At 44.7% G+C, this 144,179-nt stretch overlaps 1 protein-coding gene and 1 pseudogene across 4 annotated transcripts in view; one reads left to right on the forward strand and one right to left on the reverse strand.

The window, feature by feature from the left end:
- The first annotated feature begins 20,906 nt into the window (after positions 1–20,906).
- On the forward strand, positions 20,907–84,517 carry MKX (mohawk homeobox). 3 transcript variants are annotated; one of them, XM_080916708.1, is made up of 8 exons: positions 20,907–21,021; positions 23,020–23,289; positions 24,906–25,065; positions 31,380–31,536; positions 31,947–32,282; positions 82,267–82,300; positions 82,406–82,556; positions 84,260–84,517. In XM_080916708.1, exons 2-8 carry the CDS (start codon positions 23,102–23,104, stop codon positions 84,305–84,307), a joined length of 1,074 nt encoding a protein of 357 aa, XP_080772834.1. In that variant the 5' UTR covers positions 20,907–21,021; positions 23,020–23,101; the 3' UTR covers positions 84,308–84,517. The 3 variants fall into 3 exon arrangements, with proteins under 3 accessions (XP_080772834.1, XP_080772836.1, XP_080772835.1); XM_080916709.1 differs by lacking the exon at positions 20,907–21,021 and adding an exon at positions 22,197–22,317; XM_080916710.1 differs by lacking the exon at positions 84,260–84,517 and having other exon boundaries at positions 82,406–84,151.
- Positions 84,518–121,537: 37,020 nt separating this feature from the next.
- LOC308421217 (small ribosomal subunit protein eS21-like) overlaps positions 121,538–144,179 on the reverse strand; it is a 26,804-nt pseudogene continuing 4,162 nt past the window's right edge. The window contains exons 2-3 of the transcript in view: positions 141,856–142,024; positions 121,538–121,769 (exon numbers count right to left, since the gene is read on the reverse strand). The product of the transcript in view is annotated as a small ribosomal subunit protein eS21-like (transcript). The remainder of the gene's footprint in view (positions 121,770–141,855; positions 142,025–144,179) is intronic.

Raw genomic sequence — 144,179 nt, forward strand, 5'->3', positions numbered from 1 at the left:
TCAGAATTTATTAAATAACAAAAATTTCATAATATTTAACAGTTTAAATGACAGCAATTTGTCATAAGAACCCACTTGCATGACTGAGGTAAATGCACATTTTCTTATTCTGTCTTAATTATTAATATGAATGCTCATCACACAAATCAGTTAGCATATCTATGTATCTTGGTGCATACATATTATTTACAGAAGAGTACAGGTGAACGAGACTGCAGCCAATTTCAGAAGCAGGCAGAGAGACAGTTTATATTGATAAGATAATGATCCAGACCAGAACTCAGAGAGCTTTGAGTTGAGATTGAGGCTGTTCCAGCTGTGAGCTGAAAGGCTGGTAAAAAATCCAAGGCCTAAAAGTGATGGGTCCATGTTGCGGTAAAAATGTAGATGGTAACAAAAATATATACAAAAATAAAAATGAAGGTTTTGTTGCTATTGGTCCGGTCGAATGAGACTCTGAGGAACCTTTCACTCTGGGAGCCACTACAGTGTGAAGCCGAGCGCAGTCCCTTAGGCGGTTAGTTACCAAGCCTTTCATACACACATCTCATTCTGAGGGCCCTGTGCCAGATCTGTTTGTCCAGCTGCCTCTCTGCCACTGCTTTAACACATTGTCCTCCACAGCCCTGGTAAAACCACAACTCAACAATCAACTTATCAAACAGAATTATATGTTAAATTCTCAATCCACAATCCCGCCACACAATAAGCTTACAACCAGTTGGCAAAGATATAAACCGTCCACTTAGATAAGATAAATTGACCTATAGAAATCCATCCCTAGGAAGTATAAATATCTATCCATGACTACTCAGAGCCACATGGAGGAGATGGGTCATCCTTGTCTTCCATCTTGAAGCTCCTGCTTTCTCCTTCTCTTCTGTCTTACCAGAACTTTGTTCCCACCCACTCTCTACTGTCCAATCAGGTATTGCCTTGACATCAATCTACAAGTTCGATTCCATATTCAGGTGAGTGAACACACAGAAATTTAAATAAACCTTGTCAATAACTGGGTACCCAGCTAAAACTCCAGGGGGAACTCATGCAATTCTCTGTTTATTGGTGCTGACACCCCCCAGGTATCATCTGATAGGTTTCCACGAGACCAAGCTATTGCAATGTTAGGTGACTATCACTTTATGGGGTATAAGTTGATAGTCAAGGCAATAAATGATTGGAAAGTAGAGAGTGGGGCGAGAACAAAATTGGTTAGGCAGAAGAGGGAGAGTAAGGAGGGGAGATTCGAGAGGAGACAACATGAAAGCAGACATGGATGTTTCTCTCGGCGCATCTCTATATGGATAAGGTTGTTGTGATTATTTCTAAGGTTTTCTATGGGCAGTTTGTATCTTTGTCCACTGGTTGTAAGCTTATTCTGTAGAGGGATTGTGGACTTATGACATTATTATATGACAATATTATATGACAATTTAACATATAAACCTGTTTGATAAGCTAATGATTGTAGAGTCATGTTTTTACCCAGAGGTGGAGAATAGTATGTGAAAGCAACAAGTTGGGGAGGTCATGAGCCACCCAAAACAGAAGCAACTAGGGAGGGCATAGCTAACAGCCTGGGAAGGGAGCTGAGTAGAGAGGACTGCTTGCAGATGGTGTGATAGCATCCAGGCATGCTTGACTCTGCACTAGAGTGGCTGTGGTCACTGCGTCTGTTTGTAGTATTTATAGAGCAGGAAAATACACTGGAATTTTTTTGTACTATCTAGTCAAATTGCAAGTGTTTTTATCTTCTAATATATCAGATAGTGTGTTTGTTATAGGTTAATAATTCAAGATTGAAGTTTTATGTAATTTACATATTATATATTCAAAATATGCCCAAAGTTCTAGATGTCTCTAGACATTTTGATGATTTTTATGGAAACAATAATCTTTGATTCAGTGGATAAAATAAAACTTGTTTAATTCTCTGAATTAAGATCCATCTACCATTGATGGATATGATGGCACACACCTTAATAGGTGTAAGCAAATAGCTCTGTGATTTCAGTTTAGCCTGGTCTACAAGGGCAATATCCAGAACAGCAAGGCTACATGGAGAAACCCTGTTTCAAAGAAACCAAATACCAAACAAATCCAAAAGAACTAAATGAAAAGATCTAGTTACCAAACATATTGGCATTTAAAATAATCTGGTTCTGTTGGAGAAGAAAGAAAAAAAGTATAAGTATAGTGTACTTATTATTTGCTTTGAAATGAGGTTGTGAATTTATAATAAGTGAAGTTTATTGAGTTTCAGACTATTACAAACAGATCAGGCATCCTCAAATGAAGTCTTGTTAAGAAAATTAAAGTGCCCTGTTATGCAATATTTTATATAACACAACACTTTAAATTCTCTGATATTAATATATTCATCTGTAAGATTTAGAATATTACAAAAGCTCCATCTTCTTAATATCAATTAATTTTGTCAAAGTATAAAAAGAGAGAGCCTAAGTTGACATGCCTTGCATTAGAACATAGTCTGAATTAAGATATGGGTGGTAATAGGGAAATGTTAAAGTCTAAAATTCATTAGCAGAAAAAAATAAAATAAAAAACTCATAACCAAAATCAGAATGCATGAATGCTAATAAAAATACTTAAAATCATAATAACTTCTTAGGAATTACATAATATAAAGAAATATAAATTGTGGTATCAAAAAGGTGAACATATCAAAGTACAGAATATTGTGTGTATTTGTGTGTATGTATGTGTGTATGTTTGTGTGTGTATGTGTGTATGTATGTATGTGTGTGTATGTGTGTATGTATGTGTGTGTATGTATGTGTTTGTATCTGTGAATGTATGTGTGTGTTTTTGTGTATGTATGTGTATGTGTTTGCATCTATGTATGTATGTGTGTGTATCTGTGTATGTATATGTGTGTATCTGTGTATGTATGCGTGTGTGTATGTGCATGCACACAAACCTACATGTGCATACACAAGAGTGTGCATGTTTCTGGGTACACTGGAATTTGTAAAGTAGGCAGAGATTTATGTTAGATATCTTTTTCGATAACTCTCCACATTATTTATTTATTTATTTGTGTTTGTTTGTTTGTTTATTTTGGCAGGGTCTCTCACTGAACTTGAAGCTTACCAATTTAGCAATGCTATCTGGCCAGAAAGCCAATCCCTTAGCTTTCCCCAACACCACACCCCAGTGCTGGAGATCTGAACTCAGGGCATGCTTGAGAAGCCATCGCTTTCCTGCCTGGGCCATCTCCCTAGCCCACTTGAGCATTTTTACGTGTCATAGTTATCCACTTGTTGGCCTGTCATAGTTGTTATCAGATGCTCTGTGTAAGCCTCATGGTAACCACCAAACAAAATCCTGTTGGAGCTTTACTGGAGATTCCAGCACTGAAAACAAGTCTTAAGAGTCTGAACCTGGACTAGTGTTTAGTTCACTATTAGACTCTGGTTTGGAAAAAGCATGAAGCAATTCAGATTTACACTGCTTTCGTGAAAATATGAGTTGGTAATGTCAACAGTTCTTATTCATTAAGCGTATTTTTGTGGGAGAAAAATATTTCTGTATTAATGGATACATAAAATTTCAAGTCTATAGTTAAATACTGTTTAGTCTGTCTTTGGTTTCCATCTGTTCTTTATTTTTGCTCTGGGACTTGAACCCATGGCTTTGCACAAACTAGACAAGCATTCTACCATTCTGCTGTGCCTGTGCTCTAGTTCTGACATTTGAAAGGTTTCCTTTTTCACATGCTTTAAAAATGCCCACAAAACAGCAGTACAATGTTATGCCTACTTACAAACAATTACTACAGGTTAGAGCAATATTTTTTTTCAGATAAGTGTGCAATCAAAGTTTGTGGGTATTTCCCTAGAGTGGTTTTTCTCAGCATATGGCTCAGAAAAATAGCCCTCTGATAGTACTTTGTACCCTATGTTACACACACACACTGCAGAATATCTAAATGCCTCTGTTGTTTGAGACTTAGTGCACTGACATACACTGTGTGTGTGATTGTGTGTGTGTGTGTTTGTGTGTGTGTGTGTTTGTGTGTGTGTGTGTTTGTGTGTGTGTGCGTTCGTGTGTACCATGGTTTGTATGTGAAGGTCAGACAACCTTAGGTGTCCATCTTTGCTTTCTACATTATTTGAAACAATCTCTTTGTCTCCCTGTACTCGGATTGGCTGGCCCACAAACTTTCTGGGATTTTCTTGTCTCTGTCTCCCATCTCACAGGAACACTGGGATTAAGGGTAATGGAGGCCAGCCTGACGTGGATTATGGAGAAGGAGGCTTTGGTCTCTATGCTTATGAGGGCATTACTCATCTGGTCATCTCCTCATCCCTCCCACAGGGACGCTTTAACCTCAACATTTGTTCTTTGTGACTTCACGCTGTTCAGACCTCAAGGAAATGCCTTCTGCCCTCAGACTCGAGGGTGATCACACTCTGATGTTGAAAAAATTTACACCACACAACCAAGAGCACTGGAGGGAAGCATGGTTTCTGATAACAAAGAGAAGCAACTCATTGTATAAAGCCATCTGCACGGAAAGTATGAACTCAGCACAGCCTTGCCTAGTGCAACATGATTCTCATCCTGTTGCCCATCCCCCAGGGGAGCTGGTCCATCCCACTGCCCATCCCCCAGGGGAGCTGATCCATCCCACTGCCCATCCCCCAGGGGAGGGGTCCATTCCACTGCCCATCCCCCAGGGGAGGGGTCCATCCCACTGCCCATCCCCCAGGGGAGCTGGTCCATCCCACTGCCCATCCCCCAGGGGAGGGGGTCCATCCCACTGCCCATCCCCAGGGGAGGGGTCCATCCACTGCCCATCCCCCAGGGGAGGGGGTCCATCCTACTGCCCATCCCCCAGGGGAGCTGGTCCATCCTACTGCCCATCTTCAGGGGGCCTGTTCTCCCCATTGCCCATCCCTGGGGGTAGCAGGATGATGTCATTTTCGTGCTTTTCCAGTGTATGTTTCTGGAGGGATGTGGCTAGTCACGGCAAGAGCTGCACCTGGCAACAAAGAACATCAGGTGATATTGAAGCTGGGGTGTAGCTTAGTCGGTAGAGGTTTTACTTTGCGGGCTCAAAGCCAGGTACTACGTAAGGCGAACACAAACATGCCTGTGATCCCAGGACTCAGAGGGAGCAACATCATCGTCAGGTAGGTGGGGATACCTGAGATCCTGTCCCCCAGAAGAACATCATGTCACTTAAAAGGCCATCACAAGTAAATCAGTAAATATTCAGATCTAGAGAAGGAATTCATGAGTCTGATATCAATACACTACATTGAAGCCAAATGCTCTTAAAGCAAAAATATCTTAAAACAACTAAAAAGATAGTTAGCATTACTTAAATTATATTCTCATAATTTTTCTTTTCTCTGCTAATTTTGTGTATTGTTTCGCAAATAATACTATACATTTAATTTCATTCTAAAATTCTCTGTTTATCTTATTGTCTATCTTGATGAAAACTGCTTTCAGATTTTGGACACTTTATATGGATTTACACTCGTTTACCCTTTAAAACAAATCATGAAGGAGCGTTGGTTCTGATAACACAGTTAGTTACTTTATTCAAAGGAAGATAAAATATATTTCATGATATAAACACATTATGAATTATTACTTTTGTCTTTCAACTTATTTCTCACTTACGCATTTTAAAACCTAACCCTCAAAATACCCAGACACTCCCAGTCACAAATGTAGTTGTGTCTTCGTATTTTCCCAGCAAAAATCTTAATTTTATTAGACCTTGTCCCAGCATGTTTTATTGGTTAAGAAACATTCTATTTAGTAGTACATTCGTTTGATGTATGACTTGTAAATATCTAGGTATATGGCGTGTGGGCATCCTATTGCTTTCTTGGTTGGGCCCCACCAGTGTTTAACTGTGCAGTCCTGAGGGGTCATAATAAGCGGAAACAAGACAAAACAAATAAGACAGACAAAGCGATGTGAGGAAGGCTTCCAAGTTGACAGCATCGAAACAGAGCACTTGGGATCGGGCCGCGTCCGCTCTCACAGGAAAACATCGTTTTCGTTTTCAGTGTGAAGGATGGTCTTCACGTTGCAGGAACCTTGGGATGCTCAGTTATTGGTCTGGATAGGAAGCTCACGGCTAACGTGAGGCTCATGGTCCTTGTTACCACGGGGTTAGAGCCGCACATGTCTGCCCTGCTCCAGGCGACAAGGAGGTTGTATTTGCTCCTCACCTGCACAGGGTGTCACCTGCAGAATGAAGGCTGCACCGTGTTAGTGACTTTTCTGCTGTTAAGCACAGAGCCCAAAGACATGCATCTACCCATTTACCTGCCCCTCTGGAATGGCCTGAGTGCAAATCCCAGCTCCAGTGGTGGCCACCAGGCAAACCTACACTGAGATGCGTTCTTCTACCATGGAGGTCTGATGACTCGTGCCCCGAACAGTACTGTGTGAACGGTATGAGTAATGCTATAGAGGTCTGTGGGAAACAGTCAGTGCCATGTGTGGGAAACTGTGAGTTTTTAAAATATCCTACATCGCAGGACCTGCCGAGTCCACTAACCTGGGCCCACTGGAGCCCGCAGAGACTAAATCAGCAGCCAAAGAGCATGGACGAGCTGGACCCAGCTCCCCTCCATTTGTAGCAGATGTGCAGCTTAGACTTCATGCGGGCCCCCTAACAGTTGGAACAGGGGCTGTCTCTGACTCTGTTGCCTGCCATTGGGTCCCCTGTACTGCCCGGTTGTGCCTCAGTGGGAGAGGATGCATTTGGTCTTGCTGGGAATGGATGTCCCAGGGTTTGGAAGGAGTAATGTGGAGGAAAATTTGTGAAGGCAGGACTGGGGGTAGAGGAGACAAGAGGGCCACGATTGGGGTGTAATGTGAATAAAAAAATAAAACATGAAAAGATCCTTTATTGTGTTCCATTTTGTGAGAGTCTAGAAGAATAGCATCAGAACAAATTTCCTGGAGTGACACCTCTGCTCTGCGACATTTAGATATTGATAGTTCCACTTGCCTTATACTTGAGGCCATTTCAATTGCCCCCGAATCAGAGCAACATCTTTTCTCCTATCCAGAGCTCTCCTGTGCCTATGACATCACAGCACACTTCAAAATCACCAATGAAGGTGGTGAAAGTCTCTTCCCATTTTGTAGGCTGCCTCTTGACCGTCCCTTGCCTTACAGAGCTTTCGGTTTCAAGAGGTCCGTGTCACTGTTGTCCTTAGTGTCTCAGCCATTGGTGTCTGTTCAGGAACACTCCACGCTGTCTCTTCTATCAGACTTACTGTGTCAGTTCTATGTTGAGATCTTTGATCCACTTAGATTTGGGTTTTATGGTAATGAATATGGATCTATTTGCATTCTTCTGTATGCAACATCCAATAGAACCAGCACCATTTGTTAAAGATGCTTTTTTTTTTTTTTACCATTGTACAATTTTGATGTCTTTGTCAAAAATCAACAGCCCATAGGTGTTTGGATTTACCTCTGAGTCCTTGATTCTTTTCTATTGATCAACTTGTCTGTTTTTATGCCAATACCATGCAGTTATTGTGACTACTGCTCTGTAGTACGGCTTGAAATCAGAATAGTGGCGCCTCCAGAAGCTCCTTTATTGAACAGGATTGTTTTGGCTCTCCTGGGTCTTTTGTTTTTTCAAATGAAGTTGGGTGTTATTCTTTCAGTCTGTAAGTAATTGGGTTGGGATTTTGATGGGAAATGCATTGGATCTGTAGTTGCTTTTCGTAAGATGGCCACTTTTACTATGTTAATCCTGACGAACCATGAACAGTTTTGCTCGTCAGAGACTTGAAGTTCTTGCCATACAGGTTTTTCACTTGTTTGACTAGAGTTACACCAAGATATTTTATATCATTTGTAGTTATTGTGAAAGGTGTTGTTTACTTAATTTCTTGCTCAGCCGATTTATCATTTGTATAGAGGAAGGGTATTGATTTTTTTTCAATTAATTTTGCATCCAGGCAATTTGTTGAAGGTGTTGTTGTTATTAATTTTTTTGTTACAGCTCAGTCATTATTCTCCTCCTGGTCCATCCTCACACTGTTCCTCATTCCATTCCTCCTCCCCCATCTCCAAGAGGGTATCTTCACATATCCACACCCTACTAGGCTTCCCTACTAGACTTCAAAAGTTAGGTGCATCCTCTCTCCCTGAGGGCAGACCAGGCAGTCCCCTGCTGTGTGTTGGGGGCCTGGAACCAGCTTCTGTTGTTATTGTCTTCATTTTCCTTTCTGGTTTTGTTGGTTTGGATACTGTCTTTGTGCCCTTTAGTTAGTTTGTCTATGGGTTTAAAGATCTTGTTGATTTCCCCAAAGAATCAACTTTTGGTTTTGTTGATTCTTTGTATTGGTCTCTTTGTTTCTATTTGGTTGATCTCGGCCCTAATTTTGACTATTTTCTTGCCTTCTACTCTTCTTGAGTGTGTTTGGTTCTTTTTTTTTTTCCCCAGGATTTTCAGGTGTGCTGTTAAGTTGTTAGTGTGTGAGTTCTCCAACTTGTTCATGAGAGCACTTACTGCTATGAATCTTCCTATTTGCACTGCTTTGTCTCCTTTAAGTTTGGGTACGCTGTGCCTTCATTTTTCACTGAATTCTAAAAAGTCTTTAATTTATTCCTTTATTTCTTTCCTGATCAAATTATCATTGAATAGAGAGTTCCGTTTCCATGGGTGTGTGGGTTCTCTGCTGTTTTTTGTTATTATTGAACTATACCCTTAGTCCATAGTGATATGATATGAGCCATAGGACTATTTCAATCTTGTATCTGTTGGGGCGTGGTTTTTTGACCGATTAAATGGTCAGTTTTGGGGAAGGTACCATGAGTTGCTGAGAAGGTATATTCTTTTGTTTTAGGATGAAATGTTCTGTAGATATCTGTTAAATAGACTTGGTTCATAACCTCTATTAGTTTCACTGTGTCTCTGTTCAGTTTCTGTTTCAATGACCAGTCCATTGGTGAGAGTGGGGTGTTTAAATCTTCCACTATTATTGTGTGGGCTTCAATGTGTGTTTTGAGGTTTAGTAAACTTTCTTTTATGAATGTGGGTGCCTTTATATTTGAGGCATAGATGTTCAGAATTAAGACTTTCTCTTGTTGGCTTTTACCTTTGAGGAATGTGAAGTGTCCTTCCGCATCACACTTGATAACTTTTGGCTAAAGTCTGTTTTATTGTATATTAAAATGGCAATCTCACTGGTTCTTGAGACTGTTTGCTTGAAAGATTTTTTTTCCAGCTTTTAACTCTGAAGTAATGTTTGTCTTTGTCATTTAGGTGTGGTTCTTGTATGCAGAAAAATGCTGGATCCTGCTTGCATATGCAGTTTGTTAGCATTTGTCTTTTTATTTGGGGGATTGAGTCCATTGATATTGAGATATACTAAAGACAGATGATTGTTAGTTCCTGTTATATTAGCTTTTGTTGGTGGCATTACATGTATGTGATCCTCTCCATTTGTCTTTGTTGTGAGATGGTTAATATTTTGTTCTTTCTTTGGTGTAGGTACCCTCCTTGTCTTGGAGTTTTCCTTCTGGAATCCTCTGTAGGGATGGATTAGTAGATAGATATTGTTTATATTTGGTTTTGTCATGGAATATTTTGGTTTCTCCATCTATGATGATTGAGAGTTTTGCAGGGTGCAGTAGGCTGGGCTGGCATTTGTGTTCTCTTGGGTTCTGCATGACTTCTATCTAGGCTCTTCTGGCTTTTAGGATCTCTTGAGAAGTCTGGTATTGAAAGACCCACAAATTGGGGAAGCCCTTCACTCAAGTACCGGGAGAACAAACGTGAACCCAAGAACTCATGAAGAGCCTATCTTGCTGCAATCAGGCAAGAGGTTTATTTAGGACCAGAGCTCTGGACGACACGTATCTCATGCAGGAGATAGAGGAGTTGACCCTGAACTCAAATGGGGAGAAGTATTTATAGGGAAAATCAAATAAGCAGTTTCCAACAGTCACATAGCAATTTTATTGTTTCATTGAAATAGGCATACTCTGACTATTTTGGACATGATTCAACTCTAGGCCACTCTATTTTAGGGCATGCCGACCTTCCTACTTGTTTTTCTCAGGACTGCAGAGCCAGACCTTATCGAGACCAGGTGGTCTGCGGTTTTTGTTCTCAGCCTTGAGACATACTTGTCCTCAAGGCAGGGTTAGTGGGGCCAAATTAAAATTTTAACTCTTTCAGGATAATTCTTATAGGTTTACCTTTACATATTACTTGACCTTTTTTCCCTTACAGCTTTTAAAATCCTTTCTTTGTTCTGTGCATTTGATGTTTTGATTATTATGTGACAAGAGAATTTTCTTAACTGGTCTAATCTATTTGGTGTTCTGTATGCTTTTCGTACATTTATGGCCATCTCCTTCTTTTGGTTGGGGAAGTTTTCTTCTATAATTTTGTTGAAGATGTTTTCTGATCTTTTGAGCTGGGAATCTTTGCTCTCTTCTATTTCTATTATTCTTAGATTTGGTATTTTCATTGTGTCCTGAGTTTCCTGGATGTTTTAGGTTAGGAGTTTTTTATGTTTTGAATTTCTTTGACTGTTGTGTCAATGTTTTCTAAGACATCTTTTACACCTGAGATTCTCTCTTCTCTCTCTTGTATTCTGTTGTGTATACTTGCATCTGTAGTTCCTGACCTCTTTCCTAGGTTTGTTGAGGTAAATATTAAAAAGTGGAAACCTCTTATCCCGTGCTAGTGCCAGCACGCAGGCTGTTTCTCTGCCATGTGGTCCCCACACTGCCCTCTCTCAGCTGTCTCTCTTTTAGTCTGGAACTTCTGCTGCCGATTCCTGTGTGGAGCCACAGGCCACCACACTGAAACCACTTTCCCCAGCTGCTCCTCTGCCATCCAAGAACTTAGCCCATATTCTCCACAGCCTGGTAGAAACATGACTCTACAAACAGGTTTATATGTTAAATTCTCAATCCACAAACCCTCTACACAATAAGCTTACACCCAATGGAGAAAGATATAAACTGCCCTTCTAAATGAGATAAATTAGATCCATAGAAACCCTTAGATTTCTGGGAGTTTCAGCACAATGGAAACTCCCAGAAACCTCTGAGGGTGACCCTAGGTGACCCTAGCCAAGACTCCTAGTCATAGAGGACATAGAACCTGACCCTGTGCCCGGTTACATGCTGTAACCAGGCAAGACTTCCAATGGAGGGATTGGGACACCAACCTAGTCACCAAGCCTGAGACCCACAGTTTTTTCTGTCTACAGGTGTGTAAGGGTAAAAGATAAAGCTGAAAGAATAGCCAACCAATGACTGACCCAGCTTGAGACCCGTGTCATAAGATAGAGCCCACCCCTGACACTAGATATTCTATTCTACTTGTAGACAAGAGGCTAGCAGAACTGTTATCAACGAGGCTTCACCTAGCAACTGGTAGAAACTGATGCAGGTACCCACAGCTAAACACTAAGTAGAACTTGGGAAATCCTGTGGAAGAGAGGGAGGAAGGATTGAAGCAGCCAGCGGGGTCAGGAACTCCACAAAAACAAACAAACAACCTATGGGATCGACTTACCTGCCTAGCAGAGATGGACCTAGGCCCTCCGCACACATGTAACAGCATGTAACACGTAACATGCAGCTCAGTCTACATGTGGGACTCCTAACAGGAGGATCAGGGTCTGTCTCTGACTTCACTGCCTCCCTTTGGGGCCCTTGTCTAGCCTCAGTAGAAGGTAAGCCTCTTCTCATTGCATCTTGGTAGGGCAAGGCCGGTTGATATCCACAGGAAGCCTCCATTTTTCTGAGGAGAAGTGAGGTAATGAATAGGGATGTGAGTGAGGTGAGAGGGAGGGGCTGGGAGGAGAGGAGGGAGGGGAAGCTTGGTGAGACTCCATAATTAAAAAGTATCACCAGTGAAGATCAAAACCGAAAGCAGGCTGATAGCTTTGGGTCACACTGACTTGACTTTACACGGTATTTGCTGCCTGCTCTGTACAATTATGATCCAAATACTTGGAAACAGTCAGTGTCCCCATACTTAGGACACATGGGGACATCTCTCCATAAGCTCCATTTGCTCTACCAGCATGCAGACAAGTATGTGCAGACAATGCCTCGCTCCTTCGATCTCTTCTATTCACAGGTGCACTGGCTGGTTCTGTGTCAACTTGACACAGCTGGAGTCATCACAGAGAAAGGAGCCTCAGTTGAGGAAACGCCTCCATGAGATCCAGCTCTGAGACATTTTCTCAACTAGTGATCAAGGGGGAAGGGCCCAGCCCACTGTGGGTGGAGCCATCCCTGGCCCAGCCCATTGTGGGTGGAGCCATCCCTGGCCCAGCCCATTGTGGGTGGAGCCATCCCTGGGCTGGTAGACCTGGGTTCTATAAGAAAGCAAGCTGAGCAAGCCAGGGGAAGCAAGCCAGTAAGTGACATCCCTCCATGGCCTCTGCATCAGCTCCTGCTTCCTGACCTGCTTGAATTCCGGTCCTGACTTCCTTTGGTGATGAACAGCAATGTGGAAGTGTGAGCTGAATAAACCCTTCCCTCCCCAACTTGGTTCTTGGTCATGATGTTTGTGCAGGGATACAAACCCTGACTAAGACAACAGCTCTGAGTGGTTTGTGCTGGGGATGGGGAAAGGGAAAGAGGGTTAGAGCTTGGCTTAGACCAGGGAAAGAGAAAGGAAAATCAGGACATGAGCTCAAATAATTTCTTTTTACCATCTATCTATCTATCTATCTATCTATCTATCTATCTATCTATCTATCTATCTATCATATATCTATCATCTATTTTCTATCTATCATCTATTATCTATCTATCATCTATCTATTATCTATCTATCATCTATTATCTATCATCTTTCTATTATCTATCTATCTATCTATCTATCTATCTAGTCTTTCAACAGAAGCCCTAAAAATTCTCTGTTAATACCCAGAGGGCAGGGCATACAACGTGAAGGAACTGCTTTGAGAGAGGAAACACTTTTTCAGAGGGCTCAAATTTCTGAAACAATGTTCTCTCTTTGCAGGTTTTGAGGAAGGATGTTGGTAATATGGTTATGAAATCTCTAGCAGACACATAAAACGGCCATTCTATCATCTCTGAGCTCCCTCATGTCTGTGCACAGATGATTTATAAATTGAGTGGATTTCGGCAATCATTATATCAGATACCCTAAGGGTTTTTAGATGAGGTTTATTTTCCTGTGCTTCCTTAACGGGGTTGTAAGTGAGGCCAGGCTCATGTCTTTCAAAGCAAATTTGATGTCCTTTTTGGCACAGGGGTTTTTATGCAGGTGCCCCATAAATAATTAGGATTGATTGTTTTAAAATGGAAAAATACAGTTTAAATTTTGTGGGCACTTTTCTGTGTTGGAACCTAGTGAATATGATGAGCCAGAAAATAGTAATTACTAAAAATGAATCACCACCATTCACTTACACAGATACAGCATTAAAATCTAGACACTTTACAGCATATTGAAAATCAGGAAGGGAAGGAAGGAAGGAAGGAGGAGAGGAGAGAAGAGGGGAAGGAAGGAGGGAGAGAGGGACAGAAGGGAGGGAGGGACAGACAGGAGGAAGGGACAGGAGGGAGAGAAGAAAGTAAGGAAGTCTGGAGTTTCAAAAACAAGCTAAAACACTAGAAGTAACTGGGCTGACTAACACAGGTTCCAGCAGTTGGGGAGGACAGTGGTTTCCAGCCTGCTTTCCAGCATCCCTGGTTGTAGCAGCTTTTGTGATCCACAGAGCACTTTCCTCAGGCCTGCCTCTGGTCACAAGTCTATTACTTAGAGCACTGTCAGAATCCTGTCAGTGCAAAGGACACTCAAGTGCAGAGGCTACTGTAAGATGTTCGTTGGTCCTTCTTAGTAACTCAAAGCTGAGAGCCAGCGGGTGCTGCCCTCCCCGCCCCCAACAAATTCTAGACTGACCACCAGGAGCTGGAGAGACGGCCCATCATTGAAAAGCACTTGATATTCTTGCAGAAGACACAGGTCTGGTTACCAGCACCCACACTGCAGTTTACCATGATCTCTAACTCCTGCTCCTCGGGAGCCAATGCTGTCTTCTGGCTTCTGAGAGCACCAGACAGTCACATAATGTACATATATATATCTGGGCAAAGTACTCAGACACATAAAATAAATATAAACACACACACACACACACACACACACACACACCATTACCTGTTTTGGCTCCTAAGAACTGCTTTTACATTTTAACATAGTTGCAAAAAAATGGAAAAATAATATTTGTGGCAGGGGAAGATTGTATAAAATTCAAGCTTCAGGGCCCATTTAAATAAAGATCTATGGGAACATGCCAATACTCCCTCACCGACTCATGGACAAGAGTTGGAGGGGAAGGAAGAAGGCTGTAAATGGTTAAATACAGGGCTCAGGTATAGAATTCAAAAAAATAAAATAAAAACATTAATTTATTTAAAAAGACAAATTCTGGGGGCTGGAGAGATGGCTCAGTGGTTAGGAGCACTGACTGCTCTTTCAAAGGTCCTGAGTTCAATTCCCAGCAACGACATGATCGCTCACAACCATCTGTAATGGGATCTGATGCCCTCTTCTGGTCTGTCTGAAAACAACTACAGTGTACTCACATAATAATAATAATAATAATAATAATAATAATAATAATAATAATACTTAAAAAGACAAATTCTGAAGAAGCAAAGGGTCCTGGATGGCTGGTGATCAGTTCAGGTTCTCCGTTGGATACACTGAGACCCGGAAACAGCTCAGGTTCTCCATTGGATACACTGAGACCCGGAAACAGCTCAGGTTCTCCGTTGGATACACTGAGACCCGGAAACAGCACCACTTTCATGGTGGTCTTCCTACCTCACCTGACACCATCAACATAAACTAGTCAATAAGGCAGGGATTCCCCCAGTTTCTTGAAACAAGGTTACTCTTTGTAGCCCTGGCTTTCCTGGAACTCCCTCTGTAGATCAGGCCCGTCTCCAACTCAGAATCTGGGATTAAGGTCCTGTACCACGACCTGGCAAGTAGCCCTTAGATTAAGAATCTAGTAGGATTTTTGTGCTATAAAACAAGAAGTACTCAATCCTCCCATTCCCTCCAACACAAAGGGAGGGCTACCCGGAGATCTAGGCCAACTCAGTGGGAGAAAATAACCTAAAGCTACAGGGTTGCTCTAATTCCAACACCGATGGTCCTAGTCAGATATTTTACACATAGATACTGGGTGAGATTATAAAAAGGAATCAGGAAGTATAGGTTGGGGATGGGCATAATATAGAATTTTGGAACATACTGAATCATACACACCGGTGTTAAAATTTAAAGTCTTCTTCGCTGGAATCCTTTAGGTCCCATGGAGAGTCCTACTAGGTGGTGGTAAAGTTTTTGCTACATTACACTAAGTTTCTCTTTCTTTTCTTTCTTCTTTCCTTTGTTCTTTCCTACTTACCTTCCTCCTTTCCTTCCTCCTCCCTCCCTCCCTTCCTTCCTTTACTCCTGCCTGCCTGCTCCCCAAGATGGGGTTTGACTGCATGGCCAAGGTCTTCAGCTTTAGGTGTAAGTGCTTCTCCGTGCGCATAGTGAGTGGTCAGGACTGTTAGCAGGACACTCTGGCAGAGGAAACTTTCTCAACCTGGAATGCTGTTCTCAAAATACTCTTAGTGTTGGAGTATTTCCAGGTCTCTGAAGAGCAGCAGTAGGGCAGTTTTCCATGTGCATAACACAGCAGGTACCCAAGCATACGCAGTCCCTGGGCACTTTGGTATTGGGGGCTGTGATTCCTTCCATCCGGTTTCAGAACTATGAAATAAAACAAGATACCCCACTTGGGCCTCGGTTTATTGATTGCTCAAAATTTGTATTTTTTTAAAAAACACAAATAGCCATATTTTAATTGCAGTGGCAAAATGCTTGCATGTTTTCAAAGGGACAGGGTAAATCTGACTCATAAATAATGATTATCAAAGATGGTCGTCTCACCAGACAGTGCGATTCAGAGCTACCATCCAGTCCTCAGAGGATGTGGCAGAAGGACCCTGAGCTTGAGGCCAGACTGGGTTACACAGTGAGACTCTGTCTTAAAATATATATATATAATTTTTTTTGTGGCTGAGAGATGGCTCAGCAGTTAAAATCCTGTAGCTCCTGCAGAGAACCTGGATTCAGTTCCCAGCACCCTAACAGTGACTCAACCATCACTGAATCTAGTCTAAAGGAACCTGATACCCTTTTCTGACTTCCCCAGGTACTAGGTACCACATATTCGGTGCCCAGACATACATGTAGGCAAATCATTCATACATGTAAAATGGTAAAATATAATAATAATAATTTCTTGTATTTTTACTGCTTTGTGTGAAAAAGTTCATTTCCATGGACACTAAGCAAGGTACAGCACAGTCTGTACTTGTACAAAGAACCCCATCATACCCCATATTACCCACAGGAGCCAACCATATCCTTGTTGTGAGAAGGATACGCTGTCCTGCTTCTGAGTTCATAATAGACAAGCCCAGCCATCTGCATTAGAACCACAGACAGGAAGCATGTCCGCACTGAGCTGCACCCTGATATTAAATATAGCATAGTATTCAAACTCCTTGGGGCAAAAGACGACTTTTGGAAATTGGAGATTAAACAGGTTAAATCGCTGTGGTCATTCTGTGGTATCTCTCATTCTTGTTGTAGGTCAGCCTATACCTTGGATGGGACTTCCCCAGAAGGAAAGTTACTTCAGATTAGTGGAGGGAGAGTCCCTGTTACACCCCGTGGATTAATTTAACTACTTCACTGAAAACTTTTAACTATCAATTTATATCTCTATTTCACAAGACAATTACATTTCAGAAGACTTGAAGAACTAGGCATAACCACCTTTTAACTTTATTGAAAGGAGGGGATGGGGCTGGAGAACTTGCTCAGTGGTTAAGAGATTGGACTGCAGAGGACCCACGTTCAATTCCCAGCACCTATGTTGAGTGGCTCACAGCCACCAGAGCCCCAGTTACAGAGAATCCAGTACCCTCTTCTGGCCTCTATGAACACCCTCACTCACCTGTATATATTCACACACACACACACACACACACACACACACACACACACACACACACTAAACTACATTAAAAAAGAGGAAATGAAAGAAAAATCTCTTCAGTGAAAGACAGAACTAAGTATCATGAAAAGGAAATCTAACATATAACACACAAGGGTCATGTTTAAGATTTCGAGAGATAACAAAGGTGGATCAGAGACCCAGCAAGATGCCTACGCATTCTAAATCAGTCAGTCACCTAAAAGCATATGCGAATGCGATTTGCTTTAAAAAGTCAAAGGACTCATCCAGCCACTGTGCTGCACGTCTGTAATTTTAGCACTACGGATGGCAAAGGAGGAGGAGGCTCATGAGTTCAAAGCCACCCTGTCTCACAACTACTCAAAGATATGTCTATCAACAATAATAATAGACTAAAAAAGTAAAAATCAAACAAGGAGACACTTTTCACTCATCCGGGCAGACTGCGGACACCGAGCTACAAATGCTGCTTATGACACAAGGAAAGGAGGCCTCGGCTGTGTGTGTCAACAGTAGGATGGGGTGGAAGAGGAGAGTCTTACACTAAAAGAAAAACTGGGGATGTTGATAATAAGAAACATGTCTCCTCTAACCCAGCAATCCTGTTGCCGTGTAACTGATTGTAGGGACATGTTTAGGCATGAACAGGAAGAAAGGTACACCAGTATGGACAGTAACTGATAATAATGCAGTTGGATTGCTCAGGTGCCTGTGACTGAATAGCATATGAAGCTTTTATGCAACAGTTTAAAAGAAGCTACAGCCACACATAGTGTATGGGGAGCTATGATGCCACTTAGTGAAAACACTAATATTTCAGGTTAGTACAAGCCCTTAAGCTATTTTAGCATTGGTGTGAGAGGATATGTTCCTGTACACAATGTGGTACCATTTATTAACAGATTGAAAGAGAAACGGGTGTGCTCCTAATCATGTATGTGAAGGCACCGAGAGAGGTCAAAGGGATGCACATATAGGGCAGTATTTTGGTGTGCCTAGGTGACCCTGGGTTGTCTGCCATTCTTTCCTTAAGAGTTAACTTATGGGGAAAGCGCCTGCTCTTCCAACAGTGGTTATTTATGCAATTAAATAGGAAACAACGTAGCAGGCCTGTGCGATGCCACCTTTCCCAACTGTGCTGCTGCCCCTCTGTCCTACACACCGTCATTGTTCATACACTTGCTACCTCAGAACATCTAAGCAGAAATGGAGTCTTTCACATCATTTGCTCATTCTCTGCCCATAAGCATTAACTGAGACAGTGAGTTTTAAAACACTTCTTTATCCCCTGCACGCACTTTGAGTAATAATAATTCTGAAATTTCAAGGTACTCCAGTGGTGGGGGGGAAGTATCCAAAAGCCAAATGCAACTCCCCACACACTGTAATGTGAAAGTAAGCCATCTATAATTATAAGTTAAAGTAAACAGATCAAAGGTTTTGCCAAATGTCCTTAGCATCTCCCTAGCTTCAGAAATGGCAGTATGTTACTTTCAGGTTTTTAACAATTTCTTAAAACATAGGTCAAGGCGAGTTTGTGGGGAACTCACTCTGTTTATTCTACCCCTTGGTAAATTTAGACAAAACCGACATCAAATTAACCAGAATTAAGTTTAGGGCCGGGGTTTTCCTTCTCCAAGCAGGACTATTCTCTCTGTCTCTCCCTCAGTGCAGGGCAGGGGTGCCTTCCACACACGCCACAGGAGCTTCCTCTGTCTTCTGTGGCTTCAGGGGGCAGCTTCCACATCCGAGGCCGATGATACACCACTTCACAGATTGTGAGAGTCTAAATAAAACTCATTTTGGGAAAAGGTGAAATTTAATATGACAATAAAGGTGTCTGAGCTGTTATGAAAGCAGATACTCCCCCTCACATGCAGGCTAACCTGGAACATTTGCTGTGAACTGTTCGGAAGACACTTTCATTTTTAACATCGGCCCTCTACTTTCCCTCCACTGTAAAATAGATCTGAACCGTTAACACCCCCTAGTCCAATAGAGAAGTGATATATTAATTTTCAGTGACCTCATATGAGACTGAGGTGTGTGTGGCAAATATATATTTATTTAATTCTGTATCTCTTATGTGCTGGGGTGGAGGGGAGGAAGCAGCGAAACTAAGGTGCCAATGTATCTCAAAGTCCCAGGATATTTTTAAAACGCATGTAAATACATTGAAACACTAAAGATCACCAAAAAATCCCTTTGTTCTGTATTACAATAGCATCACTGTAGCGCACAGTTCCGCAAACCAGTAGAATATTATGAAATCAGAATCACGTTTGCGATTGCTACTTCGTCCCAGGGAAGGGCAGCTGCTTAGAAAGTCCTTCAGAAGAGGTTGCACCCCAGCGCCTACCGAGCATCTTCACACAAGGACCGCAGAAGAGAACGGACTCTTTCTTCCTGTGGATTGTCAACTGTACCTGCCTCCGTTGTGAAACTGCCCCTCTGAAAATCGGTGGTTACATTGTCAGATTTGTCCCTGAAGTTTAAGCCGCTGAGGTCGCGTCTGTGAGTTGGAGCCTGCACAAAAGGCAGCAAAGCGGTACCGCCAAGGAACATCATCTAACAGAAACCCGGGAACAGCACGAAAAGCGATCGATCGATTAAACCCTACTGCACATCTGCCTGGAGCACAGAAATGAAAGGCCGGTCCCCTTCCTGATTTAGATTGTGCCCTGCTGAGCTTCTTGCAACTAATTGAGGAGTTAGCAACTTTGAAGAATCAGGGTGTGAGATTAGTCCTGGAAATACCAGCTTTATTATATATTTTAGCCACTTCTAGACCACATAAAAGGCAGATTCTTAGCTGGGGCGCTACATTAGCCACGTGTGGCTATCATTAAGGAAGAAAAGTCCAAATGATGCCAATTCTTTCAGGCATTTTCTTTTTTAAATCTCTAGCTCCTAAAAGACATAGCTGGTACCAAGAACAGCGGGGGCCCAGCCACCGCGCAGGAGGCTTGGTGCAACACCTCCGTGATCCTCTGAGCTGTCACTATTTCTTGAAGCATCTCCCAGCCAACTGCGCAGTCTTTGGTAGACTACAAATCACTCCTTAGAGAATGTGGTAGCCATTCTTTCTCCTTGTTCCATGACTTCAGTTTCTAACCGTGGGGTGCACGTAGGTTCAACTCTCCTCGCACCCGGTCTTCTGCACACCTGGCTATGGTGGCACAGGCACCCGGGCTCTCCTTCCCCATCTCTGCCTTCCTGCATTTGTACCTCTGCAGTGCGTTTCCCCGGAAGCGGACACTTGCCTGGTCTTGACCTCCACAATCTGGACTCGGCGGGCCAGCCCTGCGACATCAAAAGGGGTTCCCAGGCTCAAGAAGCTCTATAACCTCCAGTTAATCAGGAGGGAAACACCTGGGGCGTCTCCCCCACCTCCTCGCTCTCGGCCTCGCTTGGTGACATTTCCGGCACTAGGAGCAGTTAAGACACAGGATTTGCACCGCAACCTCGGTACTGTTGACAGGAGCCCCAGGCTCCGGGCAGCTTCTCCAATTACTGCCCTGAGCGCTAGAGGAAAGAAAGAACCGGTCTTGCTGGGCGCTGCTAGGCGAAAGCATCCGGGAGCCGTGTCCCGCTGGGAGGCTGCGACCGCCCGGGGCTCCTGGCGTGGCCGGCGGCTGCGTCTCTGCGAGGGGTTAACTGCAGCTCCCGCGGCCCGGCGGGCGCGATCGCTTCCTCTCTCGCCGCCCCGGAACATGGATACCGCGCCTGCGGGATGTTCGCGGGCTGGGTCGAGCAGTCGGGAAACATGAGAAGGCTTTGGTATTCCGGTTCCCGGGCCGCGCGCGCCTGTCTGGGTAAATAAAGCCGAGACGACGCCGGTGGCCGCGGTGAGCGCGTCGGAGCCTGCGCCGAGAACATGCGGCGGGGATGGGAGTGTGCCTAGTCCCGAGACGGGACAGCCAGCCACTGGCTGCGGGCTCCGTGGCCACAGGTACGGCCCCGAGTCCCCTCCCCGGAGCGCTCACCGAGGCTGGGGCACCGCTGCTCCCCTGCTCTCCGCACGCCCCTGCTCTGCCCTCCCCTCCCCCACTTCCTCTGAGGTCTAGTGGGGGACGCGCCCCTAGTGTCCGTCAAAGCTAGAGGGTGGGTATGGGAAGTAGCTAGCGACCCACCTGGCCGCCCTCGCTCTGCTTTCTAATTATCCGCGGGGCAGTTCTGCAGGGATCGCGCTCATCAGCACTGCTAGCAGCGAATCTGGGTAAGTTTAGGGCACAGGGGCTGATACAGGGTGCTGCGGACCTCTCACCGGAGCCCAGGAAGAATTAGGAACCGCGGGTCTCAACTGCCTCTTGCCTCACACCCATTGCAATGGTTCATGGCTCTCCTGCCACCGCGCCGCAGTCGCAGAGCTGGAGCATGACGGTGTTTGCAGACTGTGGGAAAGGTCTAGGTGGCAAAGCTCACCAAGGCTTTGCTTGGGAAGGCTCGCTGTTGGGTTTAGGGCTAGGCTGGTGGACAGAGGTGGGATGGCGTGGGGGAAGGACGCTTGCACCTACAAAGGCGTGGGCGCCTATCATTTGGGATGTGGGCGCCAGGCTCCCAAACTTGCTTTGACGCTTATCTACAAGGCTGGGTGCGCACTCCAGGCCCGTACCTGCCTGCGCAGGACTCAGCCCTAGGGCACAACACCGCGGCCACCAGAGGTCTGACTTCACTTTCTACACCAACACTGACTGGCGCCCCCCTAGTTGCTGTGGCTTGTCCTAAATGTCACTGTAGCAGCCACTGCAGTGACGGGGGTTGGGGGGGCGTTGGCGAGTGTAGGCGCTGCGTACTCGAGAATATCTCTCTGTGTGTGTGTCTCTGTGTCTGTCTGTCTGTCTGTCTGTCTGTCTGTCTCTCTCTCTCTCTCTCTCTCTCTCTCTCTCTCTCTCTGTGTGTGTGTGTGTGTGTGTGTTTTGAGGGGGTGCTGGCAGGGCCGTGTGAGCAGCTCTGAGTAGACTGAGCTACCCGGAGTTGTGCGTGAAGAAGAGGGGGGGTTGGAAGGAGATCCTGCAGGTGGGTATGTCCCGATTCTCACTAAGGTTTACAGTTCTGTGGCTGTTGTGCCTTGCTCTGATGTCTGCTCCTAGCGGGCTGAGGCCTCGAGGCACCCCAACTAAAGAGGTGAGCCCCGGGCTGTCCCTGAGCCCACAGTCTGAAAAGTGTGCCTGTCTCTGCCAACCCGGAGGCTTCCAGCGTCTGAAATGGGATGGAATTCCTGCGGACTGTAATCGCCAGGGACACAGTACGTGGCACCTTCGCTCGGAGTTCCCTAGCAAGATTTTGTGTGTGTGGTTTTTTTTTTTTTTTTTTTGTGGGGGGGGGAGTCGGTGACATTTGTCCTGAGACCATTTATTTTTCAGATTTGGGGTTCTCTTCCTAACTTTTCATTGCCCTTATCCCACCGGGAGAGTTTAGCCAAAAGACGCCGACGCAGAGTTCTCTGTCATATGGTCCAGGATCTAGAAAACATGAAAATCCTGACACCAAAATCTAGGGCGCATTGACGCGTCCTTGTGAATGCAATTATCCATTCACTTTATATCCGCTCTTCCTTCCAACCCTGGATACCCAAATAAGAGGCTTTAATCTGTGTGGTACTTAAAGTACATCCCTTGTGGGTTCTGCTGTGCTGTCCTGAGTGTCTTTCTTTGAGATCGAAAGTTCCTTTGGAAATTGCTTCTCTTCAGTAGGCAGATTATTTGTTTGGAGTTCCTAGAGGTGTGGGAGCTTGATTGATCAGAGGTGCAGGGTAGGGGACTGTTTCAGGAGTGTTGTATGGGTGTGCAGGTAGCTCGGTATGGAAGAAGGGTGATCCTTGGTCACTAGCCGCAGTACAGCCCCTCCCCTCAGCTCAGCCCCCCCAGCAGCACAAGTTCGGGGCTCCTCAGTTGCGGGAACCTGGGCGCACTCGGAAGTAACGTGCTGCTGCGTCTTGATCTTCCAGAACCCGAGCCCTGCTGCGGAGCTCCTGGTGGCCGGACTCCGAGGCGCTGCGGCAAGGCCGCGTGTCCCTGCCAGCCCTTACCATGAACACCATCGTCTTTAACAAGCTCGGGGGAGCCGTGCTTTTTGAAGACCGAGGCACCCCAGATCGCGAACGTGGCAGCCGGCCATATGGTGGCGTCCTTAACAATCCACACACAGGCCCAGAGGTGGGCATTCCAGACGGCCCGCCCCTCAAGGATAACCTCAGCCTGAGACACCGGAGGACAGGGTATGCTCATGCCCGGGGCGAGCCGCTAATCCGAAAGGGTAGGGGCGGCTAGAAGCGGGTAGGTGTGACAGGCTCAGGAGGCGCCAGCTTACACCAAGAGGGCAGATCTCCGCCTCCCGGACCCGCAAGCCCGGTTCTTAAGGATTCACCTTCGCAAAACTGGGAGGATTAATTCCTTAGAACAGTTCAAAGGAGGCTCGATAAAAATTGATTTGGTGTCCAGTCTTTCCGCACCTTGGGGTCCCTGGTACTCGGGGACCCGACATAGTTTCTTGCTTCCTCTGCAGTATAGCAGGAGCAGGTTGAGTGAGCACTGTGCGCTGTGACAAAGTGGAGTCAAACAGATAAGGTTCCCAGGTGAGACCTCTAGAGCTTCCTTTTCTGTCACCGGAGGATCTTGCCCAGGCCTGGGACTAAGTGTTAGGAAGACGGACTCCTCCAGGGCGTCCTTGGCGCACACAGCTCGGCGGGGCCCGCGGCGAGCCCGGAGAAAAAAAGCTGCGGACCTGGAGGCTTTCGGTTTCTGGAGCTAAGAGGGTTGTCGGGGTCCGGGAACTGTTCTCCAGTCCCGGGGTGTGCAGCGCACTGTGTGCCGGGTCAGGTCCTCGCGACACCTAAAGCTGCCCGCCCTTCCAGAATTGCAGCACCAGCAGCTTGCTTTGCAGCGCGGCTGGATGGTAAAAGAGATTAGGTCGTTACGGGTGCAATTGCATTTCAGTTTGAAGAAGCTCATGCCTTTGAGGCAGGGGCGCAGTCGCACAAGCGGGAACCCGGGCTGGGAGCGCTCGCAGATGCGCGGCGACACCTCCCGGAGCCTCCCGGGAGCGCAGCACCCAAAGCAGGCTCCAGAGCCAGCTGCTCTGCGTGTTCCACCTAAGGGTCTGCTTTCCTGAGGTCTTTTTACAAACCTTTAGCTGTCAGGACAACGCTTTGCGCTTTTCAAACTCTTAAAGAGGGAAGGGCCTTAGAGCGCTTTGTAGGGTCTGCCCTTTTTCCAGCTTCTCGCATTTTCAGAGCATTAAATGAAAAACGGGACTACACAGAACCTAGGCAGTCATCATCTTTTGCATTGTTTCTGACACCCAGTGTGTGTTTTCTGACCACTGGCGACCCACAGCCCCAGGATCTGAACAAAAGAACTTGGAGGTCCGGCTCTCGCCTGATGCCAGAGCCACTCAATGGCTTGAAGGAGAGATCTAAGAAAATGTCAGCTCTGGGTCCAGATCTACAATCTAGTGAACAGTTTTCTACGTGGCGTTCGTCCCTACCCCTACACCCCTGCCTTAATGGCATCAAAATACCCGCCCCGCCCCCCCTTCAGGCCCTGCATTTGGAACTTGATTCCTTAGCCAACTGGCTATTGAGAAAAATGCTTAGGAGTCGATGCTCACACCGAGAAATTGTGGGGTTTTCTTTTCTTCCTTTGCCCTGACTCTGGGGGCTGTTAGAGTTGAGGTGTAGACACTCTGGGTTGCTGGGCAGTTGTGGGATGGGGACGCTCTGCCCCTAATCCCGGGCTGGGTGCTGACATCACAGAAATGCAATCTACCACTGAGGGCCTTCAGGCCACCCACAAGGTTCCGCTAACTCGTCCATCTCCTCTCCTTACATCCCAGGGCCCGGCAAAATGGAGGGAAGGTGAGGCACAAGCGACAGGCCCTGCAAGACATGGCACGGCCGCTTAAGCAGTGGCTTTACAAGCACCGTGACAACCCGTACCCGACAAAGACTGAGAAGATACTGTTGGCCCTAGGCTCGCAGATGACGCTAGTGCAGGTAAGACTCCTCCAACGTGGGTTTCCCCAGTGGCTGCGATTGCGCCTCATCCTTCCTAGGATGGTGCCTTCGAGTTCTGAGGCGGGTCCAGATCTTGCCTTCTGTTGCCACAGAGGATGAGATATAGGCACAGGTACCAGGTCCTGTCTTGGAAGACGGATTTTACCCGTATCAGTCAGCCCAGCGCGAATGATTGGGTCCAGCAGGAGTTTCCATGATGCATGGTTGTGGGTGGAGAGAATGGAAGGCCAGGTGCAGTGTGATACAAGATGGATAGGAATCTGGATTTAAGAGCCGTGATGGATAAGGATGGTGTACACACTGTTATTTCCCGTAATTAGTGTGTATCAGTTACCAGGAAGTCTACTTAGAGCACAGATTGCTGTATTCTGCGGGGGCTTACCATTCCTGATTATGTAGTTCTGGGGCGGGGCCATAATGTGCATTTCTAAAGAGCTCCCAGGTGATGCTGAGGACACTGCTGGTTCGGCTTTTGGGAGCCTGCAGGTGCATATTGGACCCTATTAAGTAAAAATAACTATTACCCAGAGGTAGGTCAGAAAGCAGGCACGGTGGGAAGGGGCTTTTAAATGCTGCCTCGTGTGGGCACAGCTGGGACCCAGCACTTTGCTTTCTGTTGGGCTAAGAAGAGAAGAGTCCAGATTGTGAGTGGCTGGTTCATGTTGCCAATCATACCAGCGTGTTTCTTTCTGATGAGCAAGCACTGCTTTATATTTAACTAGCTTTTTTGAGCACAGCCAGTATTCTGAGTTCTCCCAGACCAGTGAGCAGTACAGAGCAGTTACTGTTTTTACCGAGGTGAGGAAGCTCCAGGCAGAGGGCTCTAGATAACACATCCCGGATTAAACGCTTTTCCATCACACTGCAGATTTCTTTACGAAAATGCAGTGATGCAAACTTTTGTGTTAACAGATTCAGAACAAAGATTCCACAGGGTGAGCTGGAAAGTTCTTTATATTACAGTAGCTCATGCATGAAAGTTTGGACATTTCATAAAATGTATGAAAAGAGGATATGGTGAGATCCAGGCTAAAACTGCACTCGATAAAATAAAAATCTCTTTCCAGAGTATTTAAGAATTACTGGAAAGTTTGACAAAGCATTCGTGTTGGCTTGTAGCAACGCTCCACAAAATTCTACCATGTATTTTTCTGCTTATTTTCAGAATAAAGTTTTAGAGAAAAACATCTGCTTTCCCTTCCTATTAACAGGAAATTGTAATAATGGTGATTTGCCACAGCACTGGAGGCAAAAAAAAAAAAAAAAATTCTGTATTTTTGGCTTGAGATCTATTTAGCACAAAACTGTGAACTTTGCAAAGAGCAGTTTCTAAATAAGTCATTACAATCAGAAAAAAAAACTTGACTTATGAAAATAAATGCATATGCTCCCATGTCAACTTAAAGAGGCCTGTTACTTGTTCTGGACGTTTGCGCACGTATGGAGGTGTTTGAAAACTAGCAGTGAGTTTAACAATAATACAGAATATTGTTTCGGTTATGTTGTGGTCCACTGCGGTGCAAATGTAAAACAAGTCTATTTGACAAGTTTTAAAATACAGCTTCTAGTGAGAAATTTAAACTATTATATTTTAATTGTTGTCTTAGAAAAACTGCAATACGAAGTTACAGTTTTAATTTTCTGATGTTGTAGTTTGCCAAATATAATGATAATTTTAATACCAAGAACTGCTTTCACACTTATATTTTGGTAACATTGTTACATTTTTTTAAAAAAGAATTATGTGAAATTTTTGTTCAAAATGTTTTGCTCTTTTATACCGTTGAGAATAAAAGATATGTAATTCTTAAGTGGAGTGAATATTGTTTACAATAATAAATAATGCATGTATGACAGCGGCTTTTTAATTATTGTCAGTATGATAAATTTCTTGAACTTGAATGTGATAAGTGGAAAAACTCAAATGCATAAAATTACCACCCAAGAACCTTATTTATAATCTAGTTTAGGTTCAGCTATTTTCAACATTTACATATGCACAATGGCGTATGTAAAGAACATACGTCATAGGCATATGTTATACCCACACATCCACCTATCTGTTTTTATATATAGGAATTTATGTACGTCAAACATAGATTAAACATCCATAGCATAGTCCAATTTTAGAAGCTGCATACATTATGCAAATACTTTACACTTCTGGAGGCCAAGTGTAGATCCGAGTCAAGTTTTTGATCCCTGAGTCAGTCTTTCCCTGAGCCACTTTCTCCCGTGGGGCCAGCCTTCTGGAGAAGAGTAGTTTTCTCTCCCTTACAGGGTTCACCCCACAGCATGGCTTGTTCCCTGCAGCACACTATCCCTACGAATAGCTCTCTTCTGGGAAAAGACATCAGAGCCAGGCATGGCTTTCCTGAATGATTCTCTGGCTGTTCTTTAACTCTGGTTGGTTTTACAATACTGTAGGAAAGACACTTGGGGCAGCTTCTTAGCTTTGTCTTATAGGATGATGACCAAGTAGGCCCCGCTTTACTTAATTGTCTACAGATATGTCATGCACACGTGTGTGCGGGCAGTTATGGAGAGCTGCTTTGGTTTCTCAGTCCTTGGTTCATGCCAACCTGCAGGGCCTCCTCTTGCTTCTTCCTCAAGCTTTATAGCAAACAGTCTATCCCCAAGACTGTTTCATTTTTCAACAAGAGGCTCTGAGTTTGGACACTTATTCTGAATTTAACATTTTTCTCTGAGTAGGTGCCAGGCTTTTCCTACACAGAATTTTAAGTTCCTTTGCTCCTCTTACGCTGCTGAGGAAGGCTGTGAAGCCTGCTTTTCCTCGCCTCCCGTGAAGCCTAGAGGGAAAAAGGCGGAACTGTGTGTTAGTACTTTCTCTGCTACACAGAATTCCAGAGGACATTGGTTAATACCTACAGTGCCCGTCCCTGGGAAAATGGAACAGGGATGAGTGACAGGTCATGTGACTCATTTGTTATTCATTGGCCCTAACATTTTGGCCCTAATTTGCTAGGAGGCTTTAAATCCTGTTTGCACGTGGCATCATCCTTCTGACATCCTAAGAAGCATTTTGATCAAAATTAATGATTTTGTGGCAGGCTTTGATGTCAGGCAAACAAAATATTGTACTGGGTGCGGCTCCCATCATTAACTCTGTCCATGTGTTATAAAAATGTGCTGTGTACTCCTTGAATAGGAATAGCTTTGTGTTGTTCTGTAGCGGTAACAAGTAGTGTGAGATTTATTATAAGATTTGTAGCTCACCAAGGAATAATGACCCGGTGTCTGGGCCTCTTCCAGGACTAGCATTCACATTCCTGTGATGTGAACACTTGGTAAAATCACAGACTACAGAAATTTTGCTTCCAATATTGGCTGAGCTGCTTTTGCTGAAAGTCGAGTATTTATTCTAAGGCGGTACTTGCAATATTCAACAAAATCCTCCACGAGGCCTTGCACATGGTTCCGAGTGCTGTAAGAATGGAGAGAAGGTCATTTAAGTTCATAACTCGAACTAAGCTTCCTCGTGTTATGTGTTTAAAACTGGACAGACTCTAGCCCGTTCCTCTGGGTTCACACTGCAGTTTCTCTGTCCACACGACAAACCTGAGCACCTCTGATGAAGATGGTAAAAAGCAGTTCTCTAGCTTCTAGACATCCGGCTCTGTAAGCCTTCATTTTGAACTATGGGGTTTTAAAGGCACTTCTGGTGTTTAAACGCTGTTCCAGAGCCCACTCTTGGGGAGGGAATGTGCATGAATATGAAGGAATCAATCGGAAGCAGGCGTAAAATGTAAAAAATGTGAGCTTATATTGTCATTGTCAGTGACTCAAGACATTTCCATTCCGTAAGGAAAATTGCAAAAAATGCAAATTCATCAACCGTCAGTACCCCTGCTGTGCACGGAAGTCAGTATGAAATACGTCAGCCTGCACCTAGCTGTTAAGATGTACCGTACATTTCTGTTGCTAACGTACAGCAGCGTATGCACAAAGCATGCTGGGCTTCAGCTGAATTTATAGAACCAGCTTAGAAAAAGCTTTTGTTAGATAACCTCGATTATTCTGGGAATTCCCCAATGTTATTATAATAGGTTAAGTGCTATTAAAAGGTAGATGCTCCCTAATTGTGAGAAGTCAATTAATCCCCATGACATTTAAATATCCTTCCATTTTTATACATTAGAAACATAGTGAACTAATGTTTGCTTTTTTAACTAGAAGGCCATTTCACTCTTGTTCTATGAAGTGTCCTGTGAATTATTGGGTTTTACTCTGCATCATGTGGGTATAAAGCAAGCAGGCCTAGTCACGTGCAAATGGGTTGAAGGAGGGGTGAGAAGGAGGCAGGCTGGACAGAGGCATTGCTCCTTTGTGCTGTTTGCAGGCATCAAACCCAGAGCTTTGCATTTGCTCTGCAGCTGCTCTAACAACGGCGTTCCGTCCCGGCCCCTAGATGGATATGTGAAGGTCAGAAAAAGTTGGATGAACTAGGTCTACGTGCCATGGCATGTATTTAGAAAACTCAGACCAAGAAACCAGGCCACTTTTCGATGTCCCATAGTCACAGGACAGCAGGGCATTCATGGTGACCTGAGGAAGTGAACTGACTAAGTCAAAATAATGCATCGTGATTGGATCTGAGGATAGTTGCCAAGATCCATATAAGGGAGCAGAATAGAGGCGAGGGAACTTTGGAGGATGTCTTTAAAGTACCTAAGCCACAGCCAGGGCATTTTGTGACTCTGGGCAGCAAGTGAGAAAACCAGAGGCGAACAAGAGACCAGGTGTTCCACGGTCGATGGCTTCCACGGTCAATGGCTGCCTGGGGTTGCAGATGATCACTTTTATTACAGGGCTTCAGGTGAGCGTGTGATGTTTGTAGAGTCACGTGTGTTGACAAGGCTTTGTCAGGGCCTGAACTTCACAGCATGGTGGGTGTGGAATACCTGTCCCTGTCTCTCTGCTGGATAAACACTCCTGAAGGTGCCTGTGTGTGCAAAGGAAGGCCTGAGAATTTAAAGACCCCCTGATAGCTCAGCTTGACTGGAATAGAAGTTGATGAAGGCTAAGGTTTTGGCCATGGCCTGGTAAAGTGTGAAAGGGCAGCCATGTTGGCAGAAGGGACAATATGAGTGTGTCAGTGTTGAAGTTGTGTGGATAAAACAGTACATGCTAGACATGTGAGGAGGAAAATGTAATTTTGCTTTTTAAAAGCAGAAATCACAATAGTTTCATATAATAATTAGGAACCAAGCAATTTCCAAAGCTACTCATTGGTTAATTATACCACTTATACCGCATTATAAATACCTGAAGTGTATTTTATAAAATGATTAAGAAAGAAAAAAAAATCTCCCAGTGAAAACATTGTTACACAAACCATTATAATAATAGGAGTTTGTGTTCTGGGACAAATCCACAAAAAAAAAATTATATTTGTATAGTTTATATTTTTAAAAGCAAATATTGTTCTTTTAGCTTTTATTTTCTCTGAAACAGTTATATGCTGTTGATATCCTGATATTTTATGAGGAAAGTACATTTCAGCCTCTAGGAACTCAATGGCTCCTTGAAGAAAGAGTGAAAGTAATTTTTTCTTTGCTTTCAAATATCTTTCTTTTTTTTATGTCTGCACTGGTGCGCATACGAAACAATGGACTTTCAGTTTCAAGCAAGATGTCCATTGGTCTCTGTCTCCTCGCCGCTCTGCTTGCCCTGCCTTTGGTCTGTTTTAGTTCCTCTGTTAGTGTCCTGTCTCCTTAGCTGGCCTCCAAAGCTTGGCCCTCCACCGCCTTCATTAAACCCTACCCACAGGCAGCTTCCGCCTCCCTCTGAGCCTGTGAGTCTCAAACCTCACCTTCACTCTGTTTAAGTCTCATGTGTGCCTTCTTTCCTCCTGTTGGGTCTTCATCCCTGTGCTGCCCTGGTACCTTAACTTAGACATTTCCCAAGCAGGACACAACGGCACATCCTCAGAAGACTCTTACTTTTCAAAAATTCAAGAAAACAAGTCAGTCCACTCAAAATCATTAACTTTTCTACTCCCTGTGCTTGGGGAGTCTTGTGTTGTTTGTCCTTCCACTCCCTCTCCCCCCCTTTTTCCTCCCCCCATCCCCTGTCTCTTTTGAGATGACACTTCCCACTGTTCCCAAACCTGACTCTAAAACCTGCCCTCAAGTGATTTTGCTGCAGCCTCCGAAGTAGCTAAGACCATGGGTGCATACCAGCAACCCTGGACTTGGGTCCTTTAAGAGAAAGCAATTGCATGACCACCACGTTTTAATGCACTGTTAATTGGAAAACTAATGCCGTTTTAGGTGTCAAATTGGTTCGCCAATGCTAGACGCAGGCTGAAGAACACTGTCCGGCAGCCGGATCTAAGTTGGGCCTTAAGAATAAAGCTATACAACAAGTACGTTCAGGGCAACGCCGAACGGCTCAGTGTGAGCAGCGAAGACGGCTCCTGCTCTGAAGGTTTGTCCAAGTTTTTTTGTTTTTTGTCTTTCCCGTCTTTGCTTGGCTATTGCAACAAGTTTGCCCTGGGTGCTGTCTTCAGACCCTACAAGATATGGTAGTCCACAGTGGTTTTCTTTTGCATGAGGCAACTTCATCTTTATAGTTTTATGAAGCAACAGGAGTTATAGCCATTTCTGCTGTTTATAGATCTGTCATGTAGGGGGAAGGCATTTTCATCTAAATAAAATACTCAGGGCAATTACACAGGCTCCTGCTTCTCCTTACGTAAAAATTATTCATATATAAAAATAATCTTACATGTGGCATATATTCTTCTGTTGTGTATATTTTTAATGACTGCGAATGACAGTTGAGCAGCTGGGGAAAGTATGTGCAAATATGAGTTGGTGACATTTCTCCCCTCTTAGATGGAGAAAATCCCCCAAGAAATCACATGACTGAAGAGGGCTATAGCACCCCCGCCCACCACACTGTGATTAAAGGGGAGAGCCCAGCAATAAAAGCTGTCGGGAGACCGGAGTCAAGGGCAGCTGAGGACTATGTGTCACCGCCCAAATACAAGAGCAGCTTGTTGAATCGTTACCTTAACGACTCTTTGAGGCACGTCATGGCCAGCGGCACTGCCATGATGGGGAAAACGAGGCGAAGGAACCATTCGGGATCTTTTAGCTCCAACGAGTTTGAAGACGAACTGGTGTCTCCATCGTCGTCGGAAACGGAAGGCACCTTTGTCTACCGCACAGGTGAGCACATGCTTTGTTGTGGCCATGGTGACAGCATGGCTGTGGAAGACAGATAAAAGCTGGGACATAGAGGTTCCCCGTAACAGATACAAGAAAACCGTAATATGTGGATTGCTATGATGGGAAACTGCTGGTTGGTTTTTAACCGGCAGTAGGTACATTTGTTAGTAGATGGTGGTCTCAGAGCCTTGAGACTCTTTTCTTTAATAGTAAGAAGCATCTTCATGTTTACTGATAACTTTAGTCACAATGACGTGACATCAATGTCTCTCTTTGCTGTGCATTTTGTACGTGCAGCTGTGCTTGGGCCCATGCGTACCAGATGCCTTCCTCTGTGACTTTTGGCTTTATTCCCTTCAGCCTTGGTTTCTGTCAGAACCTAGATTTAGGCCTGCGGCCAGTGAGACACAGAAATATTCCTGTCTCTGATGCATGAGCCCTGGGCCACAGGCACAAGCCCCCATCATTATGACTCTCTTTATGTGGGTGCTGCGGATCGGAACTCAGGTCTTCCTGTGCGTGAAGCAAGTTTTCTTGCACCCAGAGCCATTCCACCTGCATGATGACAGCGGTATTGAAAGGATGTATATGTTCCCTTCATGAGTAATCCATATGGGGGAGAGATGTGCTGGACTGTGGCCAGCCATGCAAATGTTTCCTGTTCCTTCTTGTCTTTTCCATGCTTTGCTGAAGTGGTAGGAAATTAATATAAGGTAACGGAGGGCCGGTGTTTCCAGAGGGGAAAATGCAAGCCTGGATCCAATGACTTTGGAAACTTCCCTTTCATTCCTGGAATGTACACATGGGGTGATAAGTAGCTTTGAAGATTCTATGTTCATGCCAGAAACCGTGAGCTGGTTCTACTTGTCCAAAGCATCCAGATGGAGTAGCAGGTTGACCAGTAGTCTTGACTTCACCTCAGTAAGATTTATTTGCATTTAAGAAGTATTTGAACAGGGTTACTTGGGAAGAAGGGATGGGTGAGGTCTTTGTCTGGCTCCGAAAAATGACAGCAGATGAGCCTTAATGTTAGATCTGGAGACAGGAGAGCACTCAACTTAGCCCAGTGAATACCATGAACACACAGTGGCTAATCATTGGCTGAATAGCACAGCTGGGCCTGCACAAGTGGACCCAGGAGGGGCACCTCTGCCAGTACCACTAATCACTGCCTGTAGTTACTCTACCATTAATCAATACCTATAATTATACTAGTACCACCAACCAGTGCCTGTAGTCATCCTACAGTCAACCAGTGCCTGTAGTTATCCAACCAACAACAACCAGTACCTGTAATTATCCTACCACCAACCGGTACCTGTAGTTATCCTACCACCAACCCGTGCCTGTTGTTATCCTACCACCAACCCGTGCCTGTTGTTATCCTACTACCTCCCATTATTTTCTGTAGTTAAGCTACTACCATTGACAATAATAGTATTTCCTCCAAGAATTTGTTGATTCCATGTGGCCAACAACATGGCAGGTGTGACATCTAACTTACAATTTTAGAGAAGAATGAGGTAGAAAATTCCCTGTCCCTGGGGACTTTTCCAGTCAGATTTAGCTCAAGTCCCTTTTTCATTATAAAGCTCATTTTTCAAAGGATGTCATAGGACAGGGACCAAGTCAGAAAGACCATGAGGTGGAACTTGCTGCTGAAATAAATGACGCAAGCAATCTTCGTGGAGACGAGCAGGCATATGATGGCAGGAAGAGAAGATTGCAGCCGGAGATGCTATCCTCCATCAGCTCCCGTGACAAGGACATAGCTTATAAATGTCGGGCCTTCTCTGTCTACTGGGCCCCTTTCTTTCTAATCATGGTGTTGGTCCAGCTCTTCTGACTTAGCCAGCTACACTGCTGCCACTTGACGAAGTGCCAGTGAAACGCCTGGCTCTGCTACCAGCACTGCAAACCTTTACACAGCCTGGTGCTCGGAGGGGCCCGAACAGCGCACTAACTCCAGCCTTCGAGTTGGTTACGGGAAAGCTCAGGCGTCTGCAGGTGTGAACAGAGGTGCAGCTCTAGTGTCAGGACGCCCTTTATACCCGAGTCAACACATTCTAGTTGCATTTCTAGCTCCCACATGTAGCAATACCGAGCACTCAAAAGGAGGGACTGGATCTAGGATGAAGTTAAAATAAAAAGCCACTTAGCCAGTAATGAAAATAAAGAATCAGTATTAATATCTGACCACTGTGATCTGAACGAACAGAAGTTGAAATTAATTCAGACTTTTAGAAATGTTTTTGGAGAAAGAAAAATAATCTAAAAGAACAAGAGTAAAAAGGAATAAAAATGAAAGTTAGAAAATAAATGAACCAAAAGTTTGAAGGCAGTAATAGATAAACAACAACAACAGCAAAAAAAAAATAATAATAATGGTCACAAATTAAAATTGGAGATGACAAACAGGGGTTCAAACATGCTTAGTTATTAAGCAGAACACACACACACACACACACACACACAAATTATCATGAAGGGGCTGGGAGATGACTCTGGCTAGGGCATGTGCTATACAAACAGGAGGAACATACTTCAGGTCCCCAACCCCACATGATGTCTCTTGGGTTTAGTGCTTCTCCTAAAATCTCAGGAATTGGAAGGAAGACAGAGACTCCAGAGAAAGCCAGCTAGTGACACACGCTGGACCAACAGGCTCTGGTTCCAATGGAGAAGCCCTTAACAGATAAGGAGGCAAGTGATCGAAGGTGGCTCCAGGTATTAACCTGTGCTAGTATATGCACACACACAGTGTAAACACAGGGGAATATGTGCAAACACATACACAAGCACACACACATCATGAAGAGCTGGGAACAAATGTTTAACAGTATACATCTGTAACTGAGTATGCGCAATACATTTATATTAATCTTACATGATAAACCCATAAATAAGGAAGCCTTGTAAATGACAAATAACTCAGGAAAAATTCAAGCTTTTAGTAAATACAGTGCCCCAAAATTGTGGATTGGTGGAGCCATTGGGCTTTTTTTTTCTTTTTTTTAAACTTCGAGTAAATAAATCCTCTGCTTTACACATTTTCTGGAATATTTAAAATCATAGAAAATGTCTCCATTTAAAATTTAATTGTAGTCCTAATCTCAGTCCAGATAAAATAAAAGTCTCTTTATGGCACAGAGCACTGAGCTAGCTGGAAGACTTTTTACAGGTTAAGCCATTCGAACTGCAGAACCTTGGAATAGTTATAATAATGCGAACAAATGTGGTGCAGTGAGGGGTTTTTTGGAAGAAAAATGCAATTAGTGAGTGAGTTAGGTAGCAACTGTTTATTTAGAAAAAAATTTATCTTATAAATGTGTTTGTGTTGACCAAGGTGTTGAGCCTTTTGAAAATGCATGCTCTTTTCAAAGGTGACAAGATACACCATCAGAAGAAATGCTGGGCCTGCAGTTGATGCTTTTAGATTTAGATATATTTTGGCTGTCTATTTTTCTTAAACCATCCCATAAGTCCTTGGTCCATATTAAGTGCTGTCCATTTGCCAAGATCTCTTTAGAAATAAAATCCACTCTTCAGTTGTTCTGCCAGCGTGAAGGCAACCCAGATGTGTAAACTTTTCGTGTGTGTGTGTGTGTGTGTGTGTGTGTGTGTGTGTGTGAGTATGTGTGTGTCTGTGTGTGTAAGTATGTGTGTGAGTGTGTGTGTGTCTGTGTGTATAAGTATGTGTGTGTGAGTGTGTGTGAGTGTGAGTGTGTGTGTGTGAGTGTGAGTGTGTGTGTGTGTGTGTGTGTAAACTTAAAAACAACCTGCTTCTTCCCTCTTGATGCACGAGTGGATAATTAAGAGGGACTGAGGGCCTAAGAGTGCTGTGCGAGGTTTGGAGCCAAATAGTAAACGGCTGTCTTCAGGGGGGACTGAGCGACAGCCCTGCCGCAGCCAGGCTACCTCGCGTGGAAAGAGAAGCGCGCAGTGCTTTCTGAGTAGCCACTGTGGCTTTCCTCGGCACCTGAGCCTACTCCAAACTCTTTTATTTCCATCCGGTTAAGTCTTTGTCCTCATCAGAGCAGAAATGTTTAAAGTCAGCCATTCACTCAGTCCCCTACCCCACGGGCTGTAGTACAAACATTTTAACTCCATTTTAAAAGACCACTTGAACAGAGATTTGCTCATTTGTCTAAGCTAAGCAATTATATATCTCCCTGTCCTCCTTTTTCCCCTGCTACTTAAGAATATACTTCATTAAGAACAGTATGGAAGCTGGGGTGTGGAAGGATCTCAGGGCACTTAATTACATTTCACAGATCTGTTTTATTTTGTTTTAGTTTTTGACAGAGTCTTTCTGTGTAGACCAGAGTGGCCTAGAACTCAGTGCTCTGCCTGCCTCTGCCTTCTGGGCGCTGGGATTAGAGGAAGCCCCACCATGCTCAGCTTGGACAATTCTTATTAAATCATCAGGAAGAAGAGAGGATCTGTGGGTTATGAAGTAAAAACCATCAATACAAAGATGTTTTGTTGACCTTTATGTGAACACTGTTTCCCTGTATTTTGTAGTTTTGGACATTATGCCAAGGCCATAAAAGGTCTTTAGTAAATACTCACTGAAATATTTTCAATACAGCTAATTAGAATTCCCAGTGTTCTAAATGAATTAAGTGGCCCTGAAGGCAGCCACTCAGTGAGTCCCTGGGAAGAAGTGCTGTGAATTAACAGTTACGTGTTTTCATCATGTTGGGCTGGTGAATAAGAATGCTCAGGACTTGCTGGAGTGCATTTCTGTTACAATCTGACACCCAGTGCTTAGAACGCCTCAGAATTAAAAGTCTCCAGTTTCATTTGTTCCTCTGTCCAATCTCTTCCTCATATTCTCTACATGACACCAACTAACTATGCCACCTTATAAAACAAGTCTTCATTAGGCCCTTAACTAGATTTAAGTTTGACTCGTGCCTCAAAACCAAACCTATTGAATTTTCTTCTCTGTGGAAACAGGGAAGGAAATTCCTCAAAAGTGTGGTGATTGGAAGGTATCAGGAAGCCTGGAAATAAAATTTAAGGACTTCTACTTGGCTGGAAAATAAGGTGTGTGTTTGCATGTATATCTGTGTATTTGTGTCTGAGCGAGTGTTCTCGGCTCACCACGGAACCTCTTTGTAAGTGACTGGGACATACGGACATTTCTCTGAGCTCCACTGTCAGTATATAATTCATCAGTGTAACCTGCTCCCAAGAGGCTGAACATTTTAACTTACTTTAAGATGACTTAATTAGACACATCTGGCCTAGACAAAACAAGCAGGCCACTGGGACTGTGAGATGTGAATTAATCATGTTTAGCCTTTCCTGTGCTTGACTGAGGTGAATGTTCCCAAATAAAAGGAAACGTTTGATGGAGAGCAAAATGAAGCCATGCCCTGATGTAGGAACTATTTGGACAGTCCGCCATGGTTGCAGCCTTGGAGCCAAGGCGCTGGAATTGCTGTAGAGGCACACAGAAGGTTGTGGAGGATAAGGGCCTTTGCTGTTGTTGATTTTCCATAGCTGAAGGTAGCCCTTGAAGGGATAAGATGTTCTTTTCTCTCTCATTTCCTGCACACTCAAGTATTCCAGAATTTCAGCTCGTGTCTGTAGTAAGGTCCAGGTGTGCTAGGGAGCCCAGCAAGCCATTGGGTAAGCCTGGGGTGTCGTCTAGGTTCATACACTCTGGTTCTGACAACCAATGAGTTCTGCTCTTCGTAAGTCTGTCTGTCCTTCCCAAGGTTCTCCTACTTATACCGACATTATATGGGGACACCACAGGCCATGAGGGCCAGGAACCCTGTGCTTTGGCCCAGCCCATTTCTCAATGAACCTTGTTGTGTAGATGAACCAGAGGAAAGGTCTTAGAAGGCACCTGAACAGGCATTTTCCAATGGCTAAAATCAATTATAACAGGTCTGCAGCAGTAACTTCAGATGGCATGTGCATGTGTGTGTGTGTGTGTGTGTGTGTGCGCGCGAGAGAGAGAGAGAGAGATGTCCATAGTAAAAAGCACACGTGGCAACCAAAGAGCAATTTTATGAAGATTGAGTCTCTCTTTCTGACTTTTTGTGGGTTCTGGAGTTTGAACTAAGGTTACCAAGGTTGAGGTGCAAGCACTTTTACCTGCTGAGCCACCTTGCCAGCCACAAAGTGTGCTCTGAAATGCAGGCACATTCTTTCTCTCTATTAGGGAGTGATTCCTAGTGACTTCATGCATTAAATTCTCGGAAGCCCTGAATGGGTACTGTATTGTTGAGTTTTGACAGGCTCCCTAGCACTTCAGATAGTAATATATTTGGTATATAAATGTTTCTTAAGTGAATGACTTGGTATTTTTATGATTTAGTGTGTCCTTAAAATATTGACAAACATTTAGACGTGCATAGGTGTGTGCTGGTCCCTATTTATCATCAGAACAAGAGAAATTAAAAAAAAAAAATTCTGAATAAGTTTCAGTTAATAAAACCCCAGATTCCTTAGTGGATATTCTCTGTATTTGCATTTCAAATGTTATCCCCTTTCCCCCTAATCCCATCCCTCCTCTGCCTCCACTTGTTTCCATAAAGACACTTCCTGATGCCAGACAATGCTATCCTCTGCTACATATGCAACTGGAGCCATGGGTCTCTCCAAGTGTGCTCATTGGTTGGTGTTTTAGTCCCTGGGAGTTCTGAAGGGTTTGGTTGGTTGATATTGTTGTTCTTCCTATGGGGTTGCAAACTCTTTCAGCTCCTTCAGTCCTTTCTCTAACTCCTTCATTGGGGACCCCATGTTCAGTCTAATGGTTATCTGCAAGCATCTTCAACTGTATCTGTATGACTTTGGCAGAGCCTCTGAGGAGGCATCCATATCTGGCTCCTGCCAGTAAGCACTTCTTGGCACCATAAATATTGCCTGGGTTTAGTGGCTGCCTATGAGATGGATCCCCAGGTAAGGCAGTCTCTGGATGATCTTTTCTTCAATACCTGCTCCTCTATTTGTCCCTGTATTTCCTCCCATGCGTGCTTTATTCTTCCTTCTAAGAAGGACAGAGGCATCCACATTCTGCCTTCCTTCCTTTTGAGTTTCATAAGGTCTGTGAATTGTTACTTAGGTATTCTGATCTTTTTGGGCTAGCATCAACTTTTCAGTGAGTGCATAACATGTATGTTCTTTTGTGACTGGGTTGCCTCACTCAGGATAATACAGCTTCTAGTTCCATCCGTTTGCCTAGGAATTTCATGAAGTCATTCTTTCTAATAGCTGAGTAAATCTACTTTATGTGTAAATGTACCACAATTTTTGTATTCATTCCTCTGTTGAAGGACATCTGGGTTCTTTCCAGCTTCTGGTTATTATAAATAAGGCTGCTATAAACATGGTGGAAAATAAGTCCTTGTTATATGTTAGAACATCTTTTGGGTATATACCCAAGAGTGGTATAGCCGGGTCCTCAGGTAGTACTATGTCCAGTTTTCTGAGGAACAGTCAGACTGATTTCCAGAGTAAAACCCTAGATTTTTAAAGAAAGATATGTACAATTTTGATACCAGAAAAATCTTAGATAAATTCAAGCTCCAAAGCAATTGTGAAATGAAAGCAATGGGATTTAAATAAAAACGAAACTTTCAGGAAATTCATGTGTAATAAGTAGGAAAGATTGGCTGGTTTGAAGAAAGCCCATCGATGAAGAAAACATGTAGCAGGTGTGTTTATCTTCATGGAGTACACGGTCTTGGAGACTTCAGGGACAAAGTTAGATGAGAACAATTCATTTAAGCTCTTCCTTCTATCAGTCTTAGAGTAGCAAGAATTCAGAACACAGTTTGTCCTTTGTAAGAATGACTTTTTGGAGTTGAGGGTGTGGCTTAGAGCACACAGCTGTCATCTGTGAAGACTTGGGGGTCTGTGCATTCCTCACCCAGACTGACTTCAGTTACATCTCAGAACAGGAGAAAGGTCTTGCAGAAACTGTACATTTCTCCCATCTTGTATCTTTAAGAATGAAGTGTCCATGCATTATATGTGTTTTCCTACTAAAAAGAGTTTGATGGTGCAGAACATTCTCTCTGTTTAGTCCTGATTATTCTGCTGGGGTCCGCCAGCAAATCCAGCATGACTAGTTTCTCATGCTCCAACTTGCCCAGAGACAGTCACCTCCTGAGTCAATTCCTTGGATGTGCCATGTCAGTATGTCTAAGACTGTGTCAGTGTTTCCATTAAGAGACTTCATTCGCTGGGGTTTCTAAATAAGTCATTAAAATTCAAGCCAAATCCAAACCCTGGTGTAAAAGTCTTTCACCTTGCTTTATGCGTAAGGGAAATAGGTCAGTAACCCCTCTGATTCTAACCTCAGTTAGGTGCTTAAACTCGCTGCACACCAGTGAGAGTAAATGACACTCACACCACCCCCAGCCTGACACTAAAGAAGATGTTAAACATGTTTACTGTCTGTAAAATTTAAGACGTTTGTGTAATGACATGACCCCCATCTGTCTGTCTGTCTGTCTCTCCCCCCACCCCAGTCCTGTCTGTTTTCCCCTGTCTCCCTCTCTACTTCCTCTTCCCTGTTTGATCAGTTTCCCCATTCCTTTTTTTTTTTTTACCTTATTATTTTATTAGAAGCATTTTGACATTTTTTTCTTGTTTGCAGAGAACAGTCCACAAAAATTATACATGATGGTTGGAAATGACACACACGTTACTTCCATCCTTCATGAAGGGAAATATAAGTTAGTTCTGCTCACTGTGCTAAAGACATTTCTGCCTGTTTCTATACAGAAAACGCTAGCACAGGACATGAGGAATACTTCGTGGGCCTTTGTCAGTGGCAAGCATTGCACTTATGCGAAATCCTACTCCCCTACTTTGTCTCCTAAATTCAACAGACATTTTTCTCTCTAAACATAGCATTGGTGCTCTGAAAGCTTTACTCTGGATAAATGTCTACCTTCTGCCACCCCTGAATATTTTGATCCTTTGACATTTTAAGGCTTCATGTTCTTGTTTCCTGTGATTGATTAGATCATTGAGAACTCTGAGTCTCCAGGAAGCAAAGGTGGACTATAAATATATTTACCCTAAGCAATATTTTTTCTCAGAACTTCTTTCCTTGTGTGTGTGTGTGTGTGTGTGTGTGTGTGTTTCAGGTTGATAGAGGATGGTATGTTTCAATAGCAGGTATGTGATGAGCCTGTCCTTCCTCCGTGATGATTTCATTCGTTTTCTTAAGTGTGATACACCAAAGAGTCTGGTGGGCATAGACTTTCCTGAAGAATCCTCAAATTCCATCTCTTACTCTGTGATGAAGAAATGGCTTTGGGGGCTTCATAGGACCTGAAAGGTGCTTTTTTACGTAGGAATAGCTTAGACTAATTGCTTTGGGAGATTCCAGGTACTTGGTATTTGTTTAAGAATTCTTAAATCATTAGTGTTGAACTTTTGAGAACTTAGAATGAGTAGGTACAGGTACATTTTTATCGATTTCATTGTAATTCAAAATCATTTATTATTATTGTGTGTGATAGGGTGTGCATATGTACTCAAGTCAAGGTGTATTTGTGTGTGTGTGTGTTTGTGTGTATATGTGTTTGTGTGTGTGTATGTGTGTGTTTGTGTGTGTGTGTGTGTGTATTTGTGTGTGTGTTTGTGTGTATATGTGTTTGTGTGTATGTACATGTGTGTGTTTTTGTGTGTGTGTGTTTGTTTGTATGTGTGTGTGTGTCTGTGTGTGTGTTTGTATGTGTGTGTGTATGTATGTGTGTGTGTGTTTGTATGTGTGTGTGTGTGTATGTGTGTGTGTGTTTGTATGTGTGTGTATGTATGTGAGTGTATGTGTGTGTGTGTATCTGTGTGTGTTTGTATGTGTGTGTGTGTTTGTTTGTATGTGTGTGTGTTTGTGTGTATGTGTGTGTATTTGTGTGTGTGTGTGTGTGTGTGTGTGTGTGTGTGTGTGTAGGTTAGGACAATTCTGTGGGTCTGATTCTCTCCTTCCATGTTTATGTGCTCACGCTTAGCTTGTCAGGTATGATGGAAAATGCTTTTGTTCATGGAGCCTTCTTGCTGGACCGAGTTCTTTCTTTTAATGACTACTGTGGAAGGTCTTGTTAACATTATAAATTGTAGGTTGTGATGGCCTGTCCGTCTGTCTCTGTCTTTCTGTCTTCAGTACCTGGGGATGATCTGCAGTTAGAAAGAGGAAATAGAAATTGTTTGTAGATCACTAATAGTTAACAGTGTTAGCTGGAGGTCTCTGTGGAGTGTACACATGAGCTTGCTTGTAGCAGCAATGGCATCGAGCACGTGGGAGGGTATGGTAGCTTTTGAAAGTGATGAATATCATCTTCTGTCTACCTTTGCATTGTGGGATTGATACTAGGAACAACTCCAATCCTAAGAGCATCCTAACTTGCTGGTTCTAAGATGTGACTTGGTCTCGGGGTTAAGCAACAATACTGCTCTTCTGCTTCTAGTAATCTTGACACTTCTCAGCCAGACAAATGAATGAATCATGACTACTGGTCCAGTACAACAGAGAAGTTCATGGCACCCAGGCCTCTGTAAAGAAATTTCTTGTGGGCACTTCTTCAGGTCATATGGAGAATGCCCCATCAGGTCTGTCTTAGTCGGGGTTTCTGTTCCTGCACAAACATCATGACCAAGAAGCAAGTTGGGGATGAAAGGGTTTATTCAGCTTACACTTCCACATTGCTGTTCATCACCAGAGGAAGTCAGGACTGGAACTCAAGCAGGTCAGGAAGCAGGAGCTGATGCAGAGGCCATGGAGGGATGTCACTGACTGACTTGCTTCCCCTGGCTTGCTCAGCTTGCTTTCTTATAGAACCCAGGTCTACCAGTCCAGGGATGGCTCCACCCACAATGGGCTGGGTCAGGGATGGCTCCACCCACAATGGGCTGGGTCGGGGATGGCTCCACCCACAATGGGCTGGGTCGGGGATGGCTCCACCCACAATGGGCTGGGTCGGGGATGGCTCCACCCACAATGGGCTGGGCCCTCCCCCCTTGATCACTAGTTGAGAAAATGCCTTACAGCTGGATTTCATGGAGGTGTTTCCTCAACTGAGGCTCCTTTCTCTGTGATAACTCCAGCTTGTGTCAAGTTGACATAAAACCAGCCTGTGCAAGGTCAGTTTGTGAACATTTTCTTAGATCAGACTGGGAGCACTCCCCCAGGTCACATTGGGAGTACTCCCTCAGTACTTCCTAGAGTCGAGGTCTAGGAGAACTAAATGATGCTTAAACTTCACTAGCTCAGGACACTGGGAAGAGTCTTATCCACTGACCCTGTAACCTTGGTGTTCTTCAGTATCGCCCAGAATTTCTGGACTGCAGATAGGGTTGAATCCTGCTTCAGTGCTGACATTTGGAACTTTTTCAATACAGTGATAGAAGTAAACGTCTCTGGTGGTTAAAAAAAAATGTGTATGTGTGCGTGTGTGCATGTGTGTGTGTGTGTGTGTGTATGTGTGTGTGTGTGTGTGTGTGTGTGTGTGTGTGTGTGTGTGTAGGGGAGGCATGTGTCTGTGCAGGTGTGTGCACTTGTGTCATAAAAGGGATTTTGCCTTTGAACAGTTTTCATTCAAGTAAGGAAGCGGGTTTTTTGTTTGCTTGTTTAACAATAGGAATGCAGAGAGGAGTATGTTGGGAGTGGAAACACCAACAGCTCAAACATTTTAAACCACTGGAAAGTGCCGGTGACACCATCTGCACAGAGGCACTTTCAAGGGGCAGACTGCTTCCTCTGGGTTTTCATGTCGCTGCCTGTGTACTAGGAACACCTTGTTCCTTCAGCCGAGCCAGACTTAGGCGATGGTGGACAAGGCTTAGTCTGCAGGGCTGTTTGGAGCAAGAATGCCCTGTTCTGCCAAGACTGTTATTATGACCCTGAAATGCGCCTTTTTCTTCGAAGGGCCAGATTTCAGAGTCTGTCCTTTCAGATTCCACACTGATTTAGGCAGCAGATGCATTAAAAAGCAACGTGGTATTTAGAATCATTTGTCACATGGCTTCAAGGGGGAAAAAAAGGCTATCTGGCCAGAGCAAGAATTCCTTAAGTGTTACTAGGCCCTATATTTCTAAATGTAAAATCCGAGGCCAGATGTTGCCGGGTGCCAAGGACCTTTGCTGCTGTCTTAGCCTGGAGCGAGGGGGACCGTTGTGCTGTTGTGGCTGCTTCCAGTCCGCCAGGCTTTCGAGAGTTACTGTGGAAGCCGAGCCTGAGGATATTACTGTTTCCCATGTCCACTTAGTCCTGGCTCCGTCTACAGGGCTTTGATTCCTTCTACCCTTAACTCCTGTGAGCTGCTGAACTGTCTGGCTGGATCTCGGGGATCACGGGAGAGCCCCGTAAGCACAGCCGGTCTTACTTCAGTTGTTCCGTCTCCTGGGTTCCCTTCAGACCTCTTGAGAAACATGACCCCACTTCTGACTTTTTTCATGTCTTACAGGGACCATGACTCTGACCTGTATCCTTCCCCTTCCAGATTTCTCTTAATGTATACTTTAACTCCTTACACTCTTGCTTGGAAAATGTAAACATAAGTACGATCAACTATGCTAAGATATTTGAGGACTATTTCGCTATGGTTGAGGCTTTAAGATTTCATTGATAAATATAATAATATTAGAAAATACATATATATAAGCTCGGCGTTGTACCGTCTTACCAACTCTGAAGCACGGCTCCTACCCGCAGCTCCTGGTAACGCGGAGTGTAAAGCTTTCCAGGAGTCCAGGGAGGAGTCCAGGGAGCAGCATCGGCCAGAACTCAACCTGTTCTCTCTTGTTCCTCACTTTCATTAAAGTGACAGTGTACAAGGCCCAAGGAGGGACTCCACTGACACATTCTGAGTTGCATCAATATTTTTATTATAGTTAAACAATTGTAGCTTCTGCTGAGCTTTGGAAAACAGCCTTACCTGGCCCAGATTTTCTCTCTAGCCAGAGTTCCTTACCTTAGCACAACAAATGACTGTGTTGAGCCAGAACTGTTAGCAATCGGTGTCTAAGTCCCTTTAAACCAGGCCTCTCGTTTCTTCACTGTGGGGTGAAGGAATGGGATGACATAATCTGTAAGTTACACACCCCTAAAATTCTGTCTGGAGAAAGGGCTAGAAGAGGAGGAAACGCACAGCTTGCAGAGAGGCCCAGCTGGGTGGCTGCACTTTACCCAGGATGAACAGAACTCGGGCTCTGAGATCAGCCAGGAGAACATTGCAGAAGGGTTAGGTCCCATGGCAGAAAACCTTCCTGCAGCAGGTAAAAGAGTCTCCCCTGTGGGAGGGTGTTGTGCTCAAGGGTGGGCTAGGGGCTCAGAGAGTTCAGTTGTGTCTGTCATGGTGGACTTTAAACGGCATGTCATTTTAGATAGGTCTAGCTCACATTTATAGATACTTGTTTCTGTATTTTCTATAATATTTTAAATATTCAAATGGTAAAGCACAGCGTACACTCTTTAGAATTTACTTTTGTAAATTATTTGAGGTAATGATCTGACTTCTGTGTTTTCTCATTTATTTACTTACTTACTGTTTCCGTTTTTATTTATTTATTTTTTAGACAGGGTTTTACATAATCCCAAATCTATATAACCAAGAATAACCTTGAACTCCTAATCCTTCCTCTTGTTCCCAAGTTTTGGGATTTAACTTGTACTTTTCTTACCCAGTAGATAGCCAATTGTTTCAACATAATTGACTGGATTCAGCAGGGTTCCAGATTGACTTGAACGCTTACCCCTATCATACACCAAGTTCATTAGGATGCCCACATCTAGATGATGTTGTGTTTAACCACACTTAATATACTCATTGTACAGTCCTAGAGCCCTTTCCCAGCTCTGGTTTTATAGACACTTTGACATTGAGAAGCATATGTCCATTTTCATAGTTCCTCAAGACATTCTTATGGAGAGTCTTAAAAGTTCAGTTTCCACTGGGCTTTTGAGTAAACTTGACAAGTTCCATTACAGAAAATGCTTGTTAAAATCAATTTTGTACCACACTGGATATGAGTCTGACTGTTATTGTTGCTAGTTTGTGGAATATTTTTGTGTATAATATATCTAGTCTTTTCACTAAGGAATGTTTATTCTGGTCAACTTTTATGACACTCAGTACATTTTTACACTTTATATATAATGTGCACATTTCTAATGACTCACTAGATACTTTTGTGTGTTCTCAATTGCTTCATCGTATGCAATTTTTTGCCAATTATGTTATGATAGTTAACACCGATATAAGGAAAGTTATTGCACTTTGTATACTTTTGTAATCTCCAAGTGGCTTTTCATAGTATGCAGCATCTTGTTCAGAAACTACTTCGTATCCTCTCCTCTTCCTTCATTCTGTCATATTGGTGACTCTACAATACGCCATTGGATACCAAACACTAAATGTAATTTTTCTTACGTTTTTCCATTAAGTATATGCTCGCACAAGGTATTGGTTATCAGAAACCAATAATGAGATTACTGAGTAAAGGAATTCTTCAGCCATTCCTACAATAGTTAGTAAGGGCACCCCCACCCAGCAAGTACAGGGGCATTGATTGCTACACTTCCCAAATACCAACTCTACAGCTTGAGAGTCTCCTCTAGCTACCTTTTAATCTATCCCTGCTGTTGTTTTAAAAAAATTTTTTTCTACATTTAGGTGTCCTTGAATTCCTGGGGAAAATTTCATTTTCATCACATTCTTTCAGTGTATTTCTGAATCCAGTTTATATTTTACTAGTGATGTTACAGCAGATTTTAAAGCAAGCTTTGCCTCTAACTTTGTCATTCTGGTGCTCTTTCAAGGCTCTAGTCAAACTATTTTACCTTTTTTATTATTCCAGGCACTTTTTAAATGATGTATTAGTGTTTCTGCTTATCTTAAAAGTTTCAAAGTTTCATTCAGGAGATAGCTTTGGCCTTTGAATCACTAAGAGAGTCTTGACCTTGAGCCATTTATATGACAAACTATTTATATGACCTTGAGTCACTGAGATGACCTTGGCCTTGAATCATTGTTTATGCGTTTCCTCATTATTCATCTTCCTCCTGTACGTCATAACAGTTTCATAATTTTATCTATCAAATTACTACTTTAGGCTTCAACCCATTTATTAAGCAGTTTTATACTGAAGTTGGTCTTTTTTTTTTAATTTTAGTGTCTTATTTTCAGTCTACAAGTATGTCATTTTTTTTATCTTCTGTTAAGATGAGGACCTTAGGTATTCCTCATAACGTATGTGAAAGGTGGCTCACCGGGGTAGGGGAAATAAAGGGACCTTTGGGAGATGAAACATAGGGAAACGAAGCTGGGCTATGAAAGTTTCCCTCGAAGGGGCTATTGGGATTCTGACTCTTTCTATCTGTCTGTTCGTCTGTCTGTCTGTCTGTCTGTCTGTCTGTCTCTCTCTCTCTCTCTCTCTCTCTCTCTCTGTGTGTGTGTGTGTGTGTGTGTGTGCGCGCGCGCGTCTGTCTGTCTCTTTCTTTCTTCCTCCCTCCTTTCATCCTTTTCTATTTGGTGACTGAACTCAGGCCTCATGCATGCTGAGCACACACTCTCGCAGGCCATGTGCAGCCAATGAGGGCTTTAAAGCCTTTGCTAGAAGTTCTTCCTACCTTTACACTGCATTTACTGAATTGCTTAAAGAATATCTAGAATAGTAGGGGTCAGGTGACCCATTAGTTGCTTGTTGAGTCAAGAAGACAGAAAAGGCATGATCTTCTTCTCAAGGGGGTCCTTTAGATTGCTCCCTTCAGCTCTGTGTGTTGCTTTCTGACCTTCAGAATGTTTTGTGTTTTGTTGGGACAAGCAGCTTCCAGACTGTCCACCTACTTGAGCTGTGGTTTTCTGTCCAGATTTCTACTACAGTGTGAATCTGTGCCTCTTCCTTCATAAATTTCTCAACTTTTTTGATTTAACAATGATTATTTTGATTGTTTTTATTCACTGCTGTGTATATATTTGATTTTGAATTTACATCCTTTTATTTAAAAAAACAAATTAATCAAACATTCAGTACACTTACTTAAAAGAGAATTATATAATACAGACTTAGTAAATACTTTTATCAGAAAAAGTACTTCCTTTGTTTCAGCTAGTTTTTTAAGTGAGACATTGGACACACTCAAAATTGTGCATGCATATGTCATGCCAAGAAATAATAAATTTAAAGTTATTTTCTGAACTATATCACAAGATTACTAATGAGAGGACAGTCCGATGGCTCAGCTGGTAAAAGCTCTTGCCAAGCAAGCCTGACACCATGATTAGAGTCCCTAGAACCAATGGCTGTGGCAGCTCAGATCTGCCACATATCCATGATGTGACAAGACATGGAGACTGGAGAATGCAGAAGGAACAGGAGAGACCCTGCCACAGCGAGGTTGAGTGACAGAAACGAATCTCTAAGGTCCTCTGACTCCCACATGCACATCATGGTATATATGTTTTGTGGCACATCTCCACGTGCACAATGGCACACTTTTAAATAATTAAAAGTTCACTGGAGAGATAGGTGGCATAGTCATTTATAGTGCTTGCAGCTCTTGAAAAAGATACAAATTCCATCCCCAGCACCTGTGTTCTGCGCACAGCTACATTCAACTCCAACTTCAAGGAATACAAGGAATACATATCCTTTTTTGGTCTCTGTGGGCACTCTCTCTCTCTTGAGCGCACGCACACACACACACACACACACACACACACACACATACACACACACACAATGTGGCACACGCACACAGGCACAGAGATAAAAAACACATTACTGATAGGCTTCGTCTGCATAAACGGTTTGTTCTAATAGCAAAGTTATATTTCATTACATTTCGTCTAGAAAACATTTTAAGCATAATTAATTGAATGGATAAACACACTTGTGGTTATAACACTGTTACTGAGGGCTTCTTACCAGTCGCGCTCAACGACACACGGCCCTTGAAGTGTTTCTGAGCTTGACGTGTGCTAAGTGTGCAGCAGAACACGTTAGAATCGCGCCATTCCTGTCTTTCCGTGGAAAACTTCAAGCTCTTCGGGAGGAAACGAGTACAAAATGTCAAGTGAAACAAAGAACTATGAATTCCACTGCTTTTTGCCAACCTTCCTCTGGAGCTACATGATCACTAAGTAGAGCATTAAATATATGCTTCAAAAGCCCTTTTAGCCTTTTGTTCTTGACTGACGTTTATGATTTTAGCGAGAGCTGTCGGTGCAGCTGACGAAAGTCACACAGGACAAAGCAGCGGGAGGAAGGGACCCCGTGTTTGGAAAGCATTACAGTAATTAAAGGACGTGCTAAGTTTGACATGTGCACTTGATTTGTTTTGAAAAATGTCAAAAAATAGATTTTCTCTCCCCTAAGACGTCTGTTCTCTCCCCTGTCCTTCCTGCTTCTGACAACCGCGTGCGTTGTGTCCCTGCTTAGATCCCCCTGGGTGGGTTTGACTGTGGCTGGTCTGAAGAAATTTCACAGTCATTCTCTCTGTGCACTGATGAGCTGACCTCGGGGTGTCTTTCTGTGTGTTTTCGCTCCCCCTTCAGGAATAAGCCCGATTCTCCTCTGTCAGCATACACAGCAGCAGTACTGGCGGCACATTTGAAACAGGCCATCCTCCCCAGGTCTTTCCAAGTCTGGCTCTTTCTTTCACTGGAATAACTGACATTTCTGGGGTCTTTTGCCTGCTGTGAATTACAGACATCTTTTATTCACATGTGTTTTACCAAACGAGTCTTTCCCTGCATTGCATAGCCATGTGCTTCATCCTTGAAGACGGGTGACTTCAAGGCCTTTGGACTCTCTCACTACCATCGCTTTTGTCACTGGAAAGGAAGCGTGAACTAGTGCCACCGAGAGGGGATTGCAGCATTCTCCACTCCAGAGCTTTTCCCAGGAAGACGGGGATCTGAAGAAATTTTCTTTATTTTTTATGCCTTTTTAGTAATTAACAAATAATAATTCCATACATTTATGAAGTATGATGTGGTGTTTGATATATATATATATATATATATATATATATATATATATATATATATGGATATGGAATGATCAAATCATGCTAACACACACACACACACACACACTGCCTCAAATGTTTCTCAGTTCATTGTGGTAAGAACAGGTAAATCTCTCAACGCCCCTGACATGCCTGGCACATCTATTTCTAACCATGCTTGGGTCTCAGTCTTAGAATGGCTTGATCTCATGGTAATTCTCACCAGGACTTTTCTGGAATCTCAGGCTGTTTCCTCTAATGGCTGAGGTAATTTGCATCCCTATCAACACTGTATAAAGGACCCCTTTTGTCCACAGTGTCCCTAATGCTTGCTACTTTTATATTTTTTTATAATAGTCTCCATAACTGATACTAAGGGATTTCTTGTGGGTTTAATGTGCATTTATCTTATGCCTAAAAGACATGAGTGTTTCTTAATATATCTCTGTTGGTTTGTATATCTTCTTTTGAGAATACCCGTACAAGCCTTTTATTTTGCTTTATTTTATTTTACTTTATTGCTCCATGGGGCGGTTTTCTCGCTGTTGAGTAGTTGGTGTTCTTTCTGTGCTTTGGGAATCAGATTCTTTGATATGTGATTCATGGGAATACAGTATGCTAAGGACCTCACTTGCCTAGTTTTGCTTTATTGCCTGTGCTCTGGGGCATATCCAAAAATCATCACCTCCCTGTGTCATGGAGCCTTTCTCCCATTTTCTTCCATAATAATATGGTTTCCAGTCTTTAGTTCTGAAGGGGGTTTCTTTCCCAGTGACCCCACACATTTTTTTGTTGGAGATGCTGCTTAACAGGGGCAGACCCCAACATTTACCCCAAAGTACTAAAAAAGGAGACTCCTAAACCAAGCAGGGCAAGGAAAATTGCCAAAGGTTGGCTTTAGACAATCACATTCATGTTGCCGTGAAGAAATAGCATCAGTCAAGGAATGAGGTAGCCAAGGACACGAGGCAGTGTGTGTTGCCTTATTAACAATGTGGTGGGGTTGTGAGTCTGGTTACAAACAAAAGAACAGTTCTGTGTGTTTGTTTTCTGCTTTCATAAACTACGTTGCCGTAAATGCTATAACTCAGCTATGTTGTATTATGTCACAGTCCCGTAGGTCAGAAACCTGCTGCAGATGTTGTCACAGTCCCATAGGTCAGAAACCTGCTGCAAATCTTGTATGATGTCACAATCCTGTAGGTCAGAAACCTGCTGCAGATGTTGTCATAGTCCTGTAGGTCAGAAACCTGCTGCAAATCTTGTATGATGTCACAATCCTGTAGGTCAGAAACCTGCTGCAGATGTTGTCACAGTCCCATAGGTCAGAAACCTGCTGCAGATGTTGTCACAGTCCCATAGGTCAGAAACCTGCTGCAGATCTTGTATGATGTCACAGTCCCGTAGGTCAGAAACCTGCTGCAGATGTTGTATGATGTCACAGTCCCGTAGGTCAGAAACCTGCTGCAGATGTTGTATGATGTCACAGTCCCATAGGTCAGAAACCTGCTGCAGATCTTGTATGATGTCACAGTCCCATAGGTCAGAAACCTGCTGCAGATGTTGTATGATGTCACAGTCCCATAGGTCAGAAACCTGCTGCAGATCTTGTATGATGTCACAGTCCCGTAGGTCAGAAACCTGCTGTAGATGTTGTATGATGTCACAGTCCCGTAGGTCAGAAACCTGCTGCAGATGTTGTCACAGTCCCTTAGGTCAGAAACCTGCTGCAGATCTTGTATGATGTCACAGTCCCGTAGGTCAGAAACCTGCTGCAGATGTTGTCATAGTCCCATAGGTCAGAAACCTGCTGCAGATGTTGTCACAGTCCCTTAGGTCAGAAACCTGCTGCAGATCTTGTATGATGTCACAGTCCCGTAGGTCAGAAACCTGCTGCAGAACTGCTGGAGTCTCCGCACAGGCTCTCACAGGCTAACGTCAGGATGTCAGTCATTTGGCTCCTACAGGTACCACAAGCAAAGAACCCACTTGCAGATTTACTCAAGCCATGGGCAGAATGTATTTCTTTGCAGTTATAGGACTGAGGTAAATATTTCCTCACCTTTCTGGTTCCAGAGAATTCTCTTGCCCCTTCTCTGGCTTCTTGCTTTTTTTAAAGAGCGCCGTCATGTGGACTCCCTGCCAAGCATGAGTTTCTCTGACCCGCTTTTCCCCTTGAACCTGCAAAACCTTTGTGTTTTAGGGTTGCTGCCATGATACTGCACCCACCTATGTGATCCAGAATAATCTCCGTTTTGAAGCCAGTTAGTTAGTGACCTTAATTAAATCTGCACAGTCTGTTCACCATATATGATACAGCACACCCATGTGGCACCAAGGATAAATTGCTTTCTCTAATGTAGATGACATAACAAAAAGACTTTGCAAGGGTTTCCCCGTCCCTGCTCCACGTAAGATGGTAAATACAGTGCTAATAACAACCGTAGCCTTTTCATTATAAACTATCAAAAGCATAGAGCTTACACACTTTTGGTGTGAACTGTCTACAAGAGCCCGTCTAGATACAGAAGTTCACATTTCTATCCCACTCCTTTGTGTTCATTCGTGTTCATATAAACCCCCATCTTTCACTCTCCTGGACGCTGTGTAGATGTTGTTTAGCTTCTTAAACGTTCGATGTTATCTCCTAACATGAGGTAGGCAAATGGCACAGAACATGGAGCTGAGCCTCAGACTGTTAACAGTCTGCTCCAAGGAAGATGCTAGGCAGGACAGATGCTGTGTCAAGGGGAGAGTGACTTTGTGTGTGGAGTGACCAAAGCTGCTGTCTGGCGATGTATGAAGCGCTTTACCTACATGTGTTACGTTAAATTCAGTCCCCGAAATCACTCTGTAACACGTATCACCACCCCCATCTTCAGGGCAAGAGCCTTCGTAGGTAACAGGTTGCGCATCTCAGAGCTGCTGTTGCAGAGCCGTATTCTACCTCAGGCCATTTAACTTTAAAGCCCGGAGAACGTCACCAAGATGGAAATGCAGAGATGCCACCATGGTATAGATGTCACCACGATGGAGGTTTATCTTTGTGGGATCTTTTTACCCCCTTCTCTACGTCTATTTTTTGCTCTTTCCACCTAAGACCTTGTGTCCTAATGATGTGCTCACCCTATGCAGTCACAGTGGATCATTTGCTCCTCCAGAGGTGATGATCTCCATTGAAACCTTCGGACTTCCATCCTGGGCACAGCTGATGGCAGCAGGTCTGAGAGCACTGACAAAGCACTTACAGGAAGGCATTGGAGTGGCAGAGATCTCGGTGTCACTAAATATTCACAAGAGCCACTCGGCACCGATTTTCTTGCTCAGCTCCCACAGCCCAGTGAGTGGGTGTCGTTACTGCCCTCATTTCCCATAGAGAGCCACGAATCTCCAGGAGATGAGGACGGAATTACACTGAACTCCTTGGTTACCGTGAGCATCGTCCCTGAAGAATAGCTCCCCGAGAGCTCCTTCATTTCTGCCCTCACGTTTAGCCTTTAGAACTTATTCCTCCCCTCTGTCCTCTGGTCGGCTTTTCTTTGAGAGCCCCACGTGAGACTGAACACAACACAGTAAAAGTTGGCTTAGGACAGACACTGAGCAGCATTCTGGCCTTCGGATTCCACTGAGAAGACAGAAGAGTCTTTGCAGAGAGGACTAGGGATCTGGGCATATAAAAGCAGAGGGAGTCAAGTACCTGAAGCAGCAGTGTGGCAGAGAGCTGTCCAGTCCAAACCGAGGAAAGCGGGAAAGAAAATAGATGAGCAAGGTGCCCTGTCATCTGGGACTATGGTATCGGGCTCCTTAGAAGTGGAACCGCTCATCTACAAGAGACACAAGTCTGCTGAAGGGCAGGCTCTCGAGGGTTTTCCTCCCTTCTCAGCATGGCCACAGGATGTGCAGAGCAGGCCAGGAAACACCAGACCTGGTGCCTGAGGCCAAGGGCAATGCTTTCGGCCTTGCTTGTAAATTGGACAAGCCTTTCATGCCCTTCTCTAAGAATCCACAGACTACGACAGCACACCTTGATTTTCAACATAGATTCCCAGGTTTTAAAAGGCTTCAATGAGGCTAAATTTTAAGGACAGTACAGATAGTGTTTCAAATAACCCTGCAGTGAAGCCCTTTGTCCTACGAACACTTGAGTGGTTTTGTGAACTTCAATTCTTAAGATTTGGGCATTTTCAATTCTTAAGATTTGGGCATTTTCTTAAATTTGGGGTAAAGCTGCGTGGTCAGCTGCCTTCTCTGAGGTCTGTCCCCATGGTAATACCTGCTGACTTTTAGCATCTCAGGCTTAAAGTGTGACAGCAAGTGAGATGTGACTGCTGTAGTTTAGAAGTCTCACCAGTGTTGTCTTTATGCTGTGTGCAGTGCACTTAATCTTCTTATATCAATGAAGCTGCTTAGTTTAACAGAAGGATGATGTTTTAAAATTTTAATGCTGTCTCCAATGGTGGGACTCAGTAGTGTCCCTTGGAAACGGCTTTTGCTCTTAATCTGTAATTAAAGCCAACATCCTTTTCATTTAAAAGCTTGTCCTTGAACTAAAATAAACAAAACATTTTTGAAGCAAGGCTCCGAGCAGCTGCAGACACATTTCATTTTACCCTCAGAGATGGTTAGAGCTCTCAGTGCCAGACAGACTGCAAAGTAACTGCGTGAGCTGGGTGGCACAGAATGACCAGGTCTGCCTGGGGTTTTGTCCCTGCCTTTGTGCCGTACCACAGATGACTTAATCCTTGCATGAGACCAAGCAGCTGTCCTTTGCCTTGCCGGGAGGCATGTGAGGCCTCCTCTGCTCCTCTCTGCATCTTGCACAGATTTTGTGCTCACCTCGAGAGAAGGAAGCCATGTGGAGAAAGCTACCAGACAGCAGTTGTAAAGTAAGGCCAGAACACACTGAAACACCAGGGCTTGGATGTGTGATTTTAAAAAATGCCATTTAAAGTGAAGGTGATTGTTTATCATGGCAGGAAAAGCGGTTACAACCCATGATTGAACTGCAGAAATATTTTTACTGAAGTTCGCTTTCATACTTACTATTCTGGTATTTGATTAGCAAATCTCATGCCAGGTTAGGTCTAATAATATCTTAGGTCGAGTTGTGCTGTGGACTGCAGGGCACCTAGACATCTGTTACTCTATTTGATCCTCATATGACTCTGTGAGGTGAAAGTGTGGATAATTACTCCCATGTTCTACAGGGTGGGAGGCAGTGACCTGCTGCTGCTACTCAGCGGCAGAGCCAGAAAGAGGAACGAACTCTATCGGTGCCCGACTCAGGTTCTTTCCGTCCAGATTTACGGTTTTTTCCATCCTGGTTAAATGGACTAAAAATTTAATAGTGATTTGCAGAGAATTCTTGAAAATAGTGACTGAAGATTATCGGGAGCTATTTTTGGTAAATAGTCTGCTTTAAAGTTAGGTCAGAGGTTCCAGAAAAGGGCACGCTGTCTCCCACCTGCTCCAGCTTGTGCAACCCAACCGTGTCAGGGACATCTCCTGGGCTGGCGAGGCTAGTGGAGATCCGGGGCTGTTACAGTCCATGGCGCCTGTAATTCCTAAGGCACATTCATCTACCATGTTCTACCGCATGTTGATTCAGACACAAAGTGAGCCTCCTCTCCCTGTGTCTGAGGCGTGAACGCGGTAAACGGGCTGGATGGAAGACATGGAGGACATGAATGAGGCCCTTCCGGTCACATCACCTCCTGACCTGCCAGGAACAGCACCTCCTCTTCCTCCTGCCTGCCATCCTCTCCCACATGCGTGGGAGCCAGCAGTTCCAACCACATAAGCACATCCCTTCTTCCTCCCTTTCTCTACCCTGTTACCTATCCCAAGGGCCTGGCGTGGTCAGAGTGGCTGGTCTAGAGGCCTCATTTCCTTCATCTGGCTAATCACGAGATAAGGTTAGTAAAAAAACAAGTAAAAAAAATAAATCAGCCAAGGCAGAAATAACTGTGATTTATCCTTACCAGTCCACTTGGTCCTTGTCATTTATGAAAAATAAAGTGTTCATCATAAAGAAAAGCAAACTTATGTTACAGCAGGTGAGAAAGGTATAAGAACATGATATGAGCAGAAAATTGTATAAATAGGTGTATATCATTTTTTAATCTTTTGGTGGATATTTATCTTTGAAGTTAAATATAATATTTTAATTCTTAGAGATTTTATACACTCATACGGTGTTCTTTTATCTCATGTATCCGAACTCTTTCCTCTAATTCCTCCGTAGGCCACTCCTCACCTCCCTCTCAGACTTCCTTCCCCCCTTTTTCCTTTAATCTGAGTCCGGTTTGTGCTGCCCCTATTGGTTTGATCTTGCCCACTTCCTGTGAAGGCAACACCCAGAAGACACTATTTCACTCCAGTCTTTCCCATCCATGGCACAAAGAAACTTCTCTGGTGAGGTCTGAGAGCTGCATTTGGTATCTGAGGATAGAGAAATGACATTAGAAGGCAGCTTAATACTGGGCCCGGTTAACAAAATGATAATAGTCGGTTCAACCCTGGATCCTATGAGCTTCCCAACTCTGAGCTCTGGAGCAGATTTCCAGTACCAGTGCTTCCTGCAGCGTGGGCTATAAATCCATGCAGTAGGTGGTTGGTTACCTCCATAACATCGGTACCACTACTGCACGTAGGAGAATATCTTTCCAGACTAGCCATCACTGTAGATCACATGACTCACAGGTGAGTAGCACCGTCAGGTACTTTGGAAGCTGACAGACATGGAAACACTTTATGGGAAGTACCAAGTTAATTTCTCTTTGTCCTGTGGCCAATGTATGTGGTATCTTCAGCAATACAGTCTGATAATCAAGTTCTAGTTGGCAATCAGGACCAATGGTAGTGAGCTATATTCTTTGAGACAAACTCGACCAACACCTCAAGGGCATCTCTTATTGACATTGGGCTTTTGTTGGGCAACTTATGCCTTCTGAGAGGTATACCCTGTGTAGGTAACTCCAAGTAAGCCTCTTTATATTCATATACATATACATGCACACATATAGATGCATACATGCGCACACACATATACACACACACACGAAGCTCACTTTGTGGGCTCCCTGAAAGCTACTGCTGATGGTGAAATAACAGGGGCAAGAATGAAAACTTGGTTCAGCTCAACTCTGTTAGCCAAGCTGGATCAAACTTCTGGAATCTGACACAAGGCAGTTTATTTTAGACATATTTAAGTATAGTATAATCTTGTGGGGAAAAAATGTTTTTTTGGTAAAAAAAAAAATTATCCCAATCCTATGTGCACCATAAAGTTTAAGACATGACTACATCGAACTCCTTTTGCTAAGTACATGTGACCTCTAATAGGAAGATGGGATCTATAACTTAGGGATTTAGGGTCTAGTGTGGTCTCTGACCAAGATGCTGTCAAGTCCAGCAGAGTATAAAGTGCATGTGTCATCTCCCCTAAGAATGATTCTATTGAAAAAAAAAGCTAAAGATAAAGGTGTAGGGAGGGAGAGTCTGAGATAAACATTCCGGGTAATTTGGAGGTCTGGCTTTACAGATATCAAAGGTAGCCAGGGCATTTACAACATCGATGTCAAGCCTTCTGGGTGAAAAGTAGGTATCCATGTCCTCCAGTGAGGAGACAATCCTGAATGGCTAACATTTATGGTTTCTACATTGCTTATCTGTGAGTGCTGGGCCTGCTCCATCCTACCCTACCATCCCTCTTCCCACTGAACCACTTCTCCCCATGATTCTCCTTTCCCTTCTCATTTCTGTGCTCAGTATTGATTATAATTACATTTGCTTTACATGTGAGATGTTGTTCTAAGTCACCTTTTTCAGTCAAGTGAGACCTGGTCTGTAGCTCCAGGGTAATCTAGCAGCTATGTTAGATTTAGTTTTAGCAGAGACTGGGTATTATATTGTCCTATTTGAATAACATACTTGACTAGCATCTATCACATTTCTGAAGGAAACATTTAAAGCCCCAAGGTGACTTACAAATATAACTGGTTCAAATGTATCTTTAAAAAACTGTGAGACTTGTTAACTAACCTTGTATTTCCACTTCCACCGTCCCAACTCCTACTAATAAGGGGTGTCAAAATAAGTTATGGGGAGCTTTGCTCTGCTGTTACAACACACTGGGGTAGCATAGTTCACATGACACCACTAGGCATTATAAAGGATTAGAGGACTCTGAAAATAAAGCAGTGGAAACAAAGCACTACTTATCCTGATTTGATCAGAGCAGGCTACATACATGTGCTGCACATAGCCTATGCAGTACCCTGGAGATACAGCCATCACTCACATGCTACATACATGTGTTACCACTGTGCAGTACCTCAGAAATGTGTACAACCATCACATACATGCTACACTGACAAGAAACATGGCAGACACAGTTTAAGGGAGAAGGATTGATCAGGCCGTGTTTTCAGGGAAATTCAGTGCTTCATGGAGAAGAAGCGGCAGACAGGACACAGAAGGTAGCTAGAAGCAAGGAGAGGTCTGTCTGGCATTTCAGGGTCCAACCCTGAGATATCACCTCTTAAAGGTCCGAAGCCTTCAAATAGGGCCATGAGCTGGGGGCCAAGTCATAGCATGAGCTGAACATTCCCGATTACATTTATGAGTGATGCTAATCCAAACCTTTATAACGAAAAACACAGTCAAGGTCAATAGCATGGGAAGAAGGAAGGAAGGAAAGAGCGAGGGAGAGAGGGAAGGAAGCGGAGATCAGGAAATTATGATGGACAATAAGCATCACACAATGACTGGCCCTGAGGTTGAGAAGGTGGAATTTGGGTCTCGGCCAAACTGCCCCTGCTTTGCAGTGTGGTCTGGTGCCCTTGAGGCTTCAGTGTGTGCACTGGATGTCATAGATGCTAAGTCATCATGGCCGTGTGACGCATGCTCGGCCTGCTCTCGTGAGCTTGTTAAGATCAACTTCATGTCTCCTCTCTTCTTAGGGAGAGTCAGTCAGAGACTCTTGACTGTCTCTACACTGCTGAGTACGACTGCGTATTTGCATTTGGGTAATTTAGAAAATTGCTTGTAATTTTCTTTCCTGGAATCTATGGATGTCTTCACAATGGAGGACATGTTAGATAAATCTGCCTTGATATAGGAGCTTAGAAGATCCTGCCTGGTGTGGTGATGCCTGCCTGCAATCCTGGTGCTCTGTAGCCTGAGGCAGAGGGACTGAGAATTCAAGACCAGCCTAGGCTATGTCATCAGACCTGCTCTGAAAAAAATCAACAGAACGGTTGGAAGATCTGATTTTAAGACCCAATGAACCAGAAATAACACAAAAAGTAAATGCAGTAACCTGCCAGTTTAACCCATGATGGTAGCTCATTAGGAAGAAAACAGAAGAAACATAAAGGGGAAAAGTCCAGAGGTGAGGAAGAGTTACAGCCTCTTGGTGGTGGAGAGAAAATACATGTGAAGAGTTGACTCAATTAAAGTACTAAGCTAGGGAAGAAAAGGGGAACTAGGGACCTAAAGGAGACTTAGGAGTGGGTCCTACATGCTGAGGATCAGAGTGCCTAGGTACAAGGAAGTCACCATTGAGACACGAGACTGAATGAGCTCCTGAGGGAAAATGGAGATGCCATGCTCAGGAGTTCTGGCTAAGTCTTTCCATGGGATTCTTTATTGTACCAAAATACACTGTAGTAGGGCAGTAAATGCTGGATTTTACTTTAACACTATTTGTTTATTTGTTTGTTGGGCAGTGGCTCTTGTTACCCAATCTTCTCCCAGAACCCATAAGGAGGTACCTAAGGAGGGAAATCATGTAACTGGATTTGGCACTGCTGGGAAGGTCTTAGAGGCCAGGCTGACTCCATCCAGAGCCTCTCTCCCCATCTCTCTAACCCGCTTTGTTGTCCCTCAGAACCAGCTCCTGAAAGTTGTCATCTCGTCCCCACATCCTCACCTTGGCCATGCCGTCCTCTCCCAAGAATAAATAAATAACTGCAAACACCAAAGAACTGGAAAAATCAGGTCTTCGGGGATTCATGGTGAGCGCAGACGTGTCTGGTTCCACAGAAATGCTGTGTGGAAACGGCAGACCTCCCTGAATGTTCTACTTTATAAGACAACCCTTGTGTGGTCCTGAGGGCATCAGGTGTCTAGAGTAGTCAAATGTATAGAAACAAGAAAACTTGCCCAGGACCTAGAGACAGAGAGCTATGGAGAGAAAATGGGTGTGTGTTGTGTTGTTGTATGTAGTTTTCAAAAGCATTCTTATTCCTGGCCTGGTCAGAATCTTCCTCTCTGCAGCCCCCTCTCTTCCTCCCAGAACCTGGAAACCCCGCCTTATCCTTTGCTCACCAATCAGCTTCTGCCGTCTTTATGACAGTCAAGAAACAATTAGGGAACCAGATTTTAGTTATCAGCTTCCCCTCTCCCCAACACACACACACACACACACACACACACACACACACACATCTCACCTTTTTGTTAAAAAAAAATTAAAAACCTCTTCTCCCAGAATAAATTGGAAAAAAACTGTGACAAATAAATGACACAGAATAAAGCACAAGTGACATCCAGTCCATCAATTTGTCTATTTAGATAAAGTGCTCCACCATCTGTCCTAGCTTAAAAGGTGCAGTTCTACACCTGAATTATGTCTTAGCTTGAATACCATCTGAAAACCATCCTCTCAAACCTCTCTCATGTCTCTCAATGCTAAACAGCTTGGGTTGGCCTTGAGACTCAACCAGTGTTCAGCCCCGCCAGAAACCCAAGAACGACTTAAACATTACCCGAACGTATAGGAAGCTGAACATATAGGAAGCAGTAGACGTAGCTACCAAACAAAGCCAGTGTAGAGACAGCTGACTGTCTGGACAGTCCCCAGGTTTTTAGAATCCAAGAGCATTGTCTCTGGCCTTCTGGTCAAGGATCATCTATCCATCTGACAGACTTATGCAGAAAATCAAAGGGCCGCTGTCCCTGTCTCAACAAAACCAGTAGTCGACTCCACTGCAACACGTGTCCTTCTCTGGACAGAAGAATTGCCTGTGGATGAAATGGGGGACTGCCCTGCCACAAAAGCAGCCTCCTAGAGATAATGATACTCAGCATCCCCTCAGGACTGTGAAGGGGTAGGAAGTAGCCGACATGCAGGTCTTGGGACTGATGGTTTGTAGCTGCTGCAGATGGCTGAGGAGGCTGAGGAGGACGGGGCAGGAATTTCTTCACTCAGCGGCTGTGTCATCTGGCTGGTTTTAAAATCTTGAGGCTGCCTGGTGTTTTCTATCCACGGTGACTCAGGTGGGAGAAAATGACCCACCTGGGTGGCGGAACAAGAGTGTTAACTCCAAGCATTCTCAGGAAAGATGGATGTCCGGCAGCTTATCAGAGCCAGTAGGAGGAACAGGCAGGATGGATGTGGGGCCAGCCATGGTGTGATTTAGGAGCTAAGTCTTAAGGGGCCGAGGCACTGGGCAAGGCAAGGAGGAAGCGTGTTTTTAGAACTACGTACAACAGGTGTGGACATTTAAGGAATTGAAAACCGTCCTGAGATTGGTGATGGAGATGGTTGGATAGTGTCAAGTCACTTGAATGACTAAAAGTGGTTAAAACGATAATGTTGTATTAAGTACGTTTTACCCTGGAAAGGGGGAGAGGGAGCTTTCATCAGAACTCTTCCTGAGCAGAATGCTAACGTGTTAGCTGTGCCTCTGACTCCGGCTTCTCGTTCACATTCACCAGATTTAAAAAAAAAAATGTTCATCACAGTTTGTATTGTGTCTAGATATCAAGAATAAAGTGATTACTTTGGTTCCCCTGTATGTAGCCGCAGGACTTGGGTATTTCTGCGTCATGTAAGATGGCAGCCCTAAGCATGTCAATCACTGTCTGCTCCCAACAAGACTATGGTTTTCAGCTTTGAAGTACTGAGTTCTAGCTTTCATTACCACTTAGTAACTGCAACGCATTTGAAAATTCATCTGACTCACCTAATTTGTCTTTTATATGTGTGTATGAAAAAATGCAAATCTCACAAAACTCTGCTAAGGGTCAAACAAGGTCAGGCCGTTGACAGCAGGTGCCCCGCTGTGTCTTGTTCTTTCTCCTCCTGCTATGGCTACTTCCCACAACTGTAAAAGCTGGATTCTCCCTGTGGCTCCAGCCTCTGTAATTCTGCTCACCACACAGTTTCTGCGTACACTCCAAGTGGGGAAGAAAAAAGTATTCTTTGAACAATGAGTGAATTTCTTTCCTGACATTTAACCAAGATACATTTCGAGCCTGAAGCTTTTTGTAAGGCTAAGAAAATATTGGTCACCTTTCTGTAAAAAAGTGACTAAGAGTGTTTATGTGTCTCCGCCCTTCCTCAGTGAGCTTCCGCAGTACACTGTGGGTTGTTACTTTGTGGTGTTTCAATTCCGGGAAAAACGAAACCAGAAAATAGAGATTTTTCCAGATTTTTGTTAGGAAACCTTTCTCTTTCTTCTTTTTTCCTTTTTTCTTTTCTTTGTTTTGTTCTCATCCTGTGATGTCTACGCCAGCATTGCTTAATACTGTGAAAGCCATAGACCTCCAGTTGATACAGATTTTTCAGCAGACTAATTTTGGTTAGTGATTCATGGCCCTTTCTTCTGAATTAATGGACTCTGGAGAGCGCACTGCAGCCTGTTTCCTGTCTCGGACACAGTGCTGACTCATGGCAATCCAAATGAGTGGGAGATAACTTGCATCCATGGGCTTTTGTGTCTCCTGTGAGTGAGCATCCACATCACGTTTCTGTCTGACGTTTAACGACCTGGTCCAGTTTGCCTGTTTACGTCTACTTTGTAAGAACCCAAAGGTGAAACAACACCGTCTCCATGTTGCCTCCACTCGCCTATTCCCAGCCTGTTCTGCCCGGATGAAAATCTGAGTTTTCCCTGAGAAGCAGCTTTGACCCTGCCAGCTGGCTTATGTTTGGCTTTCTCCCGTGGCTGGGCTTTGGGAGAAGAATCTGGATATTCTTGTTTCCGTAAAAGCTGGTACTTTGACTATTGTTAGAATCAGAGGAATCTTCTAGGTCTTGGGAGACCATGGATCAGTTTTATATTAAAAGGAAACAAGGCCTCACTGCGTGCTCTTGCAGAGATGGTCATGAAAACCATGTTCTTCCACACGTGGTGCAGATTTGGTTGCTAATGTCAAAGGCAGGCACACGGGAAAACACACCTCTTTTATACATACCCGTGTATGATCCCTTATACTCTTACATACACAGTCTTTCTAGATACAATCTTTTATATTGTCATCATCTTAGAAATACCTATTGTGTAGATTCGCCTACTGTGGATCTCAAAGCAAAATGGGGTGGGGGGGGAACAATGTGGGAATGTGCTGGAGCACCTTCTGAAGAGCCTCCATGGTTGAAATCTAACAACTGTTGTTCCATCGAGTCGGGACTGTCGCCTCATTAGCTTAATGTTCAGAATGCTTATCTAAGCAAATGTTGCCAGTTAGAGGAAGTCGAAGGCATTAAAACAAAGGAGTCTTGAACTCAAAGCTCCACGGATGTTGCCTGTGTCACCAGAGTGCTGTAGTGACTGTGACACCCTCCTACAGAAGGGACGTGTTGACTTGATAGCACACATGTGTCATGCAAGAGTGTGGCTCCAGGATCAGGAATTGTCTCTTTATAATTTTGTAATTAAAATAAGCAGCCAAGGAGATGATGACTCCTCACTAGTTACTTGCCCGATGCTCTCTGACTCCCTTCTGGCTCAGCAGTGGTTTGTAGCCCTTTGGAGGGGGGTGTGGTCTAGCAACCCTTTCACGAGGATCGCTTAAGACCATTGGAAAACACAGATATTTACATCATGATTCGTAACAGTAGCAAAATGACAGTTATGAAGGAACAACAACAAAAATTTTATGGTGGGGGACTGTATCAAAGGGTTAGGAGGCATTAGAAGCATTGGGAAGGTTGAGAGCCACTGTCCTAGCTGTTAGCAAGAGCAGTGTGACAAGGAAGTCTGCTGCTTGACAGGTCTGTGGACCGATCACCAGGGAACGGAGATGCTTCCATGCCTCTTTCTTCTCTGTCTGGAGAGGGAAACGTGTACAGCTTCGGTGTGCAGATCTGACAACAGGCAACGTATATGATAGGCAGAGAAATTCCCATCTAATTAGGAACAGAGCCTGGGCAAAGGGAATGGTTTATGTTACTGTGAAAGCAAAAATCTGCCCCCAGTGTCAGATACAGCGGTAAGACCTGGAGCGTTTGCCTTCGGCCCCTAGTGCACACGTCCCAAGCTGCCTCTGGAAGTCATTTACTCGGTTCTTATTTCATATGCGTGTTCTGTTCTGGGGTTTGGTGCAGAACTTGATGGAAAGTTATTTTCTTTAAGTGACAGCTTGTTTACAGGAATTCCTTGAAATCTGCATGGTTATTGAAAAGAGCGAAATAAATGTTGCCTGCAGCTGCCTGTCCCAGAGCTCCCTCCACACCTTCTGAAGCGCTCCTATGCCTGGCCAGTAAATCATCCTGCATCCATAAAGGTCACAGAGACGGCTTCCTTTGTAATATGAAGAATTTATGTTACTGTTGCAAAAAGAAAAAGAAAACATGATGTGAATCATTTCGGTGTTTTTAGGTTGAGGGTGCATAGTAAATTATTCCAAAATTATGGGGGCCAAATGCCTTTCCTTCCAGAAGTTTGTGTAATATCTATTTATCTGAGGGCAGATGAGTGCTCTGGATAACCAGCCACAGACTTTGTCGAGTTAACTCCAAGTAAACACAGCTGAACATAAGCAGTTGGGCTACAAAGGTTTCCTGAGCTTTGCCAATAGCATATGACCTTGCAGAATTTTTTTTTTTAACGGCAATCTGCTTTCAGTGGAAAAAAAGTTATTTTTTGCTTTATATTAACATGTGATGACTAGAAGTTTGTTAGGTTCTAATTTTTAGATGCGAGGCAAATGAACATGGGCACAGGCACCCAGCAGAGCCTCCTGGGAGAGCTGTCTAAGGTCTGGGAGCAGGAAATGGCCAGGATGCTAGGCAGAGGCCACGTAAATGGAGTTTGTCACCTGTTTCCCTCACGTCTTTGTGCTTTTCAATAGATTGAAACTGTGGTTCCAATGTGCACTAGCAACTGAGACTTACTGATCCAACCGTTATTTTTAACAGATCGTGTGTGTGTGTGTGTGTGTGTGTGTGTGTGTGTGTGTGTGTGTGTGTGTGTGTCTATATGTATGTCTGTGTGTGTGTGTATCTGTCTCAGTGTGTGTCTGTGTGTGTATGTGTGTGTATGTGTATATATCTGTCTCTGTGTGTGTCTTGTGTGTCTCTGTGTGGATATGTATGTCTGTCTGTCTCAGTGTGTGTCTGTCTGTGTGTGTCTGTCTGTGTGTGTCTGTATGTATGTCTGTGTGTGTGTATCTGTCTCAGTGTGTGTCTGTCTGTGTGTGTATGTGTGTGTATGCGTATATATCTGTCTCTGTGTGTGGTGTGTGTCTGTATGTGTCTGTGTGGGTATATGTGTGTGTCTTGTGTGTCTGTGTGTGTATGTGTATGTTTGTGTGTGTGTCACATTACATTTCTGGAAGTCAGAGGAAAGCTTTCCAGAGTTGTTTTTCTCCATCAACCAGGTAGGCCCTGGGGATGGAGCCCAGGTTGTCAGGCTTGGCTGCAGCACACTGACAGACTGCTCTGTCTCACGGGCCTAGTTTTATTCTTGAAGTTCCTGGCCTCTGTGGGAAAGGAACTGCTCTTTCTAGTAGAAATTCCCATCATTCAAGATGTTGATATTTGATTCTAAAAACCACACGTTGGATAGTGTCAGGCAAGCACATAGACAGGTGCTCAGCTCCTAATGCTGACATGTTATTCTACAGTTAATCCCTTTGATATGTACTTACCCACGACTCCATTCACCCACCTTTCCCTGCATTTCCACAGAGGAAAAAAATGCTTTACAGAGAGTCTTTTGAAATAGGCTGCTAGCCCAGCATCACGGTTTGGCTTAGTACCGTCACAGATCTCCAGTGGTCTATACACACACACACTTGAAGATCACAACACATCAAACTCCAGATGCACGGAAATCAAACCCCATGTCTCGCCAGCTGTAGGAGGAAGCCTAGCTTCCTACCTTCCTCTCTATCCCAGAGAACGCCATTACCGGTATCCATTCTCCCACGGCAGGGTCTTGAGAAATAATTTCGATGTTTTGCCTCCTGCTCCGGGTCCACTTGGTCTGACTCCAGGCTGCCTGGCCACCTCTACTGCTCCTTCCTGGCACCACCTCATTCTCCCTTAGGTCCCTGTGAGGATCCCCTGCCTCGCTCTTAACCACAGCAAGAGGAATCTTCCTAATGATCAGATAGGACCCCATCTAACTGTCCATGCTGTCTTCTGGTACCTTTCAAAAGAACATCCACATTCCTTATATTGCATACGAAGCTAGAACCTTCGGCTTATGTTAATGCCCCCCGTCCCCCCCTCCAGCTGCCTCTCCATCCATCTGTGACCCAGAGAGATTATCAAAGGGGTCATGACACTGCACTTGGCCAGCTTCTGTTCCTATGGACTGTGCTGTTAGATTATTCACCTTAGCAGCCTCTTTCTTCTTGTCCTTTGCTGTGTCTTAGCACTTGCGTAGTGACATCACTGACTGGTACATGGCATGAGGAAAGAAGGCTGCTTGCCGTGCGGGGTCCTGTGGCATGTTTGTCTGTCCGCCACGAGCCTCACGGCTCCGTGCACGTCTTCGTGGCATTACCATCAGCTCCTGCCATTCCTCCCGGGATTGAGTCTGTCCCAGCATCTGGTGCAGTGACTGCCCTCAGTGAGTGTTTCTACCCAGGATGTAGGTGTCTGCTGGGTGAGACAAAGAACATGTGGGTGGACACGTGAAGACAACGTAAAGAAAGTTCTCCTGCACTTAAAGGAAGAACCGGTGTCCAGCCCTATTGTCACTGACAACTGAGACCTGTACCTGCCAGAGGACTCTTCTGAGTTTTTCTTCCCACAATGGGAAGTGGGGAATTTTTCCCTCAGTGGTAGAAACTGAGCCTAGGGCTGCTCATACCAGACAAGCATTGTGAACCTTCAACTCAAGAATATGTTAAATCATCGCAGTGTGCACAACCACATGAAATAAATCACATTGTTATGATGTGTAATGATTCACGAATGTTATTATCATCATAAATCATATTGATGTGCCCTGACCCTTGATTATTCCAAAAAAAAAAAAAAAAAAAAAGAGGAAGAAAAGGCAAATTTCTATGTATAAAATACAGGGTTTTTTCCTGACACTCAACAAAAAATTATTTGTTTTCATCTGGGCAACTTCAGGTTCATTAAAATATGGTTATATATTTTCTACCAAAGCACCAAAGATAGAAAAAAATTCCAAGGGAAGTCAAACACTCTATGTATTAGACGAGGCGGGACAAAGAAACCATGTGGACCATCTGTTGATAAGGTATTAGGAGCACTGGATAATGCTCAACCCTGCTGCAGTCAGAAGATCCTAACAATGCTCAGCATGAAACAATGACACAATTAACATCGCCTAGCTGCGGTGCTCCCGTAGGTGTCCTCAGGAAATCTCTCTCTCTCTCTCTCTCTCTCTCTCTCTCTCTCTCTCTCTCTCTCCCCGCCCTACCTCCACTTGCTGCAAGAAATTCACAGTAAAACACTCAGGAGTAGAGCTTACCAATACTCAAAAGGTCCCGGGTCCAAACCCTGTGTTTTTTAAGCACAACCTTCTCATGGAGTGACTGCATTATGCGTGTGCAAGTTTCTGGTGCAAAGGTCACTCAGGTGTGAACCCAGATAGCGAGCAGTGGATTGGCAGCTGTTGTATGCCAGTTATACACACCGTTCTCGCTGCCACTGAAGATTCTTCCCTGATGAACTGCGTCTTGCGGCTGTTCACTGACTGGCGTGACCTTCTCCAGGCTGTTGCAAAACTAAAGCTCCCATAATTATGCATTGTGCCCTTTGGAGAATTTTCCACACTGGAGCTGCCTAGACACAACATAGCTTAGGCAATTCAAACACAAACTATGAAGAACTGGTGTGTTTCTCATTATCTGTTTCAATTCAAGGTAAAGCCTTCAACAGTCTTCAACTTCTGCTGCACGAACGAGCAAAGGCAACTGCAGAATTGCCTTTTGTCATTATCGGGTGCTTAGCGGCTTACAGAAATCCCTTCTGATCCTTGCACTCTCTGTAAATATTTAAAAAGTGAGACCAGAGTGACTAAGCCACCTAACCCACAGGCCAGCCGATAGACAGTGGCACTGGGGTGGCTTCCTGGCCCTGTCTGTCCCCTGGTGTACCTCACTGCTTCAGGAGTAAAACCTTGGGGGTGCGCAGTGGTTATTTCTGGAATTTTCTAATTAATTTTGGGAGAGTGGGTTTGACTAGACCTGTAGACTGTGAAGCCGCGCGCAACAGGAGACCACTAGCAACTGTAACTCGCTGACGGACGCTTCCAGTGTGTGTCCCACAGGAACTTCTGTTGAGCTCTTCCTGTTCCCTTTTATGTTTTATGTGTCTTCCCAACCAATTTGTGTACTTAGCTGTGTCTTCTAAGATGGCTTTTATAGACCTCTGAAAACGCACTGTGAATCAGCTGAATGAGGTGTCTAGTTACCTAAGTCTTGGGAAAGATGAGAACACGTTTTCCCCCAGGAAAGGCCCACTGTCCACCTTCTTTCTCCTGCTCCTCTTCCTGTCTTAGGCTGACACTGAGCTGAAGAAATGCCCTGGGGCCTGAACAATGGTTCACATCTGTGGTATTTTTAATGCCTTTTGTGGGACTCCCACGGTGGGTGGCCTGGTGAGGAGCCTTTCTCCTGTGTCTAGTAGATACCTTCAGCTCCAGTGGGCCCGGCCCTGCTTAGCCCATGTGCAAACACTTTGGAGTACAGGGGCACGCTCCTGTGGGTTGATAACTAGGGGTGAAGTTAATCACACAGGCATTTAAACTAATAGACCGTTATGGTTATGAGCAGTGGTACTGGTTGATGTGTCTGGGTTGAGGGATCCTCATAGTTCTTGGTTTCTCCCAGGCTGTTCAATCCTTGAATTCTGGCTTATCTGTACAGACGGAGCTCTTGCTTCCATCCTCTGGCTGATAGACACATGACTAACTTAACCATGTTCTACTAGGAGGGGCATATGCCTGTAAATGCTTTGGAATCTTACAGCAAACGTTTGAGTTTCCCGGCTATTGGTACACACAAGCACAAGGACATTTGCTTGTAAATTTATGACAAAAGTATGTTGTCCGGTTTACTCCTGTATGGGAGCGCTGGGCTCGTTTGTGTGAATCTATGACAAAAGTGTGTTGTCCGGTTTACTCCTGTATGGGAGCGCCGGGCTTGTTTGTGTGAAAGTGGCTGCTGTTGGCTTCACACCACATAGTCACTAGTTCTGGATGCCTTAGGAGGATGCAGGGATTTGAGGTCGTGAAATTCGATTTTCAAATCACTCTTCAGTATCTGTAGAGTATATCCCACCGCCAGACCCCAAATGTCTGAGAGGGTAGATCTGACTTGTCCTGAAAATATAACGTTTCTGACTGTGTCTGTCTCTCCCCATCAGTTCTAATGAATCTGCCCATACACTCTTGGCTGTGCACCATCTGGTGAAGCACATCCGACCCACCAAGAAAATTAGCACACACCCTTAAAAATTGACTCTTGCTCTCCCAGAAGCTACGCATTGCCCATAGCTCTACAGCTAGGGGTGGGACTTCATGCGGCCCTCCCCCCTCTAAGGTTCGAGCGTCTCTGGCTTGAATCTGCACAGGCCATGTGCACACTACCATGTGCACACTTCCACAGCTGTGTGGTTATCTTGCAATGTTCTGCAATGTCTTGCACCAACACAGCAATGCCCTCATGGATTAGACGGCTGGAGTTGTTGTGTGGAGCAGTGGCATTAGAGAGAAGGGGGTTAATAGAATGGCTTTCGGGTGATCTACCTAACCCCACAATGACTACCGTAGGCGGGAGGTCCAAGAATCCATAGTTGCTCAGATATATCAATTAGTTTTCAGTTTGATGGGACCCTGAAGATGTAGACTCTAAAGCCAGTGAAGGGATGACTTGCTAGGTGGGTAAGGGCAGGCAAAGAGCAAAATCGTCCTCCTATGTCTTCCCACCTCAATAGATCTGGATTAAAGATGTGTCTTCCCACCTCAAAGATCCGCATTAGAAATGGATTTTCCCACTTCAAACTAAGCAAGAAAAAAATCTTAACATTTGTGGCTCCATTTTGGGGGCTTTAAAAATTTAATTCCAGATGTGGCCAAGTTGACAGCCAAGAATAGGCAGCACAGAAGCCCTGATGAATTAGGCTTGCATCTGATTTCTGGTAGACCACTGGAAGAGATGCTGTGAGCACAGGATAGACCACCAGAAGAGATACTGTGAGCACAGGATAGACCACTGGAAGAGATACTGTGAGCACAGGATAGACCACTGGAAGAGAGGCTGAGAGCACAGGATAGACCACTGGAAGAGAGACTGTGAGCACAGGATAGACCACTGGAAGAGATGCTGTGAGCACAGGATAGACCACTGGAAGAGAGACTGTGAGCACAGGATAGACCACTGGAAGAGATGCTGTGAGCACAGGATAGACCACTGGAAGAGAGACTGTGAGCACAGGATAGACCACTGGAAGAGAGACTGTGAGCACAGGATGGCCCCACGTGCTCTGGTGGAGTGGACTTGTCCACCTTTGGACCAACCCTCCACAAGTCACTCTCAGATCTCAGTCTCTGTCTCTGGAATCTGTAATAGGGACGTTGCTAGGTTCATTTTCTACAATTGATTCACAGACTGTGAAGAAGAGACTGCCACAAGCTGGGATATTCAGTATCCAGGCATCTAGAGAGGGTTGTCTTGCTGCACCATGCCATGGCAGAATCCGAGAGGGCAAGAGGATGTCAGGGAGCAGAATAAAGAGATAAACCCATCTTTTCTGAAGAATCCTACACCAACAGTGACTAACCCACTGACCCGTCCATAAGGACAGAGCCCTTGAGACCTAAATCTCAAAGTGCCATCTCCCAGAAGTCCAACATTAGCAGTTAAAGCTTCCATAGTAGGGACTTGAAGGATTGTTCAAACTGCACGCTGCTCAGTCCTTTGGTTCCAGACGGTGATAACTCGTTCATAGTCAACCACTCAATCCACCTTCACAGACAAAGTTCCAAACCTGCGCTTTAGGCCTGCCAGCTGCCAAGTTGACTTCTGGGTGCGGATGAACCGTCCCTGGGGAAGATGTGAACAAAGGTTTGCTCACCCCAGCATGCCAACAAACCAAAGTAATAGTTTCTCACCATAGTCCAACTCCGTGAACAATGAGCTTATAGGGGTCACAAGAGCGACCATTGGGAGGAGTTGGATGACCCCGAAAGCAGCTGTATCATCAAAAGCCATCACCTTCCCCATAAACTTCTGACATGCCCCAGGGCCACCATACTCAGTGGGGGTGGAATGAACACAGCTGGAAGGGAGACACGAGAAGAGAAGAGTTAGCTTTCTATAAAAAGAAATGGCAGATTTGAGAGCCTTGATCTCGTCCTCTCCAGAGACCAGATCGTTGCAGCTACCTCTCAGGGATGCCACAGGAATGACAGACTAAAAATGAGCCTGTCTGGAGACGGGGAGACGGCTTAGTGGCACTTGCTGCACACACTCGAGGACCTGGCTTTGAATCCCCAGCTCTCATTACAAAGCCACGTGCTGCTGGGTGTGCCTGTGACTCCAGTGCCTGTGACTCCTGTTTGCGATGTCATAGCATAGGACAATTATAATAATAAAGCAAAGTTATACAGCTGGATGGATCATTTGCCTCCAGGGGAGCATTTTCCGTTTCAGTTCTGCCCAAGTCGACAAAAGGCACGTGGGGACAGGCGTCCTTTTCCTCCCCTAGAAGGACCTTACAGAACCATAAACGACCGCTCAGAACTGCTGTAATCGAAACTCACAGTGAAGTAAAACCAAGAACACGGCGAGCTGTGCTCAGCCACAGACTAGTTGATCTTTGTCAAAACCCTGGGAACCCAACAGTGATTTTAAAATGTCTGAGAAGCGCTGCCTTGTGCTGCCTTGTGAAGGCCCAGACGTTCCTCTGGGGTTGAACTAAAAAGTAGCATGCACACCTGCACTAGGGTCCCACTGGGCCGGCCTCTGCCTTCTGTGTCAGAACTCCTGCGTGTTTCTTCCAAGTTGTCTGCTCTTCTGTATAGCTGGCTGGCTGGCCCTCAAGCTTCTGGGGATCCTCCTGACTCCGTAGCTCCCCTCTAGCCTCAGGGGAGCTGGGACTGTAGATGTGTGTGCTGCTGTGGCCATCTTTCCATGAGAATTCTCATTTGGATCTTTGTGCCTGTGTGGCAAGTGCCCTTACCCTCTGAGCCAGCCCTCCAAGTACCAAGTATTGTGTGTGTGTGTGTGTGTGTGTGTGTGTGTGTGTGTGTGTGTGTGGTTCAAATGCTAGAACACAGAGCACTGCTTAGCTAACTTCATTTTTGAGGTTCAGGTTTATCAAGGATGTTGGGCTGCACTTGGAATGTAGGAAGGCTGCTGATAGAACCCATCTTGGGACTGCAGCATGTTTTCGTTTTTTCTTTTGTAATAAATATAGTAGTTAAACTGTAAATATAAAGCAACTGTCAGTTGCTATTTTCCTGAAAGGGCCAAGATGACTGCGCACGTCATCTTTTTATTGTGTCATTCCTGGTGTTAATGCAGTCAGACAGATTTAACCCCAAGGCCCTTTCAGCTTGAAGCATCGTTTCTGGGGATGGAGATGTGTGGAATTTGAACACCCTTGCAAAAGTGTGAGCCAACTCAGAGATACACTGTAGTTCATATATCAGAGGGAAAAAATACTTTGTGATGGTTTTTCGGAGATACCGAAGACTTTGAGAATGCACAGGGGGAGCCAGACGTTCCAGCCCATTTCCAGATTATTACGAGTGAATATTTTTCCATTCAAAAGGCTTTTATTTTGCTAAAGAAAGCCGTATTAGAAGATCGTAGCCTAATGCCATTCAGCTGTGTGTTTGTTAAACAACCTTGCCCTCCTGGTTCTGCGATGGGCGGCCAGGAGCTTGCTCTGTGGGAAGCAGCACCGTGAAGAGCACAGGAGGCTGGAGACCGGCGCAAATATGAAAGAGCAAAGCCGAGAGTCCAGTTTCGGAGCTGGCTGCCCAGTCCGCATGCATAGCGCATGCTTTTGCAGACAGTGAGCGCCCCTGCAACACGGAGTCACACAGAAGCTCACGCAGAGCTAAGAAATCATTTCTCCGAGATCTGGCTGGAAACCTGGCCTTCATGCATGAAGCATTTGGGGCAGCATCTCCAAAATTTCCTTTGAGAAAATGAAGTAACAAAGCCCATCAGACACTCGAGGTCAGCAGCTCTTTAATGTGGCTCCACGGCTCTTTGTCCAGGCGTGCTGTGGTGTTCTGGCACACAAGAGCAGCAACAACACCATCTTTGTCTTTGAAGATGATAGATTCCACACTCTTAGTCCATTAATCTGAGTTGGTGGGCTTTGCCTGGAGTTAAATACTCTCTCCTTACACAGTGGTTTTCCTATTAGTCTCACCAGAACTGCTTCCCTCAGTGACTGCGTCCAACCCCTTTACAGATATAAGAGAATAAAGTGAGACGGAAAGTCAGTGGTTTTTAAACAAGGACCTTTGTACTACGTGTGCATGCTGTGTGTGCATGCTGTGTGTGCATGCTGTGTGTACGTGCTGTGTGTATACTACGTGTGCATGCTGTGTGTGTTCAGATCCTCTTCTGGTGTTTTACAAAACGTTGTCATGCCACTTTTTATAACCACCCCACAAACCTACGGTCCATTTTCTAAACGAGGAAGTAGAGATGCAGAAAGTCACAGAGCTGGCGATCCCTTAGGCAGCAGGAAGAGAGCAGGGGTCCAGCTGTGCCCTCAGGTGAGTCCAGGCTCTATCTCTGTTACCCCCTGTCACCGTGATACTAGAGCAACCTTCATAGCTAATACAGGAAGCCAGAAGTGGCCGTCATCTCAGACCCTCTGCCCAGTCAGCTCGCCAGCCCATCCCTCCCATAGTCTGCAAAGTCTCAGACTGGAAGCTTTCAGCTTAGCGAGGGCAGAGCAGTTGGAAGGAGATGCTATACAGAACCACTTCACATCAAGAACATTCCGAATGGTTGGTGGAACAGACTGAGAGCAAACCAAAACGTTATCACCGGGCGATACTCTATTTTAAGAAGCTCCTTTGAAGTTACAAACCCCATTCCCTGCACATTCAATCCATCAGTCCAGATCTATGAGGGTGGGATGGCTGGATGTCTTAGAGGAACAAAGGCAACCAGGAGTGACCGGAACCAGAGTAACTGTGCATCTCACCAACACAGAAGCACAGGGAAGTGAACAAAGTTCACCAGCAGAATCCCATGTGCTCTGCCCAACAGGGAAAATAAGGCCAGTGTTCCCCTGTGAGGAAGGGGCTTCGCAGGGCATTTCCAGGGATATCATGGCATTGGTGCTTCCCTGAGGAGAAAAATGCCGTGCATTCCTGCTAGCGGCAATACTGTAGACCCTGGAAGTTATGAAATATCAATGTCCCTAGATAAAGAGTTCTTCCCCGCTGGTTCCACGGTAATGGGTGTGGCTTCTATATTTTATATTCTGACATGACCCAAGGAGGATTGTGCATTGACAGAAAGGCAGCTGAGGTGGGGAATCCTACAGATCCAAGACATCTGGGCATCATTAGCCTTAGCTGGAGCCAGCCCACATGAGAGGTAGCAGGAAGGAAAAGAATGTTGGGCCAGATGTGGAAGCCATGCTAAGGGAAATACTGGCTCAATTTTTGGAAAGATTTTTCCTTCGAGTCTTAAATGATTTTGGAAGCCACCAACCAGTGGCCCTGAGATGAATAATTTAGCTGGAATATTGCAAAGGGGGTGAGGGAAGGCTGTAGACCTACCCATAAAGATGAGATTGGTTTCATGTTCTAATTGTCCCTAAGTATAATTTCCAATGGGCTCTACTCCACCACTGGTTCACTGAACAGATACCTCATGACACTTACACAGACAACAGACCTGCTAGTGACCTAGAGTCACTCCTCTTGGCAGAACGCTCACTTGGGAGGGACCCTTAGAAGCAGCTTAGCCCTCCAGGCAGGGGTGTCTCATCCTTGGGGTTCTCCTTCTTTCTCTTCCTTTTTGGTCAGAAGTCATTTTAAATGCTTTACTTTGACTCTGCAGGAACTCTAGCCGTTCCCCAGAGAAGATTACCACGAATTCCTTTGAAGGTTGTGAGACAGTGGCTGTCCCACAGACAGCCATTCCTTCTGAGTTAGAGGAAAGTGATCACTGCGCCAGCAAAGTTCCTAAAACATCGCTCTAACTAAAGCCTGGGGATACTGTGGGGGCTCGCTTACATCTCCTTTCCTAAGACATGGAGAGATGCCTTGATCCCAAATCAAACCATAGGGAGAGAAAGAAAGCCTTTGTCGGTGTCCTTGTGTGGCTGGTCTACAATTTTAGGGGAAAAAAAAGAGTTGAATGGTGGGGTTCGTCTGTTTCTTGTGTGTGTGTGTGTGTGTGTGTGTGTGTGTGTGAGAGAGAGAGAGAGAGAGAGAGAGAGAGAGAGAGAGAGAGAGAGAGAGAGAGAGAGAAATAGAAGTTTGGTGAGGAGAAGAGCTCCAGTACATGGTCTGATGAAGCTGGAGAGATGTCTCCATGGTTAAGAGCACTGGCCAATCTTCCAGAGGACCTAGGTTTGATTCCCAGCACCTACATCATATCACACAACTATCTGTAAATCCAGTTCCAGAGGGTCTGAGGCTATCTTCTGGCCTCTTCAGTTACCAACATACACACAATACACAAACATACATGCAAGAAAAACACAAATACACACAGAAAAAAACTTTAAAACATGCATGTACTGAGTATCCTGTTTTAAATGGATCAGTACCAAGTGCCTAGAAAGCCTTCTCTCTTGCCCTTGTTCCTTTTCTGTTGCTGTGATAAACATCATGACCAAAAGCAGTCGGGAAGGAAAAGGTTTATTTCATCTCACAAATTATATAGTCCATCACCAAGAGGAGACAGAGTAGGAAATCAAGGCAGGAACCTGGAGGCAGGGGTGTCCATGGCTTGCTCAACTCGCTAGCTTCCCATACACCCTGGGACAGCCTAAGTAGGTGTGGCGCCACTCACTGTGGACACTCCCACATCAGTCATTAACCAAGGAAACGAACTTTGGGCATACATATATATCCACAGGCCAACCTGGTGCACTCAGCTCCCCAGCCGTCGTCTCCTCTTCCTAGATGACTCTAGTTTCTGTCAAGTTGACAAAACTAACCAGTGCACAAATGTCACTCTTAGGCCTAAGTGTCCTATCTTAGTCTATTGCACACCATTTCCCAGGTTTTACACAGTGAACTTTTATTACTGTCTTATTTTGATATGTGAATGACTATTTTTTTGGTCTACAATAGATGAAATAAAAGTACCACCTGATTCAACCTGTTAGCAATGAGAGCAAAGCCCATTAGTAACTTTTTATTTATACATTCATTTGTGCATACGAAATCATTTCTTTCCCTGGGAACAACTCAGAGCAGAACCCTCAGCAGACATGTCTGGAAAACGTCAGATTACAATCGGAAAATGTCACGATTTGAGCCACAGCTAGAGTTGTTGTCACGCCAGTGTTCCCATGTGCTGATCGAATAGTCTGATAATGCGGACCCTTCATTCAGGGACCAATATGACATGGTGGCTCTCTGTGGCAGTACTTTTCTATTAGGGAAAAGTAAGAAAAGATCTTTATTATTTTTAATTACACTTATGTGTACATTGGGTGTGGGCGGGGAGTGTGGGTGTTATGGTGTGAGTGTGGCGGTCAAAGGATAAGCCACACCAGTTTGTGTTTTTCTGGGTTCTAAGTCAGGCCGTCAGGCTTGGAGGCAAGCACTTTGCCCCCGAGCCATGTTGCTGACCCAATGGCTTTTATTTGAATAAAATAAATGTGTGGGAGGAGGGGCAATATCCCACCAGGTATCCTGGGGTGGGGAAATAAACATTCTAAGGGTTACGATGGGATGAGATGCATGGGAGGTGGCCGCTGCCTTCTGTATATATCCTGCTGCCTCGGAACAGTTGGTGTTTCTGTCCTCCACATTTGCCGTCTTCTTTTCCTCAGTCGTCCCATTTCTGTAAAAACTGGAGCTGTGTCTGGTGTGGAGTGTCTCTGGGAGACACACAAACTAAACCTTGGCTATGCATAACTGCTCCCACAGCCCGGGCTGCCAAACTGACCGCCTTGTGGAAGCCTGGTAACCAGACATGAGGAGTCATGGCTTGCTCTAGAGCCTGGATTTACGCTGCTAGGTTTTCATTTCCCTGCGAGGACTCGAGGCTTGGTGATGGGTGAGGTGGGTCCCGCCTTCCATCTGTCCCCACAGAACACAAGCCATCGCTTCCTCTCCACCCCTCAACTGGTCCAATGGCCTGTTTTGCTTTCCTCTGGGCAGAACTTCAGTGTCTCTCCCTCATTTCACTCCCTGTTTCCCGCAGTTCCCTATTTTTTACTCTTTCCATGTTAACTGAAGGAAATGTCTGTTATGTGATTTCACAGTATTTAATTTGAAAAATAGTCACGGGCTTAATCTTCCTTAATTCTATCTGCCTCGTGGTGGCACAGGTACTCTTCTGGGAAATACTTAACAAAACATTTCCAATTTTAGGATTTACTTAGTCAGTTTGAAAAACACATCACAGAAAGGAAAGAGACCCCCCTTCCCGGGCCTACAGATATTATTTTAGAAATCTAACTCCGAATCAGCATGCTTCTGAGTGGCATCCACAAAGGCCAAAAGGATCCTTGGGCACTGAGCCCCACACTAAGACAAGCTGAATCTGGGGTGCAAACTGACATTTCCATAGGGTTGTTTTTCTGCTTAACGTTCTAAGGAAACGCTCCTCCAAACTGAGGATAGCCCTTCTTTAAGTTCCAACATGCTTTGAGTTTTACAGCATCCAAGATTTTCCCTAACTACCCACCTCTTTCTTCTTTCCCTTTTTTTTTTTTTTTTTTTTTTTTTGGTCTTAAAACACGCTCTTTTGGCTGGCTCAGCAAGCAGCTCCTGCCAACCAGTTGCTTTTATGGTAATTGACAGCATATCTGAGCTTTGGAACCTTAGAGTCTAAAAGGACATTTTAGCCCAGACTTCGGGGAGGCTAAGCCAAGCTACTTGCAGAGTGAGATCCAGTGAGCAGAGTCGAGCCGTCGGTGTCAGGCCCTGCTCTGTGTAAGCTCATCAACCCTGCCAAGGAGCCTGCGGCACCGCCCGTTCCCTCCTCACTCTCAGCTGACGTCTTCTGTATCTTCCCTTCTTCTGTCCGGAGCCCCTGGTACTGCCAGAAGTGAGCTCCTGAGACCAACAGTAATGGGGTAGACAGAAGGTGCCTGAGCATCATGGCCACCAGTGACTCCTAAAGCACTGGCTACGGATGTCAAGGCAACTAGTTCAAACCAGAAAAGAGGAATAAGTGATCGATTTGGGGAAGAAAAAAAAAAACACCGTAGGGAAAAATTGTAGCCTTCAGCAACATCAGTGGATCGAAGACCTGCTGAGCATTCCTCGGGCTGTGCTGGTCTCTGAGGTGTCTGGGACATCTCCCCAAACCTCATCTTAACACCGTAAAAAGAAGTCCCCAAACTAGCAGATCTTTAGAGTTTTTGCTGTCCAGAAAATGCACAAATATTTCCAAGAAGGGGGGTGTTTATGAACTTCCTTTTGTAGCTCACATGGTAACTGGAGTCACCACCTCTCAGGGATGGTCCAGATTGAAGTATCCAAGTCACACTGGGAAACTCCCAATCCTAGCCTCTCAACCCCAGGAGATGCAGAAAAGCTTCTGTGTAAGACAGTCAGTTTCCGCGCCTGGTCTAAAATCGTCGACAGTGCGTCTTGGGGCCGTGTTCGCCTTGAGAGGTGCACAAGCTGTTTCCCAGCTACTGCTGTTCATGCAGGTCTGTCTCGGTCTTCAGACCCAGTCCTACCTTACAACACCAAGTACACTCTGAAAACAAAGTGTCAAGTTCAGCCTCGGGACTGGTACGTCAGACCTGGCTCTAGGATTTGTAGAAGCAGGGGCTGGCAAGAGGCCTCACTGGATTAGAAACACTGGCATGCAAGTAGAGGGACCCAAGTTCAAGTCCTCAGGATTCATGTGAAAGCCGGGCACACAGTAAAAGCATCTTTAATTCTAGTGCCCCCAGGGGCAGAGACAGAAAAAACCTTGGACCCAGGAGAAATCCTCCAGCCAGGTGTACAGGACAGTGAACAAGCAAAACCAACACCAGAGGTCTGAGGTCATCCTGTGACCTTTCCTTCTATGCATCATGAGCACAATCTGCACCCACAAATGTGAGTGTGTGTAGACTCATTGTATACACTAAAAACACACACACACAGAGGGAGAGAGGAGGCATGCAGAGAGAAACAGAGACACAGAGATGGGGGCGGGAGGGTGGGTAATGCCCAGACAAGGATAGGAAGGGTTATCACACCCATCTAAAGGTGTTTTCCTAGGCACGCTCATCTCTAATCCCACAGCCAGTTGCAGGATCTCTATTCTCAGCAGCTGTAACTTTAAGGAGCCAAGCGCTGTGGGTCCCATCAGCATCTAGCCTCTCTGGGGCCAAGGCTTCCTCCTCACCTTGAGGATTCTGCATCTTCGGGACTTTACCTCACAGCACATATGTGACGAGCCTCCTGCTTGTCCCCAGTCCCTCTCAGCCGACGTGTCAGGTAGGAAACCATATTCCCTTCCCTTCGAGGGCGGCAAGTGGTTCAGCCGTGAACATGAGCATCGGAACGTAGTCATTTCTAAGGTCCCTAATGTTTGTACTTCCTGGATCTCATTCTGTTTTGACAGGTCTTTTGATTGACTGAAGACCCCCTACCTAGTATTTCACTTTCGGCAACAACTGTGGGAAAAATTGAGCAAAGGCCAAAATGTGAATCTTCTGTTTCTGTCTCTGTGCCTCTGTCTCCTCTCCCCCTCCTCTGTAAAATCCCCAGTGTTGCTGGCCTACTCTCTGAAAGGCATATTCCCCATTACTAAATTGATGTGATTTTTAAAAACTTTATAAAGCAAAACTGGAGAGACTCGACTCATAAAAAAGAAGCATCTGTAAATCGGGATTATTAAAGTTCTGTGGACCAAAAATTATCGCTGTTTTACTGCATTTACATGAATGACTTTCAAACCCAAATTATCCAGCACAGCAGGGTGGGTGGGGCCCTGACTGTCCAGGCCAATCCGACAGGGTCAAAGGATCCCAGGCTGATGGCATCCAGACCCAAATATCTCTCCCGAGCTGTATTAGATGAATGACTGTTCAGAGGAAGGAAACTGAGGCTAACATGAGCTTGGGAGGGCAGATCATCTCATGTATTCTTGGGGTGCCTTCCCAAAGTACTTTTGATTTCCTGATTCTTTTTTTTTTTTCAAGTTCGCTGGTCCCTCAGATTGTAAGTAGCTCAGAACAAGCTATCCCCATGTAGAGAACTTCCCTGTTAGCAGGCTTCTGGATTCTGTCTGCAGACGGCCCTGACTCTGGCTACCTTTCACAGCCGTGCATTTAGTTTCTTGTGATTATCTTCTTCATCCTGGGGACTGTTGCCCAGGTTAGACTATGTGGTAACCTGCTCCTCCCTCTCTGCTTCCCAGGGCTCTGGCTCTTAGAGCTCCACATTGGGAATTAAACTGCACCGCCTGGCATACCTTAAGCATGTTAGAGAAAATGCGAAAGGCCTAGAGAAATAATGAAGATGAGACGGCAAAGAGAAAGACTGAGGCCAAGAAAGGACGGTTCTGCAGAGGTCATAGGAAGAGAACTTTGAGTACATTGTGTGTGTTGTCTGCCTCCTTCCTGTCCTGAGAGGCTTTTCTTAAGTAGACTGTCTCCTGTCACCGCAGACAGTGATGGTGGCAGTGGGTGTGGTGACTAAAGCTATCCACTACCTAGATTTGGGGTTTGCTGAGCTTATAGGGAGACCCTCCCCATTCCCACTCCTGACCTACACACTTTTATCCCCAATGAGTCAACTTTTGTGTTTCTCGGGCCATGTTCCTTAAACTGATGAAGCGAATCGACACCCAAAACCCATTTCAGCATTTTATCTTGTTTCCATGGTATTGGAATTGGTTAATGATTGGGGAGCAGATGTGTCCGTCTCTGGCATAAGCCAGCTGTCTCCCTCGTTTCTCGTGACAGCAGATCGGGGAGTTTTGGAGACTGAAGACTGGTTTCTTCCGGTAGACCAGAAGCTCCATATAATGTCAGCATTAGGTGTGTTACTCATGTATTGACTATCCAGATTATTAATTCCACCCACCCCCAGGCTGGAGTCTCAGGAAATTGCAGAATATAAAGGTTGGGAGAACCTTCTAGGAAAGTCCTTGTTCTGGAGTTGAGGAAAATTACATCTGCCTTGTGAGACACAGCGGTGTGCCGATGGTTTCGGACAGATGAGACTTGAACAAGTACACTGGCCATATCGTCACTACGCCTTCTGTACAGTTCTTGCCCTCCAAGGCTTGGCTTCTTCATAGCCTTAACAAGTTATGGGGTGTCTGTAAGCAAAGTAATTTCAGCCATTCTTCTGGATAAATTTTATTCTTGGCCATAATGAAGCAATTCCCAAGATTAAACAGGACTGGAGGAATGGCTCAGTGTTTAAGAGCAGTGTCTGTTCTATCAGAGGACCTGTGTTTGGTTCCCCAGCACCCACATCAGGTGACTCACAGCTGCTGGTATCTCCAGCTGCTGGAGACCTGACGCCCTCTTCTGGCCTCCAAGGTTAACTGCATTTATGGGACATACATATCTACTCAGGGGAGAGGGGCGGGGAATAAATCTTAAAAGACAAAGTCCAAGAAAGAGACAAATGACTGATTTCCTGCTTCTCTTTACAGACACCCCAGACATTGGATCTACTAAGGGTGACAGGTGAGCAAAAGGAATTTCATTGGTGCTTTGCTGGGATGCTGTCTCCAGGGCAACCACCGTGGATCTGATCTCTGATCCTTCCTCTTCTCTCTTGCACACATGCAGTGCTGCTGACAGAAGGGGGCCGAGCAAGGATGACACATACTGGAAGGAGATCAACGCAGCCATGGCCTTAACAAACCTCGCCCAAGGGAAGGATGAAATGCCGGGGACAACCACCAGCTGTATCATCCAGAAGTCTTCCCACATAGCAGAAGTAAAGACAGTCAAGCTGCCACTGGTGCCACACTTCTAGAGTGGCCAGGGAGTGCCTGCCGAGCTTGTCAGTGGGTTGGTTTGGTTGGCTGGTTGTTTTTTTGTTTTTTGTTTTTGTTTTTTTTTTTGTTTTGTTTTGTTTTTTTAACCTAAATCCTCATCCTAAGAGCCAAAGCAGGAGTGAAGAGGACTCCCATTTAAACCTCCTGAGTTCAACTATCCTAAATATATCAGTTGCTTCTATAAAAAGACATATAAGTTATAAAAATTCATTTTAATCAAAAAATATTAACTTATTTTATGTTACTGAAACTATGTATAAAGCGTCCGCGTTACCGTTACAGTAAGTGCCTTCTTCCCTGAGGTAAGCTCCCTCCAACGTGGGCACAGTGGAGAGCTGTGCCTCAAACCGTCAACGCCAACGCTGGCTAGACTGCATCATTCCAGACTGGTCCAGGACTAAAGCCAATCGCTGAAAGCCCCTGAAACAAATTCAGTCATTCACACGTTCAGACTTGGAGATCTGTCCAGCCCAGATGAGGTGATCTTTTATTTTCTTTGTTTTTTTTTAAATGCCTTCAGGACTGGAAACTCTTCTTTGAGCTTTCCAGAGCGATGGTGAGAATTTTATATGTGGGTTTTGTTTGCATATCTGATGTGTTAGAGCATCCAAAATGAAAGGTGCATCAGGACCGTGTGATGCATACGTTTAAGAAGAGACACTTTCAAATGAGTTTAACATTGCAATCACTCTATTGTCATCAGGAATCCTTTTCCCAGGCAATGTTGAAAACTCTCCCAATGCCCTTTGCCACTAATTGGGATTTTTTTTCTGAAGTTTTAAAAAGAGCCTTATTATACACTTCTTTGAATTTTTCCCTGTGTAAAACTAAACTTGAAGTTTGGTTTTAAATTGTAATCGTGTTTGCCTAAGAGTTCAGGGCTCCTTTGTGATGAAAGCTGCTGTCTTATGGAGCGACTAAAAGCTTTTTATTTGGTTCATTTCAAATCCCGATTCCGATGGACAATTTGTATTGCAATGAGGACAAGACGACGAAGAGGGAAAAAAATCTGTGCGTGGATATACATATACATGCAGGAGAGTTGATTTTTAAAATTTAAAACATATGAGTAGCAAAACATAAACAGTTCCTGATTTTTGCCAAGTAGGACATTCAAGTAAAAATGAAGCGAAGTCTTGCATTGAAAGAAAGAATGCCTTGTTACTAAATGTCATGTCACAGAGTGAGCATGATCACTATCAAGGAAGAAGAGTGTCTTTTTCATCAAACAGTAACAGCCTCGCCAGCTTGGGAAGACTGCAAACCAAAGGAATGTGGAGAAACCCCATAGCACAGAGCAAACGTTCAACACAAAGTCAGAAGACTAGGCTATGGGGGAGGAGGGCATTTTTTCTGGATATGTAGTATGTTTTGTAATTGTTTTAGGCTGGAAAGCACTTCTGCAAGTGTGAATGACATCTGGTTTCACAACACACACCGACGTTTTCTCTTTATTTTACGAAACGCTTTTTAACGCCGACGGTCACTCTGGTTGCCGAGCAGACACGACAGCCTTGGTGGCCATCGTAGGACACTTTCTCCTGTATCATAGCATTGTGGGGCGGGGGTGGGGGGTCATCAGGGTAATGGAGCTAATTTGATATGAAAATATTTTGTATGTGTATTTTTACTCTTTTCTCAGTGCCGTTGGCAGCTGCGGCAAGCCCTAGGTGCAACGCGTGCGTGTTGACTATGTGAGGGGAGGAGGTACTGGCCTCTTCTGCTGCGTCCTTGATACCCCGAGATCCGGGATGCAGAACGGGCACCAGTGCAAAGCAGACCTGCCCAGATGTGCACCAGGCAGTGAGGAACAAGGACTGATACTTCACTCTTTCTCATGCTATTATAAGTTATTCTGGTATTGGATATTTTAATAAAAGTGTTCTTGTTTTAACATGTTGAGATTAGACAAGTGAACTCTGGGCTGTATCGTATTTGAAATTGTCATGAACTTTCCATCCCTTTGGGGAAACAATCGGCTCATTTGCTCTGTGTCATGAACACAAACTGATGACAGGAAACTGTCCACACAACGGCGTTAAAGTGCCAAAGCTTGGAGCCTGGTCTATGCACACGTGACAAATAGTAATTAACATATCCCGGGCAATGTCTCCAATTACAATCGTTTTAATTTATTATTTTTCTTGTGTTGCCGTTGTTTTATCTAGAAATCAGAGCCCCCTGTCCCTTAAAAGCACCTTGAACAATGCCAAGCCAGCAGCCAAGAGGGAGCTCGGCTGACATGTAATTTATATTGAAGAGAAAGAGACTCACACTTACTTTACAGTTGGATTTTAATAAAAATTAAAATCTGTCAAGAGTTCTTGACATAATAAAATAAAAGTTCATTTCTAGACTTCAGTGGTCATATGGGTTTCCTTTGAAAGCTGGCCAGGGCGAAGGAGCAGGAGACAGGAACGGCCTCACATATGGGTCAGGGACTGGGGTGTGCTATAGTTGGACCAAGTTTGAATTCTGTCACTTTAGGCCACCAACCCACCTGTTAAGACCCAAGCACGGGAACACAACACAGACTGTTCACATACTGGGTTGTACTAGATTCTCTTTCTCCATACAATGAGCATTCCTCTTCCATATCTGCACAGTCATGGGTTTTAGTTGCCTTTACAAGAACCTTTTCTATTAGCAAGCCAAATCATGGTATGGTCATGACCTTTTCATAGTTACGCATCTTTGAACTTTGTTCATACAGAGCTTCTGCCCGTCTCTAGTGTGTCCTGTGCAGGAGAGCAGCTTGACCCGGACACCAGGCAGAAGACCCTGCAGCGCTCTCTCTGCCCTCCCCCCACACAACGCAGGGTTTAGACTCAGTCTCAGGTGTTCCGCTTGCAAAGTATGGGGAAGGAGTGAGGCCTTGCAGACTCTGGGGGATTGTCATAATAGATGATACACAAAATCCAGGAGCCAGCAAGATGGATCGGTGGAAAAGAACTTCTGCTGCCAAGCCTGACAAACTTTTGCACTCCAGAACCCACGCGCTCGAAAGAATCAACTTCCATCAGCAGCCCTCCAATCTCCACCCTCACGGAGTGAAATAAATGTAAAAACAAAATTGAAAATGCCTCTGACTGTGGCTGAGAAATAGGTGCTCAATAAATGGGAAATGCTACCACATGCTGTAGTTTGTCCCGTGTGACGTGTGTATAGGAGCTGAAAGTGCAGGTGGATAGGACACACAGATGCCTTGACAGGAACCTGGACGTGTGGGAAGGCTTCTGACTTGGAAGGCTGCAGTGAGGAAGTTAGCTCCCGAGGTGGAGCTTGGGGGCTGGTACGTTCATTACCACCATTTGGAACTTCTAGAGCAAAGCATGAAGTAAGGCAGAGAGAGGAAAAGCAAGCACACCCACCAATGACACTGTGTTTGGTGGTGTCCCTCGTTCAGATGACAAGAACTGCCTTGGTTCTGTCCCCTCTTCACACTGCTTCAGGCCTGCACCCGGGCTGCTGTCAGTGTTCCTTGGATGCTCTAAATAGTGTTCAGCACACGGTGCCAGCGGCCACCGTCCTCTGGAAACTCATCCAGGTCAAATGGCATAGGAAGCAAAGACTAACGAACAGAGAGTAAGAATGAGCCAAGCGGGCCCCCAAGAGGATACGGGAGACGACCTGTGCCCCAGAAGGCATCATGGGGTGGGTAGGGTGGAGGAACTAGCAACTGAGGAAGAATGGCCACAGCCAAGCCCACCCTGGAATTTTATCAGTGCAGTCGGGCTCCTGCGGTTCACCGAAGCAGCAGATGAAATGTGTTGCAAGCCACACCCGAGTATTCACAAAGCTGTGATGACAGGTGTGTGCCACTGGACCCCCCCAGGCATCATGGCCGTCCTTTCTGGCTATACGGGTTGTGGTTTTCACAGACAGTACGGAGTTGCTTGTTTTAGTAGACCCACATATGGTAGGGAACAAGTCCTCCTGTGTACAAAACGATCCTTGGATAAGGGATTCTTTGCGACAGGACCAGAAAATGGCAGGTGCTTGATATCCATGGGGATACTAGCACGGGCCTGTCCTGGTTTGGGAAAAACAAACACTCTCAAACCCTATGGTTTTCTAAGGTAAAAAGACTGGCAGGGTTGCAAGAAAAAGTCCAGTGGTTCCTGCAGAAATCTATAGGAATCCATCCCATAGAAAGTACTCTATAAGAATCTGTCCTGTGTAAAGAAGTATAAGCCTTTGAAAATAGATGCTAGGTCATAGTCAGTTTTCGAAAATTTTGCTTGTAATGCATCTAATATAGTTATTCAGATTGGGCTTTAATTGTAATTAATATACAATGGCTACACGGATTATTGGTGGAGTGTGATACCTATATATTGATGTGCTGCAGAACAATAGAGTTAGGGCAATCAGCATAGCCCTCCAAAGATTTGTGTCTTTGTAACAAGCATCCCAAGTTCTCTCATGTAGATATTTTTAAGTATTTAGGGAGTTTGACGTTTACAGTAAGTACATTATTATAACTAGAATGGAGCTCTAGCGACCATTCTTGTCCTCCATCTTTGAACCACACACACTCTGCTCCCTCCATTCCCCCAATGCTACAATAACAATTGTAAAACAAAGATGGGACCACATGCCTTCAACACACCACTTTCAATTCATTCAGACGTACATCCAGAGGCCATGCTTACATCATATTGAATAACAATCCTGAGTACATAGTATTTGTTTTAACGCTGAAAGATTTTCATACTATACCAACTTACCCCCAGCAGTATGGATGGATTCCCTTATTCTCACATGCTTGCCAGCACCTTATTTATGGTTTCTACACTAGCAATCTTTACTGGACCGAGGTGAAGTCTCTTATGCTATTCCCTGATAATTGATGATGACAGACTTTATTTATTCTTCTGTGATTTCTTAAGAAACATCTATGTTGCACATATCAATGCCCCAAGGAAGATTTGAACATCTACTCCTCCATCCTAATGTCCTAACAACAAACCAAAGCAGACTTCTACCACCATTCCCTCTGGGAACCAATGGGACTTCTGGGCCCACAGTGCAGAGCATGGGTGAGGGTAACTGCCTGGAGCCCACAGCAGGGGCACTGAAAAGTCTTTACCCAGCAGGGATGAGGGCCTCCCCAGACCACACAGGGAGCCTTCTTTCTTTTATTCTTCAGCCCACAAGTGCAGTCTCTCACTCTGATCCAAAGGTCATGTACAGGTAGGGCACAATTTCCTCATTGTGAAATTCACATTTCACAGTGTCTGGATGTGGAGTGGTCAGATATTCCTGAGAGCATCCATTGATCCTCCCTCCCCGAACCTCAGTTTCCCTCTTTCTAGAAATGAATGTCAACAGTTTGGAGTCCTTTGGTTTGCACATCCTGTACTTTAATACCAGGTCAGGTGCAGTTTGCATAAATCTCTGAGTCTTTAGATGTCTCTTCCTCCCATTGGCTGGTTGCTATGAACATCATTTCTTAGCTTGATATAACCTAATTTACCTATTGCTTCTATTGCGTGATTCTGGGGAGCCCCATCTGAAAAACAACTCTACCTAACCCAGGGTCATGAAGTGTTCCTTCTATTAGTTCTATTAGTTCTGTGGTTTGAGGTCTTATGCTCCATTTTATAAACTGCTTATAGTTGATTTTTATACGTTGTCAGAGACTCAATGGTTGGTTCGTTGGCTTTGAGTAAAGGTGGTTTTGCTTTGGAACTTGATGAGGGCCTTTAGCCAGGCCTGTGGACACGGCCTGTGGAGTCATCTGTTAGAACCTGATAGGTTACCTGGTATTGTTTTTCTTTATTGTCCCCTCTCTTCATGTTTAATGGTTTCTTCTAATTTTTACATCCTTTTTTGTATCTTAGGTTGATTTGTACTACTCTGTAATCTGTCTGATTTAAAGGCATGCAGCCTGATAGTATCATGTTCTTCAGTAATGACATCCTCCTTCACAGAGCTTCAACCTCGACTTCTAGAGAGCCACAGTGCTCACAAGTCAATAAAGACGGAGTGGTCATGGGGAACTGATAACCTGTACTTCCCGTTCACCCCCTCACAGGCAGTTAAGCTCAGATGTGCACTATAAAACCTTTTTGACCAGCAAGCCCAACCACTAATCACTAAAGCCTTAACAATCTCTGCCTTTGGATATCCTAACTCCCCAAAGGACTGTCAATTTAACTGTAACTACCTAACAACAGCCAAGCCAGACTTTACAAGCCACCGTTGAGAGTTCGGCTATTTAAGGCTGACTTTAAAAATCATTGGCATTTCACGGTATTCGCTTGATCACTAGTGCCGTAGATAACCACAAATCAGAAAGACTATTTTCCTGTAAAGTGTGGGCAAAGACAACCATGTCGTCTCTCTCCGCGTGGTTAGCTCGTGGCCTGCTCATTCTTCCAAGTTTGCCCAAGCCCAACAAGGTGAGACAAGGTCAGCTCTCAAGAGGCTGCAGGATTTCCAGGGAAAAGAAGCCCAAAGGCGAGCGGCCAGCAGAGGTCACCATATCTCCTGAAGCTGGGCTTACGAACTTGGGGACCTGAAGTCCAGTCTGCTTATAGCTCTGGAAGGTATGAGACAGGTATCTGAGTGTGATGAGCAACAAGAACCCTTAACCACAAGGCCATCTCCAGCCTCTCCTGCTTCATTCTTGCTGTCCCAGGTGTTAGGACTTTGTCTTTTGTAGGCCAACCTAATACTCAACTTTGCTTGTGTATTTTTGTTTGTTTTTGTTGATTTTGGTTTTGGGGGGGCTCGGGGGGGGTAGTTGTGTTTGTTTGTTTCCACAACTTAATCTTCCTACTCTGAATACCTTTGGTGGGGGACACCCGCACCATGTGATTAGGCACACAAAGCCATGAACGGCATGTCAAAGGCTTTCTCCAAGATCCTAGGGCTGGGTGGTCACAGGTCTCCTTGCAGGGTGATGGCCATCAGGAGGTCTCTACTGTTCTCAGGACCTGTTTCCTTTATGAGACATGGTGTGTCACTATGGCTACCCCCTCTGGAACTTACCAAGACTCACTGGCTGATAGCTGTTGTGTATGGTCTTTCTAGCACACACAACCCACTCGCCCCCAACTATGTGGAACCACAGCCATCGCCTCACACCTGCTCGGAAGGCAGGACAGGCCTCTCAATTGGACATGCCAAGTCACCAGCAGGTGGCTGTAGACCGTGAGCCTAGCCACAAATCCTTCAAATAGGTAAAGAGTTTGCTTTTGTTCCATTGCCACAGGCAGAGACAGGAATCAGATGCTGTGAGGCCTGATGGGTAGACAGTGCGGAGCAGACGGCAGGACTGGAGCAGCCTGGTTTTCCCAGATGTGGGCTTTTTCCCCTAAAATGCTATAGATGCAGAGAGATGAAGGCTGAAACAGCAAAGGGCAGGGCAGGGATGAAGTCAGCCAGGATAGAAAAGGCAGGAGGCAGGCCTGGGTTCCTGTAAGAGAGATGGAGACTGAGGAATGCCTCAGCCATCCTGGAAACTTCTCATCTGGGGAACTGATTTGTGGCAAAATGCTTCCAGAAAAATGGTTTGAAGCAGCTCAGCAGTCTGTCCAGGGACTCCCTCAATGCACACTGTGACTCGGGGACCTGCGTCTCCAGCGCGCCAGTTTATTTTCAGAGTCTATCTAGCAAGTGTCACACACATGAAAGAAAGCCCTGATGCGGCTGGCATGTGCCACATTATTTTACCTTGTTGCAATATTTTAAAATGTGTATGTGCAGTATGACTCCCACTGATGTTGGATGTCACTGTATTTATCTGCTGAAAAGCTTGTGAAGCCTCTTGTGAGAGACCCTCTCACCAGTGGACGAAGCTGCTTGCTCGAGGCAGAACCACGGTTGGGCTGGATGAAGCAGAGATGGGGTCACCTTACCATTGAGGGCTGGAGAGAGGGCTCTGCACTCAAGAGCACTTGCTCCTCTTGCAGGGGACCTGAGTTAATTTTGCGTCACCCACATGAATGTCTAACGATCTGAAACCCTCTTCCGGCCTCTTTGGCTACCAGTACCAATGTGTACATGCAAGCATGAACACACGCATGCATTCTCATATAGGCACACACACACACGTATGTACAAATTAATTTTTTAAAAATTGCATTTAAGTAAAAAGAAAAGAAAGTATCATTAGGAGAGAAATATGCTTTCCCAAACCTGGCCATTGTCGATGTACTATGCATGGCTGAGCCAAATTCAGGGGAAGGTAGTTTTCTTTACAGTTCTTCTGCTTTCTGTTGCTGAGATGAAACATCCTGACACATAGGAAAAGAAGCCAAATGATCCCTTTGCAGAGGACATTCCATTACACAGAAGACGTCCCCAAAGCTCTACCGAGTCACTAGCCTTTAAATACACCCATAGTAAATGTTCTGAGAACAAGATTTTGGACACACTCCCATTTATAGTAGCTTCAAAAAAAAAAAAAAAAAAAAAAAAACAAGAATAACTCTAACCCAGGAGGTGACAGACATCCACAATAAAAACTTCGAATGTCTAAAGAAAGCGGTGAAGAAGATATGAGAATGTGCTAAGACATCCCATTTTCATGAATTGGCAGGATCAATACTGTTAAGATGACAATTCTACCCAAAGTAATTAATTTACAATCAATGCAATATCAATCAAAATCTCTGCAATGTTCTTCACGAAAACAGGGTGGGGGATCCTAAAACTCATATGGAAGCACAGCAGACCCCAGAGAGCTGCAAAAATCCTGGGCCAGCAGAGCAATGCCAGAGGGGTCACCATACCCAGATCTGTTGCAGAGCTGTAGGGACAACAGCAGCACTGTACAGACACAAACCCTTATAGATCAATGGAAAGGAACAGAAAACGCAAATTCAACCTCGCGTAAGTATGTTTGACAGAGATGCCCAAAGTACACACTGGAGGAAAGACATCTTCCGGAAATGGTGCTGGGCAGACCATCAGTCTGCACACAGAAGAATGAAATCAGACCCTAATTTATTTATTTCCATTATTTAAGACCTTTATTAACAGGTGCTTGCAGTTAGTTGACTTTTTTGAAAATATTAAGTTGTAAACTTTATTACAAATTAAAAATGAAGCTCTTAAAAAAATCTCAACTCAACCAGCTATGAAACAATTTAAAAACTGTTGAAGGTGTATTGAGAAAAACCAGGCCTTATTTTTTCTTAAAAAATGTTTGTCATTACCAAAAAGAGACATCTTTAGATAAAAATAATAAAAGCCCCATGCCGCATAGATAATGCAGATAGTTCTAGTGTATCCTAGACCCATATTTATAAGCCTGTGTCGGGACATGGTCAAAGAATGACCCATGATGAACAATGCCTTAGGGAACTGTGAGAGAGGCTCGAGAAAGCAGGCAGAGGGCCTTTTACCTCAAGAGCAGCTTGTTCCCTGGATTGTTCTTGGAAGTTATTTCATGCTTCCTGCGACAAACATTTACACTCAATTTACAAGACATGCTTATTCTTGTTGGATATCAGATCATAGCTCTAGACCCCGTCTGGTCAGTGTATCCTGGCTCTGGATTTGGCTCTCTATCTTGCTTTCATTCTTTCCTAGAAATATATACTACATCTATATGTAACCTACATATAGATATAATGTATGTTTACAGTATGTAATCTATACTGTGTGCTGGCAATTGCATTTAAACTGAGAAATTGTCCTGAGAAAGTGTTTCGTGTGTGCTTACTGATGTTTATTTACCTGTTTTTCTGAACTCAACCTTCCTGGGATCGTCGCTTCCTTTGTTACACTTGTGTATGAAAATGCCCTGAAACTAAAATAAGGCTGTCTGCAGCATTTGCCTGTAGTCATCCCCATTCCTTGGGTGCTCGGATCCCAGGGCCAGCAAAGAAGATCTGCACGGGGTCAGCTGGAAAGGCGGCAACCCTGTATAAAAATCAATTCCAAACAGATCAAAAAATGTCAGGGTGAGACCTGAAGTTGCTGGAAGAAAAATGGGCAGTACCTGAGGGACCCTCTGACCAGGACTCCCTCCTCGAGAGTTAAAGCCAACAACTGACAAATGGAACTTCATTTGACTAAAAGCTTTTAGACATCAAAGGAAGCAATAAATCGATGTAGCTAAGAGGATGCTCGCAGAGAATCTTTGCCATGTATACATTTGATGCAAAGTGCTCCTTATTCTTATTAGAGAAATGCAGGATGAAACTACTGTGCAGTTGCACCATACCCCAACCAAAATGGCTAATCTGAGAAAACAAGGGACGGCAGCGATGCGGGGAAGTGGAGAATCTTCATTGGCAAACCGGTGAGGCCACCATGGGAATCAGAGTGGAGAATCCTCAAAACACTAAAACTAATCTAACATCTACCCAAGCCACATCATTACTTGGCATATGCCGAAAGGACTCGGTATCCTGCTGCAGAGACACGAGCTCTCTCAGGTTCACTGCTGCTCTATTTGCAATACCCAGGAAATAGAAGCGTCTGCTGTTAGTGAATAAGACGAATGTCCACACACACAGTACAATTCTACTCTACCGTAAAGATAAATGAGATAATGAGTTTCAGGAAAATAATTTGCTAAGTGAAGCAACCCAGACAAGCACATGCCACATGTGCTCTCTTATTTGTGGTTTCTACTTCTGAATCTTTAGATTTAAGTATTGTATTGACTAGTTTTATGTCAACTTGACACAAGCTGGAGTCATCTGATAGGACAGATCCTTAACAGAGAAAATGTCAAGATCAAACTGTAGAACATTTAATTAATGAGTTATGAAGGAGGCCCCAGCCCACTGTGCTGGTGCTCCTGGGTTCTATAAGGAAGCAGATTGGACAAGCCACGAAGAGCAAGGCAATAAGCAGCACCCCTTCATGGCCTCTGCATCAGCTCCTTCCTCTGTTTCCTGCCCTGCTTAAGTTCCTGCCCTGACTTCCTTTGGTGATGAACCACTATATGGAAGTGTAAACAAAACACACTCTTTCCGCCCCAAGTTGCTGTTGGTCATGGTATCTCATCACAATAGAAACCCAAACCAAGACAAATATATAACCTGAAGTAACTGGAAAAGCCAGAAACGATAGGAAAGGATAATGGAGGAAAGGGGAGGAGAAAGGAGCTCTGGAGATGGGGAGAGCGGGCATGTGCCGGTGCTATGAAGGGAGAAGGGAAAATGGGAGGGTGTAACTCGGAAGGGAGGGTGGTGATATGTGGGATAAGGGTGGAGGCAGAGCACACAAAAGATGCTTGGAAAGTCACAGAGAAATGTTTCTTTATAGCCTACTATACTGTATGTACATACACACATTTTAACAAATATATAAGTGAAAAAATTTTAAAAGAAGAAATAGGACCAACCATATCACTCAGTTGGAACCAACTGCCAAGCCTAATGACCTGAATTTGATCCCTGGAAACACATGTTAGAAGGAGAGAACCAGCGTCCACAAGTTGTCTTCCAACTGCCACACTGTGCTATAGCACACCCATACCAACACCCGAACACGAACACACACAAACATTGTTTTTATTGGGTCCCCAGTTTCAGAGGTCTCAGCTCATGGTTGGATGGTTCCATGGATCTGAGGTTGAGGTGAGACAGAACATCAGAGCAGTAGAGACATGGTAGACGACAGCCACTCACCTCATGGTGACAAGGAAACAGAAAAAAAATGGAAAGGGACCAAGGCTACATTACTCTTCTAAAGTCATAGTCAAATAAAGAACTTTATTTTAATTAAGCTTGATTAAATTGAACACAATTGTGTGTTCAACTTTACAATGAGTCTCCGAGGCCTGCAGCAGAACCAAAAGAGGAGAAATTCTAGGAAACACAAAATTGGGGTTGCTCTAGATTAGAGAAGACACTTCTCATGCAAATTTAGAAGGTATTTGTCAACTTTCACTTGGAAAGTGGGATTTCTTTTGTCTTTTTTTTCCCAATTCACTTATTGGCTCCATTTGTCCTTACCCAAACACATTTACTAATTTTGTTCAACAGAGTGAACTTAGTAAGAAAGAAATCAGGTGCTAGTTTAACCAGCAAGTTTCTCCAACCCCCAAACACAGTAGCTGCAAGTAGGATGCATTGCATAAGATGGTACAACCCTGTAACTCCAACGTTAAAACTAGTAGCATCCAAACCTAACCCTGACCAGCTATGTCAAAATGACCTGAGATCATTTTTTAAATACAGATTCTTTACCTCTGTCCCAGACTTACTCAATAAGTTCTCCGGGGCCTGAAATGTCTGTTTAATAGTTTTCAGATAAGTATCACATGTGGCTGTCAACATTCTTGATACAAACACATATTTGGATGGTGCTAAAAATTCAACACTTGCTACTGTGTACTGACTTGAATGCTGCTTTTCCTGTGACCAATGTGTGTGGTGTCTTCAACAATAGGGTCTTATCTACAAGTTCTGGTGGCTACCAAGAGCAATGACAGTAGCTTAAAGAGACTATGGGGGTCTCTGGGATGTCTCTGACCAGTCACTCAAAGTAAGTGTCCTGTCCCTCCATGGGGATTTTAATTTGGTAAGCTATGGATGCTGGGAGCATCATCCTCTATGCAGGGTAACTCCAACTAACCTCTTTCATATAAACACACACACACACACACACACACATATATATACACACCACACACACATACACACACACAGATACACACCACACATACACACACAGATGCACACCACACATACATACACAGATACATACCACACACACACACACACACACACACACACAGATACACACCACACATATACACACACACATATATATATACACACATACACATACAACCACATATACACACACTCGAAGCCTACATGTTTCCATATGACTTTTTCAAACATCCTAGAAATTAGCTATCTCTTCTTCTACCCAAAGATCTCTCCTGGCTACCTGTCTGTCATAATACTTGAAGTGGTACTCAGGTTCTGAAGTGAGGGTGGCAGTGCTCAACAGTCTTATGTGGATGTAAGCACTGTAAACTGTGATCATGACTATGTGATAAATATGCCCATGAGGGAAATGGTGACACAAATGTTACGAGGGTAGCCAACCACTGTTTAATTGGATTTAAACCCACTATACAGGAGGAAGCATATAGACTATATGAAATACCCTCCAAATCCATATGTCTCTACCTATAGACTATATAAAATACCCTCCAAATCCATATGTCTCTACCTATAGACTATATGAAATACCCTCCAAATCCATATGTCTCTACTTATAGACTATATAAAATACCCTCCAAATCCATGTCTCTACCTATAGACTATATGAAATACCCTCCAAATCCATGTCTCCACCTATAGACTATATGAAATACCCTCCAAATCCATATGTCTCTACCTATAGACTATATGAAATACCCTCCAAATCCATGTCTCCACCTATAGACTATATGAAATACCCTCCAAATCCATATGTCTCTACCTATAGACTATATAAAATACCCTCCAAATCCATGACTCTACCTATAGACTATATAAAATACCCTCCAAATCCATGACTCTACCTATAGACTGTATGAAATACCCTCCAAATCCATGTCTCCACCTATAGACTATATAAAATACCCTCCAAATCCATGACTCTACCTATAGACTGTATGAAATACCCTCCAAAACCATATGTCTCTACCTATAGACTATATAAAATACCCTCCAAATCCATGTCTCTACCTATAGACTATATGAAATGCCCTCCAAATCCGTATGTCTCTACCTATAGACTACTGCAGTTCTAAGCTCTCAGCTCATCAGAAAAGTGATTTTTACACAGAAACTCACAACAGGTCAAAGGGCAGAAAGCAGGTGGCTAGAGTGCTATGTTAGAAATGAGACACCTTTGTCACCCTCCTCCCCACAGCTCAGGAACCAGCATGGAAGAGGGGACAGAAAGAGCTCAGAAGGGACCTGGCTGGAAGAGTGTGTTCTTTATATCACAGGGTCAGTGCACTCACAGGCTCACAGTGTGTTGTGTATATCACAGGGTCAGTGCACTCACAGACTGCAGTGTGTTGTGTATATCACAGGGTCACTGCACTCACAGACTACAGTGTGTTGTGTATATCACAGGGTCAGTGCACTCACAGGCTCACAGTGTGTTGTGTATATCACAGGGTCAGTGCACTCACAGACTACAGTGTGTTGTGTATATCACAGGGTCACTGCACTCACAGACTACAGTGTGTTGTGTATATCACAGGGTCACTGCACTCACAGACTACAGTGTGTACTGTATATCACAGGGTCACTGCACTCACAGACTACAGTGTGTTCTGTATATCACAGGGTCACTGCACTCACAGACTACAGTGTGTTGTGTATATCACAGGGTCACTGCACTCACAGACTACAGTGTGTTGTGTATATCACAGGGTCACTGCACTCACAGGCTCACAGTCCTGTGGTTACTCACACATTCTGTACAGAATCAAGCCAGGCAATATCCTAGGGTGGGATGGGAGGGGTATGAAGTCCCACCTCTGACCGAGGACCTATGGACATTTGCTGGATTCTCGGGAGGGAGAGCTAGTTGTTTTAACGATGTGGATCCTGGTAGGTCTACCATGTTCCAGTGTGCTAGCCCATACCCAGAAGTACATGGACAAAGCAAACTAAAGCTTGTTGTCTAGTAATTTAAACAAAGTACCCGAGTACAGGAATTCAAGGATAGTAACATAGGGTAGGTCTGTAAGGAGTTCAGGGGAGGTGTGGGTGCGTATGATCAAAATACATTGTATAGAATTCTCAAAAGATAATAAAATGTTTTTAAAAGAAAAGTGTTCCTCAACTGTTTCTTCAACCAAGGCAAGGTTGGCTCGGCAATGATCTCATCGACTTGTATTTTCCAAAATATAGGACTCATATATTAAGTTTACAAAGTTGATCTCCAGAATGATGTTCTCTCAGAACAGTTTTTCAACTTCTATCATGAAAATATTTGTGTATTAATATAAGGCAGTTGTTCTCAGCCTTCCTAATGCTGTGGCCCTTTAACTCCGTTCCTCAGGTTGTAGTGACCTCCCAATCATAAAATTACTTTATTTCTACTTCATAACTATAATTTTGCTGCTGCTATGAATCATAATGTAAATACACGATATGCAGATGGTCTCAGGTGACCCAGTTGAAGGGTTGTGACCCATAGATTGAGAACCACTGGTATGTGGTATATGTTTGTATATGTATGAGTGCATGCATGCGTGTAGGTGCACTTATGGGTGTGTGCATGTAAAAGCCTGACATGACACTGCATATATTCCCCAACTCTCCTCATTTCAGGGAACTAGAGTCACTCGAGAGCTCGCCAATTCAGCTTCAAGAGGGAGCTCTGGCTCTGACTCCCAAGTGCTGGGATTACAGCTGTCATACTCACCCCCCTGTTATACATGGTTTCTGGGGAATCTGAACTCTCTGCAATCTCCCTGGCTCTCAGGAAGTTTTCTCAATCTTGTTTTACATAGTCAAATCATTAGTTCAAATCTTTTATCCCACCTTGTAAGTCACTGTGTGCCTTCATTACTTCACTTCTGACTTTATTACTTAAGTTTCTGAAACTTCTCTTTGGTCATATTCAACAGAAGACACTGCCCACAGATGACTTCCCTTTCAGCACTAAATCCTTTATAAAGATGTGTTTCTGTCTCCTTTAAATGTTAGCTGTTGAGAATTTCCTCCTTCTACTCCTCCTCTTCCTCCTACTCCTCTTCCTCCTTCTACTCTTCCTCTTCCTCCTTCTACTCTTCCTCTTCCTCCTCCTCTTCCTCCTTTTTCTCCTTTTCCTCCTTCTCCTCCTCTTCCTCCTTCTACTTCTCCTCTTCCTCCTTCTCCTCTTCCTCCTTCTCCTCTTCCTCCTTCTCCTCCTCCTTCTCCTCCTCCTTAGGGAATTTCTTCCTAGGTCCTCAAAAAGTCAGAGTTCAATCAGGAAAACACAGACTGAACAGGGACATTTAAACTGAGAACTGAGCAGAGATGGTTGAGTGTCCGGAAAGTTAATGGGGGGCAGAGTCCAGGAGTTCTGAGGACGCTGGGAGTCCACTGGACCAGCACAAGGATGTTAATAACTCAGAGGGAGAGGCTTTCCTTGGGGAATTGGAGCCACAGAGGAAGTGTGGCTCTTGCTGGAAGAGCCTTCTGGAGCAAAGACAACCTTGTGGCTTCTTCCTTCCTCTAAGTGCCCAGTCTCTGGTCAGTGTCTTCTAGGATCAAAAAAACCCTTTAAACAAGGTGCTGGCACATACCTTTAATGGCAGTGCTTGGGAGACAAAGGCAGGCAGAGCTCTGAGTTTAAGGCCAGCCTAGTCTACATAGTAAGTTCCAGACCAACCAGGGAATAAATCTTGTCTCTCAAAAGAGGAGAAAGAAGTAGAAGGAGGGAAAAAAGAGAAGGAAGGGAGGGAGGGAGGGAGGAAGGGAGGGAGAGAAGGGAGGGAAGGAGAGAAGGAGGGAGGGAGGATATGAAGCTAACTGGTTTTGTAGTTCTAACTATCATGAAGTTTCCATTTTGGGTGGTGGATAATTGCATAAAATACAACTGATGGCAAAAGTGAAAAACTCCATTGTGACGCTCCACAGCTCCTGCTCTGATTGGCTGTTCTAACTGCACACCACAGCTCTGGCTCTGATTGGCTGTTCTAACCGCACACACTTTGATTGGGTTGTCTAGTTGGTGGATCTGTCTTTTTTTTTTTTTTTTTTTTTTGGTGTGATTTTCAACTGTTTTATAATCAAATTTAAAGTAATTTATTTTCTATACTGAACTATAAGGACACCCTCCTCTCCCCCATGTTCCTGTGAAGACACCACAGAGACCAGGCTGGCAGCATCCCCTCCTGGGGCATGAGGAGAAGGACATGGGCTCCGCTCTCTCTGAACATTCCTGTCTCGATATCCTCCTGGGTCTGGGATGGCCCATCTCCCCCAGATCGTTGTTTTACTGGGAACACAGCAACCACGTCCAGTACGAACCAACGTCCCTGAGGCACCTTGAGCCTTGCACTGTTATATAAACTTTGTGTCACAAGAAACAAGTTAGAAAGTCTGTAAATACACCCTGGAATCTCTTCCTGATGTTATTGTCAAGCTGGTGACTGGTCTTCTTTTGAACATGACCATTGTGGCTGGAACGTGCATCCCAAAGACACGTAGGTAAAGCTTCAGTGGTCAGCTGACCCCCTAGGGTCAGGAGGCTGTGGCTGGAGAGTTATTCCCAAGGTCCTAAGTTCAATTCCCAGCAACCACATGGTGTCTCACAACCATCTGTAATGGGAACAGATGTCCCCTTCTAATATGTCTGAACAGCTACAGTGTACTCACATAAAAGAAATAAATACATCTTTTACTTTTAAAGTGTCTACCACCATTGGCCCAGCTACACACATTTGGAAAAAAGCTCAGAGGAAAATGCTACACAACAGCTGGATACCAAGTGTTCAAATAAAAGAAACTATCAGAGACATTTTTTTATTCAAACCAATATACGGTGAATTTCATATTAGGCTTACTCGTATTCGTTATTTGTCTTGTTTCTGTGATAGAATGCCCTGGCAATAGCAATTTAAGGGAGAAGAAACTTCTTTTGGCTCAGAGTTAAGGGTGCAGCCCATCAAGGCAGAGGAGCATGCGGTAGCAGGTGAAGTGGGTGGTCAGGAGGAAAAGACCGTTACTGTTCAGCTTGCCTCCTCCTTTCCTGAGGCGCTGCTGCCTATGTGAAGGCAGATCGTTCTTTCCACTTCAGTGAACATAATGTAGGTGATACCTCACAGCAAACCACCATGGGATTCAGGTCCTGGAAGTTGACAATCGATACTGATTGTCCCCAAGTGTCATCACCTATAACACACTGAGAGGAGGGAGAGATGAAGGGATGGAGAGGAGAGGGTCACAAAATAATCCTTAAAGCCCAAGAAACCAAACACTAGTGGTCCTGATGGTGTTGGATGTGGGATACTGACTTGTAACATGTGTCCCATCATATTGTCACCATATCTGGATCAGTGTTGCCTTCTGAAGGTTCGGGGAAATGTCTGGCCTAATGTGAGCAACAAGTGCTTGTCCCTGTGTGGCTCCACAAGTCTGTGTGGTCCTCTGGGGCAGCTCTGTAACCATGTGTGGCTGTGTCCTCCCCACCAGGGCTTCTACCTCATGAGTACCTCCTTCATCCATTGTGTTCTTAGCCTGTCTGGGGACAGAAAAGAGGTAAGTACACTAAACTTATCCTCAGTATCTCTAAACTGTGTTTTCCTATATCTGACCTCGCTCCACGAATGCCAGTGAAACAGTGCCCCAGATTAGCAGAGTGCCTCTGAGAAACCTGAAGAGATTTGACATGGTAATGTGAGGTGCAAAGCATAGAATTCTGGGTAAAGCAACAAGTATAAGCCAGACCGCCCCCCCCCCCGGGCCTAGGGACTAAACCACCAATGGAAGAGTACACATGGCAAGGCGGGGGATGGGGGAACACGGCTCCAGCCGCATATGTAGCAGAGGATGGCCTTATCTGTCATCAGTGGGAGGGGAGGCGCTTGGTCCTGTGGAGGCTTGGTTCCCCAGAGAAGGGGGATGCTAGAGGGGTGAGGCAGGAGTGGGTGGGAGAGCAGCTTCTTAGAGGCAAAGGGGAGGGGGAGGAGTGGAGGGTTCACAGAGAGGAGACCTGGAAGGGGGATAACATTTGAAATGTAAACAAATAAAGTGATTAATAATTTTTAAATGGCATTTCTCAAGAGCAAGGGCAGGGAGCCTATATTCAAATGCCTTGTTTTCCAAGACATATTTTAAAATGTGTGTGTGTGTGAGAGAGAGAGAGAGAGTGAGTGAGTGAGTAAGTGTGTGTGAGTGAGTGAGTGTGTGTGTGTGTGTGTGTGTGTGTGTGCGTGTAGAAAGAGCAGGATCTGTGGTTAGATGACCTCATTCGGTAAGCGCCTTGGGATACTTAGGAGTATCCCAAATCAAAGAGGGTAGGTATCATAAGAGTTTACAATAAGAGGGTTAAGTCCAAAATATAGCTAAGGAATTCAAGGGCAACTGGGCATTATAAGCCCCTGAAGTGGGACTCAGCAAACTAAGGAAACCCATCCACTTCAGTAACACCCTTCCCCATTATTATCCGTGTACATCTGATGGATTATTTTCTTGTGCTTCAGGCTACATTTCCTGAAATACACACTTTATAATCACAGCCACAGCTGACAGTAACCGGCCATCTCACACTCTGAAAATCAGACTTTCTTTGGGACAGCAGAGAGCATGTCAAGGAAATGGTGACAACTCAGACAAGGCTGCTGCTTGTGGCCCTGGATGGGGCACTCTGGGAGGCACAGTATCTTGGGCATCAGAGAAGGACAGCAAGCTAGAAGTAAGAGCCACCTCGAGTGGGACCAGGTTCTGCCAGCAGGCTTGTCTGCAGTCCGGGGAGCTTCACAGGCCGTTTTCCAAAAACCCGGAGAGACACTAGAGAAACCCAGCCACCATTAAAGACTAAACCACACACACCCATAACCCGGAGAGACACTAGAGGAACACAGCCACCATTAAAGACTAAACCACACACATTCATAACCGGAAATGACATTCAGGATGAGGTAGTTTAGAAGCCTGCTTCCAGAACCTTATCTATCACATAAAATGATGCACTGTTGGCATATACCCACAACCCCTCCCCAACGCCTTAAATCATCTCTAGGCAGCTTACGATGCTTAGTGCAAAGTAAACACTATGTAAACATATGTCTTATTGTATTGTTTAGGAGACAAGGACAGGGAGAAAGCCTGAGCCAGTCCAGCACAGAAGCCAGTGTTTTCTTCTATTCAGTCGTTTATTTATGTGTTCATTTGCTTCTCTATTCTTCATCCTGAGGTGGATGGACCACTGGTGCCAGGTGCATAGGCGAGAAGATCCCATATTCGCACGCATAGCGTCCCGATTGTTGTCTCCCAGTTGACCATCAGCTCTGATTCTAAGAGTCTTTCCGTCACTGTCCCTGTGCTGTGGCAGGGCTAAGCGCGGTACCGTGACAGCAAGGGGCTATTGCCCAGCCAGAAGGGAACCTGTCACAGCAGCGCGTGGGCTGGATCAAACCAGCAGCACCGAGAAGCACCACTGGTCAAAACATGGCTTGTCAACCACAGTTCCCTTTTGAAACTGATTGTGTTATAGATCAGCAAACTGTGACCGGAAGGAAGCCTGCCCCTCATTTCTGTGAAACTTATGAACCTAGTTTGTGTGGCTTATTGTTGTTTAAGGATTAGGAGAAAAGAAAATGAGAATTGCTTGACATGCAAAAAATATATTACATTCAAAATTTCAGCATCCCCAAATGTTTTGTTATTATTAGTGTTTGGTGTATGTGTCTGTCTCTGTGTGGTGTGTGGTGTGTGGTGGTGGTGGTGGCATGCATGTGTGTACTCATGTGGTGTGTATCTGGGAACACATTTGACCTCACATATAGAGGTCAAAGGACAACTTCATATACTCAGTTCTTTCCTTCTATCTTCACATGGGTTCTGGGGATCAAACTTCAGTCACCAGGCTATAAGGCAAGTGACTTTGCCTCCTGAACCATCTTGCCAACCCTCAAATGAAGCCTTACTGGAACAAGGCCATTCTGACATATTGTCTCCTGCTAATTTCTGCTACAACAGCAGCGCTAAGTAGTTGCAAACAGGGGCCATATGGCCTGCAAAGCCAAAATATTTACTGTGTGTTTCTTTAAGACAGAAATAGTTTTTCTGATCTGTTCTAGATTTAAGAGAATGAGAAAAATGCTAAGAATGAGAAGATTCTTAAACGTTAAAATTAAAGCCGTGCTGTGTCTTGTAGTGTTTCATTATGAACAGCAGACAAATCAGAGGGAGAACCCGAAAGCGTTTACCCGAGTCCACAAAGAAACTTGTCCTGTTACTGACAAATTGGTGAGGTTCTGACAGGTTTTCATGGCATCACTTTGTAACTAAGACAAGTGGAACGACCAGCAGAGCCCTGTGATGTGAGCGTGCGGCTCGATTAGCACACAGACATTTGTTCACAACCGTTATGTCAGGGCGCGGTTGCTGGCAATGTCTCTCAAATCAATACCGGGAAGAAGTCAGCAGGCAGGTAGCAGAGAGCAGTACCTAGAGCCCGTCTCTCCAGGCGACCAGTGGGATTCCCTTGGGAAAAGTCTTTGGAATTCTGGGTTCTGCTATGACCTCCCCAGAGAGATTTGCCCAGCGAATCTGTTTGTCAGGCCACCCCAGCACCATCCAGACCACCCCAGTTTGCATCACTGAAGCTCCGATCTCCACCTCGGGGCCTCAGCCTCCAGCCCCATACAGCTCAACTTTACTAGCATTTCTGGGGTAGCTCAAGCTATCTCCAGTAAGCAAGAGAGATCTGGTGCCTGAACGGTGGGTTCCAGCCGCATACGTGGCTGCTGCACCTGGGGGCAGAGGTGCAGGCACACAGGCCCAATGCGGTATCCTGCCAGAGCAATGGCTCCCGGGGAATGGGAAGAGATCTGTTTCTCCCTTCTGTTTTCCAGTCTCTTTCCTTTGGAGGTTTGTACTTAAGGACCAAGGTACAATAAAGCACACACACAAAAAAAAGTCACTGAGGCATTCTTGTCACAGAAGGCATTTAGAAGGTCATTGCACAGGCCCAGATGAGAAAGACCCACAGAGACCCCAGATTTACACCTCAGGATGACTGACAGCACAGACAACTCCTAATAATTTAAAACTACATAAGCAAACCAGCTGGGAACGCAGCAGACACTGAAGCACAGGTTAGTCTCATTCTCAGAGTTCCCATCCTACTGGACTCAAATGTCTAGCTATAAACAACAAATCACAAGGTACACCTAAGGGAAAACACTGACTATAACTGCATAAGAACTAGGAGACGGTGGAGTCAGTAAGCAAGCATCCAAAAGCACCCGTGTTTGAAGAGCAAAGGAAGGTGTGGATAGTGTCTGGGACATGATGCAGCAGAGGCAGAAAGCTGAGCACAAACAAAGGAATCCTGGAACTGGGGCCTCAGTGGCCAAAAGAAAACATTCTACAGACAAGTCAGAGGCAGATCAAACAGGTGAGATAATCAATGGACTCACAAGCCAATGGACATGGTGATTGTAACACACACACAGAAATACACACACACTGGACAGGCAGAACCCAAGGAAACAATGGGACACCATCAAACACATTGATACACGCAGTGTGATGCTCTCAGGGGGAGCAGAAGGGGGTGACAGGAGAGGGAAGAAGAAAGGGGAGAGGGCAAAGAAGGTGGCAAAGGAGGAGGAGAAAAGAGAGGGAGGGGGAAGGGAAGGAGAAAAGTATAGTGGTTAAAATAAAATGTTCCCCCTAAGGGCCATAGGAAATGGCACTAGTAGGAGGTGTGGCCTTGTTGGAGGAAGTGTGTCATTGAGGGGGTGGGTTTTAAGGTCTCATATGCTCAAGCTGTGCCCAGTGTGACAAAGTCTCCTTCTTGCTGCCTGCTAATCTGTATGTAGAGCTCTCAGCTTCTCTAGCACCTTGCCTGTCTGCTACCATGGCCCACCAGGACAACAATGGACTGAACCTCTGAAACTGTGAGCGAGCTCCAACTAACTGTCTTCCTTTATAAGAGTTGTCTTGGTCATGGTGTCTCTTCACAGCAGTAGAAACCCTAACTAAGACTGAAAGAAAAAAGAAGAAAAAAAAGGGAGAGGGGGAGAGTGAATGAAAAAAGAAATAGAAAAGGATGGTGGAGGAGAAGGCTTATTGTCAATACATGGGAGGGCACAGTCAGAGGCAGGGACATCTGGGAGGGTCCAGAGTGGCTGTGACCCTGAACCATGTGGGGCAGGGCGAGAGGGGAAGAGAGGGAGAGAGACAGGGGAAAAAGGTGCAGCAGTCAGGAGGCCAAAGGTACAAAAAGAGTGGGCAACCAAAATGTCTGAATTATATAGGGAAGAGCCTCTGGGGGAAGGACAGTCCAGCTCCTTCCTGGGCTGGAGATGTTTAGGGTAGGGGTAAGACACATCAGTCATACCCACCAGTAAGAGGTAGGGACTGAGAAATGCGGGGAGAACCTGGCAGCTAGGTCCACTTTGTCTTTTGTCCTGGGTTTGTAACTTAACCAAGGGGGCTGGGGGGGCGGTGGTCAAAGAAGAAGGAAAGAGGAAAAGATATAGAAAAGAAAGGAGGTGGAAGAAGAGAAGAGGAGGAGAAGAAAGGAAGGAAAGGAGGGAATAGCAGATAAGAATAGTGGCACAGGCTGAGGAGGGAGAATCGTGAGGTGAAGGCCAACGTGAGCTTCATATGCAGAGAAACCTTGTTCCAAAATAAGAAAGTAAATAGCTAACCCGAGGAAAGCATGAAACACCCGCTGGGGTCGGGGGTTGGGGGGGGAGTAAGCACTCTGCCCCAGGGTAGCCCTCAAGGAACTGGTTTGTGAAAGTAGTCCCACACTCACCGACTTTGCTCCTGACCCCAGAGCCCCAGTGGGAGCTCTGCTTACAGATGGCCATTGCATTTCTTCAGTCTGCTTCCCCACTACTCTAGAGAACTACTCTATACATCCTTCCCCCATCCCCTGCTCCTCCTCCCTCTCAGTGAACTTCTTGATTATTCCCCAAGGAAACAGAAGCAGCCACCACAGTCTTCCACAAGTTCCAGCCACCTCGCCCATCTGCAAAACCCCTTTGCTTTCCGGATTTCACTGATTCATCTGCCCGAGGCCAGCCCCTTTTCTAGAGCTTGCTAGGGCTGTTGTGATAATAGCCTGGGGACAGCGTTTCTTCTTCTCTCTGCCTTCCTCTGTGCCACTGGACAAGTAGTTTTGAGGCAGAAAAATGCACACACGGAAGCAAGGACCTGCCGTCAAATGCTTTCGAGGTGGACTTGAAGCCAGAGAAGCGTCCCCATGTCTTTAGGCAGGTTGCTAAGAAGAAATTCTGTAGTCTTAAGGAGAAATCATTCCAAGACTTCAAGAACTGTACAAATGGGGACAAGGAGGAGGTAACTTGACAGAACATTTTGAACAGGGTATTTTACTGTGCATGTACTACATGTCTGTAATCCCAGGCATTCAGGAGGCTGAGCAAAGAGGATGATGAGTTCAAGGTCAGCCTGGACTACTTAACAAGACTATGCATTTGGAAAAAATAATAATAAAAGAAAGGTGGAAAAAGGGAGGGGTCAGAAAACCAAATGTGTATTTTAACAATTTATTTTTATTGTTCATGTGCGTTTGTGCCCATGCCAAGTAGCGAAGGAGCTTCAGAGAGGTTTGAGAACACAAGCAAAGACAGAGCAAGTATGTGATAAGACCAGTTTAAAAGTCTACCTGACTGTGAGCCTCGCCATTCTCACCGCTGAGAGGGTTACAGGCCACAAGCTGCATGGCGAACTGGGGTGCTGGGGACTGAACACCAGTCCTCTACCAGAGCAGAAATCTCTCCCAAATGCTGAGCCATATCCCCAGCCCCTGAGTGCTCTCACCTGTGCGAGAATTCAAGGACTCAGTGAAGCCAATCTCCGTGTCACGGAGAACAGAGCTGTGAACAAGACAGAGCTGTCACTGCAAGGCAAGAGCCAGGAGAGAAGGGCCAAGCCTGATGCCACCTTTGTTGCTTGTGGTGCAGCCAAGGCTGGCAGACACATGCCTGGTGGGGCCTCAGCCAAGGCAACTGGATTCAGAGAACCACAGCCTGAGAGACATAAATGCAATCAGCTCCGTTTACTGAGACGGGGGGGGGGTATTTCCAGAAAATGAGGAGGGAACTACCCTGACCACCCTTCCAGAGCACAGCCAATCATCTCAAATCCTCACGGAGGCTCCTGCAGCCCAGACTCACCGCAGAAATCCCTGCTGGCCTGAAGCCTGGCTGGCTCAGTTTCCACCGCACAGCCTCCTCATGGGCAGATCCTCCCTCACTGGACTTAGCTCTCCCCTCTTTGTGTTCTCAAGAAAGCCCTTGACTTCTCCAAGGTAGGCACCCTGCCCTCCCTTCTCCAGCGGTGTCTTGGGGCACAGCTGTTCCAAGTCTCCATTATAAAACAACAGAATTCTCTTCAGAAAGGCAGAGGATGCAGAAAAGACTAGAACCAGAGAACATTAATGATTTTCCCCCATCACAGTAGAAGAATGTCTCTTCCCGACCCCTGCATTCCAAGTGTCTTAAAATATCTACTTTCAAACGGAAAAGGGGAAACACCCTTGGAAATAGAGAAATGCTGTTCAAGAGAGAGAGGTCCCTCTCCTCCTCGTAGGGACGGAGGCCCAGGGAGCTGAAGGGCTGGGATTCTTTTAAGCCATCCAGGCCGCAAAATGTAAATGAATCTATTTACTCAGCAAAATATTTCCTTATTACATTTTGAGTAATTTCCTATTGAAAACAAACATGCGTGTCAAAAACCTTGAGGCGTCCCCTGGAGGTGCACGACAGGCCCACTTCGGCAGCCCTTCATCTTACTTCAAGACAGAAAGGCAGACATGTTTATTTTTGTGTTTGTCTCGACATTTTGATTTGGCAAATGCCCCTGCCCAGTTGAGTTTTGGAAAAGACTGACAACAGCCGACCCTACCTCCGCTCATAGTGACTCCCACGTGAGTCCAGACCAAATCCACTGAGGAACTAAAGCTGCCTCTGTGATAGTTTAGCATTCAGAGTGCTCTGTGCTATACTTGTCGGCTCAGGCACCTCAGCCAAACCCACGGGGAACTCTGGACATGGAGGGATGTATCCCCACTGTCCTGTGCAAGATCACCCAGCTTCCTCTGCCTTTATGCCCCACCAAAATCAGCAATGGGGTACGGCTCCTCTCAGAGAGTGCAGCTCTCTCTGAAACTTACTCTGGGCAGCTGACAGTGTGTGTGTGTGTGTGTGCAGAAATGTGTGCATACGTGTTGTACTGTGCCTGACGGAGGATGCATTTGCACAGGCGTACAAATGTTCCTCTGTGTGCATTTTGTAGTGTTTCTGTGGAGGTGTGCCTGTGTGGCTAGACATCTGTTTGTTCGTTTGATTGTTTAGAAGCATCTTTCCATGAATCTGCAGATCCCTGATTCAGCTAGACTAGCAAGCTCCCACAGACCTCCTGTCTCTGCCTTCTCATCTCTAGGATTACAAACAAACACAGCCATCCTTAGCTTTTATTTACGTTCTGGGAACTAAACTCAGGTTCTCAGCCTTATACCATAAGCACATTACATTCTGAGATTCCCTACACCTCCTGTTTAATCCATCTTAAAAAAATGACTTATTCGCCTCACCTGGGGATCCACCCCATATGCAACCACCAAACCCAAGCACTATTGCTGATGCCAAGAAGTGCTTACTGGCAGGAGCCTGATATGGATGCCTCCTCAGAGGCTCTGCCAGAGTCAGACAGATACCCTTGAGGATGCTTGCAGCTAATCATCGGACTCAACACCGGGACCCCAATGAAGGAGCTAGAGAAAGGTCTGAAGGAGCTGAAAGGGTCTGCAACCCCATGGAAAGAACAACATTATCAACCAAAAAAGCCCTCCAGAGCTCCCAGGAACTAAAACACCAACCATTGAGCACACGTGGAGAGACCCATGGCTCTAGGTTCATATGCAGCAGAAGATAGCATTGTCTGGCACCAAAGGGAGAAGAGGCCTTTGGTGCAGGGAAGGCACGTTTTCCCAGTGTAGGGGAATATCAAGGCACTAATGTGGATAGGGTGGTTGGGAGAGGGAGCACCCTCATAGAAGCAAGAGGAGGGGGAGGAGGAGGAAAGGGGATGACATTTGACATGTAAATACAATGAATATCCAATAAAAAATAACATAGTCAACACTTTGTGGATATGTTTCACTTTTTCATTTGACTAGATCTACCACTGAGCTATGATAGTGTAACTGTTTGTTGTAGAAATGATTTAATCCAGTACTAGAGTTCTACCTTGCCTTCAATCACTTAACCCTGGATAAAAAGACAAACACAATCTTTATATCTACAATAAACCTTAACCAGCACTAGATCAGGATATCTGCTCCCATGCCATTAGAATCTACTTTCCTATTGATAACCCTAAATTATTGCTTATTAGTTACTACGTTTCATTTAAGCTACTCTTAAATCCAGTTGGCCAGTCCTCAGGGCCATGCTTTCATGACTCACCTAACCCATGGCAGCTTCTCCTTCCTCCTTTACCTTCTCCTCCTGGTTCTCCCCTGACCCCAAGTCCAGGAAACCTAAACCCCAACTGTATCTCTTCTGCCCAGCTACTGGCTGTTCTGATTAGTAAATCTTTATTTACTAATCAGAAATAACTTGGGGGCAGGTCACTTGGGTCTACCTAGACTCCAGGTCTTGGGGAGCCCGCACTTAGCATTGCAATAGTCAGCAGGACCAAAGCTCTGCACCACTCCAACACTAGTGGTTACTAGCTCTCTGTATCACCAAGGCAGCAAAACCATTAACTCTGCTGACCACACTCAGTGGGAACCCTCTCCACACTCTTAAGCTTTCATGAGTTTTTGCTTCTTAAGTCCTTTGAGACCACCAGGCCGGATGTGGGCACAATCCTCTTTTTTAAAAACAATCCCCAAGTTTTACAGAGACTTCATTTTATGTCTCTTCCACTGTCTAACTCCAGCCACCTATGCATACCCCAGATCTGCCAGAAAAGACACATGTGTTTTTAGACTTCATGGTACAGCACCTGTGACTAGGTTTCAGTATGTCCTTTGCTTATCTCTATTGTGGTTAACATGACCTACGCTCAATTTTTGTAGTTTGTCCTATAATAGGCTTCCTTTCAACAGTATCTGAGGATCTGTAAAGTGCTTGCCGTACAAGTATGAGGACCTGAGTTTAATTCCCCAATTCAGAACATACACTTAAAAACTCTGTAGTCTCAGCATTACGGAGACAGAAACAGGAAGGTTCTAGAGATTCACTGACCAGCCAGCCTCATTTACTCAGTATGTTCAGACCAAGGAGAAACCCTGCTTCCAAAAAAGGGTGGACAGTATATGGGAAATGACACTGGAGACCGACTCAGGTCTTTACATGTGCGCGCGCGCACACACACACACACACACACACACACATACACACACATACACACACACACGTACACATATGTCTACACCCACATGAATGTGTACCCACATTTACATATACATACTTTAATCATAATTATAATAATGCACCTAACCTGGCGTGGTGGCACACACTTATAACCCGTGCATCCAAGAGGCCAGCCTGGGCTACATAAAGACACCTTGTCTGAGACACACAGTGTGACGCTGTTGCTCAGTTAGTTGTCCCACCTACAAGGTGCCATAAGTCTGATTCCCAGCTCCACAGAAATGTCCCTCATTACGAGCAAGTAAAAGTTGTCCTAATTCACTCCCTGGTGCCCCTACACCATGCAAAACAAGACACTGAATGCCCACTTACTGCCCCTCCCCCGATGCCCAACTTCTGTTAATATGCTTTACAATTCTAGATATAAATAACTCACATGAATTTATTACGGTTCTCTTTCTTCCGAGAACTTCACACATGTAGATGATGAAATATGATCATGTGCAGCCCCATTCCCCCCTCTAGCTGTCCTCTGCACTGTTTTTAAATGCAAGAGCCCATTTTTGCCCCCTCGTTTGTTCCCAACACTGACCACCAGTCTGAAGTTACTGACCTTTTTGCCTACTAAAAGTTTATTCAAGGAACAAGATCTGTTTTCCTTTTAAAACGCTGAAATGTTTCTGCCGTTTAACATAGACTTTAATCCTAAAACTGTTTAAAGTTGAGTGTGTGTGAGTGTGTATGTGTGTGTGATTAAATGCACCAGCGGGATGTTATTTAAAGGAAACAAACTATAGGATTTTCCCCCTTTCTGCAATAATAATACACTATAATCCCAACCCACTGCCACCTTCTCTTCCCGCTAACTACAATGACCTTAAACAATTTTGTTTTACTAATTTGGATTTCTGAGTAGTATATGGGGCTTACCATATTTCATTTAAAACCCAAATACAAACCTCACAAATTCTGCAACACAGTTCCCTTCTAACCGTATAACAATCACCTTTTTTTTTTTTTCTGTTTCCCCAGACTACACCAGTGCATGGGAGAACAGGCATAGGGACATAGGTGTGAGGGAGGCCAAGCAGGAAAGGTCATTAAAAAAAAAAATTAAAGATGTCCTTGTGTGTGTTCCAAACATCTTAATTCTTTCTTCCCCTGGACTCATTAGAGTTTCAAGTTCTTCCTCCTGCTTCTTCCTTGGTCTTGCAGTTGAAGCTGGTGAGCTAGACTCTGGTGGCACCTTCCCCAGCAGCGTCCCCTGTCTAGTTTGTAAGGGCCACAGGATAGACAATGGCCTGACTTAGCAAACCCTGCAGTGAGAGTCCTGTGGAGAGGCTGCTGAGAGCGGTGCAGGGACTAGAGCTGCTTCTGGTGGCTGAGGAGGGCCTGGTGGGACTCATGCTGTAGCCATTAGTGCATTTTTGGTTATGTTCTGACAAGTTCAGCACCGAGTTGTTTGGTTTCCTCTCTGCAGTTGCAACACACATGGGAGGCACATGTGTCCTTGACTGGCTTTTCTTCTGCTTTGGAGGTGTTGATAAAAACATTCTCTGAAAATGTAATTCACAAGCCTCTAACATTCCTCAACCCTACAGGATGTAAACCCTCCTCCCAGTCCAAAAGCAAGGCCTTGGCAGAGAACCTGCCTGCTACCACGATGCTCCTCCTATCCAGCATCAGCCTGGGCAGTTAGCCGGGACCCTGCCGGGCACAGTGGAGCTCCATGGGCCAGAATGACACCCAGCTGGGGTCTGCTCACACCCTCTTCTCCCAGCTCCTGCTGTGTTTTCTACGGAAACGAGCCAGCCCACCAGAGTCACATGTTCAAACTCTGGGAGTCAGTGTACAAATGGTAAAGGGACAGAGCCAACGTTGTCCAGTTCTCCAGCTTCCCCTTAGAGTTTTTTGTGCACATGGAACCTAACGATCATTACCCCCATCTTCCCCCGGGACCATCGCCTCTCTCAGCTTCTGGTGTTGCTATTTTCAAAGTGGTCTTCTACTGTGGTCAAAGTGACCTTTCTAAAAATGAAAATGTGATGGTGTCTTCCCCTTCTGAAGCTTTCCCTGGCCCCTAAAACTGCTGGGATTAACTTTAGGATTGTTGATACGAATTCAATAGGATGGTGTGCATTTTCCACAATGACGGGGATTGACAATAAAGAATGGTTAGTGTCCAGGTGTAAACAGAGACTATCCAAGGCTACGTGGGGCACAGGTCACCCAGGCCATGAGAAGATAGGTGCTTCTCAACCCAATCCCAGCACAACACCCAGCCTCACAGCCTCATCAAGAATCATTTGGAATATCATTGGTCCCCAAGATACATGTTACAGGCTTGGTCCCTAGCCCATGGCGCCACTGGGAAATGGTGGACATTTGAGGAGCTTAATGGAAGGAAGTTATATCACTGAGCTTATGCCCATGAAAGAGCTGTTGACATACTGTCCCCTCCTTCTTTACCTCCTTCTCTCTTTCCTTCCAACCCCCTGCTTTCTTGGCCAAACCATAAGGTAGGAATCTCTGTCACATGCTCCCTGCCATTTTTGTTTCATGGCCTGCCAAAATGAGTAGCGTGCACTGAAGTACTCAACCATGGGCAGAAAGGAAATTGCTCATTGTAAGTAAGTTGGTACCTCAGAACTTTTGTCATGGCAATAAAAGAAAAGCCAACCCAGGACCTGTTCTACTTGCTGCCTTGAACAACTCCATTCCTTTCTATGTCACCCCGGGGCCGCTCTGCTTCCTCAGCCTCCCCAGCTTGCTGTCATTGATCTCTTCAACAGTCAGTGCTTCCCCTTTGAAGCTACACCTGCCTCTACTGTGTTGTCGGATTTCCCGTTCCCCACAGCACTAGATACTTTGAGGACTGGGATCCCGGCATCCGCTGAGCTGACTCGAAACACATACAAGTGAATTAATGAGTCCCGAATGCCAGCAGGGCATGAAGAGGGGACATGGGAGGCATGTGGACTGGGTGACATCAGTAAGCTTGGGGGTTGGCGGTATAGACACAGCATGGGAACTTAGCCTAGGCCGAGCACTGGCTGCCTGACACAGCCCAACATTAAGGACTTGGGCTCACTTTGTCCTGGAGTTCTGAGAGGAGAGGAAAAAAACCTTCATTTCATTTGGTTGCGCAGAAGAGAACACACCTTACAGTACCATAAGCTGCAGGGCAAGGACCATGAGCGACGCCTCTAAGACATGAATTGTTTTCTCATGACTGGACACTGGCTCCACAGCCGTGTTCAGTTTGAAAGAGTCTCTGCGTGTGGATCATAATAAGTTAAAAGCAAAGCAGGTAGATCCTCTTCCCAGACTGGATAACCGAGGTCTCACAGGGCGTTGAACATAGAAGGCTTCGCTGTCAGTCAGCTGCACAGAGGAAACATGTCTGCAGACCTTCAGAATTCTGCCAATGCACCAAGATGCTAAGGACATACCAACGAGAGAGCTCGCTTGTTGACTGCCCAGGTGCCAGCGTAATTCTCCTGAAAGACGCTTTCATTTTCGTTAATTGTGCATGCGCTTGCAGTGGACATTTGAAATGTGTGTTTATCTGGGCTCACCATCCTTTGGAGATGGTTACAAACACACTACAATGAGCCCTGTGTGCGGCATTAGCGGTGTTTGAAAGCCCGCCTTGCCGGGCTTGCATATTCATAGAACCTCCTCTGCCCAGCTCCAAGCCCCTTCCACCCCTCCCCCAAGGCTGACTTGGCCTGGAGATGTCTGGGCTGTTGCTCAGCCCATCCCCATGGTTTGAAAGTGACACTAACTGGTGACATCCAGTGGCAGCTTGGCTTTATTTACAGACGTGTGCTCCGTCTGCTAATGCTCCCCCTTGTTGTGCCTGTTTGCGTGCTCTGGACTGACAGGAGGGTGGAGTGTGAAGAATCTGCCACATCTTGTCAGACTCCAGGGAAGAAGTTGAACGAATGGTGACCCCTGCCAGTGAGTGACAGTGGCCTAAAGACAGAGCACCTCCTTAGGCTTTCCATACCCTGCTCCTCCCTCCCTCCTGTCCTCGGCCCTGCCTCCTTCTGCCACCTTGAAGACCTAATGGCTAATCATTTCCTTACAGACACTTGACTTGTGAAGCAGGAGCCATTTTAAAAGCGCCCAGCTCCACATTTTATTATTTTTCCAGAAAACACACACACACACACACACACACACACACACAGGTCTTGCCTTGGCCAGCCCTGGTGCCCTAGTAGGATATGACTTGTGACAGCTCTGAAACGCATTCAGAACAGTAAACAGAGGGCCAGCCACAGCTCCCTAATTTAAACAGGGGTAGGGGGAGCAGCCCAGGCTGTGTTTACCATGCTTGGGAGCACACGTGGCTTCACTTCAGAGGAAGGCATTCCTTTGAATCTGAGACTGGGACAGAGAGAGACTATAAGAAGGAAAAAAGTTTGGTTTCAATATGTGAAATTTGTGCCCCTAGGGGAAACTTTAATTCTTGTCAAATGTTTAGGGAGAATGCAAATGGGAGGGCTTCCACGGCTGCAGATGTATCCCTTGGCGCTCCCGCTTAAACGGGTCTCTTCTGTCAGCAGAGGTGCTTCTGCAGGGCACGGGTGCCAGACTGACCCAGGAGGAAACAACCAGCGCCTGGCAAGATGACAGACTGGCCATCCAGTCAGACAGTAAGATGCCTTCCTTGTCTGTTTACTGGGCATAATGGCTCATGCCTGTAATCCCAATACTGAGAGGCAGAGGTAGGGAGACTGAGTTCTAGGCAAGCCTGGGCTACAAAAAGAGTCTCTGTCTCAACAAACGAGTAACAGTAACCATCATAATTATTGAAAACCACATGCTTAGACCTAGTATCTTAGAAAACCAAAGTCTCCCAAACCATTAGAACTTTTAGTGAGAGCTTGCCTCAAAAGAAAAAGGAGAGTCAAGGGGTGCTGACCGGTGAGTCTGAGGCAGGGGTGGAAGAAGCACCAGAGGAGGGCTCAGAGCCTCTTCCTAAACTGTAGGGGGCAGGGAAGGACAAGCCTGAGCGAATTCCTTTCATCAGGTAACTAACCTTCCTTCCCCTGGCTACCGGGGCCCTGGGCCTCTGCGGGCAAAGGTAGGCCAGGCCAGGCCAGGCCAGGCCACCTTTACCCTCCAGAAGCTGGGAGAGTACAGTGCTCTGCATTGATCTACCAGCTGCATAAATCTCTGAGATGGTCGTCAAAAACACATTTCCACTGCCCTTGGGAGGGAAGTCAAAATTTCTAATTATAACCGGCAGCTTCTGCCTTTCTGGGCATAGCCGATGTTTTGAAGAGGAAGGGCAACTCCATGGGCAGGGCTGGCAATTGCAGCAATAGGACGGGAGCCCTACAAACTTTCCCACAGGGCACAAATGACCCTGCAGTTAGGCAAACACCGTGAGTAAACCATGGCTAAGAGCCGCAATGTGCGTGGGGCTGGGGTCTGAAATAGATACACACCTTTCCCGACGCAGACAAAGCTTCAATTTCGGGAGCATCCAGAAGAGCTTCTAGACCTCCCTCTGGTCCCCAACAGAATGTGACCTAGGGGAGACATCCTTCCGGTGCCATCGTCTGCACCCATGGCCCTGGATGGATGCAGGAAGAACCTGAGCGGTCTTTCCGGTAACTTGACCGGAAGTACTGTTGTGTACTTCCTGTCTTTCCAGACAGACTTTGCATCGTCAAGTACAAGACTTCGGACTGTGCCGCTGGCCTCTGAATTCTATGTGGCTTAGTAGGTGTTTAGTGACTCTGTTGAGTAAACTTTGTCCCGCCGCTGGGAAGGAGAAAGACTGAACAAAGCAAGGGAAAGAAGTGGTGTGTTGGGAAGGGCTTGCCACACAAGCGCAAGGATCTGGGCCGGCTCTTCACAGTTCGTGTACCAAAGGCAATGTTCTGGTTCATGCTTGTAATTCCAACCCCAGGGAGGGAAAGACAGCTTTGGATTTAGATAGCCATCTTAGCCTACTCAGTGAGCTCCAGGACAGTAAGAGACCTTGTCTCAAAAACACAAACAAAACCCGCCAGAGTCGGGGCAGAGAGGAACCTGAGGAATGGTAATCTTCTGGCCTCCGCACACAAGCACACACATGTCATACCCACAGAAGGAGGGAGGGAGGGAGAGAGGTTTTCATAACTGACCTAACTTAGGTTAACATAATTTAAAAATAAATAAATAAATAGCTTTGAAGGCATAAACGTTCCGTGAAGCCATTCCTCTCCTCCTTTCCCTCCCTTGCTATATAAAAAGTGTGAACATGATGTTTCAATACATGAGTAATGTCTGAATCAGAGTAAACATACCTACCCAAATATTTACAGTGTCTTTATGGCGAAGACGTTTGTTTGGAGCTATTATTGTAGCATGCATGTTTTCCACATCACATCTGCAGAAGCACATGCCGGAACTTTTTGCCTCTTTAACTGCACCTTGGTACCATTAACTCGCCTCTCTCTAGCACTCCGTGGTTTCCTTCTCCCCCCATTTCCAACACCAGCTAACTCTAGCCTGCTGGTTGTGCTCCTGTTTGCTAGTGTTGAAATAAATATATATTTGGTTGGGAGAGATGATCACAGGTGCAGAGCTCAGAGGCATACTGTTAACTGTGGAGCAGGTAAAGGGTGTGACAGGCACTCACAAGACCTTGGGTTTGATCTGAGTGTGAAAATCAGCCTTTTAAAATGAAGGGTTTTTCCTCTGAGAATAGACTTCAGAACATGGGGAAGTGAGTTCAGATAAACTCTTTGATGGTTAACAAAAAGAAATCTTTGGTTCTTGGAACTAAGACAAAGGGAATTCCAAGGTCAGCCAATCATGGAGAGGCTTTTTTTCTACTTAGAGAACTGTTACCTGTGGTGCTGGGGTAGTTTCCTGTAGGCACAAGCAGTAAACTTGGTCTCTGGATGGGTGGAGGAAGCCACAGTAGACATGATATGTGCTATTCAGCAACACAGATGGTAAAATACCTAACCATATTTTCATGGAATGTACACCAGCTATGACAAGATCCCTGGCAGAAGCAGCCATCGGAGCAACCGAAGCAGTTTTATAGCGTGCTGAGGCATGACCGAGAGACAGCAGCTCATATTGAGTCCCTACATATTTGGAGCGCAGTCAGGAAACCTTATAAGCCACCACTCCCAGTGACCCATTTCCTCACGCTAAGCCCCAAAATTTGAAATGTTCCAAATATCACTACCAGGTGAGAACAAACCCTGTGGCCGAGGGCTTACATTCGAACCACAACAGAAGGGCAGGGAAGTGTGGGCTGGAAGAACATTCAGAAGTGACGAGACTCGGAATGAAAGTGGTGTGTGGAGACCAACCTTTTTATCAGTGACTGTTTTCAAAGGCTGACAGGGAGAAAAGTCAAGAGGTAGCCAGTTCTCTCGAACACGGGTCAAAGATTCAAACTTCCAGACACTGCTGAAAGTGTTACACACTGCCTACAGTTCACGGAAGGAGCCTAAGTCGGGAAGAAATGTACTCTCATGTCTCATATTCCTGAGGTAAGTCAGAAATAACCAGAACGGAAGGTACTCCAGCCATTACGGACGGTCTGGGAGAAGGTCTGCAGAGTAGGAAGACCTGGGACACACAGAGAGCAGATTTGGGTACACACTGGATGAAGAGGGTTCTGAAGAACCGGAGGAAGGACTGAGGACAAGCAGATCTATCAAGAGTGTGTAATTTTCTGGAAAGAAGCCGTATGTAAATTGAACCTTCTAGAAAGTGTGATTGATTGATTAGTCAGAGCCACAGTGGCAGTGGAGGGGTTGGAATGTTGCTGGTCCACAGCTAGATTGTCCTTGCCCACCTCTGTGCCTGACCCAACAACATCCTTGAGCTGTCCTTTGGGGGGAAAGGGAAATCTTTTCGGAATGTCCTACGTTAATAGACCCACGAGAGAGCACCTGAGACCTACAGCAAAGGATTCCTCACTTGGCTGAAACCTACTCAGTGCACCCACGAATGTATTCAAAGGGGGGCTGGTTTATGACTTTCTTTTTCTGTTACTACAACAACATGATAGAATTGCTACCTCCTTAGAGTATGGTATTTGAACAACCTGTGCCTAGGGAATGGGGGTCCATATTTGATCCTAGAATAAAACTATTGCTTTTCTCACTTTGGGGTGAGAGATGTGTCGTCTAGGGGATGAGGAAGCCATTGCAGGAGGGAGGGGTCAGAAGACAGGAAAGCGGTCTTGGTCAATTGTGAGTGCTGTCTGACAGCGGCACAGGCTGCCCAGGGTGCAATGAGAGCAGAGGCAGAAGCCAAGACGTTGCAGAAACATCCAACAGTGTGTCGTCGAGAGCACACAGAGCCCAGACAGGCTTCATACAAGCGCACAGAACACAAGACAGCCTGGGTGGTCACGACGGTCTGAACCGTGGAGGAGGTGCCAGTCTGCAGACTAGAGAAATAGGGGGTTTGAGATACTGGGCAGCAAAAAAGGTGATGCCCTTAGCTCTCCTGATAAGAATTCTTCTGAGCTCCTCTTAGCATTTTGACCCCAGCTCAGTCCCTCTTACCACTTTTCCATTCCTCAATCTTGGATGAGCTTTTTTTCCATCCTTCTCTCTCACTAAATCTTGGATCACTTTATTGTAATTGTTTTGTTTTGTTTTAATCTTTTCCTCTTTCTAGGCCTTGGGTCACTTAAAAAAAAAAAAAAAGAAAAGAAAAAGAAACTCTCTTTTTTTTCTCCCTAGGTCTTGGCCAGGACAGGTCATTAGACCATCGAGTCCCATGAATCACTCACAGAGTAAGTGTTTGTTCAGTCATAAAATACGTTTCCACCTGAAGACACAAAGGGGTTTGTTGTAAACACAGAGGTCTCGACCTTCCATCTCGTTAAAAGTCCCTGAAATGGTCATTCAGAGAAAGACCCTCGGAAGGGAAGAAGGAAAGGGGTGTCAGCTCCCAAAGTCTCCAGGGCAAGGCTGATTCCTGGTAGGTCTGACTCCATCGTCTGGTTGGCCTCGGAAACGTTCTCCTTTGTACGGTCTGGGGCTGTTGAAGAAGGCAGAGCAGAGATTTACAACACCCGTTGTTCATTCCAGCCCAAGCCGTTTGGCAGCAGCAGGGGCTGTGTTCCTCAGCCCAGCTTTCCACATTCCTGCCTCAGCAGAAGCGCCTGACAATTTCAGTTTTTAAACAAGCAGATGTCATGTCAGGAAAGAAATACATGGCCCAAAGGAGCTGGGGAGCAAGCCTCGGGGCTGGGGGACAGCTCTACAGAAAGCTCACGTCTCACAGCGCCAACCAGCCTCTTGCCACCATTAGCTTGCTTGTCTGGAAGCCAGGCTCTGTTTAATTTTTTTTTCTTTCTTTCCCAAGGATTCCTCTCTTGCAGCGAGAAGGCTAAAGGTTGAAAGTGCAGAAGTAACCTGCTCTCTCATGCTGGAAAGTCAGGCATGGAGTGGCGCTCATGGCCGGGGAAGTCGATGCTTGTACAGAGCTGACCTCTGGGAAGCATGTTGAATGAGCCACAGAATGTAGCAGAAACAATCCTGAGCTCGCCCCGTGGAGCTCCAGTCCTTACCCGGAGACGGAGGAGGCCATGCCTTTTGTAGCCCCTGACTCCAAGGTCTCTGTTCTGCCCTCCTTACAAATATATGGCATGCTGAACTAACTAACATCTTGGTGAACAGTGTTTGGAGAGAAAAAAAAAATTAACTTTTCCCCCCAATGAAAATGCCATTCACTAATTTGAAAATTGAAAGTTTCGTCATTTGATTCATTGAGATGAACTGAAGTGATTGCATTGACCAGTGTAAACTCAGGTGGAAGGAAAGACAGGTAAGGCTTCCCAATGGCTGCTCAGGCTTTATTCTGGGAAAGGCCTGCAGAGAGGCTGCTGCTGTAAGAACCAGGGACACTCACTTCCTGACACGGGGATGGGGCAGATCAGGATGGCAGAATGGGGAGGGTCTTGGTGGGGCTGGTCACTAGGGGGCGCTAGAGAATAAGGTGAGTAGTGAGTTAAGACTTGCCAGGTGAGCCAAAACCTTGGGGGCATATCTGGGGGTAAGGGGGACAAGAATATAGAAAACCTAGTCACTTTAGCACTGGAAACCAAATTACTTCCTCTTCAGAAACTATCACTATTTAATCAAAATGGCGGAGCTTTACAGAATGGTATGGTTTGGGTTAACACACAGTGGAAGATCTTTCCAAACGACCCGATCTCAAAAATTCCACTGGACTATCTTACTGTGGATCTAACTTCTAGTTAAGAAAATATGATCAGGGACTTATAAGTAACTGGTGGGTGATAGAGAGACCAAATAATGTTTTGTTCCAAGTGTGAGCTTTTGTGGGAGTCCCTCACGTCAGTGCTTGTGTCTTTTGGGGCAAGTGTTTGCCGAGGTTCTTGAACATGAGCAACCCAGAAGTCTTACTTGCTGGTCTCTGTCGAGATAACCAGAATGTCAGCTACTATGGACGGTATAGTGTCAGGCTTTCTAACCCGTGCATACCTAACTACTGGCTGGGGAAAACAGACTCTGCATGGGGCCTGGGGCCAGGGGTGGGAAAGGGAATGAAAAGAGAGAGCTACTTGGCAGGGGACAACTAGGAGTCCTTCCTTATGTGGGCTACAAGCATCAAACTGAACATGCTCAAAAAACACCCCCTCCCCCTACACACACACACACACACACACACACACACACAGAGGAAAGGCTGCAGCAATGTAACCATACTTATATGACCAAGAGCCTTCAGGCCCCAGAGTTCTTTGGAGTACATCTTTTCCGAGCTCACGAGCCTACTCCATTTTCTGAAGGGCTTTCTTGTTCTTAATAAAGCATTAAAGCATCTCTATTTCTTCGCCCCCCCCCCCCCCCCGTCACAAGTACTTATTACTTTTATTCATAACAAATTATTCCCGGTTTCTTCAGCTCAAAAGTTCTTTGAGACAATTCCATCAGGCTTAGCCAATCAGAGAATAGAATCATCTGACTCACCCATTTTACGAATAGCCCCACAGATGCCATAGGTTTTAAAGTGGCCATTAAACTGGCCTATGCCCCGTCAGCTTCAGCCACATTCATCTGGATGGTCCTTGGCAGCAATGATGTGGTTGCTCGCAGAGCATTTCTGTGGCATGTACAGGTCCAAAAACTGGCCAGCCCTCTCACCAGTTCAGTGAGAGTGTAGAAACCCTCTATTGCTATTGCTAACCATGTGCCTCTGGTCCAAGTCTTTGCTCTGGATCACAAAAGCCTGGAACCGTCAGCAGCCACCCTGAGACTCAGATCCACACCTAAAACACCAGTGGCCTAGCACCTGCTTCCTCTTTTCTTCTTCCCAAGTCTTTCTTGGTTATAAGACAGGGGGTGGTGGTGGGGGGGGGGTTCTTTGTAAAGAGGATGGCACTGAGAAGGAGGTGGCCAGTGGTTACTGATGCTGCCTGTCTCCCTTATACCAGCCACATGCCCCAGCCGTCCACTAGAGCCACACATATCATCCAGGACTCTTCTCTGTGGGAGCCACAGCTTCCCAGACAGCTCTCTCCATCTCCAAGTGCTACCAGCACCTGGGCGATTTGTTTCACATTACTCTTGTAAAGTTGCTGCCTCTCCCCCAGCCGCGTCAGCATGCCTCCCCTCTTCTTCTGAGAGAGCCAAGAGAAACTATTAAAAATGTGTTTGAAATTACACGTTCCCCCAGTCTCCTTGACAGAGGAGCTTTGCAGAGCTCGTTAAGAAAGCTGGAGAAAGTTCCTCTGCACATTTCTGGGCTTATTCTCCATGTGTTGCTCGGCTAATGGGATGTGACGCTGGACACCCTGATCCAAGACAAAATGGCTGCCTAAGTCGGGGCTTTCATTCTACAGCAGCAGACGTGGCTACCATTTTGGCCAATTGCAGAAGAGATGCGAGCCAAGGGGACAGAGACCAAGGGTTTTGGAATGTGGCTCCTCTCCTCCCTCCTTTTCTTTCAGAGGTTGGATGGCTGGATACGGCTTCTTTTACAGCTTCGCTCCAACTCTGTAAAGCCGAGCTCAACCAGAACTGGACTATGTGGCTTGTAAATAATCTCCTACAGGAGCCTCCCTAAGTGGAAGCAGCCGGTTCCATTCAATTTTCTCCTCTGATTACCATCAATGACCTCCAGACAGCTCAATCCCTTGCATAATCGCCAGGCAGAGCAGAGCCTCCCCGTTGCCTCTGTTGGAAGGAATGCCACACTTGACCTTCTCCCTTGCTTCTGTGCTAACATAACTCTGAGAAACAGCCCGGCTCCGCGCTGGAACCGTCAGGGGAAACTCCGCAGCATGGCTTCACATCTTCTCCAGCAGCTGTGAGCACCTGGAAAGCATGCTTCTGCGTAGATCCACTAGAAGTCAGCTTCCCTGCCCTCCGTGAAAGGCACCTTTCCCTGGAAAAACAAGGAAGCCCAGTGACATTTCTAGAACGCAAAACCCAAAACAAGACCATTTGACCTTGAGCCATGGAAAGAAGTTTAACAAGCAAAAGCTAAAACATGCTAACATTCTCTCACAAGTAGTGTGTGGGAGACCATCAGGGGAAACTTTAAAACCCATTTAAAATTCCGGGTTTACAGTATGTGATAAATTTCCACAACAGAGAGAAAAGGGATAACCCAGCCCCGTGACTTCATCTTGATTTAAGATGCCATTGTTAGCCGAGCTGGCTTCCGTAGAAAGGAAGGTCTGCTTTCTCATGGGGAATTCTGCTTCTTTTGGACTAAAAAAAACCTGGAAGAGAAAGAAAATGTGAAATTTTCTCTGAGTTACATAAATCCTATGTTGTTTACAGGACATTATATACTCCACTAAATGCTAAGTCAAGGGTTATAGAAAAATTTCCAGAAAAGAAATTCCTAGCCTCTATCCACCCTTCTGAAAGGACCATTTCTACAACTCTCTTACTTTTCTTTCCTTTTAAATTTTTATTTAAAGCAAGAACCAAACCCGATTCATCAGATATCATTGGGGAAAATTTCCCTCCTAGATTTTCTCTCCCCAAGTTCTAAGCTCAGTCATACACAAAATGCAAGACTTTCAGCTGGCACATTTGTTGCCTATAAGATTAACATACATGTGTGTAGGTATATACATATATGTATGTATATGTCAAAAATTTTCAAGTCAATACCAACTTTCTTTCAAGGAGTTGTCCTAATACCCCAGACTTTAAACTGGAGAAACAAGCGCCGATCTTGTAACTTCACAGCCGCTATGGCTCCATCTGATTAAACCACACACCCAGAGACTTGTCTTCTAGGCACCAGAACAGTCTGTGGAGTGGGTCCTACCTTCTTCCTCCTTTGAATTACAAAGCACATGAAAGGAGGTGGGAGTCAGTTTAGGTGAGTGAGGGTCTGCTCAGGTCCCCAGGGCAGTGTCTGGCTCATTCATTCCGTCATCCTTTCATTCACGGTCCCTGGGTTTAGGTGTGTCTCAGTTTCTTCTGCTGCTGAAATCAAATCATCTTACAAAAGCACATCAAAGGGTAAAGTATGTAATCTGCCTACAGGTGAATGGTAGAATCTATTATGGAGGGAAGTCAAGGCAGCAGGACCTTGAAGCAAGTAGTCATATTACATCCACAATCAATAAGCAAAGAGGGAGGACTTTATCTACTGGTCTACACCTTTTCTGTATACATACACAGCCCAAAATCCCACCCAGGGGATGGAACTGCCCACAGTGGGCATGTCCTACTCCCTCCATTAGTAATAATCCAGGTAATTTCCTTCGGGACGCCCAGGGATTCATCTTCCAGCTGATAATGTTAATGGCTGCAAGGTCTGAGTACTCCTATGCTGTGTGTTGATGTCTTTCCTTGTCACCTGGTACTATTTTGGGAGCTGCCTGGGGAAGTTGTTGGGGGTTGGTTCTAATGCAGTGTCTTCTTCTGACTCCCAAAAAACCACTCTTCCAGATCTGAGGGTCCCTGCCCCTAGGTGGCTTCAAGCTATAAGAAAGAATTGTCTTACAGCCAATGGCTGGGCAGAAAGAAAGAGGCGGGGCTTTTAGATTGTGCAGGTGAGGGGCTGGGCAGAGGAGAGATAATGGCCATGACAGGGAAGGAAAAAGATGGAACTTAAAGGCCTGCTAGCATGAAGAGTCCAGGAAAGTGGCCTAGAGCCACTTCCTCGGTCGGGTCTGGAGTAGCAGAGATGAAATATAGATTTTTAAAAGATATTAACTCAGGAATACTGGAGGGAGTGGGGTTATTTGTTTGTTTGGTTGGTTTTTTTGTCTGTTTGTTTGTTGGTTTGTTTTGTTTTTTAACTGAGGGGAGGATTAGAAATGCCCGGCCATTGAGCTAATCAAGGCATAACAAAATTAGCTTCTATGTGTTTGTGAATACAGAGGGCTCTGTCTGAAAGAGCGACCCCCACCCCCTGGGAGCCAAGCAGTTTAACTAATTCACTGCCACAGGAAGTAGTCGTTCGGCTCTTGTTCATGGAAGACGTGCTTTGCCCCTGGTCCCTTCCGTTTGTCTTGATCTACTTGCTAGATAAGACATTCAATCCACACTCCCTCCAGAGCCAGCCAATTATGGTTCACAGCTTCTGAAATTTTCAGTTGTCCTCTTGTCTCTATGAAATGCTAGCACAGCTGCACTGTTTCTGTGTAACAAACAGTCTCCCCACACAGTAGGCTGCTGTATAAGAAACAAATAGGCTCTCCATACTACGGCTGCTATGTAGAAGACAGAAAGGGCTTTCTGCTTTCCTGGTATTTAAATTCTGGGTGCAGGAATGGGCCGAGGGAAAGACATTTTCTACCAAAACTTAAAAGGTCTAGACAACATTACACTGCTAAGCCTTGTGAAGAAAGTCAAAAAGGTGACGTGTTTCTGAGTACAGCCCTGAGGTGGGAGAGTTGGTAGGAAACCATAAGAGGGTGTTTTCAGAGACACTTCCCCTGAAGAGAGATGTGTGAGAGGGTTAGGAGTGCCCACCTGAAGCACAACTTCACAAACAAAGAGACCAGTAGTAAGATGTTAAAAGAATACTCTCTAAGGAACAAATCAGGAGGCTGTGAGGGAAGTTCACTGGGACCCAGGGTGAATGGATATGAGGTGGGGCAGCAGAGAAGGCTGAAAGAACACCAGCGCAGATCATGGTGGTAGTGTAGGCCATGGCCATGCCTAGGTTTTGCTCCTAGGTCATGGTAACTCTAAGAAATGATAAAGCAACCAGAACAATGGTATGACTTCTTTAAGGGGGGGGGGCATATAACCCTGCCAGGAGACTCAATGGTATACTAGTTTATGATCTGAAAACTCACAACAGCTCAGCATCTGGCCTAAGCAGTGGGGTTCCTCACTGACTTCTTCATAGCAGCTGTTTCATGTGAAGATGGATAGGGAACAAGTTTAGAGCTGGTGTTTAAGCTATTCTTCAAAGCTCTCCAATCTAGGGAACTGCACCCAGAGCAGACCTACAACACTCACTCCTACAACACTCAGAGGGAGCCCTACTCCCAGGTGCTCTGTTCCGAATCACTAAGGATCACAGATGCTTTGACAGACCCACAATCACAAGGTCACAGGATCACAGAGGAAGCTCTACTTTTAGAAAGACAGACACACCCAGGATCACTGGAGTTCTGACACTCAAGTTCACAGTTGAGAGCTACATCTTTCCCAATACCCAACACAACTGGGACCCCCACAGGAACCAGGAAAACACAAAACCCTACCCAGCCAGAGGCACAGGTTCCTTCCTGCTTGTACCTGTCCCTGGTGCAGACACAGGGATCTGGCTCCCCACCTACTCCTGCAACACCCAGAAAAAGCTTGACTCCCAGGAGCTCTGACACAACAGAATCTTAGGAGCTTGGTCACACCACGATATCTGGATCCCAGAGGCAGCTTGACTCCCAGGAGCTTGGACAGACCCAGGATCTTAGGATCATAGCATCTCAGAATCATAGGATCACAGAGACAGCTGGACTCCAAGGAGTTCTGACACAACCAGAATCATAGGAGGGATAGGTTCCAGCCAGATACAGCAAGGGTAGTTAGCATTAGAGACAACCAGATGTCAAAAAGCAAGCACAAGATTATAAGCAACAGAAACCAACTTGACAACATCAGAATCCATTTCTCCCGCCACACTAAAGCCTAGATACCCTAATACACTTAAAAAGCAAGATTCAGATCTAAAATCCCATCTCATGAATATGATACAGAAATTTCAGAAGGACATAAATCGCTCTCTTAAAGAAATACAGAAGAACACAGGTAAACAAGTAGAAGCCCTTAAAGAGAAAACAAAAAAAGAAAAGAAAATCTCTAAAAGAAATAGAGGAAAACACAATCAAATAGGCAAAGGAATTGAACAAAACCATCCAGAATCTAAACATGGAAATAGAAATATTAGAGAAAACACAAAGGGAGACAACCCTGTAGATCAAAAACCTAAGAAAGAGAACAGGAGTCACAAATGCAAGCATCACCAACAGAATAAAAAAGACAGAAGAGAGAATCTCAGGCACCGAAGAAGGCATTAACACAACAATCAAAGGAAGAAAGCAGAAAAAAGCTCATAACTCAAAACTTTCCAGAAATCCAGGACACAATGAAAAGATCAAACCTAAGAATAATAGGTATAGAAGAGAGTGAAGATTCTCAACTCAAAGCGTAAGCTAACATCTTCAAAATTATAGTAGAAAACTTCTCTAACCTAAAGAAAGAGATGCTCATAAACACACAAGAAGCCTACATAACACCAAAAAGATAAAACCAGAAATGAAATTCCTCATGTCACATAATAATTAAAACAACAAATGCACGGAACAAAAAAAGAATATTGAAAACAGTAAGGGGAAAAGGTCAAGTGACATATAAAGGGAGACCCATCAGAATCACACAGACTCCTCAACAGAAACTGTAAAATCTAGAAGATCTGAGGCAGATGTTATTCGAATCCTAAGAAAACAAAAATGCCCAAGCTATTATTATATCCAGCAAAACATGCAATTACCATACAGGGAGAAACCTAGCTATTCCATGACAAAACCAAATTTAAACTATATCTTTCCACCAATCCAGCCTTACAGAGAACAGTAGAAGGAAAACTTCAAAACAAGAGGGAAAATGCATCCTAGAAAAAGCAAGAAACTAATTTTTTCACAGCAAACCCAAAATAACAGGAAGCACCAATCACTGGTTCTTAATATACTTTAATGTCAATAGATTCAATCCTCCAATAAAAAGACATAGACTAGCAGATCGGATATGAAAACAGGACCCAATAATTTGCTGCATCAGGAAACATATCTTAGTGACAAAGACAGATATTACCTCAAAATATAAGACAGGGAACATCTTTTCCAGGCAAATGGTAATGAGAAACAAGCTGAGCTGTAGTAGCTATTTCAATCAAATAAACTTTCCAAAAAAAATATGGGGAAAGACACTACATACTCATCAAAGAAAAAAAATCCACTAGGAGAAATTCTCAATTCTGAACATCTATGTCCCAAATGGAAGGGCACCCACATATGTAAATGAAACATTACTGAAGCTCAAAGCATACAATGAACCTCACACAATAATAGATTTTAACACCCCACTCTCATCATGGAAACAGAAACTAAACAGAGACACAGTGAAACTAACAGAAGTTATGAGCCAAATGGACTTAACAGATATATAATGAACATTTTATCCTAAAACAAAAGAATATAACTTCTTTTCAACACCTTGTGGTACCTTCTTCATAATCAGTCACAAAACAGGCCTCAACATATGCAAGAAGATTGAAATACTCCCATGCATTCTATCAGATCACCATGAACTAAGGCTGCTCTTCAACAGCAATAAAAACAACCGGAAACCAACATACACATGGAAGCTGAAAAACTCTCTACTCAATAATAACTTGGTCAGGGAAAAAATAAAGAAAGAAATCAAAGACTTTTTAGAATTTAATGAAAATGAAGGCACAACATACCCGAACTTATGGGACACAAGGAAGGCAGTGGTAACAGGAAAACTCGCAGCTCTGAGTGCTTCCATAAAGAAATTGGAGAGAGCGTACACTGGCAGCTTCACTCCACATATGAAAGCTTTAGAACACAAAGAAGCAAATACATCCAAGAGGAGTAGACGGCAGGAAATAATCAAACTCAGGGCAGAAATCAACGAAGAAGACACAGCAAGAAGAAGAACAGCAACAAAGTACACAAAGAATCAGGAAAACCAGGAGCTGGTGCTTTGAGAAAATCAACAAGATAGATAAACCCTTAGCCAGACTAACCAGAGGCACAGAGACAGTGTCCAAATCAACAAAATCAGAAATGAAAAGAGACATAACAACAGAAACTGAGGACATTCAAGAAATCATCAGATCCTACTACAAAAGCCTATACTCAACAAAACTGGGAAATCTAGACAAAATGAATGACTTTCTACACAGGTACCAAGTACCAAAGTTGAATCAGGATCAGACAAACCATCTAAACAATCACATAACCACTAAGGAAATAGAAACAGTCATTAAAAGTCTCTCAATCAAAAAAATTTCCCAGGAACAGATGGTTTTAGTGCAGAATTCTACCATACCATCAAAGAAGATTTAATACCAATACTTCTCAAGGTATTTTATAAAATACAAACAGAACAAACAGTACCTAATATATTCTATGAAGCCACAGTTACACTAAGACCTATGCCACACAAACTCCAAACAAAGAAAGAAAATTTCAGACCAATTTTCCTTATGAATATTGATGCAAACATAATAAAATTCTTGCAAACCAAATCCAAGAACAAATCAGAACAATCATTCACCATGATCAAGTAAGCTTCATCCTCGAGATGCAAGGATAGTTCAATATACAGAAATTCATCAACATAATCCACTATATAAACAAACTCAAAGAAAAAAATCACATAATAATCTCATTAGATGCTGAAAAAGCCTTTGACAAAATACAACACCCCTTCATGCTAAAAGTATTGGAGAAAATAGGAATTCAAGGTCTATAATAAAAGCAATATATAGCAAGCCAATAGCCAACATCAAATGAAACAGAGAGAAACTGGAAGCAATCCCAGTAAAATCGGGGACAAGACAAGACTGCCCACTCTCCCCCTATCTATTTAGTGTAGTACTTGAAGTTCTAGCCAGAGCAATTAGGCAACAAATGGAGATCAAAAGGATACAAATTGGAAAGGAGGAATCAAGATACCACTGTTTGAAGATGACATGATAGTGTACATAAGTGACTCAAAAAAAATCCACAAGAGAATTCCTACAGCTGATAAACAACTGCAGCAAAGTGGCTAGACACAAAATTAATTCAAACAAATCAGCAGTGTTCCTCTACTTAAAGGATAAATGGGCTGAGAAAGAAATCAGGGAAATGAACCCCTTTACAATAGTCACAAATAATAGGAACTATTTAGTGTGACACTAACTCAGCAAGTGAAAGATCTGTATGACAAGAGCTTCAAGTCTCTAAAAAAAGAAGTTAAAGAAGACCCCAGAAGATGGAAAGATCTCCCATCTTCATGGATCGGCAGAATTAACATTGTAAAAATGGGCATCTTACCTGAAGCAATCTACAGATTCAATGTAATTCCCATCAAAATTCATACTCAATTCTTCACAGAGATAGAAAGAGTAATTCTAAAATTTATCTGGAATAACAAAAAAAAGGATATCAAAAACCATTCTCAACAATAAAAGAACTTCAGGAAGAATGACCATCTCTGACCTCAAGCTGTACTACAGAGAAATTGTGATAAAAACCACATGATGGAAAGAACCCAGATGGCCTTCAACAGAGAAATGGATAGAGAAAATGTACGTTTTCACAGTAGAACAATACTCAGCTATTAAAATAATGACTTCATGAAATTCTTAGGCAAATTAATGAAATTAGAAAATATAGTCCTGACTAAGGTAACCCAGTCACAAAAGAACACACATGGTATGCACTCACTGATAAGTCGATATTAGTCCAAAAGCTTGGAATACCCAAGAAACAATTAACAGACCAAATGAAGCACAAAAAGATGGAGGACCAAAGCATGGATGCTTCAGTCCTTCTTAGAAGAGGAAAAAATACTCAAGGGAGGAACTATGGAGACAATGTGTGGAACAGAAACTGAAGGAAAGGCCATCCAGAGACTGCCCCATCCCATACATAGACACCAAACCCAGACACTGTTGCAGATACCAAGAAGTGCATGCTGACAGGAGTCTGATATAGCTGTCTCCTGAGAGGCCCTGCCAGAGCCTGACAAATACAGAGGCAGATGCTCACAGCCAACCACTGGACTGACATGGAGTCCCAAATGAAGGAGTTAGAGAAAGAACTGGAGGATCTGAAGGGGTTTGAAACCCATAGGAAGAACAACAATATCAACCATCCAGGCCCCTAGATCTCCCAGGGACTAAACCACCAACCCATGGCTCCAGCTTCATATGTAGCAGAGGATGGCCTTATCAGGCATCAATGGAAGGAGAGGCCCTTGTCCTCTCAAGGCTAAGTGGGTGCCCCAGTGTAGGGGAATGCCAGGGTGAGGAAGTGAGAGGGACTGAGTGGTTAGTTGGGGGAGCATACTCACAGAAGCCAGGGGAGGGGATATGGGAGAGATGGTTTCTGGAGGGGAACTGGGTAAAGTAATAACATTTGAAGTGTGAATTTAAAAAATATCCACCAAAAAGTAAAAAAAGAAAACCATATGGTATTGGTACAGAGATAGACAGGTAGATCAATGGAATATAATTGAAGACCAAGAAACGAACCCACACAATATGGAGCCGAAACCATCCAATGGAAAAAAGACAGCATATTCAACAAATGGTGCTGGTTCAACTGGAGGTCAGCATGTAGAAGAATGCAAATTGATCCTTTCTTATCTCCTTGTACAAACCTCAAGTCCAAGTAGATCAAGGACCTCCACATAAAACCAGATATACTGTTTTTAATAGAAGAGAAAGTGAGAAAGAACTTTGAACATATTAGCACAGGGGGAAATTTTCTAAACAGAACACCAATGGCTTATGATCTAAGATCAAGAATCCACAAATGGAACTTCATAAAACTGAAAAGCTTCTGTAAGGCAAAGGACAATGTCAATAGGACAAAACAGAAATCCACAGATTGGGAAAAGATCTCTGGCAATCCTACATTTGATAGAGTGCTAATATCCAATATATACAAAGAACTCAAGAAGTTAGATTCCAGAGAATCAAACAATCCTATTAAAAAAAATGGGGACAGGGCTAAACAAAAATTCTCGACCAAGGAATGTCAAATGGCTGAGAAGCACCTAAAGAAATGTTCAACATCCTTAGTTATCAGGGAAATGTAAATCAAAACAACCCTGAGATTCCACCTCACACAGTCAGAATGGCTAAGACTAAAAACTCAGGTGACAGCAGATGTTAGTGAGGATGTGGAGAAAGGGGAACACTCTTCCATTGCTGGTGGGATTGCAAGCTGGTACAACCACTCTGGAAATCAGTCTGGCAGTTCCTCAGAAAATTGGACATAGTACTGCCTGAGAACCCAGCTATACCACTCCTGAGCATATACTCAAAAGAAGCTCCAACATATATATAACAAGGGCATATGCTCCATTATGTTTATAGCAGCCTTATTTATAATAGCCAGAAGCTGGTAAGAACCCAGATTCCTTCAATAGAAGAATAGATACCGAAATTGTGGTACATTTACACAACGGAGTACTACTCAGCTATTAAAAACAATGACTTCATGAAATTCACAGGCAAATGGATGGAACTAGAAGCTATCATCCTGAGTGAGGTAACCCAGTAAGGGTAAGAACTGTAGGAGCGGAAGGGATTTTCAACTTCATAGGATGAACAATACCAACCAACCAGATCCCTCAAAGCTCCCAAGGACTAACCCACAACCAAAGAGTACACAGGGTGTACCCATGGTAACTTTGATTCTGGTTTAATCTCTCTCTCTCTCTCTCTCTCTCTCTCTCTCTCTCTCTCTCTCTCTCTCTCTCTCTCTCTCTCTCTCTCTCTCTCTCTCTCACACACACACACACCCAACCAACCAAGCAAACAAACAAAAGCTCCCAAGGACTAACCACAACCAAAGAGTACACAGGGTGTACCCATGGTAACTTTGATTCTGGTTTAATCTCTCTCTCTCTCTCTCTCTCTCTCTCTCTCTCTCTCTCTCTCTCTCTCTCTCACACACACACACACACACACACACACAACCAACCAAGCAAACAAACAAAAGCTCCCAAGGACTAACCCACAACCAAAGAGTACACAGGGTGTACCCATGGTAACTTTGATTCTGGTTTAATCTCTCTCTCTCTCTCTCTCTCACACACACACACACACACACACACACACACACACACACAACCAACCAAGCAAACAAACAAAAGCTCCCAAGGACTAACCCACAACCAAAGAGTACACAGGGTATACCCATGGTAACTTTGATTCTGGTTTAATCTCTCTCTCTCTCTCTCTCTCACACACACACACACACACACACACAACCAACCAAGCAAACAAACAAAAGCTCCCAAGGACTAAACCACAACCAAAGAGTACACAGGGTGTACCCATGGTAACTTTGATTCTGGTTTAATCTCTCTCTCTCTCTCTCTCTCTCTCTCTCTCTCTCTCTCTCTCTCTCACACACACACACACACACACACACACACACACAACCAACCAAGCAAACAAACAAAAGCTCCCAAGTTGTGTGTCAGCAGCAGAGGACAAAGGGGCTGCATGGTTCCTAGTGTTTGTCTAGGTGAGTTTATGCAGCAGAGGACAGCATTGTCTGGCATCAGTGGGAGGAGAGGCCTCTGGTCCAGCAAAGACTTGTTTTCCCAGTGTAGGGGAACGCCAAGGTGCTGAGGTAGAGAGGGTGGTTGGGAGAGAGAGCACCTTCATGGAGGCAATGGGAGGGGGAGGAGGATGGGATTGTGGGAAAGGGATAACATCTGAAATGTAAATGCAGAGAATTTCCAATAAAAAAAAGAAAAGACAATGTTTTATGAAATCAATGCTATATAATACTAAATCAATACCACGATCTCTGACAAATCCCAACTCCCTATTAACCCTTTCCAGAACTTTAAAAAGGAAGAACTCTTGTTCTAAAGTGCATCACGAAACCTTACTGTTGGGGTGACATTCTGCTAGCTTTTGTTTAGAAACATGCTTTGTACAGCCATGTCAGTTGTCTGCAAGACAAATGTTATATGTACCATTAAAAGTACATATAACTGTGGCCGAGGTAAAAATCTACACACCAATCCCCGGCCTGAACCAAAACTGTCAACGTGGGTACATCCTCTGCTGAGGCTCGGGCTCCGCCTCTTTAAGAAGGGACTCTCGTTGTCCTGAGGATTTAGAGTTGAAAAAAAAAAACTGTACCAAAGAGAAGGGTGAGAAGAACAGTCTGAGGGTGTCCACACAGGGATGCGGGTGTGAAGAATGATGTGAGCCTGTCTATACTAGAGTGTTGGGGTGAGAAGAGCAATCTAAGCATGTCCACGCAGCGTGAGAGTGACAGGACTACTAATTTGGAGTCATTAGTCTTCTTGCATTAGGGTGACTGTGAAGAAGACCAGACAAGGGCAAACCCACAGGCAGCACAGACACGTGTCACACGTGTCACACACTCTAGATGTGGAGTCTGACTTACTTCTCCACTGGGAAGGGGAATATGAGATCCGGCTGCCACTCTAGCGGGAGCCTCCAGACTCTTCTTCTGGCCAGACAATGGTTTGAATGCTCTGGGGACCAGGCCCCCCACCCCCAAAATAAATAACGGGAAGATTTGACTTCCTACAGTGCCGTTTTTTGGAAAAGCAGGAGAGAAAAGAGAACAGATCTCTCCTGCCATGATCTAGTTTGTGTAATCGGATAATGTTTGGCACGTTCAAATCAAATACAAGCAAAAGAAATAGTTTTTCCAAAGAGAAGCTGGTTTACAGGAGGCTGTGGGGCCCACCCGAAGAGGATGCAGAAGAGGACAGAGCCATTTCAACTGATAAACTTGCCACAGCAGAGACAGGTATATAAGTATGCACGTTATTCACAGTTTAGAGCATGTGATCTTTGTTCCTGTGGGTGAGAAGTACGTCACAGAGCACTAACGACGGAGAGCCAGTGCAGCACTGAGCACCGTATCTGGAAGCCTGTGGATGAGGGCTGTGCCTGTGGTGCTGATGGCGGTCCATAGAGTTGGCCATGTTTAATGAAAAACGGCTCCTTTCTCCTCAGTGAGTGGAAGGCATTGAAGCAACAAACCTCAAATCAGTGAAGGGAATTCACTACCCCAGGAAGATTCTAGAGCCGAGTTGCACTCTGAGGCAGTCTTCCTACACAGGGAAAGAACAGAGTTTAAGGACGCGGATAAATTGTGTGTACAGCCTGCCTATCTGCTGAGTTATTCAGGAAGCTGCTAGACTTCTGGAGTCCCCTTGGGGACACTATTTAGCGACCGTTTTCCTCCATGAATGGAATTTCCTCAGAAACGGTTGTTACTTATTCAAGACAAAACGGTGTAGGATATTTGTACTGGTTAGTTTTTGTCAGCTTGACTCAATTAGAATCACCTAGGAAGACAGAACTTCAGGAATGTCTTCATCAGATTGGCCTTTAGACGTGGCTTGGAGTCACTTTGCTGGCTAATGATGATGAGGAAGAGCCCAGTTCATGTGGACAGTGCTACCCCTGGACAGGTGGTCCTGGCTTGTATAAGAAAGCGAGCTAAGCCAGCCATCTAGAACAAGCCAGAAAGCAGTGTTTCCTCGAGGGAACTCCAGCTCCTGCCCCCGGCTTCCTGCTTTTGAGTCCCACCCTAGTGCCCCCAGATTCCTGCATTGAGCTCCTTTCCTGGTCTAATGAAGGCTGTGATGTGGAAGTGTAAGCCCAATGAACTCTTCCCTCTCCTAAGTTGTTTTTGGTCAGCGATCTACCACAGCGACAGAGAGGCAAACCAGGTTGAAGCTGAATGAGCTCAGAAGCATGAAGTGTACCTATTCCAGCAAGGTACAGCCAGGGTCCTCTGGACAGCTGGAGCAGCGGGTGAGCAGGTCACTGCCCTCTCACAGGGCACAGCCAACTTCCTCCAGCTGGGAGGCACAACTTTCGGCCCAGGTGGAATGTGCAGAACTGAGCAGGCCTCTTGTCCTGGTACGTGTCCTGCTAGTGGGACTTGAGGTGCTGGACTTGAGGTGCTGGAGGGGGAGGTGCTAGCTTTCTGTGATCACGTCCTGCAATGTTCTTTGTCCCAACAGAAACTGAGGAGAAGCTTGGTGCAGCAGAGCCAGATGTCTTTCATGGTAGGGGACCATGAGAGAAGTGAAGGAATTCATATACGTGTGTGTGTGTGTGTGTGTGTGTGTGTGTGTGTGTGTGTGTGCATTTCTATCCATATGTCTGTTCTAGAAAATTATCAGCACACTTGAGGTGGGTTGTGTCCTCTCTAAATCCACTTTGAGTGGGCCTAATATCCTATTGTAAATCAGACTTTCTGTTTAAAAAATGATTTATTTTATTGTTTGGATTGAATGTGCCAAGCACTTTTGAATTACACAAACTAGGTCACAGTAAGGGAGCTATTTTTTTTTCTTCTTTCACTCTTCTAAGAAGTTTTTATTGATTGTTGGGAATCAAAATCTTTCTATGCTGGTCCCACTTATTATTTGGGGAGCAAACTAACAACCTTTTGCTAGACACCCAACCTTTTAGAAAACAAAGCTCTTGGATTAACAAAGGTCTGTGTGGAATACCAGTGCCTGGAGCCTGCCTGTGACGCCTGTAACTGATTGCCTGTGGCACCTGTGACTGACTGACTGCCTGTGACACCTATAACTGACTGACTGACTGCCTGTGACACTTATGACTGACTGACTGCCTGTGACACCTATGACTGACTGACTGCCTGTGACACCTGTAACTGACTGCCTGTGACACCTGTGACTGACTGCCTGTGACACCTGTGACTGACTGACTGCCTGTGACACCTGTGACTGACTGACTGCCTGTGACACCTGTGACTGACTGCCTGTGACACCTGTGACTGACTGACTGCCTGTGACACCTGTGACTGACTGACTGCCTGTGACACCTGTGACTGACTGCCTGTGACACCTGTGACTGACTGACTGCCTGTGGCACCTGTGACTGACTGCCTGTGACATCTGTGCACAGGGACTGCCTAAGAGCTATAACTCTATAGCACTGGATGTCATAGAACTTGAGAATATGTACAGCTTTGGCTTCCTCATCATGGATGTCTTAAAGACTCAAGGTCTGAACCTCACTTGCCTGGCATTTTGGGGTGTTTGCACCAGCCTGGCCTTGCTGGCCCCAAGAAAATCCACTTGAGGAAGATGCCTCAAGCTACCTTAGAGACTCTTACACATTAGAAAATATAGTCATGGTCTGGAAGCTTTTAAAATGAAGCTTTTGTGGTCCCTTGCAGACGCCATGGAGCTTCTGGGAAATCTGAATTTTTAAACAAGTTCCAGGTACAGGTGGGTGTTGCTTGTCTGAGGACAACACTCTTGAGAGGCTTTGGCTGAGGCCTCCCCTGGTCTGTCACCAGCAGGAGGAGGTTAAAAAAAGTACCTGCTACTTCCCTGAAGTCTTTCCCTTCCATCTGTAAAGTGTAGGGGTAGGAGCAGACTTTACCACTACACACACACATACACACACAAATATACACACATACACACATATACACATACACACATATATACATACACACATACACACATATACACACATACACCTATACACACATACACACATATGCACATACACACATGCACTCATACATACATACACACATACACACACATATACACACATACATACACATACACATATACACACATACACATATACACACATGCACACATATACACACATACACATACACATATACACACATACACACATACACATATATACACATATGCACACACACACATGCACACATACACACACATATACACACACATACACACATATACACACATACACACACATACACACACACACAGCCTAGAAACCAGCCATTTCTTCAGTCTCTGATTTCCACTGGCTCCCGTGTGCCTCTGTTCATTTATCATGGCTGTTTCAGTGGGCTGCTGCTCTGGAAGACCGATCATGGCCTGAACCGGGGTGAGCCAGCAGGCTCAGAGGACTGGAGCCGCATGGGTAGCGTCAATGGTTGGGGAATGCACATAGTCGTTGGTGCTGAGATTGCTAAGGCAGATCTCCATAGGAGAAATGATTTGCAAGGGGAGCTCTGCAGTTGTCTTCAGGTACAGGGCCAAGGATGTACATAGAGTGTAGATCCAATGCCCAGAGGATTCAGAGGTTCCCTCGTCCACAACAACAAAGCCAGGGGTACAACGTGGTTTTCAGTTATGACTCAAGGACAGGATTTCACAGAGGTTCTTAGAAAACCCATGGAGTTTTGTTTGCTTGCTTTTAGCCTCCACCTATCTCCTTCCCCAAAGGATTTTCCCCCTTAAATCATTAAAATACAAACAAAAACTTTCTAACATGGTTCCATCCAAGTGTTCATATTTCTAAGTGTCTTGGACACGCACACCAGGGCCGGTGAAACCCACGCTGGTTTGTTAAAAGGTGACGCCATTTCCTATGTCTCTCGTGGGGACAGGATGGAAAGGCTGTGAGCTTGCTAAGTGTATGAGCAGGACCATGTGGGTGGCTCCTGTGAGAGACACCTGTTTTGCTACTAAGTGTAGGATCACAGACACAGTGTTCTGAAATATGTTCCCAGCTCAACCGGCTGCAACTCCAAGGGCATTTCTAGAGAATTTTGCAGTGACACATCCCAAGCTGTCCAGCAATGGTCTTGGTAAAGAGCATGCACATTAAAGAAGAATAATTTTTCATCAGTGCAGAGCACTCCACGGTGGGGAGGCTCTCCATTCATTCAGTAAGTCTATGGTACACATTGAGGTCAATTTCATTTTTTTTTCTATTATAAGGTCACAATAGAAAAAACACGCTATGTACATGTATATGTGTAAGGGTGCACATACAAATGTGCATGAGTGTGTGTGCATACTTTTATTTTTGAAGCATGAACCCTACAGTTAGTGTAGATAGATTTGTTATGTTCGCTTTACCAATACTGTCATTTTTTGCTATTATTTGATAAATTCATACATGTACATCGTGACTTTATATGTTCCCCCCCACTGTCATTTGTATTGATTTTTTTGTAATGCAGTGAACTTGAGTGTTTGGCCTGACATCACCCAGGTCCTGTGCAGTCCACTGCATCTGCAGAGCACATGCGTGTCCTGTCCTATCCGGTAGACACCGTGTCACAGGGCACTCCTCCTGTTGAGCTCATGCGTGTCTGGTTGTGTTTGGTAGACAGCATGTCACACGGCCCTCCTCCAATCTTCTATGTCCACCGATTTTGTGTGATTCCCCAGCTTTGTGTGGGAGGTTGATACACATGTCCCATTTAGGACTGAACACTCAGTGGTTACTTACTCTCGGCACTTTGGTGGGTTATAGTCTCTGTTACCCACTGCAGAGAGATGCTTCTCTGGTCGAGGTGGAAAATAGCACTTGACTATGGGTAGAAACTGCTCCCCCCATTATTCTTTCTTTAATTTTTGATATTATAGTCATACGATTTCCCTTTCTCCTTTCTCCAAACACTTCTTAATTTCCTTCCTCGACCTTTTTCAAATCCATAGCCCTTTCCCATCAATTGTTGTCACATACATACATACTTACAAAAATCATACATTTTCCATAAATACATTAATATGACCTGCTCAGCCTGTATAATGTTGCTTCTTCTGTGTATGTGTCAGGCTGACCGTTCTCACTTTTCCTTGGCTGCCTGTGGTTCTTTGTGTAGGTTGAGGCTTTATGGTCTTCCCACGTCTACTTGGACACGTTCATTTGATCATTATTGCCTTTGTTCAGTCATGTTGATGAGATTTTACTAATTTACCTTCTGATATTACTAGAAAACACAATGCCACAGCAAACCCTCTGCCTCTTCCAATCTTCCCACCCCTCTTCCACAAGAATCCTGAACCTTAGGTTTGGAGTTGTCCTGTAGATGTATCTGTTGGACTGTGCTCTACAATTCTGCATTTTTGTTAGTTGTGTCTTTCTACAATGGTCTCTATCTCTTTCAAGAAGTCTCCTTTATTGGGGGCAGAACTACATTTATCTGCGAATATAAGGACAAATATTTAGGGGGTAGTTAGGGATTGTGCTGGTCTAGCAAGGTGGTGGTTGGAGGTTTTCCTCCAAGATATGACTTCACCAGCCCAGGATAGCTGGCATGGATTTCCTCTTCCTGAGTTTGTCTAGAAGTCCAGTCGGAGAGTTTCTGCTGCCTGCTGGTCATTGTTGTAGTTACAGGGGTTATAGCTGGCTCAGGCTCAGACTGTGTCCCTCCTTTGGAAGTTTTCATGGTGCCTTTGGTACCATAAAAGCTAATTCTCAGGGAGGAGGCACTCAAATAACTTCCAGCACAGGGACCTCTTGGCCCCAGGTCTAAGGAGGGGAGACTCTAATTAGGAATGGGAAGGGAAATGAAGAAGGAGGTGGAAGTTGGAAACATCTCTAACTTTATAAAAGACCCACAATACACATAAGTCATTATATAAATAAACATATTACTATGTTGAAATGAGATTTCCCCATCTGGGCTGACAATGCTCCCTCCAAAAGCCAAAGATGGTCTAACACCAGCCTTGAATCCCTCTTTTGAGTTGTTGGTCAGGATGGCCCCAAACATGACAGGCTGTTAGCATTGCCCTTGGTTCCCCCATACCCTTGGAAGTGGAAGATCAGTCCCTACTGCTGAAGATGCCAATGTCACTTTTTAATTTTGCTAATGAGGCTGAGAGCCACCCTGCAGTCCCCATCCCCCACCTCCTCAGTCCCTGTTCACCCCCCAAAATCTCCACCCCCAACAGCTCAGTCCTCACCCACCACCCGCATTCTGGGGCTGCTTTTCCTTCTCTTTACTGATAGCATAAAATATAGGTTGTGTGGATTGTATGTTTTCTTTTTCTCCCCCCCCCCATGTTTCTTTGTTTCTCTGATTTCTGTTCTGTGGACCCCCAATCACCCTTGTCTTCTTCGTGTATTTGTAGAAGCTGATAAAATTCACATTTGATCTGACACACGTTCAGAGCTGACAAATGCTGTCAGAAGCACTGTTTCCCAGACCTGATCATCTTTAAGTTTGGCCATTGAGAGACACGGGGTTGGATTTCTAGACTGCGATTTTCTTATGGATTCTGGGTTTGCTATAGGCATTCACTACTCACAGCCATAAAACACAAAGTCAAGGACTTTCACCATCTGTCTTACCCCTGAGGTTTTCAAGTGCATGGTGCAAGGTTGGGGCAGTCGGTGTCTTCCATGGGTCCCCTGCTTGGTCTGGAGAACCAAAGTGACACGGTGGCCTCCCCCTCTCCCGGGTCTTTGCCACATCCTTTTGCTTGTAATATTTCTGTAAAGGAATTTAATGGACGTTGTCCTAAAGCATCATGACCAGTTCATGCATATCTACTTCTACACTGAAACTGTAATAAAAATGTTATGATCAAAAGCTTCTCGCCGGATAGAAGTGGTTCGATGGGTAACAGGGCTCGATGTTCAAGAGTGAGAACCTGAGTTTAGATCCTCAGCCAAGTGGGGAAGGGCATCCTGTGCCTGCCATCTCGGGACTGTGGGAAGACAGAGTGGACACAGGAGCAGCACTGAGCTTCAGATCCAAGGAAAGACCTTGCCTCAAGGTAATAAAATGGGGGGCAATGCAGGAGGACACCAGACTTCCTGGCCTGACCTCAGCATAGGTAAACTCTGGAATAACATGCATACACGCCCACACACACACACACACACACACACACACATACATAAGCACTACACACACACACACACACACATACATAAGCACTACACACACACACACACACACACACACACACACACACACAGGTGCGCACGCACATTTTTAATTTTGATTGGGATAAAATCTTCTGTTACAGAGCAGTGGCCCCAAGCTGTTGAGTATCTGCAGGGGCCTGAGAGAACAGGCCCACCAAAGACAAGGCTATGCAGATCACTCTCTCTACCTCAATTCCTTTCCCTTTTCATATACATATATGCTTATATATCCTATCTTTGTATCAGATTTTAATATCAAGGAGGTAACTTGACAAAATAACCAGGAATCTGCATCCTTCAAGGTGCCTGCATCCTTCACGGTGCCTGCATCCTTCACGGTGCCTGCATCCTTTTCAGTTCCTGCATCCTTTTCAGTTCCTGCATCCTTCACAGTTCCTGCATCCTTTTCAGTTCCTGCATCCTTCACAGTTCCTGCATCCTTCACAGCACCTGCATCCTCCACAGTGTTCCCAAACCGTTCATTTAATGGCAATTACAACAGTGCCCTAGGATGAACATTTTACCCTCTTTTTTTATATTTTCCAAATCAACTATACGCAGCCATATTCTCAGTCTATTCAGTGATGAGGTGTGTCTAAGAACGTGTCACATTGACAATTTTATTATTTAGAGAGAAGAATAAGGTTGCCTCACAATTTGAGCATAAGCCTTCTTCCTTTATGAATTGTTCCTGAGAAATTAAGACCTAAGGATTAAACTACAAAGGCAACAGCATCTAAATTTCTCAGTCTAAAAGCTGGTGCTCTTGTGCTGGTTGGTTGAAAACTGAACGTTTACCATTCATGCTCTCCTATGCTCTGTGGCTTTGCCATCAGTGGGTCCTTGGTTGCAGGTGAGTGTGGGTCATTCACCTCTGGAATCCTATGGTTCCCTCTGGACCAGTCGCTGAGTTAGACACGCTGGTGTCTTGTTTTTAAATAAATTTTAAAAAACAGTCGGACATATTTAACAAAACATAAATCATTTGTCAGTTGAGGAGGTGAGCATGTAGGAAGAGGCCCAGGGCAACTGTCACGTAAAGTTAAGTTCCTAGGAGCCAGGGCTCTTACAGGCACATCCGAGGCCAGCATCCATTGCTGTCTGAGACAGGGAAACAGAAGATACTTGTCCAGTCCATGAGGTGCCGGTTCTTCTATGCTGGTGGTCCAGAGAACGCAGCCCAGGAACGTAAAGTCCATTGGAAGGCATCATGCCAGGAAGTCAAATTTGTATCACCATTGAAAGTATGATCAAACAACCAAATAATAGTCCACTGTGACATGTGTGTGCCGTGTTTTTATTATTCAAATAAATAACTATTATTCAAAAGGAAATAGTTCTGTAAAAATTACCTTTGGGGATCGATAGTTGTTATGACTCTTAATCATTGGCCTCACTAGAGCTTCCGGGTGAACTCATGAGTGTACAGGACACTCTGTGAAGGTGAATCCGGGGAGCAATAATTGAGCAGGTTTTATGGCTTCAGGTCTCATTAAGTTTCAGTCACTTTTGAATTTTTTTTTTCTTGTATGTGTTGTAAGATAAGGGTCTCATTTCAAATTTTGACATGTGGAAATTCAGTTTCCCACATCAGTGATTGAAGAGGCTGCCTTTGCTGTGTGTCTTTGTTAGAGATCAGCTTATGTATTCTGTTTGTTGGGTTTTATGCTGTGGTGTTGCTATAGTTTTGGACATAGTTTGAATGAGAAGCTGGGATGAGACCAGCCCCATCTTACTTAATGTTTATTACACCTGTTACTCCTAGTCTTTCTTGTTTTATTAGGGTTTTAGGATTAAAAGAAATAGTTCTGCAAAAATTGCCTTTGGGGATCGATACTTGTTATGATTCTTAATCATTGGCCTCACTAGAGCTTCCGGGTGAACTCCTGGGTGTACACGACACTCTGTGAAGGTGAATCCGGGGAGGAATAATTGAGGCAGATGGGAAACACGCCTGCTGGTGAGAGTATGGCATTTAAAATCATCTCATTATGAATAGATCTTTTGGCTACAAGAAATGTCTGCTCCTGATAGTATCTCCATTCTTTTCAACAAAGGAGGTAAACATCAATGCCTCCACATGGAGTTGCTGCAGTTGTGCTAAGCTAGCCACTGGGCACCTAATGCCCTAATTTCATCTGTATGTCTGTCACGACAGAATAAGCTAGTCCTTCACAGTTCCTGATTCACTTAAGGTCTGTCAGATGGCTCTGGGCCAGAAGGCTGAAGGCAGATGCTCCAACATTTTAAGGAATCAGGGGACTGTTCAGGCAGTCAGGTGTCTCTACGGTTTGTATAAGATGGATGTCTTTGTGATTGCTGAATATTCAGGTGGTATTTAATTCCTTCTCAGATCTCTGACAGGGTTGAAGACTAGTCATAGTGTCACAATTAAACTTAAGTTGTTTAGCATTAAAAATGTTCTAGACCCATGCTCCACCATGTTCATAGCAGCCTTATTTATAATAGCCAGAAGCTATAAAGAACCTAGATGCCCTTAGGTAGATGAATGGATACAAAAATTGTGGTATATTTACACAGTGGAGTACTACTCAGCTACTAGAACCAATGACTTTATGAAATTCCTAGGAAAATGGATGTATCT

This window comes from Micromys minutus, assembly GCF_963924665.1.
Source record: "Micromys minutus genome assembly, chromosome: 5".
NCBI classification, from domain to species: Eukaryota; Metazoa; Chordata; class Mammalia; order Rodentia; family Muridae; genus Micromys; species Micromys minutus.

Excerpts from the sequence above, each read along its gene's own strand:
- MKX (XM_080916708.1), top strand. The coding sequence starts at position 23,102 with ATGAACACCATCGTCTTTAACAAGCTCGGGGGAGCCGTGCTTTTTGAA. Across the intron at positions 23,290-24,905 it reads CTGAGACACCGGAGGACAGG|GGCCCGGCAAAATGGAGGGA; the intron begins GTATGCTCATGC and ends CTTACATCCCAG. Across the intron at positions 32,283-82,266 it reads CACCTTTGTCTACCGCACAG|ACACCCCAGACATTGGATCT; the intron begins GTGAGCACATGC and ends TTCTCTTTACAG.